The sequence below is a fragment of the Gorilla gorilla genome, chromosome 21 (assembly GCF_029281585.2).
Source record: "Gorilla gorilla gorilla isolate KB3781 chromosome 21, NHGRI_mGorGor1-v2.1_pri, whole genome shotgun sequence".
NCBI lineage: Eukaryota > Metazoa > Chordata > Mammalia > Primates > Hominidae > Gorilla > Gorilla gorilla.
In genome coordinates this window covers 12,166,826-12,292,218 of record NC_073245.2, presented here as the reverse complement: position 1 = coordinate 12,292,218, position 125,393 = coordinate 12,166,826, and the positions used below count along the sequence as shown (strand labels likewise).

The 125,393-nt window shown below is 44.7% G+C and overlaps 1 protein-coding gene across 2 annotated transcripts; it reads right to left on the bottom strand.

The window, feature by feature from the left end:
- Positions 1-28,296: 28,296 nt before the first annotated feature.
- Positions 28,297-111,228, bottom strand: TGM3 (transglutaminase 3). 2 transcript variants are annotated; one of them, XM_055372421.2, is made up of 13 exons: positions 111,123-111,228; positions 59,462-59,635; positions 58,875-59,114; positions 58,163-58,281; positions 56,269-56,397; positions 52,062-52,239; positions 51,822-51,957; positions 43,388-43,491; positions 40,971-41,216; positions 37,035-37,343; positions 34,066-34,223; positions 29,385-29,518; positions 28,297-28,942 (listed from the first exon to the last, which is right to left on the bottom strand). In XM_055372421.2, the coding sequence occupies exons 1-13, from the start codon at positions 111,184-111,186 to the stop codon at positions 28,795-28,797; spliced, it is 2,139 nt and encodes a 712-aa protein (XP_055228396.2). In that variant the 5' UTR covers positions 111,187-111,228; the 3' UTR covers positions 28,297-28,794. The 2 variants fall into 2 exon arrangements, with proteins under 2 accessions (XP_055228396.2, XP_030860767.3); XM_031004907.3 differs by lacking the exon at positions 111,123-111,228 and adding an exon at positions 73,239-73,308.
- Between the last annotated feature and the right edge of the window lie 14,165 nt (positions 111,229-125,393).

Here is a 125,393-nt window from a genome sequence, read left to right as displayed (position 1 = left end):
AAAAGCTCTAGAAATTTACAAATATGATAGTGAAAACAAAAAAATCTCAAAGTATACAGATAAGAGAATAAAGTTGAAGCTATGGCTCAGCAAGTTGTTTAAAAAGAAGACCAAGGATGTCCAAGAGAGAAGAAGACAATCAGAAGGCCAATCCACAAGGTCCGATATTACAGCAACAGGAGTTTTAGAAAAAATGAGAGACAGAGATAGAATAAGAGCCAGCAAGGGAGTGATGGGGTGGGCAGCGTGGGGGGAGGGGTAGTGTGTCAGCCAAAAGGGAGGAAATTATCAATAAAATATTTTAAGACAAATTTTCAGAAACAAACGACATGACTTTTCAAATTGAAAGGAGTCACTGAAAGTCAAGCATAATGGGTAATGGATGAAAATGGGCACTTGCCAAGCCCTGTGAAATTACAGCCTGCTGGAGACATAGAGAAGATCCTATGGGCTTCCAGAGGAAAACAATAGATCAGGTACAAATGATTGGGATTTGAGGTGTCTTTGGTTTTCCCAACAATAACACTAGAGTGCAGACAATTCCAAGGGAAAATCACTTCCATTGTAGGATTCTATACCCAGCCAAACTATAAGCCAAGTGTGAAGATAAAATGCATTTTAGACATGCAAGGTCTCAAAAGATCTGCCTTTAAGGGCCCTTTCTTGAGAAGCTGTTGGAGGATATCCTGCAACAAAGAAGGAGTAAGCTAGGTAAGGAGAAAATATGTTTGCTACATGAAACAATGGAACCAACTTAGGATACAAGTTCCAGGGTGATGCTGAAGGGAGACCCAGGATGACAGCTGACAACTGGAGGATATCCTGCAACATTAAAGGAATAAGCCAGGTAAGAAGAAAATATATTTGCTACATGAAACAATAGATCCAGCTTAGAAGGAGACAGATTCCAGGGCGATGCTGAAGGGAGGCCCCAGAACATCAGCAGGGAATTTGGTATAAAAACCAATCAGTCCAGGGCACAACAGATCAGAAGACTCCAAGCAAAACTTCCTCAGGATGTCAAATCTGATAGAATACCTGGTGTGTCTAAAAGTCTTGAGAGGCTATTTAAAAAATTAGTGAATGTTTGGGATTGAAATAGTAGTGGGTGTATAGAAAACTAAGCCAATATAAAGGCTAGACTTTGAATCATTAACTCCAGGGAAGGGAAAACAAAATGTTGCTGAGGAAAGGAAAAGTAAACATGATTTTACTACATGGATCAACTGTGAATTTACAAAGCTTAATAAGGTAAGCACCTGATAGTAATGTAACCAATGTTATGACTTAACAGTACCGGGAGGATGGGAGATGGGAAGGCTATACTTGGCATGATGGTGGTAGGAATATGAGAGGGGTAAGCTCTTATTTACCATAGGGACAGTTGTCACTATTTTTCTGGCAAATCAAGAAGTAGCAATTATTTTCCTCAGAGCATGTTATTTAGAGGTATGAAGGTAAATTTAAAAATAATTAGGTAAAAAATTTGAATTTATCTTGTAACTTTGTGTAGCAAATTCCCACAAACTTAGCAGCTTAAAAGAACATCTATGAAAAAAGTCATTGTTTCTCAAAAGTTCAACAGAATTATCAAAAAACCCAGAAATTCCACTCGCAAGTATACACCCAAAAGAAGTAAAACTTCCAATAAGCACATGTACAGGCATGGTTATGGTAGTAGCATTTACAATAGCTGAAAGGCAGAAACAACCCAAATGCCCATCATCAGATGAATGGATAAACGGTGGAATATGCATGGAGTATTACTCAGCCGAAAAGTGAGACAAAGTACTGATAACATCTTACAACATAGATAAGCCTTGAAAACAATTGTACTAAACCTTGAAAACATTATACTAAGTGAAAGAAGACAGACAAAAAGTCATATATTGTCTGATTCCTTTTATATGAGATGCCCAGAATAGGTAAAACGATACGGAAAGCTGATGGTTGCCAAGGGCTGGGTTGGAGGCGGGGAATGAGGAGGAGTTGCTTTATGGGTATAAGGTGCCTGTTTAGGGTGATGAAAATGTTTTAGAACTGTATGGAAGTCACCATTTGCACAAATGCCTCTGAATTGTCCTAAATCCCACTGAATTGTTCACTTTAAAGTGGTTAATTTTATGTTATGCGAATTTCATATCAATTAATAAAACATGTAATCTAATTGCCCAGTATTATTCTGGGTTAGTGTGTGCAGCACTCCACTAACGATGTAGAATTATACCATGAGGTAGAATTATAATAACCTTAGTTACTTTTTTACATTTATTTAGGCAATTCTATTCTTTCTCTTCAATTTACTCCATTCCAAAAAATGGAGTAGTACGCGCCTTTTTCTTTTTTTGAGATGGAGTTTTGCTCTTGTTGCCCAGGCTGGAGTGCAATGGCGCAATCTTGGCTCACTGCACCCTTCGCCTCCTGGGTTCAAGCGATTCTCCTGCCTCAGCCTCCCGAGTAGCTGGAATTACAGGCCCCCACCACCACGCCCAGCCAATTTTTTGTATTTTTAGTGCAGATGGGGTTTCACTATGTTGGCCAGGCTAGTCTTGAACTCCTGACCTCAGGCGATCCACCCACCTCAGCCTCCCAAAATGCTGAGCGTGAGCTATCATGCCCGGCCGTTCCTCTTTAAAAACAAAACAAAACAAATAAACAAACAAAAGAACCCTAAGAGTGGAGGAAGGGGTGTGCTTATTGGTGGTGTCTTTTGAAAATGTTCTGGGTCCTTTTAACTTGAGTTATCAACTAAATAGGACAAGTCTGTATTCTGCAGCATGAGGAAGAATATCCAGAAATCATGACCTTGTCTACGTGAAATAAGACTCTGTTTCTGAAAAACAAAACAAAAACACCCCATGCATTTACTATTCCACAGTTTTGGAAGGTCCAAGCTATTTAATTGGATTCTCTGCTGATGTTCTCACATGGCTGAAACCAGGCTGCTACCCAGGGCCGCTTCTCATCTGAGGCTTGGGGTCCTCTTCCAAGCTCATGCAGATTGTTGGGAGAAACCGGAAGTTGTAGGACTGAGGTCTTTGTTTTTTTGCTAGCTGTCAGCTAAGGACTGCTCTCAGGTCCTAGAAGCTACCCACAGTCACTTGCCAAGTGGCTCATACAGGCTTTCTTCCAGGCCAGCTGAAGCAGGTCTCTCTGATTTCCTCTTCTGCAACCAGACAGAGAAAACTCTTTGCTTTCAAAGAGCTCACCTGATTATATGTGGCCTACCTAGAATACTTTTCCTTTGGCCATAAATGTGACATAGTCATGGGAGTGATATCATACTCATAGTTTCTATCCACACTCAAAAGGGAGGGCATTTTTTAAGGACAAGGGTCATTGGTGGTTATATTAGTCAGGGTTCTCAAGAAAAACAGAGCCAATTGATTTTATTTATTTATTTATTTATTTATTTATTTATTATAAGGAATTGGCTCATGTGATGATGGAGGCTGACAGGTGCTAAGATATGCGGGGTGAGCCAGCAAGCTGGAGACCCAGGACAGCCAACGGTATAGTTCCAGTCTGAAGGCCAGCAGGCTCAAGAATCAGGAAGAGCTGATGTTTCAGTTTGAGTCTGAAGGCAGGGAGAAGCTGATGTCCGAATTCGAAGTCAGGCAGGCAGGAGGAATTCCCTCTTGTTCAGGGGAGAGTCAGCCTTTTTGTCCTATTCTGGACTTCACCTGATTGGATAAGGGCCACCCACATTAGAGAGGGCCATCTGCTTTACGCAGTCTACCAATTTAAATGTTAATCTCACCCAAAACACCCTCTCAGAAACACCTAGAACAATGTTTGACCAAATATCTGAGAACTCCATGGTCCAGTCAAGTTGCCACATGAAATTAACCCTCATGGTGAGCATCTTAGAATTCTGCCTTCCGTAGAAAGGGAAAGAAGTAGCTACTGGAGAGGGGGCAACTGGAGGAAAAAAAAGTGGATGGGTGATGTTTTCCATGCCAACCTTGTAGAGATATTTGACTTGTACTTAGACCTGGGCTGTACACCATATCCTTCCCTATAGGGTCAGGAGCCTGTGGGGACAATGGGCCATGTCCACATGGAGCCTGTGACCCCATCTTCTGTCTAGACCATGTCAGGGACCACTGAATACCCTGATCAAACAGCTCTGCGCCTGCACGTAAATTGTGAACTGGTCTCTTTCCCAGGCTAGTCCTCTTGTTGGTGGACTGAACACTGCTGTGTGTACCTCCAGATCTGAGAAATGGACCAGGGCAGCTATTTGTGATGGGTACCGATAGCACTTGAACATGTTGGCTGAGGTGTCTTTTTAAAGTTAAACTTTCAATTTTGGGGTAATTGTAGATTCATATGCAGTTGTGAGAAATAACACAGAAAAATCCCAGGTTACTGTTTACCCAGTTTCTCCCAATGGTAACACCTTGTAAAATGACAGTACAGTATCACATTGAAATTAACATTGATACAACCCGTCAACCTTATGCACATTTCCCTAGTTTTTACTCCTACTGATGTGTCTGTGTTTATTTGTATGCAAATATTATCACATGTGTAGGTTTGTGTATCCACCACTACAGCCAATGTATAAAACAACCCCATCACTAAAAGCATCTCTTATGTTCTTTTTTTTTTGAGACAGAGTCTCACTCTGTTGCCCAGGCTGGAGAGCAGTGGTGTGATCTCGGCTCACTGCAAGCTCTGCCTCCTGGGTTCACACCATTCTCCTGCCTCAGCCTCCCTAGTAGCTGGGACTACAGGTGCTTGCCACCCCACCCGGCTAATTTTTTCTATTTTTGGTAGAGATGGGGTTTCACCGTGTTAGCCAGGATGGTCTCGATCTCCTGACCTCATGATCTGCCCGCCTCAGCCTCCCAAAGTGCTGGGATTACAGGCGTGAGCCACCGTGCCCGGCCTCTTGTGTTCTTTTATAACCACATCAACTTCATCAACTTCTGTCCTACACTCCCTCTGTCCTACTGGCAACCACTACGCTGTTCTTCATTTCTATAATTTTTGTCATTTCAAGAATGTTATATAAATAGAAACATATAGTATGTAACATTTTAGGGTTAACTTTTTTTCCTACACAGTGTAACTCCCATGGGATTCTTCCAATTGTTGTATGTATTAATAGTTTGTTCCAAATGTTGGCCAGGATGCAGAGAACCAGGATCAGTCATACATTTCCAGTGAGAATATAAAATAATACAGCGTCTCTGGAAACAGGTTGGCAGCTTCTTACAAAACTAAACATGCAATTTCCCTGTGACTCAGCAATTGTCCTCGTTGGCATTTAACCTAGAGAGACGAAAACTTATGTTCACACTAAAACCTGTATATGAATGTCCATAGCAACTTTATTCTTAATACTCCAATGCTGAAAACAGCCAGTCCTTCGGCGGATGAATTGTTAAACCATGGTACATCTATACTGTGTTCCTCTATGGAGCTACAAAGAGGAACAAACTATTGATATGCATGACAAGTCAGAGAATAGTATTACCCTAAGAGAAAAACCAGAGAAAAGCAGTAAAAAACAAACAAACAAACAAACAAAACTGGGGTAGTGCTTTCGTTTTTATTTCCTGCAGAAACCCGAGCCACCTTCAGTTGCTATCCTGGGGCTGGGGCTGGGTAACCTTCCTCTGTTGGGTGTGAGCTGTAAGATGCTTGGCTGCTGTGTTGTTCCTCCAGTCCTGGGATCTCTAACCAGTTCATCTTCTTCTTACCACCTCTCAGAGTTCTCCTTTTGTTGCCTCTTGAGTTATTTCTGGGGCTTATTGTTGTACTCAGTGGGGACAAGTGGGGTGATCAAGTCTATGATATGTTGTTTAAACTGGGAGTCCCAAGGTGTCATTTTATACTCTGAAGGGTGGCACAGAGCCACAGGTGGGGAGGAAGATAGAGATGATCTAGGGCCAGGGGTAGGGAGCTTTTTCTACACTATTATTTATGAAACAAAATTGGAGCTGTCTAAAATTTACACTGAGTCTTCTAGGTCATTTTGAATATACATATTTGTCAAGGCTGGAGTAGACAATGCATATTTTTTAGCAGCTTATTAACATGACTTATGACTTTTAAATATTTGCATACCAAATTCATAAGCCTCCGTTTCTACTCCTGCCCCAGCCTGGCAATTGCTAAGGGCAGGCCTGATAAGTGTGTAAGTCATTAACAAAAAGTAAAAATAAAAATACTTTCTTTAAAAGGGGGAAAAACATTTTCTCGTTTCACCTTTTAGTAAGCTGATTAGAAAAAGTGAACTTCGGGGCCAGGCATGGTGGCTCACACCTATAATCCCAGCGCTTTGGGAGGCTGAGGTGGGAAGATCACTTGAGACCCAGAGGTCAAGCAATGTGCAGCATAGTGAGACCCTGTCTCTAAAAAAATTTTTTTTTTTTTTAAATTAGACAGGCGTGGTGGTGAGTGCCTGTAGTCCCAACTACTTGGGAGGCTGAGGCAAGAGGACTGCTTAAGCCCAGGAGTTCAAGGTTACAATGAGCTATGATGGTGCTACTGCACTCCAGCCTGGGCAACAGAGCGAGACCCTGTTTCTAAAGAAAGAAAAAAGTGAACTTTATTTTTATTTCATTTTTTCTTTGCATGTTTTTGAAAGACTCGTGAGGAATATGATGGGTGGTCCACTTGGAGAATGAGGCCTGGTGTCAGTTCAGAGCTGGGTCTGGCTTCTCATAAAAGATAGATATTATTGCTTAGTATGATGCTAAGAAAAAGTGGGCAGTTGCCTTAAAGAAATATATTAAGTAACAAAATTAAGTAAATAGAATATTCTAGGGCCATGGAAGAATAAGAAGCACCAGGAATCTGCCTCCTCACCTAGGCAACAATTGAACTGCCAGACTCTGTCTGATATAACTATTTTGAAACTCTGGAGTCTACCTAAGGCTTGTAAATGCCAAGAGAAGGTTTGGATGGTAAATTGCAATTAATTTTACTAAATTTTAGCTTTTAGTGCAGTAGCAACTACCCATTCTCCATGGTAGGAAACTTTGCACTCATTCTGGGAGCAGCTTAAAAGAGCCAGAGTGGGCAAAAGGGACCCTGTCCTCCAAATATCAGGAATCTGTGCTCTGATTGCTGATTGCTGCTTCTAATCACAGAGATGCAGCCAAAAAGGTGGCAATCATTGTTGTTACACCTCCTCTCATTGCTGCAAGCCCCTCTCCCTCCAGCTGAAGCAAATTCCAGGGTACTTAAAGGGGTGGGACATCTGACTTTCCCTTCATTTTTCTGTTTTTGTGCTTTTGGGGACCAGACATTAGACACTAGGACATTCAAAAGCAACTGTATTTATGGAGGAAATTAAAAAACGACTGCACATGCTCCCAAAAGCATTGGGTCAGCAAAGACCCAATACAACCTTAAATTTATGCCTTAGGCTGATTTTCAGCACAGAGACAGTCTGTAAGAAAAAAAATCAAAAGCCATAAACAAAACAAAAAAACTGCAAACTCTGGGTAAGGGGGAATTGGATTTCCAGAGTTACCACATTGTTAGATTCAAATGTCCAGTTTTCAATAAAAAATTACAACGCACACAAAGAAACATGAAAGTATGGCCCACTTAAAGGAAAAAATAAATTAGCAGAAACTGTTTCTGGAAAAGGCTTGATCTACTGGACAAAGACTTTGGAATAACTGTCTTAAAGATACTCAAAGAACTAAAGAAAAATGTAGTGAAAATAAAGAACAAATGTATAAATAAAATGGAAATATTAATAAAGGAGATAAAAACCAAAAGAGAATCAGAAACTCTGGAACTGAAAAGTACAAGAAAGAAAATAAAAAACATTTGATAGAGGGATTGAAAAGCAAATTTGAACAGGCAGAAGAAAGAATCAGCAAACTTGAAGACAGGACAATGGAAATTATTGAATATGGGAAACAGAAAAAAAAAAGATTGAAGAAAAGTAAACATAACCTAACAAACCTGTGGCAGACACCATTAAGTGGGCCAACATAAGCACTGTGGGAATCCCAAAAGGAGAAGAATGAGGGAAAGGGGCGGAGAAAATATTTTAAGAAATAATTGCTGAAAACTCCCCAAATTAGATGAAGATATGAATATAAACATCCAAGAAGCTCAATGAACTCCAAGTAGAATGAACTCAAAGAGACCTACACCAAGACACATTAAAATCAAACTCTCAAAAATCAAAAACAGAAAATCTTAAGAGCAGCAAAAAACAAGCAACTTATCACATACAAGGGAATCTCAATAAGATTAAAAGTAAATTTCTCATTAAAAACTTTAGAGGCCCAAAGGCAGAGAGCTGATATACTAAAAAGGCTAAAAGAAAAAAACTATCAACTAAGAATCTTGTATCCAGCAAAACTGTCCTTTGTAAGTGAGGGAGAAATTAAGACATCCCCAGATAAACAAAAGCTGAAGGACTGTGTCACTGCTGAACCTGTTCTAGGTGAAATAAAAGGACACTATATAGTAACTCAAAGCTGTTTGAGGAAATAACAATCTCGGTAAAGGTAAACATATAGGCAAGTATAAAAGCTAGTATTATCGTAACAATGGTTTATAACTCCTTTTTTGTTTTATACATGATTTAAGAGACTAATTTTGTGACATTTACAACTGAATGGGTGGGGTTGGAACTGTAAAGATGCAGTTTTTGTGTATTAATTAAGTTAAGGTGGTATACATTCAAATTAGAGTGCAGTGACTTTAGGATGTTAAATGTAACCCCCATGGTCACACCAAGAAAATAGCCATGGGGTGATTTCAGTTATATGAGGTACTTAGAATTGTGAAATTTATAGAGACAGAAAGTAAAATGGTAAATTCCAGGGGTTCAGGGAAAAGGGGAATGGAGAGTTATTGTTTAATGAGTATAGAACTTTATTTTTGCATGATGAAAAGAGTTTTTGAGATGAATGATGGTGATGGTTGCACAACAACATGAATATATTTAGTATCACTAAACTGTACATTTAAAAATGGTTAAAATAGGCAATTTTATGCTATGCATATTTTACCACAATAAAAAATTGAAAAAAATTTTAAAAAATTCTATTTTAGGGAGGAGATGGAAATGTTCTACATCTTGATTTGGGTGGTATTTACATGGTGGGTACAATGATCAAAACTCATCAAATGTAGGAAGAATCAATATTGTTAAAGTGGCCATACTGCTCAAAGCAATGTACAGATTCGGTGCTATTTCTATCAAACTTCTGATAATATTTTTTTACAGAATTAGAAAAACTATTCTAAAATTCATATGGAGCCCAAACAGCCTGAATAGCCAAAGCAATCCTAAGCAAAAAGAACAAAGCCAGAGGCATCATATTACTCAACATCAATCTATACTACAAGGCTATCAGTAACCAAAACAGCATGGTACAGATACAAAAACAGACACATAGACCAATGTAACAGAATAGAGAACCCAGAAATAAAGCCACACACCTACAACCATCTGATCTTCGACAAAGTCAACAAAAACAAGCAATGGGGGAAGACTCCTTATTCAATAAACGGTGCTGAGATAACAGGCTAGCCATGTGCAGAAGATTGAAACTGGACCCCTTCCTTACACCATACACAAAAACCAACTCAAGATGGATTAAAGACTTAAATGTAAAACCTAAAACTACAAAAACCCTAGAAGAAAATCTAGGAAGGGCCCTGGCAAAGATCTTATGACAAAGAAGACAAAAGTAATTGCAACAAAAACAAAAACTGACAAATGGGACCTAATTAAGTTAAAGAGCTTCTGCACAGCAAAAGAAACTATCAACAGAGTAAACAGACAACCTACAGGATGGAAGAAAATATTTGCAAACCATGCATCTGACAAAGGTCTAACATCCAGAATCTATAAGGAACTTAAACAAATTAACAAGCAAAAACAAACAACCCCATTAAAAATTGGGCAAAGGACATAAACAGACACCTTTCCAAAGAGGACATATATGGGGCCAACAAACCTATGAAAAACTGCTCAACATCATTAATTATTGGAGAAATGCAAATCAAAACCACAATGAGATACCATCTCATACCAGGCAGAATGGCTATTAGTAAAAAGTCAAAAAAATAACAGATGCTGGTGAGTTTGTAGAGAAAGGGGACACTTGTATACTGCTGGTGGGAATGTAAATTAGCTCAGCCATTCTGGAAAGCAGTTTGATGATTTCTCAAAGAACTTAAAATAGAATTACCATTCAAACCAGCAATCTCATTTTTGTATATATACCCAAAGGAATATAAATCTACCATAAAGACACATGCACGTGTATGTTTATTGCAGCACTATTCACAATAGCAAAGACATGCAACCAACCTTAATGCCCATCAACAGTAGACCGGATAAAGAAAATGTGGTACATATACACCATGGGATACTATACAGCCATAAAAAAGAATGAGATTATGTCCTTTGCAGCAACATGGATGGAGCTGGGGGCCATTATTTTAGTTTAGCTAACACAGGAACAGAAAACCAAATACCACATGTTCTCACTTATAAGTGGGAGCTAAACTTTGAGTATACATGGACACAAAGAAGGGAACAATAGACACCAGGGCCTACTTGGGGGTGGAGGGTGGGAGGAGGGTTAGGATTGAAAAACTACCTATTGGGTACTGTGCTTATTACTTGGGGGAATGGAATAATCTGAACGTCCATCCCCCATGACACACAATTTTTCTGTGTAACAAACCTGCACGTGTACCCCTGAACCTAAAGTAAAAGTTAAAAATAACAAAAACTCATCAAATGGAACACTTAAGATTTATATTCTATTGTATGTTAATTATATCTCAATAAAAGTATAAAAACATTAAAAAGTTAAGTAAAGACAGAATCAATAGTTCTCAGAGAAAGGTGAAAATTGTGAGGACGTTCACAACTCACAGAAGTTTGGGATTTATAGATCACCTTGAGGCCACCCTCTCTGAGAGTTCATGAAGCCTTATGCTTGTGAAGAAGCCATTGCTGGTGACAACAGTTGGGTAATAATAACAACCCCCTTGTTAGTGCTTTCAGCACATTATAATTTACACCAACATTTCAGGTATATAATCCTATATGACTTTGCTCAAAGAGGCTGAAAAATATGTGTAATTATTGATGCCTATCTTGGGAAACTGCCCTCCAAAACACTCCAAAGGGGCTTGGCAACTGTGGGGTGGTGACTCTGTAGAACAAATAAAGCTTTTGCCTCCCTTGAGCAAACCCCATGGAATGCAATGCCTGGACACCGTGCTGGCCAGACCTGGCGTTGCTGATGTCAAGAGGCTAGAACAAACCTGCCCACCGAGTTGGGTCATTGGTTAGGAAGCTGGCCCCCCTCCTACAGGTGCCGAGAGGATGTGAGGAGAAGGGTGCAGCAGGTACAACACGGGAGGGTCTTTGTCACCATGTCTTTCACTCTTTTCTCTCACTCTCAACTCCTACAGATACGTATATATTAAACAACAAATCAAAAGTGTATAAAGTGAAAATAAAAGTTTCTTCATTCCAATACCACTAAAATCCACCCTTCAAATTCACCATGGTTAAAAGACAGTGATTCTTAAATTCTTTTTCTGCTCTAAGCTTTTATTTTGAGTGATCTCATCCATGCCCATGACTTTGAATATCACCTGTAGTTTGATGTGTTTCATATCTCTTATCTTCTGAGTTCCAGAAAACAATAACCAATGTCTACTGGAGAAACTCCACCAGGATATCCCTCCAGCACCAAAAACACATGTCCCAAGCTGTCTTTTTGTCTTCCCTTAACGTGCTTTGATGGTGTCAGTTCCTGTCTTCCAACTCCGGCTGGAAGCTGTGGTCCTCTTCTACTCCTCCTGCCCCTCAACTCCCACATCCAATCACCATGGCCTGTTTATCTTATTTTTCTCATACATAAAGAATTTAAAATATTGTATGAAGTCAACTTTTCCCTGAGTCCAGATGGCTTTCAGAGGTGAGGAGCAAAAGGCTAAGATCATTGAGAAGCACAGGGAAGGAGAGCTTAGGGTAGTGACTGCCACACACATTCCACAAACAAGTCTTCAAGTGTCTTGGGAGACATGTTAGGGCAGGGTGAGGGGTGTCTTAGTTTGGGTTTCCTTGGAAGCAAAACCCTAAGATAATCATGGGTACATATAGTTGATTTGGGAGGTGAGTCAAAGAAGCAGAAGTGAAGGAGCATTAGGAGTGATACTGGGAAGGGAGGAATGTCGGTCAAGTGTTTGTGAATGAGTAGATCACTGTGGGTAACTGGGTCTCAGTCTTACTGGGGACTGTCTGAGAAGCTGTATGGAATACATCCTAGAACTGTCCCTCTAGAACTGTAGGGCTGATACCAGTCTCCATTGGTTGTGGGTCACCTCCAGAGGTTAACACCCCCACACTTCTGGAATGCTCAACACATGGCTGAGCAGTCTTTTCAAGCTCCTCTGAAAGCAAAGCAGAGAGATGCCATGGCATGCACTTGATATGGGATGTTAACAGTGGTATACGGAGGAAGACATAGTGCATCACAAATGTTTACTACAAGGGGAGGTAGAGTGAGCCCAGCTCCTGGCCCCAACACCCACTAAATCATAGAACTTCTCTGACTATTTTATGTACGTCAAAGTTTCATTAGTTGTTTGATTTGAAGAAAGCATTTTGCAGCTGGAATCATTTGAAAGACACTGTTCTTTACAGTGTGATTTCGGCCTAATTAGTAGCTTCACTCTGTGTGCCCCTACTTGACATATATGACTGTATATCCCCAATTCTCTGGCAGATACTGAAATTCCAGCAGTAAAATCTCAAGCACTCATTCTATTCACATGAAATCTCTGTTAAGATGCATGTACCCCTGACTGGACCCTCTCTGAGCTGCCATTTACATTTAATGTAATTAATGATAAAATAGGATTTACATCTGCCATTTTGCTATTTGTTTTCTGTCCCGAGTCTTTGTTCTTTTATTCCTCTGTCACTGACTTATTTTATGTTGAATATTTTCTAGTGTACCATTTTAATTTCCCTGTTATTTATTTCACTATAATTCTTAAGTCATTTTCTTAGTGGTTTCCCTGGGGTTAAAATTAGCATCTCAACTTTAGAAATAATCTAGTTTAGATTAATACTAACTTAATGTCAATTGCATACACAAATTTTGCTTCAATAACACTCAATTTCCTTGCCCTTCCATTGTGTAATTATTGTCATACAAATTACGTTTTTATACATTATAAACACATAAACATAGTTTTATAATTATTGCTTCATGCTGTTGTCTTTTTAAAATAATAGATTTTTAAAAAAATTTGTGGCAATATATACGTAACATAAAATTTAGCATTTTAACAATTTTAAGTGAACACCGTTCGGTGGCATTAAGCACATTCACATCGTTGTTCAACCGTCACCACCATCCATCTCCAGAACTCTCTTCATCCTGCAAAACTGAAACTCTGTACTCATTAAACAATAACTCCTCATTTCCCCCTACCCCAAGCCCCTGACAACCACTATCATCGTTTTTGTCTTGACGAATTTGACTACTTCAATAACTTACATGAGTGAAATTATACAGGATCCTGTGAGGAATTGTCATACAGTTTTTCATAGTGGCTGTCCTGTCCAAAGTGCCATTTTTGCCAACACAAATTATTTTCTGTGGGTTTTTTTATAGCAGCCATCGAAATGAGTGTTATTTTCTTAATTATTAGTCATGTTGAGCATCTTTTTATGTGCTTATTGGCCATTTGCATATCTTCTTTGGATAAATCTCTCTTCAAGTCTTTTGCTCGTTTTAAAATTTTGGATTGTTTTTTGTTCTTGAGTTTTAAGGATTCTCCATACATTCTGTATATTAATCCCTTATCAGAAATGTGATTTGCAAATATTTTCTCCCATTCTTTGGGTTGCCTTTTTGCTCTATTGATAGTATTTACAAAGTTTTTGATTTTGATGAAGTCCAATTTGTCTATTTTTTTCTTTTATTGCTTGTGCTTTTGGTGGCATTACCAAATCCAATGTCATGAAATATTTGCCCTCTGTTTTCATCTAAGGATTTTATAGTTTTAGCTCTTAGATTTAGTTCTTTGGTCCATTTTGAATTTGTTTTGTATATGTTATTAGGTAAGAGTCCAACTTCATTCTTTTGCATTTGGATATACAGTTTTCTCAGCACCAATTGTTGAAAAGACTGTCTTTTCCCCCTACAGAATGGTTTGGGCACCCTTGCGAAAAATCATTTGGCTATATGTGTGAAGATTTATTTCTGGGCTCTCTATTCTATTCCTTTGAGTCCATATGTCTGTCTTTAATGCCAGTACCACACTATTATGATTACTGTTGCTTTGTAGTAAGTTTCAAAAAAATCAAATAGGAAAAAAGAGAGTTACAAAAAATAATACACTTGTACTATCTTTTATATTTATCTAAGCAGTTAACTTTACCAAGAATCTTTATTTATGTGGATTCATGTTACTTTCTAGTGTCCTTTTATTTCAGCCTGCAGATTCTTTTTAGTATTTCTTGTGGGGCAGGTTGGTTAGTGATAAATTCTGTTTTTATTTATTTGGGAATGTCTTAATTTCTCTTAATTCTTGGTTGACAGCCTTGCTCTTTCAACATTTTGAATATGTCATCCCACTAATCTCTGGCCTCTATGGTTTCTAATGAGAGGTCACCTTTTAACCTTATTAAAGATCTGTTATATATAATGAGTTTATTTTTAAATTTTCAGATTCTTTCTGCCTTTGAACTATTTGATAATAATATGTTTAAGTGTGAATTTCCTTGATTTTCTCCTATGTGGAGTTCATTAAGTTTCAGAAACATTTTATCCATTATTTCTTCAAATATTATTTCCATTTCTTTCTCTCATCTCCTCTGAGACTCCCATTATATGTACATTGGTGTGCTTGATGGTGACATACAGGTTCATTTTTCTTTATTTTTTTTTTCTGTTTCTTAGATTGGATAATCTCAATTAACTTGTCTTCAAGATAATAGATTCTTTCTTCTGCCATCTGAAATCTGTTGTTGAGCCTCTCTAGTCAAAATTTCATTTTACTTATTTTATGAAAAGTCACTGTGCTTTTCAATGCTGGAATTTCCATTTGGTTCTTATTTATAATTTGTATCTCTTTATTAATATCCTCTATTTGGTTAGACATCACCCCTATACTTTCCTTTAATTGTTTAGACATGCTTTCTCTTAGTTCTTTGAACATATTTATAAATCTGATTTTAAAGCCTTTGCCTAGTAGGTACAATATCTGTTTCCCTTTGGGGACAGTTTTTATTAATACTTAATTTCTCAGTACGGACATATTTTCCTGCTTCATGTGTGTCTCATAATTTGTGTTGAAAACTGGACATTCTACATAATAGAACCTGGGAACTCTGGAAATCAGATTTCCACACTTTTTTGCTGTGCTGCTATTGTTGTCACTGTTCAGTTGGCTTAGTGGTCAGCTAACGATTGGCTGGAAATTCTCTTAAATTCCTTGATCAATAAGTGTTTGTATCCTTTGCTAAGGGGCTCTCTGTGTGTGTTGGGGCACATCTGCATCACTTGGCAGTTCTACAATTTCTGCTTTAGCCTTTGCTTCCTGCTGGCATAAGACCTCAAGGCCAAATATATTTGAAATATTGAGGCTTTCTCGAGGCCTCACACAAGCCTGCTCACAAAACAGCCTTCTAGATCCTCAGGAATATGTCAGATCTTTTCAATGTGGTCATTTCACTTCTCACATCTTTCTTTACGTTTTTGGCTAGGCTCTTGTTTGACTAAATCGGTGTCACCGCTCCAGGCAGCTGTGATGTTAAACAGGTGCTGCTGATTGTTTTTGAAAAACACTTTGGGACTAGGACTTTTCCTCCAGGGCAAAATTTAAGTCAGATTATGTAAAAACAACACCTTTCCAGGGAGCTGCAAGTTGAATCAAATAGTGACAATGTTCTGGGGATGAGGCTACATAAGGAGCTTCAAACTGGTCTGCCCCATCTGGTGGCTGCGTTACTGGTTTTTAAAGATATGGGTGATTGTGAGGCTTCTGGGTTATAAGGCTACAGAGAAGAGGAAGGGGGAGGGAAACAGGTCAAATTACAAAGTCACAAATCTTGGTGTTTTTATTGAGATTTTGCAATTTTCTTGAATGAATGCTTCTCAGATTATTGTAAATTTGGTTAATTTTGAGTTCTATAAAATTGATTTTGACAATTTTTGTCAGCATTTTCATTGCTTTTACAGAGGTCCTTATTCCTGAATTTCCATCTCCAGAATATGCATTGTATGTATGTATGTATGTATTTTCTGTTATGGAAAATTTCAAATACATACACAAATAGAGAGAATAGGATAATAAAGTCCCATGTACCCATCAAGACAGGTTCAACAAATTTTAACATATGGCTGGTTTTGTTTCATTTTGTTGTAGTCTGCATCCCAAGAAAGCAGAGGCTCAAGTGAAGATGTAGACACTTTATTAAGGAGGGCTTTCCTAGAGAAAGAGCCAATACTAGGGTGTTATTGAGCTAGCCACTGCTAAGTGCAACTGATTGCCTTTTTTTTTTTTTTTTGAGATGGAGTCTCGCTATGTCACCCAGGCTGGAGTGCAGTGGTGTGATCTCAGCTCACTGCAACCTCTGCCTCCCAGGTTCAAGTGATGCTCCTGCCTCAGCCTCCTGAGTATCTGGGATTACAGGCATGCATCACCACACCTGGCTATTTTTTTTTTTTTTTTTGTATTTCTAGTAGAGATGGGGTTTCACCATGTTGGCCAGGCTGGTCTTGAACTCCTGACCTCAAGTGATCCACCTGTCTTGACCTCCCAAAATGTGAGATTACAGGTGTTAGCCAGTGCACCCAAACTCCCAAATGATTGCCTTCGATAAGTCATTATAAGCTGCTTTTCAGGGCTGTGCGCCTCTGTGAGAAAGGTGGAAGAATGTATCCATTGAGCCCTATCTCTTTGATGAAAGGATCATCATGCAGGGTATTAACTCCTCTGTACTTCCAGTTTGAAGTGTGTGTCTGCTTACGGGTGCAAAGGCAGATGCAGTCAGGTGACAACACCAGTTCCTGCAGCAGCGACTGGCACAAGTGACAGGAGAGGCCAAGAGACTGAAAGGCCTGATACACATCTGCATGTTACCCCAGCTCCCTGTCCCCGCCTCCCATGTTGGATTAGGATCTGCATTTATAACAAGCTTCCCAGCTGCTCTCAATGTCCTCTGGAGGGCGCTTATCTCACTCCTTTTTTTTTTTTTTTTTTTGGAGACGGAGTCTCGCTCTGCCTCCCAGGCTGGAGTGCAGTGGCACGATCTCCGCTCACTGCAAGCTCCGCCTCCCGGGTTGCACGTTGAAATCACTATGTTCCTGAGTCTGGCGTTGACTAGTTGTTAAATTCTGAAGGCTGGCTGTAGTAACTAGGTCTCCCTCTGCTGGTCATAATTAAGATTTCAGCAGGCTGTCCCCAGCCCTCAGCATCCTTGAGTCTTAACATTCCAGCCACAGCTATCCATGCCTACCCCTGTGATTCTCCAGAAAAGGGGGCCTCTGCTGTGCTCTAGGCAGATCCTCAGATCCCTCAATGTAGGCATCTCCCTGATGTCACAGACTCAGCCCTGATTAGACCACTTCTGACTAAAGAGAAATCCAAATCTCACCTCTTTCAAAAGTCCTCTCAATTACCTCCAGTCAGAATGAATTGTACTCTCAAATCCTGGTGCTGTGGGGTGGCAGTAACCACTTTGACAGAGATGATGCTTTAGCCAATGCCTGGCCCTGGCTGTAATAATTCAATCTGATCTTTACTGAGCACTTACTATCTGCCAGGTGCTATTCTAAGTGTTCAACATATAGTAACTCACCCATCATCATGAGTCTATGAGGTGAGCACCATTATTATCTGTGTTGTGCAAACGAGGAAACTGAGGTGCAGAGAGTTTAAGTAATTTCCCCAAAGTCACACAGCCAGTTAAGGGGCAGAGCCAGGATCCCTAGAACTTCTGGTGCGATAAATATTATTTGTATTATGGCTGTACCCACCGAGGCACTGTTAAGGCCTTGACATCCATGATCACATTTAGCTTTGCAGATGAGAAGCTGGGACTTGGAGAAGAAGAGGAAGACGTTGCAGCTGACCCGGGTCCCCCTGTGCCTCTGCTCACCAAGTCTGCCCAGTGGGCCTCCTGCATCAGACACATCTGTATGCCATAAAAATGCTTATTCCTCGTGAGTCTCAGCCAGTGAGCTTGGGGATGGATTGTGAGAATCTGCATTTTAATAAGCAGCCCCAGTTGATCCTGATTCACACAGAAATTTGAGAAACCTTACCACCCTGCCCATCCCCGTCCATTAGAGCACATTCTACCAGTCACCTTAGATAAAAACTACTCGAGTGTGGATCTCTTTTTCTTTGTAATGATTAAAAATGCCTTCTCTGCAAGTAACAGCATCTTTGACAATGGTGGCTTAAAATCCTAAAGATCTTTATTTGTTTAGTTCATACAGTGTCCAGAATTTGACAGTCTCAAGACTGGTGTAGCAGCTCAGCAGTGGCGCCAAAGAGCCTCGTTCCTTCGACGTCTGTGTTTCACTATCTGTGACTCTTTGCTGTTTTCTGTGCCTGTTGCTTCATTGCCACCAGGTGGTTGCTGCAGATCCAGGCATCTTGTCTAAATAGTTACTTTCCCAGATTTTGTTGCAGCGAGGGCATGCTCACATGACAGGCTTAGCCTAGTGGATGTTCTCACCTGGAATTTTTACTTGGGAGCTGGTGTCAAGAAGAGGGCATGGTGGGGACTCCATTCTGGGGGACAATGGTGATGGCCCTTGTGGCCAAAATGGATTCTCCTGCCATCTTATTCTTAGGTCAAGCAATGATGTCCTTACCTGATGGGTTTTTTGGTGCAATTTTGGCTGCAGTGCTTGGCTTCATGGTCACTCTTTGCTCCTGCGTGTTTTCTAAGCCTGATTCCCTAATATTTCCAGCTGGTCTGTGAGTTTCCTGATATCCGTTCAATATTTTCTCCTCTCCTTGATTCAGCCAGTGAATGTCCACTGCTACAGACGGACTTACCAGGCTTGGATCCTTCAGGTCTCAGCTGAAACACAATTCCACAGAAATGTCCCCAGGGCTCAGAGAAAAGTTGCCTATTATTCCTGGAACAAAACCTGTGTCTTTCCTTCATCACACTTATCACAGCCTCTCAGCACTTTGTTCGATTACTTGCATTCTGGCTCCCCACTAGGATAGAAGCTCCATGGAGCGACGGACCACTGTCTCCTCGTGTGGATAACATAGAGCCTGACACACAATAGCTGTTCAAAATTGTTGTGGTTGAGTAGATGAATGGATACATGAATGGTTGAAGCGGGCTTGTTTTGAGATGGGGCTGACCTGGGAGTCACCAGATGGGCAGATAAGCCCCTTGCTTCGGGTCACATTCCTTCCTGCAGAGTCATATGGAGACTCCAGTTTTGTTCTTTTGCCATCGTTGACCACAAGAAGGCATCATGAAGAGAAAACCCTATTCTTAAGCAGGGTCACAAGGGTTGTCCCTGCCCTGGGTGGGGAGGGTGCACGCCACCCCAACAAACACCCGCTAGCCAAGCATAACAGGGAATAATAATAAAATAGTAATTAGATATAGACTGTAATTTGGCTCTGATGCTTGTGCATAATGCCTAGTTAGACACTAATAACCCTGGAGATAATAGGGGGACATTAATGATACCAGGGAGTTTTTCACCAGGCTGACCTGTGTTGGGGCTTATTCCAGTTGCTGTTGTTGCATAACAAACTATCCCTAAACGTAGTGGTGAAGAATATTCATTTATTATTCTTATGGGTGAGTATTTCCGACAGGGCACAGTGGGGATGGCTTGCCTCTTCTCCACACTGTCTGGGTCGCAGCTTGAAGACTTGAGGGCTGAGGATAACTTAGTGTCTGGCGCTGATGTTACCTAAAGGCTTATTTAGTCACATGATTGGTGGCTGATTAGCTGATTTGTTGGCTGAATGCCCACATAAGGCATTTCCATGTGATCTGGACTTCCTCATAACATGGTGGCTAGGTTCCAAGGGTGAGCGCCGGTGGAGGTCGGGGCGGGTGGGGAGAGAGAGAGAGAGAGAGAGAGAGAGAGAGAGAGAGAGAGAGAGAGAGGCAGAAGCCATATGGCCTTTATAATTGATCAGAAGTCACATAGGATCACTGCCACTGAACTCTAGCAGTCAAGGCAGTCTCAAAGGACAACCCACATTCCAAGGGAGAAATTAGACTCCACATTTTGACTGAGACAGGAGAGCATATAGAATTAGAAATACTACTGTGGCCATTTTGGGAAAATATGACCTGTTACAGCCCCCCTCCCCACCCACCCGGCACTGCTCTAACCCACTAAATTGGGATTAATTCCAGCCAGTCGAGGTCAGGCTCTTCCCGGTCCTTTCTATCTGCCTCTCAGCCTCATGTCACTCTGGTTCATTAATACATCTTCCCTTCTCATGTTTCTCCCCCTGCCTGAATTTGAGGAAATCGTAACGTTCTTCAAGGCCAGCTCTTATGAGAAGTCCTCCCTGATTGCTCTGGCCTCACAGCTGGGCCTTAGGGCTTCTTTTCCCTCTGAAACCTGCTTTTCCTTCCAGGACTGGTGTGGAGCTCTGAGCACCAGGGAATGTTATCAAAGAAGATGCAGCTTTGGCATTCTGGACTGAGGCCAGGATCGCAGCACAGTGATTAGGGAGTCAGACACAGAGAAGTGGCCGAAGAGGGGCCAGAGTGAGACTGGAGAGGAAGGAAGGAGCTTCCCACATCACAGCTCCCTAGGGCCCACCTCATGGAGGAAGAGCAACAGAGCTGTGCCCCGTGACACCTGGAGTCCCTGAATTGCTCAGGTGGAAAAGCACTGGTGTCAGTTGCATGCTTCCTTCCCTCACAGCCCATAGCCAGTCCCTCATCACATCTTGTGGGCTCTGCCTTCTCCACTTCCCACCTACCCATCGCTACCAAACTGGACCACGCCACCCTCATCTCTTACCTGGGTGGTTACAACAACCTCCTCCATGGACTCCCCACAGCAGCCAGAGGGTTTCCTTTAGAACACAAGTCATATCCTACCTGGGCTTCCCATCTCAATCACAATAGAAGCCCAAGTCCTTATAACAGCTTTCAGGGCTCCACAGGATCTGTGTTCCCCTCCAGTTAACCTTACCTTCACTTTTCCACTACAGGACCATTGCCTCCTTTATCTTCCGCACACACGCCAGGGGTACTCCCAACTGGCTTTGCTCCCCTGCTCCAGAACCTGCTCCTTCAGACGTTCACATGGCTCTCCCTCATCATTCATGCCAAATTTCTACCCAAATACCACCTGTCAGAGAGCCTGCCCTGCCCATCCCGCCCCCGACATACCCCCATCCTGACTTTTGTTCATCAGTGTACCAATCATTACTTGAATTTATATTTTTTATTTGATTATCCATCTTATCATCTATCTCCCCCTACCTTCTCCCACTTCCATCCCACTGCCCGCCTTCCCACCCCCTTGATGATAAACTTTCAGAAAGCACTAATCATCTGTGCTGAATCTCCAGAACCTGGTCACAGGAGGGGCTCATTAATCACCTGTGATTCAATGAGATCTTGACCATATAACTTAATGGCCTGGTGCCCTTGGGAGGTCACATATTGCAGAATCAGATGAGGGGGATTGCCAGTGTCAAACATAAGATACCAAAACCTTTTTATAGAGTTATCCTCCCTACCCCTACATGCATTTCATGATTAAACAGAAGGCTGGTCAATTAGCCGGGCGCGGTGGTGGGCACCTGCAGTCCCAGCTACTCGGGAGGCTGAGGCAGGAGAATGGCGTGAACCTGGGAGGTGGAGCTTGTAGTGAGCAGAGATCGTGCCAGTGCACTCCAGCCTGGGCGACAGAGCGAGACTCCCTCTCAAAAATAAACAAACAAGCAAACAAACAGAAGGCTGGTCATTCAGTCTGAAGCACTGTCCATCAGATGATTTTACAAATACCTGTAATTCCCCTATCTACCAGTAGAAGGTGCCCTACTCTCATTCCTAAGGGTTAAGAAACACTGGAAGGGGCATGCTTCATACTGACAACAGGCATGTCCTCTGGGGGAAGGAGTGGAAGAGGAGTGGGGAAGGGGGAACTGTCTATTTTTTCACTCTCTTACCGGCTTACATATTTAAGGAATTTTTATAATGTGAATATATTTGTATAAAAATAGTTTAATGCATCTATATACTTTTAATATTTTAATAGAGAAAGCACATTTACGACAGAATGGCCAGAAAGTCTGACTATATAAGTAATATTACTTAATTTTGTTCCAGATTGAACCGCCTTGATTACATCTTCTGAGGCATACTAAAACTGCAGTTTTATTCCATGAAACTCAGAGGCACAGATCTTCCAAGGCAGTGTGTGAGAATGATGGAGTTGCTGCATAGCACTCCACTTCCATTGCAGTTTTGCACAGCACAACCAATTATGCCCTGAGGAGGGACAACACATTGAACGTATCATGTTAAGGTCACTGACCATATAATCTATTGTAATGTGACATCAATACATCATTTTATATATATTTACCTGTTTCCACCTGTAGATTGGCAACCATTGACACATAAACAAATGATTGCAATAAAGTATGGTAAGTGATTATAAAGGTATGTGAAGACTAGTATGAAAGCAAGGAATGGAGAGAATTTGCTCTAAGCCTCAGCTTCCCCACCAGTACCAGTGTGTAATAATTCCACCTTTGAAGGTTGCTGGGAGGAGATATGACATAATGTCAGGGGGAGTCCCTGGTACTAACATTCATTGTAATGGGATATGTTGAATTCAGCTCTTTGAGGCTGGCTTCCCCAGGCAAGTGTGATCAAGGTTGGGAGGAGGAGTGGTTTAGAGCCAGAAGTAGGACGGGTGAAGAGGCTGCTTCTGGGAATAGGGATGCTCATCAGCATAGGAATGAGAGAGCCAATAAACTAAGCAGTTGCAGGAAAGGAGATTGGGAGGAGGCGTCCAAGAATGCCTCCCTAGGGCTGGGTACCACAGCACAGACACACTTCCTTGTTTCTGCTTCATTTTTCCTCTGTATCTCTTTGTAAGCCTGTGATGGGATTTATCACTGGATACCTCTTTAGAATTTGTGTAGGTAGTACTGCATAACATACAGATTAGGCACTAGAGCCAGTCTACCTGGGTATGAATCCCAGCTCTGTCATTTACTATTTTGTGATCTAAGTAACTCTCGAAATATCTGCTTCCTCATTTGTAAAATGGGAATAATATTAGTACTTTCCTCAAAGGATTGTTGGAAGGATTAAATAAATACTTATGATAACCTTAGAAAAGTGACTAGCATATTTTATACTCTCAATGAATATTACATATTAAAATTCAATCAGTCACTTCATTCATTCATTCATTACCAATTTCATTTACTTTTTGGCTCTTTTATGAATTCTTATGGGTGCTTATCTACACCAGGTACTATGCTAAGTGTGGAGAATGTAGGGCTAAAGAAGACATGGTTTTTGCCCATGACAAGCACAAAGTCTAGGACAGGGGAGGAGAGACGTAGGCCAGATGACTTTAAGCCAAGTGGTCCAAAAAGACAATGAAGGGAAAGCACAGAGAGAAAAAAAGAGACCTCGTGAGTTTGGATGCAGTGATGTGGGAGGAAGATGGGGAAGGTTTTGCAGGAGAGGAAACATTTGAACTGAGCACTGGAGAGTGAATAAATATTTTCATGGTGATAATTAATATAATACAATAATAAATAATATCCTATGCTGTATAACAAACCACATGAAAATGTGGTGACAAGACAACAACCAGTTCTATGGCCAGCAATTTGTGTCAGGCTCGGCTGGAGAGTTTTCTACTGAACTTCACTCCAAACTCAAATTTTAAAATAGATATGGGGATACTTTGGATATCTATTTCTTCCTCAATGGGTTATGATAGTTTGTGTCTTTCAAGGAATTTGTTCATTTTATCTAAGTTGTCAACCTTTTTTTTTTTTTTTTTTGAGACAGTGTCTGGCTCTATTACCCAGGTTAGAGTGCAATGGCCCGATCTTGGCTCACTGCAACTTCTGCCGCCTGGGCTCAAACCATCCTCTCACCTCAGCCTTCTGAATAGCTGGGACTACAGGTGTGTGCCACCGTGCCTGGCTATTTTTTTGATACAGACAAGGTCTTGCCATGTTGCCCAGGCTGGTCTTGAACTCCTGAGCTCAAGTGATCCTCCAGCCTTGGCCTCCCAAGTCTACAGGCATGAGCCACCATGCCCAGCTAAGTTGTCAAGCTTTTTATGCATAAGTTTGTCCATAATATTTCTAAATTATTCTTCAAATACCTATAGGGTCTCTTATTCCTGATATTAGTAATTTGTGTCTTTCTTATTCTTTGCTGATCAGTCTGGCTAGAGACTTATCAATGTTATTCATGTTCCGAAAGAACCCACTTTTAGTTACATTGAATTACTATTTTGTTTTTCTATTTTCTGTTTTATTGATTTATGCTGTTTGGTATTTCCTTTTCCATTTATTTTAGATTTTAGGTTTAATTTCTTCATTTCTTTCTTTTTCTTTGAGACGGAGTTTTGCTCTTGTTGCCCAGGCTGGAGTGCAATGGCGCAATCTTTGCTCACCACAACCTCTGCCTCCTGGGTTCAAGAGATTCTCCTGCTTCAGCCTCCTGAGTAGCTGGTATTACAGGTGCCTGCCACCACGCCCAGCTAATTTTTTATTTTTAATAGAGACAGGGTTTCTCCATGTTGGTCAGGCTGGTCTCGAACTCCCGACCTCAGGTAATCCACGGGCCTTGGCCTTCCAAAGTGCTGGGATTACAGGCATGAGCCACCATGCCCGGCCTGGTTTAATTTCTTCACTTTTTAGCTGCCTAAGGTGGAAGGTGAGTTCATTGATTTTTTTCGTTTCTAATATAGACATTTTAGTGCTATAAATATTCCTCTGCTGCATCCTATGCATTTTTATATGCTGTGTTTTTAGTTTAAAATACTTTATAATTCTCTTTAAAAATTTCTCCTTTGACCCATAGGTTATTCAGAAGCCTTTTCTTTAGTTTCCAAATGTTTGGAGATTTCCAGATATATTTATGTTATTGTCATCTAATTTAATTTCGTTGCATTCAAAGAACATTGAGACTACTTATAATTTTTATTCTTGATGGATTGATTCTTTTATCATTCAAAAATATTCTTTTTCTTTAGTAACAATCTTTGGCTATTTTGTTTAATATTTGTATAGCCACTCCAGGTTTGTTATGGTTACTATTAGTATGGTATATAATTTGTATTCTTTTACATTTAACCAATTTCTATTCTATATTCAAATTTGATTTTTTGTAGCAGTATATAGTTGGGTCTTGCTTTTTTATCCAATCTGACAATAGCTGCCTTTTAATTGGGTGTTTGGGCCATTTACATTTAATGTGATTATTAGTATGGTTGGGTTTAATCTACCATATTGCTACTTATTTTTAAAATCTGTCTCAACTATTCTTTGTCCCCTTTTCTCCTTTTCTGCCTTCTTTTTCTATTAATTGAGTATTCTTTACTATTACATTGTGTTTACTTTGTTGGTTTATTACTGATAACTGGGTTTTCTTGTTGTTTTCTTTTTTTTTTTAGATGGAGTCTCACTCTGTTGTCCAGGCTGGAGTGCAGTGGTGCGATCTCAGCTCACTGCAGCCTCCACCTCCCAGGTTCAAGAGATTTTCCTGCCTCAGCCTCCCAAGTAGTTGGGATTACAGGTATGCACCACCACACCCAGCTAATTTCTGTATTTTTAGTAGAGACGGGGTTTTGACATGTTGGCCAGGCTGGTCTCAAACTCCTGACCTCAGGTGACCTGCCTGCTTCAGACTCCTGAAGTTCTGGGATAACAGGCGTGAGCCACCATGGCCAGCCTGTTTTCTTTTCTTTTTCTTCTCTGTCTTTTTTGAAACAGGGTTTCACTCTGTCAACCAGGCTGAAGTGCAGTGGCACCATCTCGGCTCACTGCAACTTCTGCCTCTCAAGTTCAAGTAACTCCCCTGCCTCAGTCTCCTGAGTAGCTGGGACTACAGGCACGTGCCACCACGCCTGGATAATTTTTTTTTTTTTTTTAAAGTAGAAATGGGGTTTCACCATATTGGCCAGGCTGGTCTTGAACTCTTGGCCTCAAGTGATCTACCCATCTTGGCCTCCCAAAGTGCTGAGATTGCAGGTGTGAGCCACCATGCCGGCCTTCTTGTCTTTTACTGGTTTCTTTAGGTTTATAATACAGATCTTTAACTTGTCACAGTCTGTCTTCATTTAATATTTTATTACTTCATGTATTATATAAGAAATTTACATCAGTGTATTTTTTTCCTTCCTGGCCATTGTGATATTATTTTCATACATTTTACTTCTACAGTGTTGCTATTATTTTTGCTTTAAATGTAGAGGATGCCACCACTGAATTTCTTAGTGATGTTGATGCCTCTGTCACTACTCATTTCTGATGGCCTTGGTGAATGGTGGGTGGGTCCCCTGGGCCCTCTGAGGGAACACAATCCTTTGCAAGATGTCTCCTGGCCCCTCATAATATGTCAACCCCAGCACGCCCATTTCCCTGAGCCTTTTAATTCTTTCCTCTATCATGCAGCATAGGAATTCAGCCATTTCAACTGTACTTAGCATAAGTCATCACTTCTTCCAGATGTTTGGAGCCACTAAGCCAGTTTGCACCAGCTCTCAGGATCCTCACCTGGGTGTTAAATCTCGTATCAAAAAAGAATGGCCCCAAGTCAATAAATTCTTCATTGTTTAGGCTCCTGTTACGGCTTCCTTGATTAAGCACCCTCAAATCCACTCCCAGAGTTCTCCCGTGATCCTGCTGTCACATGATCCTAGTTTTTCGGATCCTTTGGACTATAGTCTCTTTATTTCTTTATCAGATATGGCACATCCCCAACTGAGTTACACTGCATCTTAACATGACATCAGCCTGGAGGCCAAGAGAAGAGGCAGAAATAAATCCTGAGTAGGGCCCCTGCTGCAGGGGAGAGAATTCTTCAGTGTCTTCCCATATGGGATAGGAGGTGGGGAGAGAAGTTACTGGATCTTAATAGGAAGGAGGCCAGGCCTGTCTATGGGCTCTGAGGGTCCAGAGGAGTTTGGAAGTCAAAATGTTTGAGGGCATCCACCCAGATGTACCCAATCCATATTGCCTGGGATAATATGGGATGAGGATGGGTTCAAGGCAGCTGGACGGTAAGTGATTCAACCCCAAATCCCTAATTTACTGACTGCTTTTTTTTTTTAAGAGATGGGGTCTTACTGTGTCATTCAAGCTGAAGTCCAGTGACACAATCATAGCTCACCGCAGCCTTGAACTCCTGGGCTCAGGCAACAAGCAGTACAGAAAGCCTGCATTTAAACACTGGTGACACAGAGACCATCACTGGCTGCATTACATCAGCACCAGTGATACAGACGACTGTCACTTTTCTTCTTCTCTCTCTGCTCCAACTCTGAGGGATCAAGCAACTCCCCAGTTCGGGGAAGGAAGGGAAGGAAGGTGAGAGATGGACAGTGCCTGCTCTGCAGGCGTAAGTAAGGCCTGCGCTGCACCCAGGGGAGAAGCTTTGAGCTGGATGTGAGGTTGAGGTTTCTATTTAGATTCTACTTGTCTCCTGAGTTCAGAAAATGAGGCAGAGTTGTCAAAATGGGATTAATCAGCACAAGCGACAGGAAAGCTAATGGGATTTGCTTGAGGTTATTTTAAGGGACAAAGGCTGAGGAGCCATCAGAGTGTGTATAAAGGCAGAGAAGGTTCAGGCTGAGTTAACAGCGCTGTGGCTGGCGGCAGCACGCATTTGCTCCTGGCCACAAGAGGAGCGTGGAGCCCCGTGTGAGCAGAGGCTGGGCCACCCCCGGAACCAGCTCTGCCAGAGGGTTCCAGCAAAAACTGTGAAGTCCCCTCTCACTCTGATGCATGTAGAGAGGCCTGGAAAGTTTGCCCAACCACACAGAGAATGTTTGAAGCCTTCTGTGACCAGGAGCTACCTCCCAAGGCAGCCTCATCTATTTTTGGACATCATATTAGAAAGTTTTCCTAAACTGGCTTGAAATGTTTCCCTATTTTTGCACCTACAGCCTTGCAGATCAAGTCCACTCCCTTTGGACATTGAAACACAGAGAACATGGCCTCCTCAAATTTATTCTCTGCTCCAGAAGGTCACGGCCACAGCCTCCTCTCTCCTTCACCACCTTAGGTGCAACAGCAGTCAGGTAGAGTCGGTGCTGTGTGATCGCACTTATTTAACATTTATTTTGAGTTAGGGTGTGAGTGCTGGGGCAGGTGGCTAACCATCCCCTGTCTTCTGTGGTGGCGTGAGAGAGAAGCAGGAATGCCCCGTGCAGGTTGGGGATCAGCAAACAGTCTAGACCATCTTCTCTCTTGTATCCCGTTTGGAGAGTCCCTGGGTCAGGGGCCAGTCCATCCTGCAGCATTGAAGGGCGTGAGGAATGAGCAGGGCTGTGGGGCTCACAGAGCAGGCAGCCCTGGGGAGAAGCGGCCAGGGAATGTGCAAAAGTGATCAAGTCATAGGACAGGGTGGACCCAGCCCCAACCTGGGGGAGAGGAGAGGGGGATGTGCTGGAGCCTGGAGGTCCATGTCTGGCAGCCTTGGGAGATGGATAGGGTTTCCCAGGCTGGACAGCATGGGCGGGGGGTTCATTCCATGGTGAGCTCTCCCTGCTCCGTGTCATCCAAGTTTGTACGGGAGGCCACCAGGGCCCTTCATTCGGCTACATCGATGGACAACATGGCCTTGATTGCAGGGAACTTGTTGCAGGAGAAGTCGGCGAGCAGTTGCTTGGTGCCACTCCGGGTGGGCAGGATCTCAAAACGGACCCGGGACCGCTCCTTGGGCTGTAGGGTTGGCACGCTGATGGGGAGGGCACAGATCAGTGTTGATATGAGACACACGGACCTTGGGCTAGACGGGCCTCCTGTGACCTCCTGTCCTGTTCTGATGGAGGCTGGGCAAGGCCACTGCTTCTTTAGCTACCTCTAGCTGTCTCTCTGGGTTACGGGGCCCCTCCAGCCCTGGAACACTTCAGCAGGGGAAGCGGGAGGGGATCCCATGATCTCCCAAATATTCTAAGCCCTGAAGGCCAGCTCTTAGCTCTGGTGACCTGGACTTCTCAGGAGTTCAAGTTTGGTGAACCCCCAAACCAAATGCAAAAGCAGATTCTAGAGTTCCAAGACCCCCAAAAGAGTAAAGAACCCAAGGTCAGAGGGAGCACTGTCTGTCCCACCCAGGGGATCTGGAGGGCCCCCCGCCCCCTCCCGCCCTCCCGCACCGGCCACTTAGGCCCAGGACTCACTCGATCTTCAGGTTACCCAACAGCAGGCCGCTTCCCTCCACCATCAGCACGCAGTCCCTCACCGGCTCATCCAGTGGATTGGAGAAGAGCATCTGCACGTTCACAGGCTTCCGCACACGAGCCTCGTTCAGTACCTACGGGGGAGAGGGGCTGCAGAGTCAGGACTCCAGCTGCTCAGCCCCTGCCTGCACCTTGGTGAGGGCTGGGCAGGGTGACTGAGTGAGGGGGGTGATGTCACTGAGGATGAAGAAGGGGAGACCATTTAGCCCTCCTAGGTGCCAGGCACATTGTGTCTGACGCCCCCTGCCCCCCAATACACAGGATGGTCCCAGGACATTATCCTGTGCTGTGGATGAGAACCTCAGCTTTGAGGGGGAAGGGGCCCCCTGCAGCAGCCAACAACACTGTTACTTCCCTGCCCCGACTCCAGTTCAGACCCTGCTTCCCAGGACAGCCCAACCTCACTGTGGGCTCTGTGAGGGTCAGGACATTTTTCATGCTGAATTTATTTTTTGCAAGGACAGGGTCTTGCTGTGTTGCCCAGGCTGGCTTCGAACTCCTGGCCTCAAGTGATCTTCCTGCCTTGGCCTCCCAAAGCACTGGGATTACAGATGTGAGTCACTGTGCCCAGCCACTTGCTGGATTTAATATTACTTTCCTTGGCTTTCCTGCTTATGGGTCCTGTTTCTTCCCTTAAAGTTTGAACCTCCGTCTCTGGGAGGCCCCACAGGTGTTGAAAAGGGCAGCCCCAGGCCCTACAGCTGCTCACACCCTGGCTCACACTGTAGCTCCTTTAACTCTTTTTCCAGGAGTTGGGTCCCCCCAGCTCAACCCAGGCTACTCTCCTCTGCTGGCACCCCAGTCTACCAATGTCCTTCTAAACTTCTAGAGCCCAGAGGTTCCCTGTGCACCATTTATAGTCTGAGCGGAGCTCTAATACCACACGGTCCTTGCTCAGGGATCAGAACAGGTGAAGGCTGGGTTTGGGGTCAGAAAAGCAATTTGGACTATTTATTCAGACCAAAAGATGAAAGCTGTTGTGTTTCTGCCAAGAAACAGCCGTAATTCATTCTGGGCAGACAAGTCATCTCTTTGCGCCTCAACTTCCTCATCTGATAAAGAAGGACAATCATCTCTTCCCTCCCAGAAGGGGTCAAATGAGATCAAGGATGGGGAAGAAAGCATTTTGGACATAGAAATGGACATTTTATGGCTATTGGATTTCTTCTTCTTTTGAGGATGACTGGAGGTTGCTGGGTTTTGTTGTTGTTGTTGTGTTTTGTTTTTCTTGTCACTAATCCTCAGAGCAACCATTTTACAGTGACAGAGCTGAGGTTCAGGCTGATTCAATAACCTGGAACATTCACACACAAGGAAACAGCAGAGCCCAGCTGGATCTAAAGCCTCTGCTGTTTCTGATAGGTCTGCAATACCTCCCAGTAATTTGTGAATAATTGAAGCATTTTAGACATCATGGTCTATATTTTCATTTCTTCCATGAAACTCATTTAAGTGTATGACATAATTTGAAGAGTGCAGCATAATTTTATGCTATTGGGTTATAACAAAGCTATACAGATGTTGCCACATTTTTCATGGTGATATTTAATTTGAGATTTCCATGCTTTTTTTTCTTTTTTTAATGCCGCTTGCCACTCTCTCCTATTGACCCAACTCTGTAAATGTGCCCAGAGGAAAGGATAAAAGCCACTAAAAACCTGAGTTTGCTTGTCACAGATGATGGATCAATTGGGAGGGCATCACCCTTTGGAAACAATGTTCAGATTGTTTTTGGCCTGGTTTTGTGGTCTAAGGTCCTCAGTGCTAATTGCCAGTCAGTACCAGGTTAGATAATGGGGTTTTACCCAAATTATTATCTTTTCACAGAGATCACCTTCTCCAGTTTAAAAATCCGTGCTCTGCTCTGAGTGAGCTAGGCATTGATCCGTTCAATAGAGACAAGAATGTCTCGATTAGGTGAAGGCTTAGGTGGAGGAAAGAACGTGGCCTCGAAGAAGGAAGATCAGGAGTCATTTAAAAAGATTAAATTTTTAAAAAGAGTCAGTGATGGCACATTTCTAGCCTTATATATTCTGATTTCCTTTCTAAAGATATTGTAGTATCTTAAAGATAAGTAGACTTGCCCTGGAAATCTGGAAGATGTATAGCAAAAGTGTTGAATAAAAGATAATGCTGGAAGAAGGTTTGAGGATACTGGATAAGGGAATATAATGGGGAATACACTGGGGAAAAACACTAATTTTTTTTTTTTTTTTTGACAGAGTCTCACTCTGTCAGCCAGGCTGGAGTGCAGTCTCGGCTCACTGCAACCGCTGCCTCTCGGGTTCAAGCAATTCTCCTGCCTCAGCCTCCCAAGTAGCTGGGATTATAGGTGCCTGCCACCATGCCTGGCTAATTTTTTATATTTTTAGTAGAGACGGGGTTTCCCCATGTTGGCCAGGCTGGTCTCGAACTCCTGACCTCAGGTGCTCCACCCGCCTCGGCTTCCCAAAGTGCTGGGATTGCAAGAGTGAGCCACCGCGCCTGGCCAAAAACTAACTTCTTTTAAACACTGATCACTTTAGTAAAGAATGTTCTCATAACTGAACTGGCAGCCACCCAGTATCATTTTCTAGCCTCAGGAGTTGGAATGGGCACTCTGCTGTCCACCATGTCTAGAGAGATGGGGAGTGTTTCTCAGAAATGTCTTGTGAAGCAGGAGAGGCTGTCGCACGCAGGGCACAAGCCTGGACTGACTTTCCTGTGCAGGGAAGAATGCAAGTCCAGAGCCAAGGGGATCTGTTCCAGTCCTGCCCCGAGGAAGGGGCTATTTCTCTTTTACAAATAGTGGCTATCCACTAAGACATTGTGCTAAGGGAGACAGTGATGAACTCAGAACAGAGGTAATGCCTGCCCTCATGGAGTTTACGGTTGGGTAGGGATTCACAACCAAATAATTGCACAAAGAAAGATAATATTCCAGCTGGGACAAATGCCTTGAAGGAAAAGGACAGAATGTTCTGAGGGTGTATAATTGAGATGAATTTGGGAGCCTAATTTGGGAGCTCAGGAAAGGCTTCCCTGAGGAAATGACACTCTGCAAGGGAAGTAATTTATTGTCCCAGTGACAGAGTTGGAGCAACTGAGACTCAGATTAAGGGACCTGCTCAGTGTCACCACTGATCAATGGAGGGGTTTAGATACAATGCCAGATCCATTTGGTTACATGGCCCAAGGCCTGAATGACTGCCCGTCTCAGCCCCCAGACTGGCTGCCCAGTCACTGACTCTCTAGCCCCTAAGGTAGGGGACCAACTCCCCCATCCTGAAGCACAGTCCAAACTAACCAGGACAGTAAAAGGGTGCAATTGCAGGCCAGCTGTGTGGGAGAACCGGGCCCCACATCAGAGCCAGCATCCTAGATCCCCCTGCCCTTTCTGAGGTCAGGAACGCCTGCAGCCAGCTTACAGCTTAAGGAGGGGCGGGCCAGGGCAGCCGTGATTATCTGGCTCTTCCTGGTTTCTGGGGCTTGGGAAACCTGTGGCATTGTGATTGTACAGGGAAAGGCAATTTCTATCTAGACAACTGGGGCAGACGGTGGGTACAGCAGATGAGAGAGGGCAGGGCCTGGCCCATGAGGCTCTTGATTGGGCCCCAAGGGAAAACCTCATGTTCTCTGTCCGTTTGTCTGCCTGTCCTTGTCCAGCCTTTTACCCTTCAGACCTATACTCCCTGGTTCCAGCACCCTTCACCCTGGGCTGTGGGGATCAGGCACAGGGGCTACAGGGTGAGGGACAGGCTTGGAGTCCGCACAGGTGCTCCTACCAGTGCTGAGGAAGACACAGAGTGGCACGAGGGGCCTCCCACAGACCTGCAAGCCCCACCTTCCTGGGCTCCTGAGAAGGAGCCTGGGGGTGAATGCTGCAAAGTAAAGGAAGCCCTATGAGCAGAGAAAGAGGGGTCTTTGTTCTCAGCCACTTTGAAGATGCTGTTGCTGGCTGGTGATGTACCAGGACGCCTTGGAGGGGCATGGGCTGGGAGTCCCAGGTTCTGAGGCCTAGCCTTGACTCTGGCGGTGGCCAGCTGTTCCCTTCTCTCTGGGCCTTGGTTTACTTGTGTGAAATGAGAGTATAGGAGCACGTGACTAGGCTCCTAAGAGTCCACGATTCTGTAACTCCAGGGTCTAGACAGGGGAGAGATGCTGTGGGTCAGGCCTGTTTCGGATCTGTCCATGACAGAGGGCTGGGCTGTGGCCCTGACACATCAGCTGGCTGTGTGTGAGACCCACACCTGTGCCTGTCTGTGATTCTCAAGCCTGGCATGGCCCAGAACACAGCAGATGCTCAGTAGCTGAGTGAGAAGGGAATGAGCTGAAAAGAGTCCGTCCAGGCCCCTCCTCAGCTGATGCCCCCAGTGGTTCTGAACTAGAATCTGAGAAGCAGCCAGGCAAATGCACGCGTTTATCTCACCAGACAGGGAGCAGGAACACGGGCCTGAGTGGGAGCTCTTGGCTATTTGGCAGAGGCTGGACCGAAGCTGGGCCCAGTTCTCTGCCCCTCCCAGCAAGAAAAAACTCTCCTTTGCCGTCTGGGAGAGCTGTGGCTCACAGGGACAGTGGGGCTCCTGGGAGCTGGGCTGGCTGGGGGCAGAACCCCCTCCCACAGGATGGGGAACCCCATTACCTCCAGGGTCAAGGTGGGGTTGTCCAGGATGACGTCCCGCTCCACCACCACCTCAGACTCATCTGGGACCTTGCACACCGCTGTGATCCGGATCATGTTGTCTGACTTCAGGTACTTCTCATACTGAGCGTACGAGATCTTTATGGGATGCTCTGCCTCTGGAAGGAGAAGCCAGGGAATCCGAGTGAGGGGGAGTGGGGATGGCTTCTGAACCTTCCTCAGAACAGATGCCAAGCCAAGGCAGGGTGAGCTGGTGGGAGGATCTGCAGCCCCAGGCTTGACTGAGCCCTCCTTGGGCCAGGTCCTGTGGGAAGCGTCCCCTGGTCAGGGTGGGCTCCAGAGCAGGGGGCAAGGAGGCCCCAGGACTCTCTCTGGCTGGGCAGATTCCCAGGAGGATGGGCTCACAGGGGCTAAAGATACCGCTGCTTCCTCCCCACTCCGAAAAATGTTGGAGGGCAAGTGTCCTTTTTTTTTTTATTTTTTAAATTATTTGTAGAGATGGGGTCTCTCTATGTTGTCCGGGCTGGTCTCAAACTCCTGGACTCAAGTGATCCTCCCGCCTTGGCCTCCCAAAGTGTTGGGATTACAGGCGTGAGCACTGCTCCCAGCCACAAGTGTCCTTCTGAGGGGCAGTGGAAGAATACAAATGCCACCTGATTGCCAACAACAGTAGCAATCATGACAGTAACACAATAATAGGTAGGAAGGGAAGCCAGGGTATTGGCTAAACAAACGCTTAGGATCCTCCCCGTCACCTAATAGCCTGGGGTTCTACCGCCACAGCATCCCCTTCATTCCTCTGGTCTGGTCTCTAGTTCTTCTAAATCATCCACACGCCAGCCAGACAAAGCTTTGGAAAGCTGTTTTTTGTTTTGTTCTGTTTGGTTTTCTAAATCACTCTTCTTCTGTGTCACATGCCACTTCAAAAATCTTCTGTGGCTCCTCATTGCCTTAGATAAAGTTCAGACCCCTCAACCTGGCCCTGCATCACCTGTCCCTTAAAAGAACCTTCCACACTTCTTGTTCTGCAGACAAAACAGGCACCTTTTCGCCCCCATATTTTGACTCACATGGTTCCCCCAGATGCAAATGCCTCCCCTGGCTTCTCTCCATGCATCCGGCTCCTTCCCCCATGCTTTAAGTGCTCTCTTCTGACCCTGTGAGCCGCGGGGCCCTTTCCCTACCCTGATGGGCTTAGGTGCTCCCTTCCCTCAGGCTGTCATGCTGGGTGGCCTGGGGGTGCCCCAGCACCCACAGTATTACATACTCTTGTAGGTAAGACTGTGAGGAGGAAGCTGCCTCTGCTTTTAGCACTGAAGGAATTTGCCATCCCTGCCCCAAATGTAGAGAGGACAGGCCCTTGCATCAGCTGGTCCAACCCTCACCGTCAGTGACCTCCGAGGTTCAGAAAGGGAGGGAGACTTAACCAGGGTCATCTAGCAACTACTTGGCAGACGACCAGACTCTAAGACCACTACACCTGCCTTCTCTCTCTTTTCCATTCCATTCTGCAAAACGGTTTTTTTTTTCTAACTATTTCCATCCTGTGAATTTTTTTTGATTTCCAAAATTAGCTCTTTTGTCCAGCCATGGTGGCTTATGCCTGTAATCCCAGCACTTTGGGAAGCCAAGGCAGGAAAATTGCTTGAGGCCAGGAGTTTGAGACTAGCCTGGGCAACATAGTGAGACCCTATCTCTACAAAAAACTTTAAAAGTTAGCTGGGCATAATGGCATGCCTGTAGTCCTAGTTACTTGGGACTACAGCTACTTGGGAGGCTGAGGCAGGAGGATTGCTTGAGCCCAGAGTTTGAGGCTGCAGTGAGCTATGACCACTTCAGCCTGGCAGACAGAGCAAGATCCTGTCTAAAAACAAAACAAATAAACAAAAACAAACAAACGAACAAACAAAAAAAGCCTTTCTTTGAGTTTCTAAGGTCAATAACAGCCAGGCAGTTGCTTCTGATATTGAAAAGATTTCTGCTAAAATTCTGCCAGAAGACAGATTGCTAGGGGATGCTGCTTTCTGACAGGTGTGACACCTCTCAGTTTCTCTGGAGACAGAATTCTTTCAAGATGGGCAGTATAATTAATCAGTTTCTATTAGTTCCTTATGTGAAGCAAATAACCACCCTGCCCTGTTAATCCGGCTTGTAAGTCCAAACTTTTCATAACAGCTTGAAGGATTTTACCAATGTGGGCACACCTGCATTCTAATCCTTCCACAGCACAACCTTTATCTGCTCCACCTTGTTCCCTTCCCATCCCTGCTACCCAAGGGCAAGGAGTCGCTGTTCCTCCCAAATGCTCAGACTTCTAAGAAAACCTGTCACTGTTGTCAGGATTCCAGAAGGTCCACCCACCCCGTGGCAGCTGTGGGAGAGCTGTGGGCCAAGGTTTAGGGTCCCGTGGTCATTGCCACCCTCCTGAGGTCAAATTTGAAAAGCAATTTGTTGTGGGAGTGGGGGTGAGGTGGGTAAGAACAATACAACATAGAAAACAGGGGGTGGCTCTGGACTCAGTATCAGGAAACCTAGGACCAAGACTCAGCACTGCCACTACTATCTATGATACTTTATCTCTGAAGCAAGTCACAAATCTCTCCCAGCCTCACTTTCTGCTTCTATAAGATGGATACTGAAAATCTGCCTTTTTTTAGACGGTCAAACTGTGTGAGGTGGTATATACTTGTAAGGGATATTGTGCCATAGCTATGAACTGCCAAAGCCTCCCTCCTTCCTCCCTTGGGGTGTAAAAGGATTTTGGTTGGCACCACCCTGACATTTGGTTGGCATCACTCTGTTCATAGAGACAGCAACTTCCAAAGCATTAATACATGGCTTAACCACAGGGGCCGCTGGCTGCTCCATTCTTAGCTGACTAACCTGGAGCCCAGCAGATACCCTGCAGCCCCAGAAGGCCATTGGCTACCTCGGATTCATGGATCTCCTCCAACTGTGGGATGCGTTACCTTCCTCAGGGTCCAGGGACATTGTGGCAGAGTCCTTCCACACTTCATGTACAAGCGTGCCGTTGTAGATGATGGTCCAGGCTGTCATGTTCACTGTCGCTGTCTTCGTATCCCTGCTCAGGTTTTTGAGCAGTAGGACCAGGTTGACTTCTTTGCCTACTGCCAGCATGCCAGCGACCTTCAACTTCCCGACGATGCTGGGCTCCTGTTCCTCTGTTTCCAAACCCATTGAAGACGTTGCACCAAATGACGCATTGGGTTTAAGTTTCCCCAAAGCCTTTTGGAACACTTGTCTTTCCTGGTCAGAGCCTGTGTGGTGGGAAAAGACAGAAACATGCCAGGGATGTGATGGCAAGCTGGGCAAAGGACAGTACCCTGCCTGGACAGGTGGCCTAGGACTGGTGCTGGCTCCATTGCTGCCCTAGCAGGCATTCGACTTTCGCAGGTCTCCAGCTCGCCTGTCTTAACCGGAGACTCACAGACCAGTTGGTCTCTGGCGCTTTTCTAATCAGCTCTAAATTTCCCAAAATCTGTAGAAAAGCTTTATCAGCACCTGCACACAATTACTATGTGGCTTGATCATTTGCTTGCATTAATTAGGTTAGATTCCATTTTTTTCTGATAAAATGTCTTTTGTGAGACTTAAAAAACAGATAATTTCAAAATAAATCATAAGAACTGAGCTGAAAAAGATTAGAATACATTCATAAGCCAAAAAACAAGGTGATGATTTAGAACTGACTTAATTAAAAAAATTTTTTTGGTAAACCATGTTCTTCTGCCTTGTTTCTAAAGGTGCTTTGAGAGTCAAGGAGTGACATTTTGATCCGTGCCGGTTGACAAGGACTTCCCATGGTCGGTGTGGTTCCAAGTTATGACTAGTTGAAATTGTCCAGAGATTTCAGTTTTCAAAACTGCAAAGGCTGGATAAAAAGATGGGGTTTTTGACTCTGACTCAGGCTATGGGCGCTGCTGAGTGTGATGGCATAAGTAGCCCACAGAGAATGACAGGGATGTACCTGAAAATGGCTCTCAGGGCACACAGAGCTGAGTAACCGACTGCAAGCCTCTGAGCCAGGGCTGACTGAGCCGTTCACAAAAGGCTTGACCTGAAGATAGATCTAGGAGAAGGTGTTGACCTTCCAGGAACACAGGTACACAAGGAAGAGTGACCATGTTGACGTCTGCAGACCACACTTACATTCTCCCACCTTCCCCAACAACCTGTGAAATGCTTAAGGCACTGGATGACTTTCTTTTCTTTTTTCTTTTTCTCTCTCTCTTTTTTTTTTTTTTTTTGTGGCAGGGTCTCACTCTGTCACCCAAGCTGGAGTGCAGTGGCATGATCTCAACTCACTGCAACATCCACCTCCTGGGTTCAAGAGGTTCTCCTGCTTCAGCCTCCCGAGTAGCTGGGATTACAGGCGCCCGCCACCAAGCCCAGCTAATTTTTGCCTTTTTGGTAGAGACAGGGTTTCACCATGTTGGCCAGGCTGGTCTCAAACTCCTGACCTCAGGTGATCCGCTCACCTTGGCCTCTCAAAGTGCTGGGATTACAGGCATGAACCACTGCACCTGGCCCAGATGACTTATTGTAAGCATTTTACGATACAGCAAGCCCCTTCCCATAAATTACATGTGATTTGCAGAGACTTCAGAGGCCAACTCGTCCTTGCCTATCAAGTTAAGGCCCTAAGAAGAGACACAACTTGTCCAGACCACTCTGAGATGGACTGGGCCAGTCATCTGCAGAGGCAGAGAGGGGGCCAGTTCCCTGGTGTCTGGACCCCTGGTCTAAGTTTCCTCCCACACACCCTGCTAAAAAGAAGGCAGGCAGCCAGATTACCTAAGCTGGTAGTTCCTGGTGGGCTGGGTTCCTTTTGATGCCTTCCCATCCTCTAGTCCAGCTGTAAGTTCAACCCAGAGCTGAAGGCAGTGCACGGATCTGAGCCTTCTGTGCCTGGGACCTTGAAGCAGGTGTGTTTGCACAATGAGGCTCGGAGCCTTGATGCCTATATAGGTCACCTGCTGGGTTTACTCAAGACTAAGCTTCCTCCTGCTGTTTTCTCCCTTTGCTGTTGCTATTGCATCAATACTTAGCAACCTATTTTATGAGCTTTTCCTCCCTGGGGCCCTCAGAGAGAAGCTAGAGTCATTAGGTAAGAAGATCTGGGCAACATCAGGCAGGGTGATCTGTCCTGTCGCGTAAGGGCTGGGGCATTGCTAGGAGTCCTTCGGGGACCCCCTCCCCCACCCCCACAATGGACCTGCCCATTCTCCATTGTTTAGGAGGTTTGGCTGAGACAGCCAGAGATCAAGGTGTGGGGTAAGGTAAGGAACCCCACAGGATCGTACAGTCATGTAAGCAGCGCCTGCAAAATAGTCACCTTGGGAAGTCGTTGTTCCAGTGAGGCTATAGAGGTTCAAATTGATAAAGATCACCACTATTTATCAAGTCTTGACTATATGCCAGGCATTGCACTTGGCACTTTGTATACCTTAGCTCATTTAAATCCCGCTGAAGACAGGCATTGCTCTTCTCATTCTTCGGGTGAGGAAGCGAGGGCTCAGAGATCAGAGGAAACTTGCTCGAGGTCACACAATTATGGCTGGTAGGGCTAGAGTTCACCTTCCGCCCCCGAGTTTTTGCTCCCTGGCCCCCTATGCTTGTTTCTACGTCATAACATTGTTGAAAATACTTGTCCTACATCCCCACACCTCCAGCCCATCTACAGTGTCCTCTGTTGCATCCCCAAGGCCCAGCATGAAGCAGGCACTCAGTATGGGGCTCAGAATATGTTTATTGACTGAGCAAAGGTCTATCTGAGCTCAGTCCTGGGAATGACCTGCAGAGGAAGACTGGGGCCAAGTTGAGGCCACCAATCTCATAACCCTAAAATTGTGCCTCCAAATGTTCACAAATACCAGCACCTGGGGGGGCACCCACTTGGACTTGAAGTCAGACCCCATCACCTGCGCTCAGCTTTCCTTTTTTGTAAACTCGGCCAACACCAATAGCCAACCGTCACTTAGAGATTCAGGGCTTACTTTGTGGGTACTGTGTGCACCTTTATGAGGATGCTTTTCTTGACCCCTCAGAACCAACTGTGAAGATCAATGGAATGAGCAATTTCAAAGCATTTTAGAAAGTGTGAAATGTTGACCCCATTTAGGAGTGACTGTGGCCTGCAAGAGCAAGCACTAAATTACTTTTGGCTGTTTCTAAAAATGAACTTTGTCTTCAAACGCAGAACTTTTATCATCATTGAGAATGCTCCAAGAGATGCGCTGCTGGTTTCAAAAGAAACGCTGGGCAGTGAATGTAATTAAGTCGAGGCAGCCTCGCAGCAACTGGCTTTCCAAGGTGACTTTAGGGGGATGAGCAGTGTAGCATGCCTGAGATTTCAGGAGCTCAGGCATTCATACCATGTAATCACACCTCATCTGGCTTCTTGGGAGACCTCCAAATGTGCACAGTGCAAGCTCAAGTCTCTGGGTTTCTTTGTCCCTTTCTTTGTTCAGATGGTTTTCTCCCTGAGTTTCTCGGAGGCTAAGGGAGCAGACTGATGGAGAAATCTCTCCCAAAGCCCTTGGGGGCCTTTCATGGGGGCCATGTCTCTCCCTGTGATGTTCAGTCACGGTGCTGTCACCCTAGCTGTGTAGTTGAGACAGGAACACAGCTGGAGATGGGCTGGGTTGACAGCCACCTGTGCCCTGCAGCAAACTTCCACTGGCACAACGGCTGCCCATGATGGTTTTGTTCCCTCCAGAAACAGTCCTGGGAGGTGGGTGTTAGGTGCTAGGGAGCAATCCTATCATTCAGGCAGAACTGGCTGCCAGTGCGGGGGAGGTGAGGACTTTTCTCCTCTCCAGCCTCAGAGCCATCCTCCCACAATAGAACCTCTCGCGGCACTGCCTCGCCAGCGTCCCTCCTACCTTCTGGGTACTTGTACTTGTCCGTGACGTCCATGCGAGCATTGCTGCCCACCGCCTTGGTGCTGATGTACCTGCCAATGGTGTGACTGTTCACGGAATTCTTCCACGGTTTGCCAGTGGTGTCGTCGTACAGCCAGGTGATGCGGTCGGCATTAACCTCCGCGAAGATAAAGGGCATGTCGAAGTTCAGCTGTACATCACCTTCTCGAACACCAATGACCGAAGCGGGGCCGCACTGGAACACCCCTGGAGGCCAAGATGCAGAGGCTGGATATATGCCAAGGCCGCAGCCTGCCCAGTGCCCGATTCCCCAGGGCCTTCCAGGACCACTGCAAACCCCTGCCTCTGCCCCGCCCAAATTCCTTCACCCCTGACTGTGTGTCCCACTCATTTGGCATTCTGCAGAGACCCTCCTGGGCTATGATTCTCTTGCTGGTCGAACTCAGCCTCTACATAAGACTACACAATTCCGCATTCCGGGTGCCTAATCCATGCTGACCCACTGTCCTTGGTCTGTTTCCTAAGGAGGAAAGTCTTGCTTTCTCGTGCTCAGGGTGGCTGCCTCTTTTCTACCTCTGCAAATCATTCTGGCCTAGAAGCTCATCACCTTCCTATTCCAGGAAGACTTCCCTGAACAGGCAGCCTGCAGGGACCTCTTGTTCCTCTGAGCTCCCAAGCCTGACCATGTCTTCCCTCTTCTTAGCACTCAGCATAGGAAGCTTAGATAGATAGATAGATAGATGTCAGTGACTTTCAACTTTTTTCACCACAACCCCTAGAAAGAAATACATTTGACATCTTGGCACACATATGATACAGAAACAAAAGTTTCACAGGACAATGGTCTTTAGTCTAACTATGTCTTTTTTTTTTTTTTTTTTTTTTTTTTGAGATGCAGTCGCGCTCTGTCGCCCAGTCTGGAGTGCAGTGGTGCAATCTCGACTCATTGCAAGCTCCGCCTCCCGGGTTCACGCCATTCTCCTGCCTCAGCCTCTCTCAGTAGCTGGGACTACAGGCGCCCGCCACCACGCCCGGCTAATTTTTTTTTTGTAATTTTAGTAGAGATGGGGTTTCACCATGTTAGCCAGGATGGTCTCGATCTCCTGACCTCGTGATCCACCCACCTCGGCCTCCCAAAGTGCTGGGATTACAGGCGTGAGCCACTGCGCCCAGCCTAGTCTAACTGTATCTAATGAGCCTTGATAATTTATGTTCTTTTCCCTGCTTTCCGTTCCATTCCATTTCATTTTCTTTTCCTAAGATGATGGACACAGCCCACTAACTAGATTTTATAACCACTAATGGGTTGCAATGAAACTTTTGGAAAATTGTGGCCTAGCAAATGTCTCAGTTACCTCCAAGCCCCCAAATCTAGTAACGTGCACTGATTCTGGTAGAGGAGCTAGGGGTTGGGGGTGCGGGAAGACTTAATTTTTATTGTTAGTCCTTTTAGAATAGTTTGAATTTTTTTCAACTACATGCACATATTACTTCATATATCATATATATATATATATATTTTAGACGGAGTCTTGCTCTGTCTCCCAGGCCGGAGTGCCACGACATGATCTCGGCTCATGGCTTTACCTCCATTTCCTGAGTTCCAGCGATTCTCCCACCTCAGCCTCCCAAGTAGCTGGGATTAAGGCATGTACTATCATGCCCGACTAATTTTGTATTTTTAGTAGAGACAGGGTTTCACCATGTTGGTCAGGCTGGTCTTGAACTCCTGATCTCAAGTGATCCACCCTCCTTGGCCTCCCAAAGTGCTGAGATTACAGGTGTGAGCCACCATGCCCAGCCCCATAAATCACTTTTTAATGTTTCAAAGAACAACTGAAAATGAGGGTAACAGACAAGACTTGCTCTAGAGGTCAGAGAAGGGAAGAGGAAAGGCTCCAGGAGAGCCTGGGACCGAACCCCTGATGGGGCAGGAGACAGAGGGAGGCCAGAGGAGGAAGCAGAGGCCCGGGATACGGATGGCAGAGGCAGCCTGCCTAAGGGGGAGCTTGGTGTGGCAGAGAGAGCTGCTGTGGGTGGTGACCAGTGGAGAATGTGGACCAAACCCCAAGGGCAACAGGTAACCACAAATTTTCTGTGCTGGGAAGGAGAGGCTGCTGCAGTTGGTGAAGGAAAATCATTACTGGCAGAGGAAGGCTGCTCTCTCTGCCCACCTGGCCTGTGCCAAGGCTCTGTGCAGCAACAGTGGCCATTGTGGGTGCAGGGCAGGCACTCATTTAAACAGCAGCCCGAGCCAAGCAAAATTAGCAGGGGAGATCTATTTTTAAACTATTTTTGTTTTAATCCCATCATGCATTCCAGAGGGAGAGGGCTTTGGAGTTACTTCCCTATGCTGCTGTCCATGGCTGTAAATAACTGTGAGGCTCACGACTTAGAACCACACCCAGAGAAGTTACCTTGGCTCCTTTCCTGCGGGGTAGCATCCAACACCTGCCATCCACCGTACGAGGGGCCCAGGTCAGACCTCACAAACCAGCCTTCATTCCAGACATGGAAATTCCTGCAGATAGAACCAGAGACTGCAGCGCTTGCCCAAGACCACACAGCAGATGAGTGGCAAGACAGCACATCTTTGCCCCAACAGTGCAGCATGACAACATGCATCGAGTGAGTTTGCCCTGTGACAGCGGTTATGCTAAGCCCTGGTGAGCATCGTCTCGTGGAAATCCTCACAGCACTGTGAAATAGGTACTATTTTTATGCCTGTTTTATAAAAAGGGAAACTTGGGCTCAGAGAAGTTAAGCATCTAACAATGGCAGGGTCAAAATGTGGACCCATGTATGCCTAACTCAAAAGTCAAAGCCTTGACCAGCATGCACCTTTCTAAGGAGCAGAACGAATCCAGATTGGAGCCAGCCACCCAGGGGCAAACCCACACAGCTTCCTCCCTCTGCCTGGTGGGGTATGCTTCTGTGCTTGGTGTTGGCCGAAAATGAATGGGGTTGCTGCGGGAGTGGCTGACTTACCTAAGAGCCACACCGTCTCTTGGCTGGGATCTGAACTGAAGAATGACACCTGCCAGTCCTCAAACGTTCTTTGTCTTGTGTCTCAATTTGTAAGCCTCAGTCACCACTCACCCCTCACCAGGCACAGCCAGGTAGCCAAGGTCTTACTCATTCTGTCCCCCAATTCTGCCCTCTTCTCTCCTCTCCACTCCCATGGAAACTACAGTCACACTGGTCTTGGCACTTTTCAGTTCAACATGAAGAAAATATAAGTTCAACATAAATCCAAGTTCTAGTCAACGTGGAAAAAAATATTTCTATACTCATGAGGTGGAAAAGATAGTTCTAAGCAGACCACCCATTTCAGAAAGCATAAAGGAAGAGACTCATATATTTGAGTATGTAAAAATATTGAAGTTACATGTAAACAAACAAACAAAAAACCTGTAGTTCTGTTTCTAGTATGGAGGATAAGCTCAAAACAGATGAATCCTTTTGCATATAATGATAAACTGTGGGGAAAAAATGAAAAACTAGAAAAGACACCTGAGCATGATCAAAGCACTATGATTTTAGAGAGGAATCAGAATGTAGAGGAAGCTGCACTTTTTATGAGTTTGCTCTAAGGAAAGGCCACTGTTGGGGTAAAGTACATGGAGCAAGAACTCAACAGGCAGCCCACAGCTTTCTGATCTGAGGAACCAGGAACAGGGCCTGAACCAACCTGGGTTGCTGGAGAGTGAGGGGGGAATTCTGAAAAGAATCAAGGAAGCTGCCCAAACCTCTAGGTGACCCTCAATCATGCATGGATGAGGCAGACCATGAGCCGTTCAGCTGGAGGTAAAAGCCCTGAACTGAGAGCAGAGCCACTGCCTACCGCAAGGGAGACAGTTTGCATGTTGAGTGACCCAAGATAACAGAATTCAGACACATCCAACATCTGGGGTATGAGCCAAAATTACTCAACAAAGAACCAGGAAAATGTGGTTTATCCTCAAGGGAAAAGATAATCCACAGAAACCCACCATAAAATAATCCAGATGTTGGAATTGTCAGACAAAGACTAAAGCAGCTACTAGAGCGAGGCTCAATGAAATAAAGGAAAATATGCTCATAACTAATGAAAAGAGATAAACTTTGGGCAGAGAAATAGAAAATATGAAAAAAAGAACCAAATGGAAAAATTTTAACTGGAAAAAGGACAAATATCTGAAATTAAATGATAAATAAACTTAATAGCAGGATAGAGATGACAGAGGAAAGAGTCAATAAATTTGAAGATAGATGACTAGAAATTATCCAATTTGAAGGCAAAGTGAGACAAATGATTGAAAAAAATCAGTAAAGCAGAGAAAATATATCCAACATACATGCTAGATAGAGATTTACTGTATCAATATTGTAATGTACTTACAAATTGATAAGAGAAAGCATACTTTCCTTGAACTAAGTGATGAAAAAACAAGAAATAGAGAAAGAAAAACATGCCCATAAATAGCAATGAGCAGGCAATTTTTAGAAGAAATACAAATAACCACCAAACATACGAAAATAGTTTTAACCTCAGTACTATTAAAAGAAAATTAAAATGACAAAGAGATAACATGACAGAGATACATAGATGACACCTATTAGACTGACAGAGATTAAAGCATAGGGTGATACTCGTTGTGGTGCTCATTTCCAGGTGGGAAAACAAGCACTGTCATACCCCACTGGTGGGAGCTTAAATTGCTATGACCTTGTGGAAAGCAATTTGGCAATGAATATAAAAACTTGTAAAAATCTACATACTCACTGAGCCTGTAAGTCCACATCAGGGAATTTCTCCCATGGAAAAACTCACGTAAGTGCACATAGATGTATATCTAAAGGTGTCCACCGAGGCATTGTTTGTAATAGCAAAAATGTTGGAGCAAAAGTTCATCAACAAGGGAATTGGCAGATAAATGGTGGCAGAGCCATGGAACGGGATATCAAACAGCTGTCAAAAAGGACAAGCAAAATCAATCTAGTACTTACATGGAGAGACGTCTAAGAGATATCATGAAATAAGAAAACCAGTATGACCAAACATCGTGTGTTCACACTCATAAGTCAAGGCTAAGCTATGAGAATGCAAAGGCATAAGAATGACGCAATGGACTTTGGGGACTCAGAGAGAAAAGGTGGGAAGGGGGTGAGGGATAAAAGACTACAAATTGGGTTCAGGGTATACTGCTCAGGAGATGGGTGCAACAAAATCTCACAAATTGCCACTAAAGAACTTATGTAACCGAATACCACCTGTTCCCCAAAAACCTATGGAAATAAAAAAGGAAAAAGAAAAAAAACCCATGTGTATATATGTAGATGCATGATAAAGCCGTTCATTAAAAAATTATACATAAAACATTGGAGAACGTCTACAATAATTCTATTTTCTTAGATATCCACCATTAACAGTTCGGTGTGTGTGTTATATATATAGTGCATACAAACTAAGTTTTATGTTACTTATTTCTATAATGTTTTTATTTTCTATCATGTGAATTACTCATTACTTCTATAATTAGAAAATATATGTAAGTTGGATGATCATAGCTAACACAGTGTTAATACAGAAAGTTGAGTCCTGTGTTATTGCATATATTAACTTATTTAATCCTTACAACACCCTAAAAGACAGAAATAATTATTATTCCCCATTCAACAACTCTGGAAACTGAGGTTCAGGGAAGTTAAGTGACTTGAGAAGGTCTTACAGTGAGTAATTAAGCAGAGTGGGATTTGAATCCAGGCAGCTGGGGTTAAAAAAGGGAAACAGGTTAACAGTAGATTCCATTTTATGTAACCTGATTTTACATAGGTTCCATTCCATATAACAGAATATGATGCACTTATGATGTATTTGAAATGATCTTATTTTTGAAGATTTTTTAATGACATAGGGAGAATGCTCATGATACAATGTTTAGTAAGAAACACATGACTAAAACTAATGGTGAAGTGATTGGTTTCGAGGTGTGGGAAAAAGTGGGATGTATCTATTATATGCTCTGTCTTCTACTCATGCCTTGTAAAATGTATCATCCCAATTCTGTAAATAACAATAACTTATAGAGAAAAGATGAATGGAAAACTACCAAGTGTTGAAGGTATGTGAATAAGATCAGAAATGATTTTTATTTCTTTATGTATTTTGAATTTTTTAATAATTATTTTTAAAAGGGCATCATAAAAATGATCTCCAGGATCCAGGGAGTCTTTTTGAACAGGCCTTCATGATCGGTTAGAACTCACCAAGGAGAAGGCAAGGGAAGGAGTGTGGGAAGATGGTCCTAGGTGGGTGAAAGGGGAAAGGGAGGGATGAGAAAGTGAATAAGAACACCAAGTTTCACATTCAATTTGCTACTGGCAGAGCACCCAAGGGGAAGGGCAGGCTGGTTAAAAAAAAAAAATTGATAAGTAGCTGTATTTTAATACTTGCTTGCAAGGCAGGAATTTAAGGCAGAGCAGATAACAACTACGTCCTGGTTCCTCCCTCATGCAAAAGCCAGCCACTTCAGTTACACAGAAATATTTGGGATGTGCATCTTTCCATTGCCCAGTGGCGCCATGTGGAAATTCCGGTGTGGGTTTCTGGTTGTGTGCCACACTGTCTCCCACCCCCCAACCTCGGGCTCCACTCCTTTCCTGAGGGTTTCAGGAGCATGAGCTCAGGAGAGGACAGGCTGCAGGCATCAGAACTATCCAAGGCATTTATTGAAAAGTGCAGATTTCCGCTGCTCTCATCTTTCCCCACACAAATTAATTCTCATGCAGTCTTTGACGTTTATAAAACACTGCTCTACAGACACCAACTGAGCTATGCTTACCTTTGAATTCACAGAGTTAGGAGACCTTGCCTAGAAAGTGGCCCCAAACCCCGCCCTTCTGTAGGTAAACTCCCATTTGTCCTCCCAAAGTTTGTTCAGATACTACCTCTGCCAAAAAAGCCTTTCCTGACACGCCAAGAGAGTGCCAACAATACCTCTGTGCTGTCTCTGAATCTTGCAAATAATTCATTGATTTCATTGCTACTCCATCGTTGCCAAGCTTTTAATGTGGCTGTAAACTCCTCTATTCAGTCTCTAAGGCCTAGTTATAAAACAAAACAAACAAACAAAAACCCTCCTCCAGCACAGTTCCTGCATCTTGTTCCTCTTGGTGCCCGGAGTCCAGTGCAGATGTGCATGGAATCATGTTTGCTGAATTGAGTTGTTTCTGGGCTGAAAGCACTCTCTGTCACTTCCTCACTAAGGGCCTAGGAGCCAGTTCAGGATTAGTGGAAGCAGGTATTCAGAGGCAGAGGCCGTGGAGAGATTGCATGAGGAGCCAGGGGCTTGGCTGAGGTGTGGGTGCTGACAGCTGGAGGCACTGCCTGACTTCACCTCCCTGGCAGGGCTGGGCAGTCTCTAGGCACCTTCTACCTCAGAGTTCTGCAAAGTCTACAGGTAGAGTCAGATCTATGACTCTAGAAATTGGGGGATCAAGCCAAATGAATGAAGAAAACAAGCCAGAAAAGTCAAGATAACTTTGGCTAAACTGTTCCAAATCATTCGGCTGCTGCTCGGTGGCTGAATAGGCTCCAGAGACTTCCTTTGCAGTGGCCCCGAAGGAGGACATCTCAAAGAAGCATCCCAAACTAAGCTCCCCCGAAAAGTGTCCTCACTCTGAAGAGAGTGAATACTCCGGAACTGCGTGCCTCTTAAGCCAAAGCATTGGCATGAGCAGAGTGGCTTAGAAAAAAATTTACCCCACTGGCTGCTGTGAATCTGATTAAAAGAAAGGCCTAGAAAATGTCACTGAGGTCCCCTGATCTGGCCCTTTGTTTTACAAGTGGGAAATTGAGGTGTAGCAAAGGCAAGGAACTTACATAATGTTATGCGCTTAGAATGTCTACATGTCTCCCAGTGTTTACCCTTAGACAAGTTACTTCTCTCGGGGCCTTTGTTTTCTCATCCATGAAAAATAAATTGGGGATGAAAATAACAATGCCTACGTCATTTGTGAAGATGAAATGTAAGCACTTATAACAGTACCTGGCACACAACAATTGCTCAACAAATTATTAGTTGCTGCTGTTACTATTACTAAGCACTTCTAATGCTTAATCTCCCTTGATTCTCACATTCTATTACTTTAGGCAAATCTGGGCACGGTTCTAAAGCTTTCAACACTTTTTGGTAACATACAAAGATTCATATCAGAGGTTTTCTGTCCAAACTCCGGTTGCCCTTATAAGAATTTCACGCCAGGCAGAAACTGGCTCTTGGCTTAGCTCTCCCCTGCATGGGATTCAAGGAGGAAGGAACAGCAGGGCTCCCTTGGGAGGGCTAGCTCCCTTATAGAAAGTGGAGTGGGCTGAAGCTCCCGAGAATTTAAACATTTAAGCTGGCAAAGGACTTAAGAAATCATCTAGTCCTAGGCCAACCCTTATATTTCACATAGGAAGAAACTTGGGACCAGGAGGATAAATTGCCTTGCGCAAGCCTCACAGCAATTTGGTAGTAGGGCTGGAGCTAGTGCTTGGGACTCCCTGTCCTCATGCCCTCCAGGGCTGGCTCCCCCAACCATCAGCTGTAGGGAATGGTGTAGGGAGTAACTATCAGCTCCCTTGGCTTTCTGAGAAGGTTCAGAAAAGGGGAGAGGAAGGGAGAGGTGACAAGATCCTCAGGAACAGTCAGAGCTTCTGTGCCTGGCCCCCTCCCGTGAGGCCACAGAAATGACCACGGAGCCACCCTGGAATGTCTCCATCAGCTCGTATTTGTCCCAAAGGTGATGTTAAGCTGATGTGGGGGGCAGTGTGAATCACTAACCAGGAGACCTGGGTTCTAATTCTAAATTTAGCTTAAAAGTCTCACTTTCCTGTTTCCAGGACGCCTTCCTTGAGGATTTCCTCCAAGTTCCCAGTGTCCCTGTCTCAATCACTTGCCTGGGCATCACACACCATGCCATGTTGCTAATTAGCCTCTACTAGTGGCTTCCCCATCCCGTGTCTCCTAACAGCACCATAAAAATGCTTTCAGTGGAGGAACTGAGACTTAAGCTTTCCATGTCCCTGCAGTTCCTAATGTACAGGATAATCACAGAAAGGGTATGCCGAGGGGACCCCCAACTTGTCTCACCAACCATCTCCTTTTGTAGAAGAAACTAAAGTTAGGAGTGGCATAGCCCCAGTGATCAGAGCTGGTTGCGATGGGATTTTGGACACAAGAACAAAGAAAAGCCCAGGGAAAAGAAGACACTCATTCATGAGAAGTTGGAAAACAAAGTCTGGCCACAAGTAAGCAATATCATTAGAGAGAAAGTTGTGTATGTGCAGATCAAGAAAGAAACTCCTTAAATAAGCTTTCTCTCTCCCCTAGTAAGACCCCAGAATCCATTGACTCTGGGGTGAGTTACATAAACCTCACTCTCCTTCAGAAGGGAAGGGATGCTTTTATTACTCAATTTGGTTGCTGGCATGGAGTTGTTATTTATTTGTTTTAACAGTGTTTTCCATTATTATCTATTTTCGTTTCATTTTATACCCTTAGTTACATTAAGCACATTTCAGATAAGTTAGATATACTTATTCTGGGAATGATAAGTAATACAAACATTTTATGTATACTATCTCAAAATTGAACATCTGAAAATAAGATTACATCTGTCATACGATTATCTAGCCATATACATGCATGTGAGCAATTATGTGTGTGTGTAGCCTTTGAAATGGATTAAAACAATAGATAGATGGGTACTTTATATAGATACATATATATCTCTGTGTATCTACAGTTATAGACATCATTGCCAATTGCCATCCGGTAATAACTTGGTATATGATATAACCTTAAACAGTTGTAACAATGTCTATTTTTATCTATATAATATCTATCTATCTAGTGCTCTATGCAGTTACAGATATATGTCTACACATTTCCTACTTCCAGTGGCATCTATCATTAAATTACGTGTGTGTGTGTATTGATAGTGTGCACATGGCATACTTATGGTTAAGAATATAAATGCCCAAATATATATAAAACATTTTGGCCGGGTGCAGTGGCTTACGCCTGTAATCCCAGCACTTTGGGAAGCTGAGGCAGGTGGATGGCCTGAGGTCAGGAGTTCAAGACCAGCCTGACCAACAGGGTGAAAGCCCGTCTCTACTAAAATACAAAAATTAGCCGGGCATGGTGGTGCATGCCTGTAATCTCAGCTACTTGGGAGGCTGAGGCAGGAGAATCACTTGAACCTGGGAGCCTGAGGTTGCAGTGAGCCAAGATTGTGCCATTGCACTCCAGCCTGGGCAACAAGAATGAAACTCCATCTCAAAAAAAATAATTGTTTTCATCCAGAATCCAGAATAAACTCTGAACTTTTGATGTCAACCAAGGTATACAATAGGTGTATATATATATATGATATATATATATATGCTAAGAGAAGGTGTGTTGCTTTTCTTATTCTCTTTAAGAAAGTTTGTAAGTCATATGGATTACCCGAAATGAAACAAATGTATATTTCTTGCTGGAAAAGTCATAGTTTCAACTTGTATATTCTATAGTAGTATACGGTCCAATGGATCCCATAAATTCAGAGTGAATTTAGGAGCCCTGTCTTTCACTGGGATCAGATCCTTCGTCTGACGGCAGCAAGATAGACCAGACTAGCAGACCGCAGAGCACCGAGAAGAGGTGTCTTGGGTGCTGCTAGGTGTGTAATCAGCATTGCCAGCAGTTCCATTCTACACCCTGTGATGACATGTTACTTGCCTTGCAACTCCTGTTTGGACCTGGGTCCCAGAAGGATGGTGAGAGCGAGAAGCCACTCAAATGTGGTGCTCGAAGTTCAGGGAAAAGGTGCGATACTTACCATACGCTATCACTACCCTTGTCCAGGGGGTTTCCCATGGGGTCGTAGTACACATCCACACTGAGATTTCGGTCTGTGTCATGAGCTGAGTTGAAGTTGGTGATCACCCGGGAAGGAATCCCCAAAGACCGCAGCGCTGCAAGTCAGGGTGGGCGTGAGGACTCAGGTGGTGGAGATGGTACCTTGGCATAGCCCACTGCCACCCACTGACCCAGCCAAGACACACCACACCCAAGGTACCTGTGTTGAGGGTCCCAGCAAAGACCCAGCACTGGCCATATCGGACTGGGCTGAAGCCAGATTTTTTCCAATTTTTGAGGATCTCCACGCTGCCGTTCCAGTTCCTTGGGTCCCGGCCACCGGTGTAAGTGCCGCTCCAATTCCCAGCAAGCACACCATTGTCATCATTGCTATTGATCTGGGCAGAAACCACCCCCCCAAAATGAGTCAGCACTAATGCCTTTCCTAGGGAGACTGACGTGCAGAATTCAGAGGACAAAGTGGGGAGATGAGGAAGGAAGCCAAAGGCCGTGATTGAACTTTTCTTTGTCTTTCTAGGTGACTTGGGGATGATCATTGTAACACTTAACCCTTAGGGGTATGGAGTGGTTTACGAGTTTAGAGGTGCTTTCCCAAACAGGCCATGTTTGATTGTCCTTGATCCATACGTCATTCCTGTGCAGCAGCCTGACATGGGAAACAGACAGCACAGCTTGTGCTGTGGCAAGGCAGGGAACAACTCCAGCTTGCAGAGGACTTCTGGCAGGTAAGAATCCACAGGCTATCACTGCTGTTACAGTCTGCCTGGGAGTCCATGGTTTGAAACTCTTTTTTGGTGTATGGTCTTACAAAAAGATCACTTTATTTATTTATTTTTATTTTTATTTTATTTATTTATTATTATTATTATTTTCTGATACAGAGTCTCTCTCTGTCGCCCAGGCTAGAGTGCAGTGGTGTGATCTTGGCTCACTGCAAGCTTCGCCTCCTGGATTCAAGCAATTCTCCTGGCTCAGCCTCCTGAGTAACTGGTGTTATGTGTGCCACCATGCCCGGCTAGCTTTTGTATTTTTAATAGAGACGGGGTTTCACCATGTTGCTTAGGCTGACCTCAAGTGATCTGCCCACATCAGCTCCCAAAGCGCTGGGATTACAGGTGTGAGCCACCACACCCGGCCAAAAAGATCACTTTAGAACTTTAGCAACTAACTTCTTCTTGGAAAGAATAAAGATAGAGTATTTCTTTTCTTTCATTCATTCAGCTATTTGTTCATTTGTTAGTTTACTCATTCATTTATTCAATTTAAGGTGAGGTTCTAATCTAAGTGACACAACCAAGAGGCAGCCTGGAAAGATCACTGGACTAGAAATCGAGACCTGAGTTCCATTGTCTTTTAGGGACACACTTGGAAATATTTACAGGTGAAATTATGACAAATGTGTAATGTCTAAGATTTGTCAAATCATCTGTGAAAGAGAGGGTCGCAGATGAAATGGCACCAGCCTTGAAGAGGTAATTGCTGAAGCTTGTGATGCAGACACAGGAGTTCATTATGCTTTTCTCTCTACTTTTATGTAGGTCTGAACTTTTCCATAATAAAAGTTAAAAGACAGGAGGAGACACTGAGGTTACAAGCCCCACCTTGCCACTTGCCAACTTGATGATTGCACAAAGGTCTGTTCACCTCTCTAGGCCTTAGTTCTTCACCTTCCAATAGTGAAGGGAATTTTCAAGGGAAAGTTAGGACAAAGGCTCCCTGAGGTGTCTTTTGTAGTCAAGGGTCAGGGTTTATGAAACTTTGGCTGTCATTTATCTGAACTGTGCAATGAGAGGCTGGACCAGGATCTCTGAGGGCTCCTCCAGCCTGTGTGTCCTACCCCTTCTCCTTGGAGTGCCTGTAAGTGGCAAGGCCTATGAGAATGGACAGTCTGGACACAGAGGGATCCTTGCCCAGGACAGGCCATGCCCAGCCTTGCCAGCCCCTCAGTGCAGTAGTGAGTTCTGCACCCCTTCCAGGAGGTCCTGGGCTGTCATGGCAGAGTCAGGCAAGACAGGGCCTCCTTAGAGATGGAAGGTTGCGCAGCCCTCCCCCATCTCCTGAGTCACTGGTGCTCCAGCCTCCAAAGTGGCTATCAGCACGGTCATCTCTGGCTGAAAGCTGAGCACTTCAAAGCTCCGCAGAGGCCATAATTAGTTCACGGCCCAGCCCAGCTGGGAGGTCTGAATGGAGCATCTGGGAGGTGCAGCTGAGGAAATTGGCTCCACGATAAAGTGGTTTGGCCCTGGGGTGCGAGTGAGTCAGCAGCTGCAGGAGCCGCTGATCTCACCCACTGTCTCCTAGGCCAAAGAGGCTCAGCTTTCTAAGTCACCAGGGCTTTAATCCCACCTCTTCCAGGCCATCTGGTTTCAAGATTCTGCTCCAGGCTCACTTCCTCTCTATACCCTCCCTCGGCTACTAAGTTCCCTGGGCCCACCTTACTCCTTTCCTGCCAGGCTCAGTCTAAGACTCAGCTCTTTCCAAAAGCCCTCTCAGATGCACCCCGGATATTTATCATGCAGCTGAGAAGTTGTTCACATTTTTAACCAAGTAACTAGCTCATTAGCATGGACACATCCAACTCAAAAGTCAAGAGATCAAGAAATGCCTAAACCATGAACCATAGAAATAAATAAATAAAGGTTACAGGATTTCTGGGTAATTACTTAGTTTAAGAGGGTTAAAGTAAGGAATTCACTTTGACTTTTCGCCTTTTTTTTTGGAGACAGGCTCTTGCTGTGTCACCCAGGCTGAAGTGCAGTGGTGCAATCACAGATCACTGCAGCCTGCAACTAACGGACTCATGCAATTCTCCCAGCTCAGCCTCCCAAGTAGCTGGGACTACAGGCATGTGTCACGATGCCTGGCTCCTGTGTGTGTGTGTGTGTGTGTGTGTGTGTGTGTGTGTGTGTAGATGAGGTCTCACTATGTTGTCCAGGCTGGTCTCAAACTCCTGGGCTCAAGTGATTCTCTGCCTCAGCCTCCCAAAGTCCTGGGATTACAGGTGTGAACCACTGTGCCTGATCACGACTTTTTGCATTTTAACTTACAACTTTTTGAGCAGGTTGATCTAGGTTTAGATATTCTGGATGAATATTTTTGGAAACAGGGTCTTGCTCTATAACCCAGGCCTGAGTGCAGTGGTGCCATCATAGCCGACTGTAACCTCAAGCTCCTGGGTTCAAGTAATCCCCCTGCCTCAGCCTCCTGAGTAGCTGGGAATACAGGTATGTACCACCACGCTTGGCTAATTTTTGTTTGTTTGTTTGAGATAGGGTCTTACTCTGTCACCCAGGCTGGAGCGCAGTGGCATGATCTTGGCTCACCACAATCTCCACCTCCTGGGCTCAAGTGATCCTTCCACCTCAGTCTCCCAAGTAGCTGGGACTACAGTCACATGCTACCATGCCCTGCTAATTTTTTTTTTGTTGTTGTAGAGACAGGGTTTTGCCATGTTGTCCAGGCTAGTCTTGAACTCCTGGGCTCAAGTCATCTACCCAGAAAGTGCTGGGATTACAGGTGTGAGCCACCGTGTCTGCCTATGCCTGGCTAGTTTTTTTTTTTAAATTTCTGTAGAGACGAGGTCTCACTACGTTACCCAGGCTGGTGGCAAACTCCTGGGCTCAAGCCATCTTCCCACCTCCATCTCCCAAAGCACTGGGATGAGAGGTGTGAGCCACCACGCCCAGACTGGATGGAGACATTCTCTACACAATGAGTGCAGAGCCATAGATGCCTTCTAGGGGATCTAGTGTGTGTGTGTGTGTGTCTGAGAGAGAGAGAGTGTGTGTGATTGTGTGAGTGTGTGTGTGTTTGTGTGTGTTGTAGGGGCACACGCCTTTTCCATGGAGGCCTTGTTCTGGTCTGACTTGCACGCCGTGTGCCTTGAGCAAGCCACTTCAGCTCTCAAAGCTTGTTTCCCCATCTAGATCATGAATGAGGCAGCCTACCATCTGACACTTTGGGCTGTGCTCTGGGCTGTGGAAGAGATGAGTTAGGCAAAGGAGGTCACCACCTCCAGCTCAATCAGGGTCTCGCTTCCTTTCCCAGGAGGCCCAGTGATGGAGCAGAGCCCTAGCTTTGCATTCTCCCATCCTTGGCAGGCACTCAAAGAGCAAGCTCCCTTTTCCTCTGAGAAAGGCTTCATGATGTGGTGGAAAGGGCTTTGAAGCCGGATGGACCTGGGTCTGGCTCTGCTTCTGCCACATACTCACTGTGTGCCTCAGGCAAGCCCTGCAACTTAGAGGGGCCTTGTGCTCCAAGTTAGTAAAATGTGGATGGTTCTAACCACCAGCTGTAATTGGTGAGGCTTTAATGAGATGACATATATAAAGAGTGTGCGTGCCTAGCCCATAGGTGGTGTTCAATATATGATGACAACTAGCTGTGATCGTTTTCCTGTTACTCACCATGGCACTCAGCACCCGGCCAACGTATTTGGGGTCATTTCTGCGGGCCACATCAGTAGCAGCGTCACGGCGGAAATTCAGACTCCTATCCAAGATTGAGAGGCAGATGCTGAGAATGTCTTCTTCAAACTGTTCAGAATGAGACCATACATTACGATTAAAGAAATGACAAGGAGAGTTGGCTCAAGAAGGGAACTACACTGGCAAGAACCACAGGAACTATCAGGTCCTTTGACTCTGTGGCCTCTGGAACTGAGAGCTACTGAGGACAGCCACCATGCCCAGCCCTCAACCCCACAAACTCATCCAGAGCACTCACTACACCCAAGACCCTGTGTATTTCCTCAAAGGCAGCTTTTGAAACAACAACAACAAAAAAGAGACAGAAAAGGATAATAAATAAAAAATTATTAAAAAGAAAAAAGCATAAGACCTTGTGCAAACTCTCTTAAAGTGAATGCACCGGAGGTGACCTGGTCTAGCCGACGCCCCGGCTGCCACAAACCTCAGGAGCAAGCTGTTTAGCCTGTCTGGCCTCGATTTCTCCATCTGTATAATTAGGCCAAACTCATCTCAGAGTTTCCTTCTAGCTCTGCCTCCCATCCTTTTTTTTTTTTTTTTTTGAGACGGAGTCTTGCTCTGTCACCCAGGCTGGAGTGCAGTGGTATGATCTCGGCTCATCGTGACCTCCACCTCCTGGGAAGTAATTCTCCTGCCTCAGCCTCCCAAGTAGCTGGGATTACAGGCCCGTGCCACCACACCTGGCCAATTTTTGTATTTTTAGTAGAGGCAGGGTTTTGCCATATAGGCCAGGCTGGTCTCGAATTCCTGACCTCAGGTGATCCACCCACCTCAGCCTCCCAAAGTGCTGGGATTACAGGCGTGAGCCACTGCACCTGGCCTGACTGCAATCTTGAGCATGTTATTGAGACTCCTGGAGAACTAGTTATAAAAATAAAATCTCTTGCTAAAGTATATGTATTTGAAGTGATTTTCACAAAATAAGACTTAATTGAAGTCATTGCTTCTCAAACTGAGAAGGCCGAGCTCCTCTTGCCTTAGGTCTTTGCATTTGCTTTTCCTTCTGCCTGATGCTCTTTCCCAAGATCTCTGTCTGGTGCCCTCATCTCCTTCAGGTTCCTGATCAAAGGCTCCTTTCTAAGTGAGGCCCTCCCTAACCACGCCATAAAAAAAAAAAAATAGCCTCTCTTCCACTCCTAGGTGCACTCTATGTCCTATCCTTCTCTTTTTTCTTCCTCCCAACTTGCTCCAGTTGACTACAGACAGGGTCTGTAGATGGTCCAAGCACACATCTTTCTGATATCCAAGGCACCCCGCCCGAGGTGCTTTATTCTAATGCCTTTGTCTGGTGGATAAACTAAAAGGTGGAGGGCATCCTTGAAAGTTTTCTAAACTGACCAAATCTGAGAACTCTGTAGACTCAAATGGGGATCGCTGTAATAAAGGACCAAAAGGGTGTGGCTTGGAAAGGCTGAGTGGGCACACTAAGGAAGTGTCATCGCATTGTTACATGGAATGAAAAACAGAAGCTACATTATTGTCCCCAGTGTCTCTAGGGGGCCTTATATTTATTTGTGCATCCTGGCACCAATACTACTTCATCGCATCAATTGAGTTACGTGTGTGTTCTGTCTTGCCCACTAGATTGCGACCCCCTCAGAGATGGATCTGTCTTATTCATCTCCTTTATGCTTAGTGTGGATCCCAGGGTCTGACACATAATAGGTGGCCAATGAAAGTCTTTTGAATACATGAACAAATAGAAGGGCAGGCAGATGGACAGATGTGGGACTTCCCATTGATCTGTGGGGCAAGCTGCTGAGCTTCTTGAGTAACAGGGACATTACCCTTAGCTTCCTTATGACCCTTTTACCTGTCCAAAGTTCCAGCCAATCATGCCAATTCGGTTTGTGCTTCCCACAAAGATGATGCCGGCATCTTCCTGAACATACTCTTCTCTCTCAGCGTGGTTACCCATAAAGACGCTATCCACTATTTGATACAAAAAGCAGACACCAGGGACTAGAATCCTCGGAGGACTGCAGGGATCGTTCCTCCTCTCCTCCCACTCCTGAACCGGCCTGGGGGTTGGAGCAAGCCCCACCTTTAGCCCTCCCCTGACCCTTGGGCTGTAACTCTTCCAACTCCAATTGTGGGAACTATGAGCTGGAAAGAGAAGCTAGGATGACCCGAGGGTCTGAAAATGAGACCCCAGGGATAAGACACCTGCTCTTTCTGGCAGAAAGCTGTCTCCATGCTGTGGAACTATACTGTGGTATTGTCCCTTAAAATGAACCATGCTACGCAGTTTGTAAAAGCTCAATGTGATCTCCACAATATTCCCAGAAGAAACAGCAGGATGTCCATTTAATGGTGAGGACATTGGGGCTTGGAGAGATAGAAGGACTGCCCAGACTCAGACAGCTGCTTAAGTGTCAGAGCTCCTCATTTCTAGCTTCTGTGCCCTTTCCACAGCCCATGGACTTTCCCTAATCAAACTTGAGCCTGTGAAGATCATTTCCCCCATCCCCTTTTTCTTTTCTAGCTTAAGCCAGGGCTGAGAGTGTGGGTGGCTAGACACCTACCATTCAGCCAGGGGTTAAAAAGCAGTATGAACGTCCCAAGTTTCACAGTGGAGATGCCGCCCTGGGAGAAGATCTGGAGGGCCATTGTGTACCGTCCTATGGGTGCGCTGGCAGGACTGGAGATGCTGATAGTCAGAGTATTGCCATTGCTGGCCTGAAGCACCGCACTCCAGCCACCGCTACTACCATTGGAGAGTGGAAACACAGCCTTCGTCATGGCCGACTCTGAGGGGTAAGGCCCTGTCAAAGAAGACAGAGGTTGAGAAAACCAACAAGCACTGGTCAGACTGTGGAGAGACCAGGTTCCAATACAACCCCCCTCTGGGGGACATGAGCCAATGAAGCGCCATATTCTACCACTGGAAGTAACTGGAACAAACATACAGGCCAGATCCCTCTTGATTTGAGGATGGTGACTCTCAGGCTCAGAGATGGACAGCAACTTGCCCAAGGCCACACTGAATCAATGACAGAGCAAGGCTAGAGCCCAATGCCAGTGGCCCCAGTGTGGTCCCCATCAGTCCTTGAATGCACAAGGGCTACTCAAGTATGTGTGTGTTTGGGCAAGGAGGGGAATGAGTAGGTACCTGTGGAGACAATGAACTCCAGTCTTTCGTTAGAGCCAAGGCCTTTGTTCATGATCATTAAGACCTGGAAGTTTTGGCCTCTCCGCAAGATGAGCTCCTGGCTGGAGAACTTGTCTGTGTGATGCGCTTGTCGGTTGAAGGCCGTCTGCCAGTTGATACTCTGGACTCCTAGAGCTGTGAGGCAGAAAGGAGAACCTGAAGTCCTAGGAGGCAAGGGATGGTGGTGTGGGGGAAGGGTGTAAGTTACCAAAGAGCAGCTTTGGGGTGAGGCTTGTCAAGGGCAGAGCCAAATTCCTAGAAAGAATCACATTAAAATCCAAAGACCTTGATCTTGCATAGCAAGAACATCACAACCTATTCCCATTCAATCTTTCCAGACTCAGTTATGCCAGCTCACAGGATGCAAGATCATAGAAAATGCTCTGCCCTTTCAGACAGCTGAACCTCTGTGCATCCTGTTCCCACAGCTGAGAGTGTCTTTCCCCCCTCCATCTGCTGAGCTGTCACTCGGCCCTTAAGGAACGGGCCAAATGTTCAGTGGAGCTCCATCCAATCAACGAGGAGAACATGTCACCAGAGCACCTACGTTCTGTCTGCTTTCAGCATTTCTCATTGCTTTGTGGATGGGGGCTCCAACAGAAATGAAGGGAGGCGCCGGGCGTGGTGGCTCACGCCTGTAATCCCAGCACTTTGTGTGGCTGAGGCAGGCAGATCACCTGAGGTCAGGAGTTTGAGACCAGACTGGCCAACATGGTGAAACCCCATCTCTACTAAAAATACAAATAATTAGCTGGGCATGGTGGTTCACACCTGTAATCCCAGCTACTCAAGAGGGTGAGGCAGGAGAATCACTTGAATCTGGGAGGCGGAGGTTGCAGTGAGCCAAGGTCACGCCATTGCACTACAGCCTGGGCATCAACAGCAAAACTCTGTCTCAAAAAAAAAAAAAAAAAGAACTGAAGGGAGGAGACCTCTCTCACACCCATCACCATGGTTTGGCTTCTTTGTTGTCCCCTTGTGTGTCCCCAGACACCAAGCGTGTTTCGCCTCTCCAGTATCCAGCAAATGTTTACTTTTGCACCCTTTACCTTCCCTGTATTTGCAATGCCTCGGTATTGGCCTGGGCCTCTGATGCTAGGGAGGCTGGCGGAGACTCTGAGCAGTGTTTCTAGGCCTAGCAATTGGGGAATCCTCGGCCCAGAGGGGACTTGCAAATGCTCACTGGCAAGAGCTGTTTATAGGAGCAGGTCAAAGGCCATGAACGACCTGGATAAGACCCGAGGACAAACATCTCAAAATCCACCCTCCTGATTTACTCTCACATGGTTGTGAAGATGATGGAGCTAAACTGAGAAGGGTTTATGAGAGATGCCATGAGGTACCAGGTGTTCGTTGATATAAACTTTTTGGGAAATCTTCCTACAAGTTATGTTTAAGAGGTTACATCACCCATTCTTCTACAAACCAAACTGGTCTCTGTCTTTACAAAGAGGCCACGGCTCCGATGAGAGTGTGAAGGTACATTCCAGTGCCAGACACAGCTCTTTTTTATTTGTGTCCATCTCTCTGCATCAGAACATCCCTTCTTAATCTTTTATTCTATTTTATTTTTGAGGCAGAGTCTGGCTCTATTGCCCCAGGCTGGAGCGCAGTGGTGTGATCTCGGCTCACTGCAACCTCTGGCTCCTGGGCTCGAGGGATTCTCCCACCTCAGCCTCCCTAGTAACTGGGACTACAGGCCTGAGCCACCACTCCCAGCTAACTTCTGTATTTTTTGTAGAGACAGGGTTTTGTCATGTTGCCCAAGCTTGTCTCAAACTCCTGGGCTCAAGTGATCTGTATGCCTTGGCATCCCAAAGTGCTGGGATTACAAGCATGAGCCACTGCACCCAGCCCCCTCTTGATCTTTATATTCTGATGCCTAGCACACTGCTTGACTGTATTAGGATAATTAGATAAATAAATGGATGAAGGAATAAATGAACAAAGAAAGAAAAGACTAATATCATGAGATGACCATCATGGCAACAGCTGAAAATTTAGTCTACAAGGAAAAGTGAATATGAAGTATTCATTCAATAAAAATATTACAGCAGCTATTATTCATAGGACATTGTGTGAGGCACAATGTTGGCAGTGTACACGTGTATGAAGTGTAGTTATAACTCTCCAAGAGCTTCAGCAGTGGATAAGACAAGCATAAGTGATCATGAATGGTGGAATGGGGTAAATCCAGGAAAGGTGTATGAGAGATGCAGGCAGGAAAAAAAAATCACTTTCAGTTGTAGGGATCAGGAAAAGCTACACTGAAAATGCTGGGCCTTGAAAGGAGAGAGAATTTTGTCAGGTGCCCATAGAGCTGCCTGCATTCTAGACAGTGCGAAGGAGAGGCCCAAAGGCACAAGAGAAGGAGTGATGTTACTTGTCTGGAGCAGGGGCGCTGCGTGGAGAAGAGAGAAAGGTGAGACAGGAGAGAGTGGGGGTTGGGGCAGGACTGCGGAGGGGCTTCCACTCAAGAGCACTGGAGATGGGGCAGAGGGTCACCATAGGTACCCTCTCCAGTAAAATGCAGGCTCCCTGGGATGGTGAGCCAACCTGCCACTGGAGAGAGGGGACTCAAGAGGTGAGCTTACTCCCAGCTGAGGGTGCTAAAATTCATTCATTCAAACATCCACTCACTCATTCATTTAACAAATATTCATTGAAAGAATAAATTAATAGGTTTTTGCACCAATTCAGGGAAACTGAGACATTTGTGCAATCAACAAGGGTCTGTTGAATGAAGGGAAGAAATAAGGGAGGACAGAAAGGACAGAGGGAGCAGGGGGAAAATGAGCATTCCTGTACCTGAATAACCAACAGAGACAGCCCAGAACTCAGACACTGGCAAACACTGAGCCCTAGATGGCTGTGTACAGCTGATAGATGCCAGATCTCTCTAGGGAAATGGCCCCCAACTTTCTCCCCTCTCCTCCTGCCAACCTTGCTCACTACTTTCTGTGCATCCCAGCCAGTTGAGATTTGGTAAAGCTTTACTCACTTTAGAAAAAAGAAGGGCTGGCGGGGTGCAGTGGCTCACACCTGTAATCCCAGCATTTTGGGAGGCCAAGGTGGGTGGATCATTTGAGGTCAGGAGTTTGAGACCAGCCTGGACAATATGGCAAAACCCCGTCTCTACTAGAAATTTAAAAATTAGCCTGGCATGGTGGCGCACGCCTGTAATCCCAGCTACTCAGGAGGTTGAGGCAAGAGAATCACTTGAACCTGAGAAGCAGAGCTTGTAGTGAGTTGAGATCATGCCACTGCACTCCAGCCTGGGTAACAGAGCAAGATTCCATCTCAAAATGAAAAAAAAAAAAAAAAGAAAAGAAAAGAAAAAGAAAAAAGAAGACCTCTCAAATAAGAACCTCTGGAAATATATATTTTTAAGAAACAGGAACTCTATGGAACATGTGGTTTCAGACCACTTGAGCCTTCTTAGAGATTTTTCACCCCACCCCCAAATCCCAAAGGATGCATGTCCTTTTCCAGATAAAGCTCATTCTAGACCATGAGTCCTTTGAAAGTAGAAAGTCTGCTCCAGATGGCTGTTTGTCCAGCACAGTGGTAAGGAAAGAGGGGCAGGGTACTCAGCATCTCTTGCTGGCACCTGCCTCTCCCAACAGGCCCACACCCCTTCTTTGCTCCAGCAAAGCTCATGCATTGCTTGCTGTGGCTGTGTCAATAGTAGAGGCTCCTCCCATTCATCCCAGAGACCAATGTCTTGTCCCTAGAGAGGATGAAAAAGAAAAAACTGAGCTCCAGGGTGCCTCCCAACAGGGAAACCTGCAGAAAGAATATGAGGGGTATTTTGCACGCCCCACTAGGTCAGACCTGGGGTGACTGTGGTGGTGGAGATCATACTATTAGTTGAAGTTTACTGGGCATTTGTGTGCCAGCCATCTTTCAAAGTGTTTACGTGCATTAGCTCATTAACTCCATGAGGCAGGCACTTGTAGACGTCCTGTTTTACAGACAAGGAAGCCAAGGTGTAGAGAAACCAGGTACCTTGGTCGTTGTCACCCCACTCCACAGTGGAGGACTGCAGGCTCCAGAGCTCGCACTTGCACTCATCATCTCTGCCTTTTCTGACACCAAGCGTGAGCCCCGGCAGCACCAACAAGCCTTGCTCCCTGTTAGGGTGGCTGTGGGATGTGCGAGACTGCTCCGAGCTGGAGGAGGAGGAAAAGTGGGGCTCACTTTTGTCATCAGCCTTCTTTATGCCAACTGCTATGCGCAGTCCACAGAGCATGTTATGTATGTGGTCAATGAAATCTTACAGTGAGGAACAAAGGCTCAGAGAGACCAGGTAGAGCCAGGATTCTGAACCCAGGGGTGGCATAATGAGAAACATGTATTTGATCTCTGCTTTTTCTTGGCACAAAGTTCCTGAAACCCTTGGAACCTCCAAAATGGTGAGTGACTTCTTGTATGCTAATGAGATGACTGGTCCTGGCAGCTCCTGTATAGCCTCAGGATGGGAGCTGGTTGCCAGGGGAACCAACCAGTGACTAGAGACTTGGACTTTCAGCCTTATGCCCACTACCCACGTCCACAGAGGGGAGAGGGACTGGAGGTTGATTTCATCACCAATGACTGATGAGTTCATGAATCATGCCTATAAATGAAGTCTTCATAAAAACCCAAACCCCAAAGGATGGGGCCTGAGGAGCTTCCAGGCTGAACTCATGGAAGTGCTGGGAGGGGGGCATGGGGGCTCTGTGCCCCTCCCCACACCTTGTCCCAGGCATCTTTTCCATCTGGCTGCTTCTGAGTTGTATCCTTTCACCATAAGCTGGTCGTCTGTTTTCCTGAGTCCTGTGAGCTGTTCTAGCAAATCTTCAAACCTGAGAATGGGCTGGTGGGAACTCCCGATTTAAATCTGGTCAGTCAGAAGCACAGGTGACAACTTCTGAAGCACTGGCATCTGAAGTGGGGGCAGTGTTGTGGGACTGAGGGGTGTGTGCACTCCCTGTGGGCTGTGTGCTAACTCCAAACAGTGTGAGAATTGAGTTGAAGTGTAGGACACCCGGTGGGTGTCCACTGCAAATCGCTTGGTATGAGAACAAACCCCACACATTTGGCGGTTAAGAAGTATTAAGAGTAGTCTGGAAGAAAAAATGGTGTTTCCTTTTCACCAGGACTTACTGACTCTACCCTGTCACTGTGGTCCCGAAACCTCCTTCTGGAAGAGGGTCTCATGCAGGATTTTGAGTCCAGAAGGTGCCCTAAGTGGTGAGGGGCCCTCATGCTGCATCGTCCACCTGCTAGCATTTGGATTCCGACAGAGGGGAGAGAGCGAGCTCCCGGAAGGAAAACATCTCTTCCAAAAGAGCCGTCTTCAGGGGAGCTGGAGAAAGGGGACAGCCTGCCCTGCATCCCTGAGTAGGGGCTGCCAGCTGACAGCGTGCTCATCAAGCTTCCGGTGTGGTTCTAAACCCTTCACTGGCTCCCTTCCTCAGTCATCGTCCTGTCCCTTAACCCTAGGATTGCTCTGCCAGCCCCCAATTCAAGGATCCAATGATCCTGTCTCCCCAATCCCAAAGCCCTTGACATGTCACTCATCACAGCCCACCCTGTCAGAATGTGTAGGAAAGGAGAGGAGGGGAAGGTACTCAGCTATCTAAGGTTCTCAGGTTTACAGCTTTTTGTATATTTACGAGCCTCAGGGCTGTCTTCTGCACCTTATGTCTTCTGCACCTTATGTCTTCTGCACAGTCTGGGTGAAGGGAGGAGAAGAAGAGACAGGAGTCGCATGATTCTTATAACTGACTCATCAACGTACACACTTAAAAGACATCAGCGGGAAAAACCTTAGAGAACAATCACATACTCCTAACCCTTATTCCAGATGTGAGCACATGGAGGCCGGAGAGGTGGTTTGCCCACGGTGTGACATCTCCAAACTCTGATTCCGTGCCACCTCCCTGAGTTAATGCTTAACTCCAGTGTCAGGCCTGGGGCAATTTCTCAGATTTTTTTTCCTGAGAACATCAGTGCCAGCAGCAATTCTAATGTGGTGGACTGCCAGATAAATATCTATCCCAATGTTCACTCGCTCCTTCTTTCCTGGTAATGAAATCCCCCATATGTGCAGGCACTACTTTCCCAGGCTCCACTCTGGCTCGGTGACCATGGGGTAAATTTAGGCCAAAAGCTTTCGGCAGAAGTTATAGGTATTAACTTCCAGGAACTCTCTCTTTTAAAAAATCGAGGTAAAATTCACAGCATAAAAATTGTCATTTAAACCATTTTAAAATGTACAATTCAGGGGCATTTAGTACATTCACAATATGCAATTATCTCCACTATCTAGTGGCAGAGCTTTTTCATCACTCCCCAAAGAATCCCTCACTCCATTAGCAGGAACTCCCCATTTCCTCCTATCCCCAGCCCCTGCCAACCCCAACTCTTTCTGTCTCTATGGATTTGCCTATTCTGGGCATTTCTTTTTCTTTTTTTTCTTTTCTTTTTTTTTTGAGATGGAGTCTCCGTCTGTCGCCCAGGCTGGAGTGCAGTGGTACGATCTTGGCTCACTGCAACCTCTGCCTTCCAGGTTCAAGTGATTCTCCTGCCTCAGCCTCCTGAGTAGCTGGGATTACAGGCATGCACCACCACGCCCGGCTAATTTTTTTGTATTTTTAATAGAGACAGGGTTTCGCCATGTTGGCCATCCTGTTGTCGAACTCCCGACCTCAAATGATCCGCCCACCCCAGCCTCCAAAGTGCTGGGATTACAGTCGTGAGCCACCTCGCTCGGCCCTATTCTGGGCATTTCATAAATTAACAAATGGAACCACACAATATGTGATTTGGGTCTGACTTATTTTACTTAGCATAATGTTTTCAAGGTTCGGTCATGTTGGAGGATGCATCAGTAGCTCATTCTTTTCTTATGGCTGAATGAGAGTCTATTATATGAATATTCCATGTTTTGTCGATGCATTCATCAGCTGATGGACATCTGGGTTGTCCCTACATTTTAGCTACTGTGAGTAGTGCTGCTATGAATGTGCACATGGTAATATTTGTTTGAATACCTGTTTTAAATTTTTTTTTTTTTTTTTTAGAAAACCTCTTTATATAAACAGTTGGCAAATGCCCTTTGCCTGTTTTCTTCCTCTTCTTCCATTCTGCTGTCTGGAGTGTGGGTGTGACATGGACAAGCCTCTAGCGGCCATCTTAGACCATGCAGGGCTATACGTACCCTAGCGATGGTGGAGAGGAGACTGGACAGAGCTGGGGCCTGAGGATGGTGCCACCACCTGGCCTGCCCAGAACTGCCTGGGTCCAGGCCTTTCGTGTAAGGAAGAAATAAGCTTCTGTCTTATTTTTCTAAGCTATTGTTTTTTTGGGGGGTTCACTGTTAATCACAGCCAAACATAATCACAAATATGTTAATATAACCCCTGCCCATTTATTCTGTGGTCCCTCTTTGGCAGGGGTCACATGAAAAGCACAGAGAAAGACTCCAGACTGTGAAAGGGAAGTTGCTAGTCAGCCGTCTCAATCCTTGTCAGCCTGGCTCTATAATCGAATCACCTGCAGCCCACGGGTGAGAATGACTTGGTCGCTGGGTGTGTGATGGGGCTCCCATCTCCTGTTCCAGGGAGGACCACACCACAGAGGGGCTGACAGGGGCCCAACATGGAGTGATGCTACTCTAGTGGCTGGGACTATCCCTAGCCCCCAACCAGACTCTACTTCCCACATCTTTTCTCTAGACATAGATGCATTTTTATTTTACAGAAGTCTAGAGTTAATGAGAGCTGACGGAAATGTTAAAAAGTGGCTGGGCACGGTGGCTCACACCTGTAATCCCAACACTTTGGGAGGCCGAGGCAGGAAGATCACCTGAGGTCAGGAGTTCAAGACCAGCCTGGCCAACATGGCAAAACCCTGTCTCTACTAAAAATTCAAAAATTAGCCAGACGTGGTGACACATGCCTGTAGTTCCAGCTACTTGGTAGGCTGAGGCAGGAGAATGGCTTGAACCGGGGAGGTGGAGGTTGCAGTGGGCTGAGATCTCACCACTGTACTCCTGCCTGGGCGACAGAGGGAGACTCCGTCTCAAAAAAAAAAAAATGCTAAAAAGTATCTAGCTGAGTGGTTTTTAAGCTCTATTGAGAGAAGCCAAATCAAGAAATCTATCTAATAGTCTTTACATACATGGATCTGGAACTGACACAAGGTTTCACACGGCTAATGCTTACTATGTATCAATATACTCTGATATTTTCTCTTCTGCATTTTTTTTTTTTTCTTAATGGCTGGTCACAGTCCACTAAACTGATTTCACAACCTGCGAATGGATGGCAACTGGCAGCTTGAAACACAATGATGTAATCTAGTATGTCCACATGACAGGTCAGAAAGCTGAGGCCCTGAAAGGGGAAGCCATCTACAGAAGTCACAGAGTTGAAGCAGATCTTAGCCCAGAAGCCGGGTCTCAGATCCTGGTCCCCGACAGGCTGTGAGTCATCCCACCTCCCACCCCTGGACACTGGGAACATCTTTAGCTCCTGGCTGGCCCCTCCTCTGGCTCCAAGGACACACATGCTTTCCTGCTCAGCACCCATCTCTCTCTCCTTTCTCTCTTTCTAGCCTGTGCCATTTCCTTTTAACTTCCCCCACATATCATGACATTTTCAAGCTCTGTGCAGCACAGGTGGCACAATTTCTTGGCATTCAGGCAGAGTCAGAGACTGGTGAGGATGAAGAGAAATGAGCCCCAGATTGGTGCCTGAACCGGTGAGAGGCCCTGAGCAAGGGTCTCAATATCTCTGAATTGTACTTTTCTCACCTGTAGAAGAGGGACAGTGAGACCTGGAACATCTTCTCTCTTAGGGTTATTGTTGGGATTCAACATATACCCATCACTAGCACCGGGGCCCCCAGAGATTGGGGGAAACTAATATTGTTGGGATCCCATATGTAATGGCAAAAACAACCCAAGAGTAGAAGAGGCTTTGAGCTTTTAATGGGCTGCTATTGAGGACCTCTTATGTGTCAGACACTGAGCTAAGCATTTCACCTGCGTTATGTTTTTTAATAGTCACGAAATACTGACTATCAAAATGGTGTTGCTGTCCCCATTTCACAGATGAGGGCTTTGGAAGTCCAGTCAGGTGAAGTCACTTACTCAATATCAAACACTCAGGCAGAGGCTGGACTCAAGCCCAGACTGAAAGTCAATTTTGCCTGACCAGATATGACCCCAAGCTGCCGCCCTGTAGCCAACCAAGGCAGCAATGACTTAGACACAGGTCCTGGAGCGGCCATCCACAGCCTACTCCCTGCCTAGACACCCTATGGTCAGGGCAAAAGGAGAGGACAGAAGGACTTCTCTTCCTAAGAGAGAGTTTAGAATCTCTGAGACCAGAGGCTCTCAATCCCCGCTGCCCAGAAAAATCACCTGGAGAATGTTCTATTGGTCTGAGACCCATCCCAGGCAAATTCAGTTAGAATCTTTGGTTAGGGATGACACTGGCATTTTCTTTCTTTTCTTCTCTTCTCTTCTCCTCTCTTTTCTTTCTTTCTTTCTTTCTTTCTTTCTTTCTTTCTTTCTTTCTTTCTTTCTTTCTTTCTTTCTTTGTTTATCTTTCTATTTCTTTCTCTTTCTTTTCCTTCCTTCCTTCCTTCCCTCCCTCCCTTCTTTCCTTTCTTTCTTCCTTCCTTTCTTTTTTTTTTTTTAAATGGAGTCTCTCTCTGTTGCCCAAGCTGGAGTGTAGTGGTGTGATCTCAGCTCACTGCAACCTCTGCCTCCTGGGTTCAAGCAGTTCTCTTGCCTCACTGTAACCTCAGCCTCCCAAGTAGCTGGGACTACAAGTGCGTGCCAGCATGCCCCACTAATTTTTGTATTTTTAGTAGATGAGATTTTGCCATATTGGCCAGGCTGGTCTCAAACTCCTGACCTCAGATAATCTACCCGCCTTGACCTCCCAATGTGCTGGGATTACAGGCGTGAGCCATTGCACCCGGCCAGCATTTTCTTTAAAGCTCTCCTGGTGATTCTAATGTGCAGCAAGGACTGAGACCTCACTACCTTAGGCCTATTTATCATCTACACTTATAAAAGCTCCTTCACATGAATTACCTGACCAGAGCCACCCGGCAGCTATAGGAAGGAGGCAGGGGAGGAGTCGCTGTCCTCTTTTTACAAATAAGGAAAATCAGGCTGAGGGAGGGGAAGGCTGACTCCTTCTGACTCCATCTCTCAGCTCCTACCAAGATCCTAGGGCCTTGTGCCCTCCACTGCTAAGCGAGATTTCCTAACTTCAGCACACACCCCAGCCTGGCACGTGGGCCCTGGGGAGGAGAATGATTGCTCCATCTGCAGAGACAGCTCTGCGGGGTGGAGCCAGCGTGAAGTTACTTGAGGTGAACAGGGGAGTGCTCAGGCGTGAGGACTTTGGACTTGGGAATGGATGAAGCGGGAGTGGGGAGGACTTGTGCTGAGGCGCTTAATGGAGAGGGTCCCCTGGGAATCGCCCCTGATTAGAAAATGTAATTCATCTCATAGGGTTTTTCTTAAATCCCCCCAAGGCAAGGAGAAAACAGGCTCATGAAAAAATTTCCAGGTAATCGTAAGCACCCATGAGGTGGATACTGCAATAACCCCATTTTGGAGATGAGGAAACTGAGACACACAAGTTAAGTGACCTGCCCAAGACCGCTCTTCTCGTAAGGGGCAGAGTGGAGCCTTGATCCAGAGAGCACCTCTGAACCTGCACTCTTAACCCATCAGCTATCCTGTAAGGAATCCTACAGGAACAAACGCTGAAATACGGGCAGCTGTCATTCCCGGTGGAATGAAGCTGCTCATGGGCTGTCTCTAAGGAACCGGGAGTAGCCACTGTCCCAAGTGGAAGAAGGCCATGGAGCCGGGCAGAGAGGAGGCAGCTGGTCCTCATTTCAAACACTGAGCAGCTGGAGTCACAAGACTCTGAGCCCAGAGGGGCCATCTCCTTTTCAGAGAGAGAGAGAGTAGATATTGCCTTGGTCCCAGTGCCAGACACAAAAATATGAGGAGGGTCCAGGGAGCACCTAGAAGATTTACAGAAGAGAAGGAGGCCAGAACCCAAGAGCAATTCCTGACCGCTTCCATGGCAGGAGGGGCGACTGGTGTCCCAGCTCCAAGGAGAATGGTTTGGTGGCAGACCCAGACGCTGGGAATGTTACAGGTCCTTTGGGGGTGGAAGAAATGAGGCCTTGAGATGGGAAGTCCCTGAAACCAAGGCCAGTGCTCTGCCCGGAAAAGTAGTTGGCAAGAAAGCTCACTGCCCCAGAGGGACAGAGCCATTAGTCCCCAAAACGGAGGTTCTGGTCATTTGCAGGCAGAAGCCTGTGGTTCAGGTGTGTACCCTGAGGACTCTGCCACTAACCCAGGGCTTCCAAGTGGCTTTGGGGATGGGGAATCTTGCCTCCCCTCCACACTGAGGCCCTCATCTGTGCTCACAAACTGCTCTCCCATCCACTCTGGGGATGCCAGGCCACTTGGTGTGGATCACTGCCAGGCATTCCTCCACTACCTTCATTTCCAGCCACAGCCCAGGCTGCCTTCTCCACCAAGGGGTGGAATAATGGAACCCCTTCTGATTGCAACAAGAACCTTAAATTAGGAGCTGGACACAGAGTCCTCTCAAAGCAGCACACATGTCATCCTGATAGTCCCCTGGGTCACACTTGCTCACACTGACATTTATTTTCATGTTCCCTCTGCCCTGCAAAACCTCTCCAGACCAAGTCCAACTCACTGTCCGTGACCAAGCGCCATTCATTTTTCAGAGTCTTCCCTATCCCAAATTCCAGACAAGACTAATTTCCTTCTCTTGTTGGTCCCCGTAGCACTTGTTTTGTGTTTGTCATGCAGCTTAATAACAGTCTGCCTTGCATGCTACTTACCTAAAAAACCGGTGTTACCAAAAAATATCAGACTAAAAGCTACCGAGGACAGAACCACATCTCATTCACCTCCGTATTTCCCACTGCACCTGGCACAGCTCTTCTCCCTTAGGTGTTCAGTGAATAAATTCATTCATCCAAGAAACACTGATTGGGAACTTCCTGGCTGAGTGACTCGGAGCTGAGCTAGGAACTGCAAGTGGGACAAATTTAAGGGACTGAATGTATTCACCTGTCTCTCCACCACCTTTTCAAAATTGATTTTCTCCCAACCAGCCTCATTCTGTTGTGACCTTAGAACGTCTCTGGTTGTTAACAGAGACATTTAATCATGGCTCACAGCGGGCAGGCCATTCCTGAGAGTCCACGGGAGGTCCTGCACAGGGATGGGAGGTGCACATTCCTGGGGGCTGGGCACGTGCCTGTCCACTCCCTGGCTCTGGTTTCTTTTTGTGGAGAAAGAAAAGTCGGTACTGGAAGGAACCTCAAAACGCATTCATTTCAAACCTTTCATCTTGAAAACTTGAGGCTCAGGGGTGGCAGAGAACACACAAGCAGTTGGTCACAAAGCTCAAATGAGAAGCCAGGTTCAGAATTGCTTTTTTATGTTCCAGATGTTATGTGCACTTATGTAGGAGCTCAGCTCTGGCAGCAGGACATGGTGGAAAGGGCACTGCTGAGACCTAGCTGGCTCTGTGATGGATTCACTGTGTGTAAGGTTCCACCCCTTCCTGGGCCTCAGCCACCTCCTGGAGGGAGGGAGATGGGCTAGATGACATCTGACCTCCCCTCTTGCTACAGTGTGTAGGGTCCAGAGCTCCTCTTCTTAGCATCCCAGCCATGCTGTACATTACAGCAAGGAATGGGAGACAGGGGAGGGGGCCGAATGTGCAATCACCTGTCCCAGTTTTTGTGGCTTCCGAAGTAGCCAGCATTTGCCTGTTGCATCTGGCTCAGTGATTTCTTTGGCCAATCTTCCAGCAGCCCTAACCGCCATTCACAATATTTTACAAGTTTGACTCATATCTTGTTTGGATTTGGCGTCTCTGTCAACCTACTAGGCTGAGCACACAAGACAGACAATAATTAGCATGCTGCTTAGCAGGGGTGCTTATTAACAAAGGCCCAAATCCTCGACAGTAAGCACAGAGCGGGGGAACCTGCACTTCCTGTTGTTCTTTGTAACCCCTGTTCCCTGGTGCTCTCCTGTGGACCAGGACATCTTGTGGCACACCTGCTCCTGCTACGGGGAGGCTTCAGCTCATCAAGTCACTTACACAGAGCCTGTCTGATGCTTCTGATGTGTAGTTTAATGTGCAGCATTAGGAATGCTCCTAAGTAAGTTGATTTGAAATAAACAATGGTTTCTTTCAAATCAACTTACATGTTACCACTCTCACTCCCTGGTAGTTCTGAGATGTGCTTCTTTACTGACACTGCTGACAGCTCGATACAGCTACACTGAGAAACACGAGACCCGAGTCCTGTCTGCTTTGGCTTTACAGGTGGCGACGGATGTGTAAAAGAAACACAAACACAAACAAGGCAAAGCTTGACCTCTGCCTAAGGAGATGCGATCTCCAGCTGCACTGAACACCCTGCCCATTATTCAGAGCTACATTCCAATGATGTTCTACCCCAAGAATATGCTAGAGGGACCCAACCACCACTGAGAAATAGCCGCCTCTGGCTAGCACCCTAAAATACGAAGTCTGGCCTTCAGAGCCCCCAAGGCAGGCAGCTGTCCTGGCTGGACACCCTAGCTTGACAGGCTGGCCCAGGGGAAGCACAGGCTTCTGGCAAGGACCTGATGGAGAAGATGCCATGCACTCACCAGCCATGTTTCGCCTTCCTCTGCCTCTTCTCAGGCTCCTCTGGGAATGGCACGGACAGTGATGACAGACAGGCTGCCAAGGATTGCCTTACCATTTATAGAATCCTCTCCTACACACCCCAATTAGAATTCTAATGAGGTGGGCGAGGCACCAGGTCATTCCTGTAGTGCCTGTAAACGTTTCACTTACGACAGACTTGTCACCCAATGGACGTGCATCATGTTTGTACAAGACCAGCTTGGGGAGAAGGGGGCAGATAATAAAGAAACTCAAATAGTTCGCTTTCATAATTTTATAAAATGATGGACTATTTCCTGGATTGTAGGGTTTAGGAAATGATGACATGCTTTCCTTGCTGATCCTGGGAAGTTCTCTCTGAATCAAAGAAACGTCTCAGCAGAACCCAGAAGCAGAAAATTGTGAGGTCCTTTCTCATGATACACATATATTAGCATCTTCCACTTGCACAGGGAAGTGAGACACATCACAGTTCATTTGTTTAGGGTTGTAGTGTGGCATAAACCATCATTTGATTTGGAATTAGAAGCCATTGGTTCTGATGCTGGCCGAGCCCTGGGCGGTCTCCAACCCTTGAAGCCTGGAAGCCTTGCTTGTGGTTGGGGATAATCACTCCCACCCCTCTCAACTCACAAAGCTGTGGACACGATCACATGAGATGGTGCACATGGGAAGTGTATGCATGTCTACCGGGGGGGTTAAACTGAGATCACTCCTGGCATCGAATGTCAGTTTCAGTCCAGATTTGGGGGAAAATTGTTGTTTTTAATGAGGCAGCAGGAACAGCCTCTAACCTTATGCTTCTGCCATGTCTTTCTCAGACAGCAGGGTCCGTCACTGACCCTCACTGGGCCCACCTTGACATCAGTTTAAAGAAAGGGTGTGGAGTGGGGAGAAGCTCTGACATTCTATGTGTTTTTGTTTGCTTGCTTGTTTCTAAGGGCGTATGTTTTTTCAAAGTTCCTATTATCGATATTTACAAATATCAAGGTTTACGATGGACAAAGGAGTGAGTATATATTTTTTAAGGTGAGGCTTCAAGGATTCACGAGAGAACCGAAATGCCCCAAGGCTTTCCCCAGCATCACAGTGTGGAAGGAAGATTGAGCACCATGATGACAAGGTTGGGTCTTTAGGGAGAAGTGGGAATGTTTGATCTCGAGAAAGAGAAGACCGAATAGACAGGTGGCTTGGAAAATTGAAAAAGAGAAATCAGTGTCCTTTCTCTGTCCTTTAGGCCCCTGCAGCCTTTTGTACATCTTAGGACCTCTATTACCATATGTATCCACTGCACTGGAACTATCTGTTTATATATGTCCCCATCTCCAGACTGAGCTTCTTGAAGGTACAGGTTGCATATCATTCAAATCTTCTTCTCAGAATCTAGCACAGGGCTTGACACATGGCTGGAACATGGACATTCTTGAATAAGTGAATCAATATCACTGTAAAGATGGGAATCATAACTACCGATTTAGTGCTTACTAATAATAACTAATTGATTTAGTGTTTACTGTGGGCAGGCACTGGCTAAACACTTTACATATATTATCTTTTCTCATCTTCATAGCAACCCTATGCAAAGGGGCTATTATTATTTCCATCTTATCCCCATAAGAGAGATTAACCTGAGTCTCCAACCACGAGATTCATACCCATATGTAAATGGCTCCAGAGCCTGTGTTTGCTTAACCTTGGAGGTCAGCGCCTAAATGAGGCAGCCTTTCCCAGGCCTCTGGGGCTCTAAGACAGCTGGCTGTGCACCCATGCCAGGCAGAATGGGATGCACTGTTGGCTCTGGCAGATGACTAAGAAAAGAGCAGAGGGTAGAGAGGGACATGGAAAGAGCCCGGACCCAAGAGGAGACTCATGTGTGGTCTTGGCTCCTACCACGGGCACTAGCTGTGACTCTGGGCGAGGCCTCATGACGCCAAGTTCATCCTGCCAGAAAGCTGGAGGACAGCTCCATGAATGGCATGGGATGAATGGGTGTGAAAGTGCTCTGTATGCTTCTGTGTGTGGTCTAAAGGAAAGGAGGGGTTTTGCTTATTATTGTGGTTGTTGCTGTTGGCCTGGGAGCCAAGGAAAATCAGACCCCGGGCACTCCTTTCAATGACCTGACAAGGAAAGCTGCAGAGGTGACAGGGAGGTGGTGCTCCCCTTAAAAGGGAACCTGAAGACACGCAGTCTTGGCTCTGCCAAGTCTCCTCACCTCTCGTAGGCTTTGTTTCCTCAACTGTAAAACTGAGTGGAATTGCTCCGAGAATCAAAGGAGACAGCAAGTGTAAAAGGTTCAGCACAGCGCTGGGCACAGCCCAGTGTAAGAAGTTAGTATTAATAATATTATATTATTAGCCTGGCCAGGTGCGGTGGCTCGCTTCTGTAATCCCAGCACTTTGGGATTTGAGGCCGAGGTGGGACCTTGAGGTCAGGAGTTTGAGACCAGCCTGGGGAACATGGTAAAACCCTGTCTGTACTAAAAATACAAAAATTAGCCAGGCATGATGGTGCATGCCTATAATCCTAGCTACTCAGGAGTCTGAGGCACGAGAATCACTTGAATCCGGGAGGTGGAGGTTGCAGTGAGCCGAAATCGCACCACTGCACTCCAGCCTGGGTGGCAGAGTGAGACCTTGTCTCAAAAAAAAAAAAAATCATATTATTAGCCTGAAAGGCCCCGAGTGCCACAGGTTTTGCAAGGGGTCCCACGGGTTTGGACAGTGGTGTCTGACCACTGACCACCTGGTCTTCTCTAGGAGGGCCTGTAGCTGGTCTTGATCCCAGAGTAATGTAGTAAAAAGACCCCTGAGTTGGAGTCAAAAGACCTGGATTCAAAGCCAGGCTTTGGAACTTGTCCACTGTGTGATGTTGGCTGAATTCTTTTACTTCTTTGGCCCTCGGTATCCTCATCAGCATGATGCACACACCTTCCAGGGCTGTCATGAGGCTGAAAGCCATGGTGACATTGCGGGTATGATGCTGCTCTGTAGACAGGCTAGTGTTACACAGCCAGCTTCCCTTCTCCCCTCCACAGCTCCTCCAGCCAAGCTGCCTGTAGTCTTTGCGACTGACCAGCAGTAGGGCCCCAGTAAGAGTCTGCCCTGAGTTACTTAATGTTGGGTACTGGAGGATTGCACCATGGCCGCAGCCACAGCCCCAGCCTGCAGGCAGACTGTAATTTGCAACTGTGTCACAATTTCAGCTAAATGATTTTCAATTCATAGGTGGAGCCACCCAGCTACACACAGGATGAAATTCCTGCTTGGCCACACTCTGCGCCTCAGACCGCAGTGAAGACGAAGCATGCAGATATGGGCTTTTAAAAGAAGCCAGTTGATCACTTGCCTTTTCTCTCCCTCTAATTAAGGGATTTAGGGTTGCTGAAGATTTCACAACATGTGTAGAGACAGAGAATCTTCTGAGAAATCATCCAGCCCTTTCTAGCACGACACATGTCTCTTGACAATTCCTAAGATGGGGGATTTTTTTTTTTTTTTTGAGATGGGAGTTTCACTCTTCTTGACCAGGCTGGAGTGCAATGGCACAGTCTCAGCTCACTGCAACCTTCGCCTCCTGGGTTCAAGCGATTCTTCTGCCTCAGCCTCCCAACTAGCTGGGATTACATGCACCTGCCACCACGCCTGGCTAATTTTTGTATTTTTAGTAGAGATGGGGTTTCACCATGTTGGCCAGGCTGGTCTCAAACTTCTGACCTCAGGTGATCCACCTGCCTTGGCCTCCCAAAGTGCTGGGATTACAGATGTAAGCCACTGCACCTGGATGGATTTTACACTTCTCAAAGAAGCCCGTACTTGTACTTGAGAAGCTCTGGCTATAATATTAATTTCTAGGATGGTTCTGTTTAAGGCCTATCTTCCCCCCATTTCATATGAGCTCCAGGAGGGCAGGGATTTTGTCTGTACCAGTCACTGTTCCCTCCCAGTGTTTTGCAGGTGGGCTCTCACAAAACTCAGGTTTGGCCAGGTGCAGGGGCTCACCCCTGTCATCCCAACACTTTGGGAGGCTGAGGTGAGAGCATCATTTGAGGCCAGGAATTCGAGACTAGCCTGGGCACCATAGTAAGACCTCATCTTTACAAAAAACACATAAATGAATAAAAGAACTTGGGTTAAAGTGCACTAAAAGGACCAGAAAAGTCTTCCTTATTTGAACTGAACATTTATTTCCCTAGAGCTTTCACCCACTGACCTTCACTGCTCCCCTAGACACTCACAGAGACCACATAAAACAAAGCTGTCTTTTCCTTGGTCCAACAATGATTGTGTTCTCCCCCAAGTCTGGCAAATACTCTTTCCCTCCCAAAAGTCTTCACTTTTCTAGGTCAAACATTCAGTTTCTTCAGCCATTCCTGGTGAATCAAGTTTTGGAAGCCACCATGTTGTCCTCAACTATCTGTTGCCCTGTGGATTGTGCCATGTCCTTCCTCTGGGAAGGGAGTTTCAGTGGCTCCTCATGGCCTAATAGAGCCCCAATTCCTTAGTTTGGCAGTTGAGACCTTTCAGAATATGTTCAATCTTAATTCCATTATTTTATATTACTTTTTTTTTTTTTTTGAGACAGAGTCTCGCTCTGTCGCCCAGGCTGGAGTGCAGTGGCATGATCTTGGCTCACTGCAAGCTCCGCCTCCCAGGTTCAAGAGATTCTCCTGCCTCAGCCTCCCAATTAGCTGAGATTACAGGTGCCCACCACCATGCCCGGCTAATTTTTGTATTTTTAGTAGAGACAGGGTTTCACCATGTTGCTCAGGCTTGTCTCGAACTCCTGACCTCAGGTGATCCACCTGCCTTGGCCTCCCAAAGTGCTGGGATTACAGGCAGAAGCCATCACACCCAGCCATTTTCTACTACTCTTACATGAACTCCCCTGCTCAGTGATACATGTCTAACTCTTTCTCCTGGGGCCCAACATGATGCTCCCTCACTCCACACCTGTTTGTAAAGTGTTCCTGCCTGGGACAGCCACCCTATTCCTTATGTATGCAGGTCTCATTGTCACCAAGTCCCAAAGCAAAGCTCCATTCCTCTTGAGCATCCCAGTGTGTTGTTGTGGAAAGAGGAGTTGTAGCAAAACAAGCAAACCCAGGTTTAAGTCTCAGGGACACAGTCTAGCTGTATGAACCACCTCACTGGGCCAGTCACTCAACCTTTCTGAGCCTAAGGTTTCTCCTCTGAAAAATGGGCATGATGATACCTGCCCTGCCCACCCTGTAGAGAGTCGTGTGGAATCATGAGACGACACAGGTAAAGGCCCCTTGTAAAAGACAAAATGCATTGACTTCTTACCTCCGAGCCTTTCAAACATGCCTGTGCCACCTGTCAGGTGCCTAATTGTATTAGCGCCATTTCTAGGAACACCCTCAGAGTACAAGGTGCTCCGGGAGATGAATACACGTGTCCATGTGGTGGGCCACCATTCCTGAAGCCATGCTCTGTGCTGAGAGCTCCACACTGGTCAATGTGAAGCCGCCCTAGGGTATAGGTATTAGCATTCCATTTTCTACATAGGAAACCAGAGGCTTAGAGAGGCTAAGAAACTTGTAACACAGCCTACAAGTGGCCACAACAGGATCTGAACCCAGTTCTTTCTGACAGCAGAGGCCCTGGTCTTAATTACTATGCCTCACTATCTCTAATGAATCCTTCAATTCAGTGAAACCTGTGCCTCTGGGAGGCTCACAGTTGGGTTTTTTGTTTAGGAGACTGTTGTTATGGATCCTGGTGATGATGATATTCATAATTCAGGGCTGAACAGGGAGGCAGGGCCCCTTGGGGACTCATATCAAAGCCTCAACTTTAATGTGTTTATGCCCAAATTTTCCATTTAGGCCCAAACAAATAAAACAAAATAAAACCCTGAAGGAAGAATAGATGTCTACAAGTCCCTTATAAATCATGGCAGTGCTCGTTTTGTTGAATGCCTGCTAGTATGAAGCACTGTGTACGTTAACTGACCCCCAGTCCTTGACAGACAAGAAGAAAGAGAGCTTAAAAGACAAACTGATAAGAATTCAGAGGAGAGATTGATGTTGATTATGGAGATAAGGAAGGGCTGTTTATTGAGGGGGAGGCATTTCAGGTAAATACTCAAGGAAAAGATCATAGAGAGAGGCATCCCAGGCAGGAGGGAGAGTGAGGGAGGAGCGGATGGAGCCCTTCCTGGGGAAAGACTGCCAATGAGTTTATCTGGAGTACTCGGTGGCTGGGGACAGCAGGAAAAAGCTGCATACATCTGGCTCCAGCTTTAAACACGCAGGGGACACTCAATCCTCAGGAACCAGGAAGGTATAGCCGTGTGCAGCCCTGGCTCAACACCTAAGGCCTCTTGATGGAAGGATTGGTTTAACTGCCAAGTTGTCACGAGGCCATTTGTGAGCATGCAGCCGAAAAACCAAACAGAGAGAAGAAAAGCCACAGCCTATTGTCTGTGGTCTCTGAGGCCACAACCTGGAGGGCCAAGTTGCGGCTTGCATAAAAGCACATCAGAGGGCCGAGTGCGGAGGCTCACGCCTGTATTCCCAGCACTTTGGGAGGCTGAGGGGCATGGATCACTTGAGGCCAAGAGTTCAAGACCGGCCTGGCCAATGCGGTGAAACCCCGTCTCTACTTAAAGTACAAAAATTAGCCGTGCATGGTGGCGCATGCCTGTAATCCCAGCTACTCGGGAGGCTGAGGCATGAGAATCGCTTGAACCCAGGAGATGGAGGTTGCAGTGAGCCGAGATCGCACCACTGCACTCCAGCCTGGGCAACAGAGCGAGACTCTGTGTCAAAAAAAAAAAAAAAAAAAAAAAAAAGAGAACAGCAATGACAATGGGCAGGTCATTGGGATTGTGTAAATTCTCAGACAGGAAATGGACCAGAGAAGTCATCCAACCCAACCTCTTCATTTGACTAATGAGGAAACCCAGGTCTGCAGATAAATAATTTGCCCAAGTTCACAGAATAACCGACCCGGATCCCAGAGCCGGAAGAGAGTGTGGGAGTCATTTTGTCCAACTTCGTCCTTTTACCCATGAAAACACTAATGTCCAAATCGTCTGGAATGAGAATGCAGGCTTTCCAGCTCTCTGAGTATGGTTCTTTCTGCTATGTCATTTTAGTCACTTCCTTTCTTTCATTTGAGAAACACATCTTAGAAAGTCCTATGGGGCCAGGTATGCAAGGTTAGGGAAATATTTTTCAACATGATCAATAACAGCAAATGTTGTCGTTAACATAGTTAAGCATTTGTACAATAAGTACAAAGCTTGCTTTATACTCACCGTTTTATCTGATCTTTACAAGGCTCCCAGGAAGCAGATATGAATATACCTGCCATTTTACAGGGAGAAAGTATATGCCCAGATAGGTTGTCAGCTCTTTAAAGACAATGTCTTATTTTATTAATACTTGTTTGGAAAAAGAAAAAGAAAGCTTACTTTTCCTTCTTGTTATGTCATTTACGCATATTCATTATAGATATTAGAAAATAGAGCAAAACAAAATCATAGCATACAAACCATTTGTATTTTGTTGTACGGCATGCTAGGGCTTTCAAGTTCTTAGACTCAAATTTAAACTTTTGGATTCCAAATTTCATGTTCCTTCTCCTTCACCTCATGTTAGACACTAACAATTATAAATTTTAGTGGGGGGAAATGATTAAACCACATGTCTGCTGCATGCTTTACAGCAACTTGTACATATCGTACTTGGCTTTGTTTTTGCCATCAGAAATAGTATAAGCCGCTTGAGTATAAACGCGATTTATTAAGAAATCGAAAGGTTTGGGAAGGGGTGAAGGGCTGCCCAGGGGAGTGTGGTGAATGAATGGGGAAGGCAGAGCTGGGAGTCTGATGGCCTCAGGATCCCTCTCTAACCCATGCCCTGCGGCTCACCCACTGGTAGATTCAGAACAAGGTGCTTCCTGTGCGAGCCATTTTCTCAGTTTACTAAAGTGACAAGAGAACTGAAGGCTGAGCATGGTGGCTGGCTGGGCGTGGTGGGTCACGCCTGTAATCCCAGCACTTTGGAAGGCCGAGGCGGGAAGATCACAAGGTCAGGAGATGGAGACCATCCTGGCTAACACGGTGAAACCCCATCTTTACTAAAAATACAAAAAAAAAAAAAAAAATTAGCTGGGCGTGGTGGCAGGCGCCTGTAGTCCCAGCTACTGGGGAGGCTGAGGCAGGAGAATGGCTTGAACCCAGGAAGCAGAGCTTGCAGTGAGCGGAGATTGCACCACTGTACTCCAGCCTGGGTGAAAGGGTGAGACTCCATCTCAAAAACAAAAAACAAAAAACAAAACAAAACATCAAAAAAGCAGTTGGTTTACCCAGGCCATACCTCTGGTGGCTCCTCTCCCAAGGTAACTGATGAGTAAACAGATTTTCCACTGATGTCTCAAAGAAAAAAAAGAGTAGAAGGAGAGGAAAATTATTTATTCTGGAGTCCATTCATCCTACTACTCTATGTTTATTATGTCGTTATAGGCTAAAGCTCTCTTTAGACATTTGGGGAAATTTAAAACAACACATTTTATGGAAAGCAATTTGTATTAAATCCTGAAAAGTGTAAATTTACCAATGCATATACTAGGATGATCCATAACATTTGTTAAAGAAGTATTTTAGAAAAATGTAAGCAATCAATAATAAAAAATTTATTAAAGTGTGACAGATCCACACATAATCTATGCAGATACTTTAAAAAGATATAGATATCTTAATTATTTGACACTGAAAGATGTTCACAATATCTTTGTACAAGAAATAGCATGTATAAATGACGATATTTAAATAAATATGTATTGATGTGATACACACCCACAGCTGCTCCACAGGAAAAAGTGTCTAGTTCATATTTACTAGAATATGAACAGTGGTCTATGTGGTGTGATTAAGACATAATTTTTATTTGATTCTGTATGCAATTCTACATTTCTTCTCATTTTTTTATGATGGGGACATGTTTTTATAATCAGAGAAAAAACATATTTCCCTTTTTAAAAACATGATACTAACACAGAAAAACATTAATAATATGTTGTAATATAAAAAGTAGATTTAAAAAGTTTATTTGTAGTATGATCCAATTTTGATATATCTTTATGGCAAATGTAGGAATTTTAAAACCATAGAATGCTGTGCAACAACATACAAATGGTTTGTATTCCTTGATTTTGTTTTGCTGTAGTTTCTAGTGGTTTATAATAAATATGCATAAGTTATGTAACAAGAAAGAAAAGTAAGTTTTCTCTTTCTTTTTCTAAACAACTATTAATAAAACCAGATTTGTGCCAAAAATAAAGATATAAAATAAGATAAATATGGTCTTGCCTTTAAAGAGTTGACAACCGAAAAGAAGAGATGAAAGCAAAATGTATGTGACTAAAATATGCAAGAAGGCTCAGTAGGTTTACCTATTGAATTGATAAAAGATTCATGAAAGAGACGACATTTGGGACAGGCCTTAAAAGATAGAATGAATAAACAAAAATTGGAGGAGTCCAGGTGCAGTGGCTCATGCCTATAATCCCAACACTTTGGGAGGCCAAGGTGGGAGGATTGCTTGAGGCCAGGAGTTCGAGACAGCCTGAGCAACATAGCAAGACCCTGTCTCTGCAAAAAGACAGGTGAGTGTGAGTGGTGGCTCATACCTGTAATCCTGGCACTTTGGGAGGCCAAGGTGCATGGATCACTTGACGTCAGGAGTTCAAGACCAACCTGGCCAACATGGTGAAACCCCATCTCTACTGAAAATACAAAAATCAGCCGGGTATGGTGGCACACACCTGTAATTTCAGCTACTTAAGAGGCTGAGGCAAGAGAAATGCTTGAACCCGGGAGGTGGAGGTTGCAGTGAGCTGAGGCCATGCCACTACACTTCAGCCTGGGCTGTGACAGAGTGAGACTCCTTTAAAAAAAAAAAAAAAAATTAGCCATGCCTGGTGGCATGAGCCTGTGGTCTCAGCTTCTCGGGAGGCTGAGGGAGGAAGATTGCTTGAGTCCAGGAGTTCAAGGCTGCACTAAGCTATAATAGTGATACTGCACTCCAGCCTAGGCGATAGAGCGAGACCTCATCTCTAAAAAAGAAATTGGAGGGAAAGGGATTTGTATCAGAGAAAAGGCATTCCTGCAGCAATGTGAGTATGTCCAGGGAGCAGCATACACAAAGGGCTTGGTGGCATATCGCCACCTCCCTGATTCACTTCCTGCCGCACCTACCTACTGTCATGCTTACTGCCAAGCTCTTCCATATCTTTTCAAATAAGGCAGCTATGAAAAAGTGCAAAGTATGCATTTTCCATTCTGATTTTATCTTATTACATACTGAATTAGGTAAATAAAAATGGATTCAGCACTAGAGGACTTTAGTGAATTATTTAATAGTTTGAGAATGTATTGGCTGTTGGCTGGATTTAATTAGAAATTTTGGTCTTCCCCAGATGGATCCAACACTAAAGGCTCTTTAAGCCTCAAGGACAAAGTTGGAATTTCCCATGCAGTAAATTTAGATCTTCGTTTCATGCATCCATAAAGACAGCTGTAAATTTCAGAGGCCCAAGGGTTGTCCCAGCATAACACGGGCCTTCACAACAAGTAAATAAATAACTTGAAACTGGAAGGGTGACTTCAAATGATGCTACCACCCTCTCTACTGGAAGACAGTGTGGACAACAACAGGAAGTGGAGGATGTCTGGGAAACGTCTCTGGTCACCTCTTTGGAAAGTAAAAGTCTGGAAAGTCCAAACAAGGTTTGCTGTTAGAGATATGGCAATATTTATAGGACTTGTACACTTGTACACAGGAAACATGAAAGGAAATGGAATGATTCCTTTATGTTCCTTACGATAAGACCAGATAAGTTCCTAGCCACTCTCTACTTTCAACAGGCCCCAAACCCTTGGTCTCTCCTGACCTTCTACACTGTAGCAAAGTGGCTGGGAGGACTTCCTCTGGCTCAGAGTCTCTGTCCTGAATGGTTACATCTTGGTGAAACTGCTGCAGCAAGTTAGATACCTGAGAACTTAGAGTCTAGCTAGACTAGATTGTTGGGTCTGTCGCTAACTCATTTGGAGACCTTGGGAAATGGTTTGGCCTAAGTCAGTAGGTCTCAGCCTTTGCTTCAACCTTCACATTATCTCATGTTCTATATATGCTCACCAGAAACACCTCTCAGGCCAGGTGCTGTGGCTCATGCCTGTAATCCTAACGCTTTGAGAGGCCTAGGTGGGAGCATCACTTGAGCCCAGGAGTTTGAGGCTGCAGTGAGCTATGATCATGCCACTGTACTCCAGCTTGGGCAACAGAATGAGACCCTGTCTATAAAACAAAACAAAACAAAAACATCTTTCATTAGACATAGATTGTCAATGAGTGTGGCCACCTCCACGCATTTTCTGATTCTCACTGAGATCTCTGAACAAGATGATCTTAGTGTGTTTCACACATCCCCCTCCTTGCACTTTTAAGTCTTAGGATTCTAGATATAAATTCTCATCAAAAGAGCTTTGAAAAAAACAGGCTCCTACACAATTATGCTTGCATATACTTAGAAAGAAAGATTTAAAAGAAGATGTTAACAGTTGTTTTCTCTGGGAAAGGAATCTAGGGGCCTAATGGTTAAGGAAAAAAAGAGACTGACTCTTCACCGTATACCCATTTATTTTATTTTATTTTATTTTTATTTTATTTTATTTTTTGAGAGAGGGCCTGGCTCTGTCACACAGGTTGGAGTGCAGTGGTATGATCTCAGCTCACTGGAACCTGCACCTCCTGGGCTTAAGCAATCCTCCCACCTCAGGCTCCCAAGTAGCTGGGACTACAAGTGCATGCCATCATGCCTGGCTAACCTAGTAGAGAAAAATAAAATAAAATTTAAAAATATTTTTAAAAAGAAAAAACAAAAAGGGAACCTCTGGAAGAAGCGTATGGCTGAAGTGGACCTACAGGCTAAGTAGGTAGACAAATAAGCAGGTCTGTTTCCTCCCTTATTCCCTCCCTTCCTTTTCTAAACCTCTTTACTTTCTTGGAAATGACCTTCAGTGCCTGCCACGAACCAGCCACCATGATTGAATGGGTATTAATTCAGTTTCCTGTACTTTAGTCATTCACACAGCACCTTCTTGAGTTTTGCCACATCTGCCCACCAGCTATATCATAATTAACTTAAAGTTTTTCTTTAAATTAACTCCCTTTCCGTTTTTTCTTTAACTTACCAGCTGGGCGCGGTAGCTCACACCTGTAATCCTAGCACTTTGGGAGGTTGAGGCGGGTGGATCACCTGGGGTCAGGAGTTCGAGACTAGCTGGGCCAACATGGCAAAACCCCATCTTTACTAAAAATACAAAAATTAGCTAGGCGAGGTGGTGCGTGCCTATAATCCCAGCTACTTGGGAGGCTGAGGCAGGAGAATCGCTTGAATCCAGGGAACGGAGGTTGCAATGAGCCGAGATTGCCCCACTTTACTCCAGCCTGGGTGAAAGAGCGAAACTCTGTCTCAAAATAAATAAATACATTAATTAATTAACTTACCTAACTACTTTAGTCTTCCACTAATCAATAACATTCATAAAATGATTTGGTTTGTCAATTATTTTTCTAATGCCTATGAAACTAAACATTGACTATTAGAATTTAAAATGTCTGCCCCCGTGTCTGGGTTACACGTGCCACACTCCGGAATTCACTAGCAATAACTCATTCGGTTCCTGCAACTACTCTCTGAGTAGAAATTATCTTCCTCATCCTACACATGAGAAAACTAAGCTTCAGAGGGGTTAAGTAACTTGCCCAAGGAGATAAAACTAGCAAAGGCAGAGTAAGACTTAAAACCACTCTTGTCTCCAAGGCCTGCATTCTTCCTTTTTATTTTTTTTTTAGACAGAGTCTCACTCTGGTGCGCAGGATAGATTGCAGAAGCGCGATCTCGGCTCACTGCAACCTCTGCCTCCCAGGTTTAAGTGATTCTCCTGCCTCAGCCTCCAGAGTAGCTGGGATTACTGGCGCCCGCCACCACCCCAGCTAATTTTTTTGTATTTTTAGTAGAGACAGGGTTTCACCATGTTGGCCAGGCTGGTCTCGAACTCCTGGCCTCAAGTGATACACTCACCTCAGCTTCCCAAAGTGCTGGGACTACAGGCGTGAGCCACCACACCCCGCCCCTGCATTCTTTCTTCTAATATTGCCCTAAAGTGGAGGGAAGGGAAAAAAAGGAGTAATACAAAAATGAGACCAGTCCACAGAGGTTCAACACATTTGATCCAACCCACTGGTTCAGGCCCTGCAACAAGCCAAGCCCCAGCATCCATTCTTGCCTCCCTGGCAGATGCCTTGCTTCCTCCACCACAGTCAAGTCCTGTGTGGTGCAAACTTGGAGGGTGATTTGTGTTTGTCAAGTGGTGGCTTTGCTCTCAGTGCAGATCCCCCCGCCATGGCTCTCCTGGTGCCAAGGCTCCTGGAAGCCTTTCTAAGCCTGGCCCTTTCAGGTTCCTAACCCTGCCTTCTCACTCACCATCCGTCAGATCCCACCTTTGTGCTACCTTCCTGCCCAGGCAGACAGGCCAAGGCTTTGCCCTCATGTTGGGGCTTGGGTTTGCTATTTTAGGTAGTGGATTTATGAGAGAGGGCGTTCATTCTGTAAAGTTTGAAAGCATCCTTTCTCTTGTTACTAACACCATCTAGTTGCCTAGCACAGAGAAGACACATTCGCTTGGCGAAGGAGGGAAGGATTCTCTGCCACCTCCCCCTTGGCCCCTTCACCTTTGGTCCCCTTACCAAAGAGGAGGCTGGGGTGTGGTCCTTCCGTGAAACTGAGAGAGCACGGTTAGGGCCATGTGAGGACCTGGACTCAGTCTGCCTCCCTGCTGCATTCTCTGCCTGCCAACAGTCCGTTCTGAGTTTGGTGGTAGAGGTAAGGGGTGGAAGTGGAGCGTTAGACGTAATAGAGCGAAGGAACTAATACTTACTATGGGCCTACTGTTTGTCAAACACTGCTGTTGATACTTCATATCTGTTACCTCATCTAATACTCTCAACAACCTACAACCATAACAAACAGGTATTATTAGGCTCATCTTACAGATTAGTAAATCCAAGTCTGGAAATCTAAATAAATTACTTAAGGCCACACAGCTACTAAAAGGCAGAGCCAAGATTTAAGCCCAGTACTGATTCCAAAGTCCACATTGCTTTCACTATACCAGGCTACCTCCTTTATGGATGAAACATAGTTACAAGGGCACTTAGAAATTATTTAGTTCAAAGGCCAGGTGTGGTGGCTCATGCCTGTAATTCCAGCACTTTGGGAGGCCGAGGTGGGCGGATCACTTGAGGTCAGGAGTTTGAGACCAGCCTAGCCAACACAGTGAAACCGTGTCTCTACTAAAAATACAAAAATTAGCTGGGCTTAGGGGCAGATGCCTGTAATCCCAGCTACCTGAGAGGCTGAGGCAGGATAATCTCTTGAATCTGGGAGGCAGAGGTTGCAATGAGCCGAGATGGTACCATTACACTCCAGCCTCAGTGGCAAAGCAAGATTCTGTCTCCAAAAAGAAAAAAGAAAGAAAGAAAGAAAGAAAGAAAGAAATTGTCTAGTTCAGTATTTCCCAAGTTGTATGCTTCGGAACACCAGTTCCTCAGATATAAGGAGAGGGAGGCCAAAGAATTTTGGAGAAACTTGGTCTAAATAAAATTAGATAGATGTCTTTACTGCAGGCCCTCTCAGAGCCTTTAATATTCAAATGCACATATGAATCTCCAAGAAGGAGCTACAGTGTGTCACATCACCCCAGTTACCCAGGGAGACTGTTTGTTTTGGCTGCAAAATATCCAAGAAACTAGTGTTTTACAGAACAGTTCGGAAAACACTTATCTGTCAGACTCCTTTATTTTACATATAAAAAGGGAGGCAGGAGACCTGCCCAAGTGATATGACAAGCTAAAGCACCATATTTCCAAACACACCACAACCTCACTCCTGTCCTGCTTTCCTGTCTCAGTAGAGAGACTCTGCTCATTTCATCAGTCATTAAAGAATGCAGTAAATACCTACCACGTGCCAGGTCTTGGGGTGAACAAGACATCATAACAAGATACAGTGGAGAGGCCACCACCTGGGAGTGTAGTAGTGGCATTAAGACTGGGGCTGCACGTGGGACTGTACCTGAACCAGGCTTAAGGGGGTAGGGAAGCCTTCCTTGGGGACTGTGCAGGTCACAGGATGTCAGCTCCTGTGAAGTGCCAGCATGTTTTCTGAGCATCTGAAATAACTGCCGCCTCACCCACACATCCATCATAAACAGGAGGGCCATTTTGAGACCAGTCCCATCCTCAAAACTCTTCTTCCTCTTGTGACAGTAAAAGAAGCAATTGGCATGAATACAGATTCCTTTTTAATTCTGCTACCATTGGATGAAATCTCTCTGCAGTGTAGGCTAAAGAGATTCCTGAGGTGCCTGACCACAGAATGATCGCAGAATGTCCGTGCAGAAAGAGATCTCAGTGACCAGCTAACCCAGACCATGTTACAAGTGGGGGAAGTGAAGCTGGAAGGGCTTGCCTTCATGGCGTTGTGGTCATGTCCAGTGTGTGTGCCTGATCTCTTGCTAAGCCACAGTTTATGTTCAGAGTGGCACTTAAGCTCTCCGAAGCGAGAAGTCAAAATGTAGCATTTGTGAGCCTGCATCCCATACGTGGGAAATAGGTGGAGGAGGGGAAGCACCCACATCCTGTGCCCTCCTGCTAGGAGCCCTCACAGTAGATCCCAGAAAAGCAACACTAGCTGCCCCAGATTCCAGGAGGTGGGTACTGGGTCCTTGTATAGGTAGACTCTGTGTGTACATCACGTTGTGCCCTTGGGTGGGTCAGTACTCTTCTCTGGGCCTGTCTCTTCACCTACAAGAAGAAGGAGGTTGGGTTTGGAATGTTTCCTTTAGCTGTAAAGTTCTGTGGATGCTCCGGGGAGGAGCTTGAAGTCAAAGACCAAAGCACCGCTGACACCACACATCCTCTCAACGCCCCTGCTCTGCTATCTCAACCTTTTAGCCCCTGGACACTTACTGGGCACATTTTCTCTCTGGAGGTTATAGAACCTGCGTTCAGGAGACTCAAAACCCAGGATGGGTGGGCCTTGCTGCTGGCAGAGTGTAAATTACAAAAACTTGCTGGGGCAAGAGTGGGCCTGATGGGGCTGCTCTGAGAGCTGCAGGGAGGGAGCATCAGCCTGCCCTGAGGGATTCTGGAGAGCATGGCCCCTCACCCACTGCTGGGCCTACAGCTGCAGCATGGACCAGGCCCAGGCCCCATAGCTACAGTGCCGAGGTGTTGAAATGGTGCTGCCTGTTGCCTTGACAACCCAGCACATGGGCCCTAGCAGTTCTCAAGCATCCGTCCCTGAAAGCAGAGACCATCCTTCCATCCTGCACTTCCTCCTTACTTAGTGGGCATTTTTCTGAGGGCAGAGGTGGGTGTTAAGTAACCATCCTAGAGGAAGTGCCCTCTGCAGTTCAGAGTATCTCTGGAGTCCAGCTCTCAGTCCAGAAACTTGGCCAAAAGGATGGCCATGATGATAACAGATCTGGAAACCCCATTCTTTTGGGAATGTGTTAAGTCATTACCCTCTGGCTGGAGATGTGTAGCTGCCGGAAATGGGAGCATCATGGTTATGGTCTCCTGTGGTTGATGAAATATGTGACAGTGAAGAGGGGTTAGCTTGGTTTGGAATGGGCTTCCAGATAGCCCAAACCTGGGAGTAGGTTTGGGCTAAACCTAAGGACAACACCTTCTAGAACTCGGATAAAGGGAAATAGTACTTCAAGTATAATGATTTGTCTACTACCCCAGAAGGACAAATGGAGGCTTAATGACAGAGACGGAAATGTTCTGGAGACAATTGGCAGACTGGCCAGAGTCAGGAGTGTTATGTTAGATGGTTCATTAAGATCCTCTTTGGTGGGGCGCGATGGTTAATGCCAGTAATCCCAGCTCTTTGGGAAGCCAAGGCAGGCGGATCGCTTGAGCTCAAGAGTTTGAGACCAGCCTGGGCAAAAAAGGAGACCCCTTTTCTACAAAAAATGCAAAAATTAGCTAGGCATGGTGGCATATACCTGTGGTCCTGGTTACTGGGGAGGCTGAGGTGGGAGGATGGCTTGAGCCTGGGAGGCAGAAGTTGCAGTGAGCCTAGATCACACCACTGCACTCTAGCCTGGGTGACAGAGCTAGACCCTGTCTCAAAAAAAATTCCTCTTCAATGGGAGTCTTGAACCCTGGAAAATGCCTAATAGGAAGATGCTTGCCATTCCCAGCAGAGGTTGTCCAGAAGTGCCTTCCTTCCTCTAAGACCATTTGTACACTCGTCCAAACACCTCTGGATTCATCAACCCACATCGTTTCCCTCACCACTGACTCTGTCATTCCTATTTTAGGGGCTTTAGTAATAAACACCCTTGAAACCATTTCTTGAGATTCTAATTTATCTTTTCAGTCTTGAAATTCCTGAAGAATAAAGAAGCTCTCTTCTCTGTTGAGACATCTGGCTCCTAGGCTGGGATTTCAATACCAGGTGCTGCTTGGGGGGTTTTCAGTATATAATGTTTTCCACTTTCTTTGCCAAGCTGGCATTATTTTATATTTGTGATTGGTGGCTCACAGATTAATCCTTCTGCTTTGATTTCTTGATGAGAAAATTAGAAATTTGGCTACTGTTCACTGCCATCTTCACTCTGCCGGGCTGTTTGAGAAGTGGAATGCTAATTTGGTGTTTTTCCATCTCTTCTAGAGAAAGTGAATAATGATTTAATTTACAGCAATATAAATGATCGGCGAGACCTGAGATACCCCCAAATCCCTACTTATTGAGAAGCTGTTCAGGGAAAGTGTGACTATTTCCCCTAGTAATATTCTGTGGTGCCTGTCCAAAAACTTATATAGGAGCATAATCAGACTTGAGCTCAGAAAATACCGGTTTTGGTCACGCTTCCCTCACTGCGATAAATCACTCAGCCTCTTTGGACCTTTGTTTTTTCGTCTGCAAAATGGAGATTGAGCCATTCATTTATTCAACAAATACCTGATTTCCTACAATGCACAAAGCACTGCGTGCAAGACAGTTCTCTAACTTATGAAATTGACGCATGCATGAATTGATTAAGTTATATCTGTAAAAAAGCTTTGTGAATTATGAAGTGCAATGTGAAGAGAAGGGGTTGTTATATATAAGATGCGATCTAGAATGTTTTTTCACTTCTAATAAAGCCCATTGTGTCCAATAGTAGGGAAGTCTTTCTGAGCAATGATCCCACTCCTTTTGTGGCTGATAGTACTGGAAATAAACAAGAACAGCCATTTTTTCTTCCTCGTGTCCTGTCCATACTGAGAAGTCTACTTATTTGTGAGACAATGGAGGCCTGCCTTCTTCTCAGCTTGAGTTCTCATCAGTTAGCTGAAAGTCTGCTTAACTACTAGGACCTCTCTAGACACAAAGAAGCTCCACACATGTCCTAAGTTGGATAAGGCATCAGGGCCCTTTTTCTGTACTGGGGAAGCTTAGGAAGGCAGCAAGATGTGGAGTGACAAACAAAAACAAAATACAAAAAAAAGAAAAAAAAATCACAGAAATTTCTTGAAGAACTAATAGTAGATCTACCATTCAATCTGGCAATCCCACTACTGGATATCTACCTAAAGGAAAAGAAGTTATTATATCAAAAAGACACCTACACGTGTTATGTTTATTGCAGCACAATTCACAATTGCAAAGATATGGAATCAACCTAAGTGTTCATCAGCCAATGAGTGGATAGAGAAAAGGTGGTACATATACACCACGGAATACTACTTAGTCATAAAAAAGAATGAAATAATGTCTTTTGCAGTAACTTGAATAGAGCTGGAGTCCACTACTCTAAGTGAAGTAACTCAGGAATGGAAAACCAAATACCATATGTTCTCATGTGTAAGTGGGAGCTAAGCTATGAGGATGCAATGGCATACAGAGTGAGATAATGGACTTTGGTGACTCCAAAGGAGAGGGGAGAGGGTTTTAAAAAATGCCATATTAGGTACAATGAACATTACTCATGTGACAGGAGCACTAAAATCTCAGACTTCACCACTATAAAATTAATCCATGTAACAAAAACCATTTGTACCCCAAAGCTGTTGAAGAAAGAAATCATCACTCATACAGACATCTTTACAATTCATTAGCCCCATAACTTTCACCTAGTTACTTAACTGATGAGCCTCCAGCTCCTTCTCTGTAAAATGAGGATGATAACATATAGCCTACTCACCATGCAAAGCTGTTGTAAAGCTTCAATGAGACAATGTTGTGAAAACACATTATAGAATGAAAAGACCATGTACCAATGTCAGGGGTCTGTTCAGTGCTTACCACCTGAACTTGCATTAGCGATGGTCATATCTGCGTGTCCCCATGCATCCAGATTACTAACATCGGCTTGGGCTACAACCACAAGTGATGGTATCTGATTTTATGATTGTTGTCTATTTAAAGAGTTTCTAACACTTCTGGATATCTACGTACAACACTTCTAAATACCTATGTAGAATCATTTTGCAGGCACAGAAGTTGAAAACTGATTTTACCTGACAGCCCAGCTGTATGGCAAATATTGCCCAATTCCTAGGAAGGGTAACTCTATTTACTTTTCCTATTTAAGCTATAATCATTCCAAAGTCATGGCCACCTACAGGTTTACAGATGTAACTTTATTTCCATCTGTACTGAGATGTAATGAGAGTACTAAGCCCTAGCACCACTCCTTGCAAAACCTCCTGGATATCTCCCCACAGTTAAATATACTGATAGACAGGAATGATAACTTAGCATGTATAACACACTTGGAATTTATGACTTATTTTATCAGTTCTCCCTTAGACCCTCCTTTAGAAAGATGGTCAATAAGACATCAGGTGAAGAAATCAGGTCCCAGGTGATACCATGAGCATGATAAATCACTGTTTCCATGGATAAGACTTGTGTGATTAATTCCTCCACTAAAATCCTGCAGAGTCGGTTGGTTTTGACATTAATAATAAAGGGGGCTGGGTCCAGTGGCTCACACCTGTAATCTCAGCACTTTGGGAGACCAAGATGGGAGGATCGCTTGAGCCCAGGAGTTTGAAACCAGCCTGGGCAACATAGCAAGACCCCTTCTCTACAAATTTTTTTTTTTTTTAATTAGCTAAGCGTGGTGGCACGTGCCTATAACCTCAGCTACTTAGGAGACTGAGTTTGAGTCCAGGAGTTTGAGGTTACAGTGAGCTATAATCATGCCACTGCACTCCAGCCTGGGCAACAGAGTGAGGCCCTATCTCAAAATAAAATAATAATAATAATAATAATGGGATCATGAGAGCTTCATCCATGGAATCAATGAAACCAGTTGGTGCTGCCGGCCTTTCAGAACTCCACTGTTAATGATTTCTAGAGGCATTTTCCTCTAGCTGGTACAAACATTTCTCTCCTTCATAGACAGGTATCCTCATTTTCTCCAAGGTGGAACAGGGAGTTTGGGGTTCTGAGAAGGGAAGTGACTTGTGTAAAGTCACGAAATGAGCTGGCTGCAGAGCCAAGACCACAGCACTGGGCACAAAGTTGGTGCCCAAGAAATAATTGATGAACGAACGACTGTATGAACCCAAATCTGGAACTCACTTTTCTCCCCTGACTATCCTCTACAAGAAGCCACTCAGATTCCAGCCACGTTTTCTCCTCTTCAGGGATGAAGCGGCTTTCCCTAAGCCTTACAAAGTCCTAGTCCTGGACTGTCCAATAAAATTGACACGTGCCACGTGTGGCCGTGAAACACTTGAGATGCAGCTGATTCAAATTAGAATGAGCTGTAAGTCAATCTCAAATTCTGAAGGCTTACTGTGAAAAAAACTAAATTATCTCATTATAACTTTTATATTGATGACATGTTAAAATGGCAATAGTTTAGATTAACTGGCTTAAATAAAATCTAATAATATCATGAAAACTAATTGTTCCTGTTCCTTTTTACTTTTTAAAAGTGGCTACTGGAACATTTTAAATTCCATTTACAGCTTTCATTTATGGTTTGCATTCTCCTTCTCTTGGAAAGCACTGTAATCTAGTCTATAGAAGTTTTGGAAAAAGAATTACATACTGAATTGTTAACCTTTCAATAACAATTACTTCTTCAGGCTAGCCAAGAACCCAGGAAACACAGGTAAGGGTAATAATTTTCTTTTCAACACAAAAGAAACATTTCTCTCTACCCTTATCCTTTCCCTAAAATTTCCACTGGACCCTCCTTAATTGTGTAACTGAAAAGCTGGGACACTCGCTGAGGTATTGGTAGTGGGCTGGCAGCTGGCTGGCCAGCCCAGGAGGTGGGATGCCTAATCAGAATAGCCACCACCCCCATCCCAGCTGCCACAGGCACAGACCTCCCGTGTGAGCAGGGGAAGTGTTTTTCAGTATACTTTTGGTGGACAAGTTTTAATAAAACTAATTACCGTAATAGCTAACGTTTATATAGCACTTTACAATGTAGAAAAATACTTTCCCGTATGTCACCACATTTTTTTTTTTTTTTTTTTTTTTTTTGAGACAGGGTCTTACTCTGTCACCCAGGCTAGAGTGCGGCCTGATCTCGGCTCACTGCAACCTCTTCCTACTGGGCTTAAGTGATTCTTCAGCCTGGGACTACAGGCATGAGCCACCAACATCCGGCTATTTTTTTGTATTTTTTGTACAGACAGGATTTTGCCATGTTGGCCAGGCTGGTCTTGAACTCCTGAGCTCAAAGTGATCTGCCTGCCTTGGCCTCCCAAAGAGCTGGGATTCCAGGCATGAACCACCATGCCCGGCTTCCTCATTTGATTCTCATGGCAACTCTGTGATATGGGCATTACTATGATCCTGTTTGACAGATAAGACACTAAACTCAAAGAGGCAAAGAGGTTAAGAGGCTTGTTCATGATCACACAGCTTAAAAGGGGTAGATCTGGTTTTAAGTCTTGGTCTTCTAATACAAGGACTTTAGCTCTTATTTCAAGGTGTTTCCGAATCCGGTGTGTGAACTCTGACTGGCCTGACCTAGAGCTCAGTGGCCTCAGGTTGTTCTTCGGCAGAACCTCTCTAGCGTAGATCAGCAGTGAAGGAAGAACGGAAAGATTCAAGAAGCAGTAGAGAAGAAAGAAACTCAGGTAAGGGAGCACATGTCTTAAACCTTAAAGAGAAACTTCTCTACTGGCACACCATAATCCCCACTGTAATTACCTTCTGTGCTGGGGCACAGAGAGGGAAGGGATCTACCATGGCTAAATCCTTTTCTTTTTTTTGGACAGAGTTTTGCTCTTGTTGCCCAGGCTGTAGTGCAATGGTGGGATCTCAGCTCACTGCAACCTCCACCTCCAGTTTCGAGCGATTCTCCTGCCTCAGCTTCCCAAGTAGCTGGGATTACAGGCGCCCGCCACCACGCCTGGCTAATTTTTTGTATTTTTACTAGAGATGGGGTTTCATCATGTTGGCCAGGCTGGTCTCGAACTCCTGACCTCAGGTGATCCACCTGCCTCGGCCTCCTAAAGTGCTGAGATTACAGGAGTGAGCCACCACGCCTGGTCGGCTAAATCCTTATTGGTGTAAGTCCTACCTACCACTGGGAAAAAGGAGGTTTTATCCCCATTTGGGAGGTGAAGAAACTGAGTCTCAGAGGTCTTAAGTTATTGATGCCTAGTGTTCTACTATTGGAACGCTAAGCTTGTGGGAGTTATTTGTATCCTACTTCTCAAGGTCATCGTCAAGGTCTGATTTTTCACACAAAAAAATTTGCGACCTCCGGCATAAATGCGTTAAGTCCGATGTCCATTCCACCACCCTAAGTTGCTTTGTGCATCAATATACAAATCACATGTATTTTTATTATCGCCATTTATTCTTGTTGTTATTAATTATTTCATAATAATATCCTTCTAGATCTTTGCATTTATTCTGCTTTCTTTGTTTGGCTTTTTAGGACACATTAGCATCTTTTAAAATACAATGTTTGTTTTCTGTTTTTTTTTCTTTTATTTTTGAGACGGAGTTTCACTCCTTTGTAGCCGAGGCTGGAGTGCAATGGTGCGATGTTGGCTCACTGCAACCTCTGTCTCCTGGGTTCAAGCGATTCTCCTGCCTCAGCCTCCCAAGTAGCTGGGATTATAGGCACGTGCCACCACTGACGGTTAATTTTTTGCATGTTTGGTAGAGACAGGGTTTTGCCATGTTAGCCAGGCGGGTCCCAAACTCCTGACCTCAGGTGATCTGCTTGTCTTGGCCTCCCAAAGTGCTGGGATTACAGGCATGAGCCACCGTGCCTGGCAGTGTTTGTTTTCTGATCAACATACTTAGGGTTATAAATTTTCCCCCAGATATTATTTTTGCTGCATCCATGGGTTTTGATATTTCCAGTATGTATAATAGTATCAAAACCTATTTCATTAATGATATTTCATGAATACCTTCATTATCATTCAGTTCTAAATATTTTATGATTTCCACTGGGTTTTCTCTCTAGCCCATGGATTACTTATAAGGATGATTTTTACTGTCCAAAACTGTTACCTATTTTTTGAATAGATAATATGTACACATAAAACAAAATTCAAGAAATAAAAAATACAGAAAAAAGTCTCTCAGAAGCTACATCTGTTTGAGCCCACGCATGTGACATAATGGAAAAGGCAAAACTGTAGGGACAGAAAACAGATCAGTGCTGTCGGGGGCTGAGGGTGGTGCCATGGCTTGGCTACAGAGGGACAGGAGAAAATTAGGGGTGACGGAAGCAGTCTATATGTGCATTGCTGTGTGCCCCCATGGCTGCATGCATTTGTCAAAACTGGGGGAAATGTATACTAAAAGGGGCGAATAGCAGTGTATGTAAATTATACCTTAATTTAAAAAAGTAAGTCTCCCTCTCCTCTCCTGCGCCTCAGGCACCTTGATTCTCTCCATAGAGGCAACCACTGTTACCAGCTTCTGAAGTATAATTTTATGGGCTATTTTATTCATTTTCAAGTGTATACCTATTTTTTAGACACAAATGGCAACATTATTTATTAATAATTTTTTTCTTTTTTAAAAAAAGCTGTATTGAGGTATCACACCATATAATTCACTTATTTAAAATGTATGATTTAGTGCATTCACAGTTATGTGGACAACACCACAATCAATTTTAGAATATTTGTGTCTCCCCCAAAGAAACCCTTTACCCTCCCATCCTTAGACAACAACTCATTTCCCCTGTACCTAGGCAACTAGTAATCTACCTTCTATCTTTATGGATTCGCCCATTCTGGATATTTCATGTCAGTGGAATCATACCATACTCGGTTTGTTTAGAGAGAGGTGGTATCCATTAGCACCTAGCTTCTAGATTCAATAGATACCGAGTTATTTGGTAAAGGTGGGGGCTATAAGATCTCTCCAATGTAAAGATACATTTATTGTTTGTAATTAGTAACAAAACTGTGGGGTGATATTTTGAGACTATGAATATTCTGTTTCCTAACAGCATATCATCTAGTGGTTTTAGTGTTCATTGAAGATGCTTGTGTAAATCAGTGAGACATTGGGATTACAAAGTAGTCATTTTCTATTACTATCGTATCTTCAGGAATTATTTAGTTCATAGTATTTCTAATTCAGACGTATTGTACACAGTTTGTTCTTCTGTTTTGTGTTTATACCTCTTTTCTCTCACTATGAAAGTCTTGGTTCCTAATAACAAATAAATGTTTTATTTTATTTTAAATATAATTAATCATATCAACATATTTACATTATCCTATAATGTACATTATAATGGTCCAGAAGTCTTATCATACCTAAAATGTTTCACATTACAGTACCAAATAGGAATGCTGGATCATAGGATAAAAGCATATATGATTTTGTTAAATAATACCAGATTCACCCAATAGGGTTTTACCATTTCGCATTCTTGCCAGCAATGTAAGAGTTTCTATTTTCTTACAGCCTCATCAGTATAGTGTGTTGTTAAGCTTTTGAATTTTTGCCAAATAGATGAGAAATGGTATATCTGTGTAGTATAGATTTTAAAAACTTTTCTATTATGGAGATTTGTGAACATCCACAAAAATAGAATAGTGTAACCAATCCTATGAACACCATCATTTAGCCCCAGCAAATACCAACCCAACCACCAATGCCTCCTCCGTTTATTCCCTTCTCTCAAATTATTTTGAAACAAATCCCAGATAATATTTTTCTTTTCTTTTTCTTTTCTTTTCTTTCTTTCTTTCTTTCTTTTTTTAAATTTAAATTTAAATTTTTTTTATTATACTTTAAGTTCTAGGGTACATGAGCTCAACATGCAGGTTTGATACATAGGTATACATGTGCCATGTTGGTTTGCTGCACCCATCAACTCCTCATTTACATTAGGTATTTCTCCTAATGCTATCCCTCCCCTAGTCCCCCACCCCCCAAACAGGTCCCAGTGTGTGATGTTCCCCACCCTGTGTCCAAATGTTCTCATTGTTCAATTCCCACCTATAAGTGAGAACATGCGGTGTTTGGTTTTCTGTCCTTGTGATAGTTTGCTGAGAATGATGGTTTCCAGCTTCATCCATGTCCCTGCAAAGGACATGAACTCATCCTTTTTTATGGCTGCATAGTATTCCATGGTGTATATGTGCCACATTTTCGTAATCCAATCTATCATTGATGGGCATTTGGGTTGGTTCCAAGTCTTTGCTATTGTGAATAGTGCCACAATAAACATACGTGTGCATGTGTCTTTATAGTAGCATGATTTACAATCCTTTGGGTATATACCCAGTACTGGGATTGCTGGGTCAAATGGTAATTCTAGTTCTAGATCCTTGAGGAATTGCCACGCTGTCTTCCAAAATGGTTGAACCAATTTACACTCCCACCAATAGTGTAAAAGCGTTCCTATTTCTGCACGTCCTCTCCAGCATCTGTTGTTTCCTGACTTTTTAATGATTGCCATTCTAACTGGCATGAGATAGTATCTCATTGTGGTTTTGATTTGCATTTCTCTGATGACCAGTGATGATGAGCATTTTTTCATATGTCTGTTGGCTGCATAGATGTCTTCTTTTGAGAAGTGTCTGTTCATATCCTTTGCCCACTTTTTGATGAGGTTGTTTGTTTCTTGTAAATTTTTTTGAGTTCTTTGAGGATTCTGGATATTAGCCCTTTGTCAGATAGGTAGATTGCAAAAATGTTCTCCCATTTTGTAGGTTGCCTGTTCACTCTGATGGTAGTTTCTTTTGCCATGCAGAAGCTCTTTAGTTTAATTGGATCCCATTTGTCTATTTTGGCTTTTGTTGCCATTGGTTTTGGTGTTTTTAGTCATGAAGTCCTTGCCCATGCCTATGTCTTGAATGGTATTGCCTAGGTTTTCTTCCAGGGTTTTTGTGGTTTTATGTCTTAAATTTAAGTCTTTAATCCATCTTGAATTAATTTTTCAAGGTGTAAGAAAGGCATCCAGTTTCAGCTTTCTACATATGGCTAGCCAGTTTTCCCAGCATCATTTATTAAACAGGGAATCCTTTCCCCATTTCTTGTTTTTGTCAGGTTTGTCAAAGATTAGGTGGTTGTAGATGTGTGGCATTATTTCTGAGGCCTCTGTTCTGTTCCATTGGTCTATATATCTGTTTTGGTACCAGTACCATGCTGTTTTGGTTACTGTAGCCTTGTAGTATAGTTTGAAGTCAGGTAGCATGATGCCTCCAGATTTGTTCTTTTTGCTTAGGATTGTCTTGGCAATGTGGGCTCTTTTTTGGTTCCATATGAACTTTAAAGTAGTTTTTATCAATCCTGTGAAGAAAGTCATTGGTAGCTTGATGGGGATGGCATTTAATCTATAAATTACTTTGGGCAGTATGGCCATTTTCACGATATTGATTCTTCCTATCCATGAGCACGGAATGTTCTTCCATTTGTTTGTGTAAACTCTTTTATTTCATTGAGCAGTGGTTTGTAGTTCTCCTTGAAGAGGTCCTTCACATCCCTTGTTAGTTGAATTCCTGGGTATTTTATTCTCTTTGCAGCAATTGTGAATGGGAGTTCACTCATGATTTGGCTCTCTATTTGTCTGTTAATGGTGTATAGGAATGCTTGTGATTTTTGCGCGTTGATTTTGTATCCTGAGACTTTGCTGAAGTTGTTTATCAGCATAAGGAGATTTTGGGCTGAGACGATGGGGTTTTCTAAATATACAATCATGTCATCTGCAAACAGGGACAACTTGACTTCTTCATTTCGTAATTGAATACCTTTTATTTCTGTCTCTTGCCTGATTGCCCTGGCCAGAACTTCCAACACTATGTTGAATAGGAGTGGTGAGAGAGGGCATCCTTGTCTTGTACTGGTTTTCAAAGGGAATGCTTCCAGTTTTTGCCCATTCAGTATGATATTGGCTGTGGGTTTGTCATAAATAGCTGTTATTATTTTGAGATATGTTCCATCAATACCTAGTTTATTGAGAGTTTTTAGCATGAAGCACTGTTGAATTTTGTCAAAGGCCTTTCCTGAATCTATTGAGATAATTGTGGTTTTTGCCATTGGTTCTGTTTATGTGATGGATTACTTTTATTGATTTGCATATGTTGAACCAGCCTTGCATCCCAGGGATGAAGCCAACTTGATCGTGGTGGATAAGCTTTTTGATGTGCTGCTGGATTTGGTTTGCCAGTATTTTATTGAGGATTTTTGCATGGATTTTCACCAGGGATATTGGTCTATAATCCTCCTTTTTTGTGTGTCTCTGCCAGGCTTTGGTATCAGGATGATATTGGCCTCATAAAATGAGTTAGAGAGAATTCCCTCTTTTTCTATTGATTGGAATAGTTTCAGAAGGAATGGAACCAGCTCCTCTTTGTACCTCTGGTAGAATTCGGCTGTGAATCCATCTGGTCCTGGACTTTTTTTGGTTGGTAGGCTATTAATTATTGCTTCAGTTTCAGAGCCTGTTATTGGTCTATTCAGGGATTCAACTTCTTCCTGGTTTAGTCTTGGGAGAGTGTATGTGTCCAGGAATTTCTTCTAGATTTTCTAGTTTATTTGCATAGAGGTGCTTATATTATTCTCTGATGGTAGTTTGTATTTCTGTGGGATTGGTGGTGATATCCCCTTTATCAGTTTTTATTGCATCTATTTGATTCTTCTCTCTTTTCATTTTATTAGTCTTGCTAGCAGTCTATCAACTTTGTTGATCTTTTGAAAAAACCAGCTCCTGGATTCATTGATGCTTTGAAGGGTTTTTTATGTCTCTATCTCTTTCAGTTCTGCTCTGATTTTAGTTATTTCTTGCCTTCTGCTAGCTTTTGAATTTGTTTGCTCTTGCTTCTCTAGTTCTTTTAATTGTGATGTTAGGTTGTCAATTTTAGATCTTTCCTGCTTTCTCTTGTGGGCATTTAGTGCTATAAATTTCCCTCTACACACTGCTTTACATGTGTCCCAGAGATGCTGGTACATTCTGTGTTTGTTCTCATTGGTTTCAAAGAACACCTTTATTTCTGCCTTCATTTCGTTATTTACCCAATAGTCATTCAAGAGCAAGTTGTTCAGTTTCCATGTAGTTGTTCGGTTTTGAGTGAGTTTCTTAATCCTGAGTTCTAATTTGATTGCACCATGGTCTGAGAGACAGTTTGTTGTCATTTCTGTTCTTTTACATTTGCTGAGGAGTGCTTTACTTCCAATTATGTGGTCAATTTTAGAATAAGTGCGATGTGGTGCTGAGAAGAATGTATATTCTGTTGCTTGGGGGTGGAGAATTCTGTAGATGTCTATTATGTCTGCTTGTTGCAGAGCTAAGTTCAGGGCCTGGATATCCTTGTTAACCTTCTGTCTCATTGATCTGTCTAATATTGACAGTAGGGTGTTAAAATCTCCCATTATTATTGTGTGGGAGTCTAAGTCTCTTTCTAGGTCTCTAAGGACTTGCTTTTATGAATCTAGGTGCTCCTGTATTGGGTGCCCATATATTTAGGATAGTTAACTCTTCTTGTTGAATTGATCCCTTTAACATTATGTAATGGCCTTCTTTGTCTCTTTTGATCTTTGTTGGTTTAAAGTCTGTTTTATCAGAGACCAGGATTGCAACCCTTGCTTTTTTTTTTTTTTTGCTTTCCATTTGCTTGGTAGATCTTCCTCCATCCCTTTATTATGAGCCTATATGCATCTTTGCATGTGAGATGGGTCTCCTGAATACAGCACATTGATAGGTCTTGACTCTTTATCCAATTTGCCAGTCTGTGACTTTTAATTGGGGCATTTAGCCTATTTACATTTAAGGTTAGTACTGTTATGTGTGAATTTGATCCTGTCATTATGATGTTCGCTGGTTATTTTGCCTGTTAATTGATGCAGTTTCTTCATAGCATTGATGGTCTTTATAATTTGTCATGTTTTTGCAGTGGCTGGTACCAGTTGTTTCTTTCCATGTTTTGTGCTTCCTTCAGGAGCTCTTGTCAGGTAGGCCTGGTGGCGACAAAATCACTCAGTATTTGCTTGTCTGTAAAGGATTTTATTTCTCCTTTACTTATGAAGCTTAGTGTGGCTGGATATGAAATTTGGGGTTGAAAATTATTTTCTTAAAGAATGTTGAATATTGGCCCCCACTCCCTTCTAGCTTGTAGGGTTTCTGCCGAGAGATCAGCTGTTAGACTTAGACTGATGGGCTTCCCTTTGTGGGTAATTCGACCTTTCTCTCTGGCTGCCCTTAACACTTTTTCCTTCATTTCAACCTTGGTGAATCTGACGATTATGTGTCTTGGAGTTGCTCTTCTCGAGGAGTCTCTTTGTGGTGTTCTCTGCATTTCCTGAATTTGAGTGTTGGCCTGCCTTGCTAGGTTGGGGAAGTTCTCCTGGATGATATCCTGAAGAGTGTTTTCTAACTTGGTTCTATTCTCCCCATCACTGTCAGGTACACCAATCAGATGTAGATTTGGTCTTTTCACATAGTCTCATATTTCTTGGAGGCTTTGTTCGTTTCTTTTTACTCTTTTTTCTCTAACCTTGTCTTCTCGCTTTATTTCATTAATTTGATCTTTAATCACTGATACACTTTCTTCCACTTGATCGAATCAGCTATTGAAGCTTGTGCATGTAGTTGTCATACCACGGTTTTCAGCTCCATCAGGTCATTTAAGGTCTTCTCTACACTATTTATTCTAGTTAGTCATTCATCTAATCTTTTTTCAAGGTTTTTAGCTTCCTTGCAATGGGTTCGAACATCCTGCTTTAGCTCGGAGAAGTTTGTTATTACCGACCTTCTGAAGCCTACTTCTGTCAACTCGTCAAAGTCATTCTTTATCCAGCTTTGTTCCATTGCTGGCAAGGAGCTGTGATCCTTTGGAGGAGAAGAAGCACTCTGGTTTTTAGAATTTTCAGCTTTTCTGCTCTGGTTTCTCCCCATCTTTGTGGTTTTATCTACCTTTGGTCTTTTATGTTGGTGACCTACAAATGGGGTTTTGTTGTAGATGACCTTTTTGTTGATGTTGATGCTATTCCTTTCTGTTTGTTAGTTTTCCTTCTAACAGTCAGGTCCCTCAGCTGCAGACCTGGAGCAAACTCCAGGTCTGTTGGAGTTTGCTGGAGTTCCACTCCAGAGCCTGTTCCCCTGGGTATCACCAGCAGAGGCTGCAGAACAGCAAATATTGCAGAACAGCAAATATTGCTGCCTGATCCTTCGTCTGGAAGCTTCATCGCAGAGGGGCAGCCACTTATATGAGGTGTCTGTTGGCTGCTACTGGGAGGTGTCTCCCAGTTAGGCTACACGGGGGTCAGGGACCCACTTGAGGAGGTAGTCTGTCCATTCTCAGAGCTCAAACGCCATGCTGGGAGAAACACTGCTCTCTTCAGAGCTGTCAGATCGGACGTTTAAGCCTGCAGAAGTTGTCTGCTGCCTTTTGTTCAGCTATGCCCTGCCCACAGAGGGGGAGTCCAGAGGCAGTAGGCCTTGTTGAGCTGTGGTGGGCTCCACCCAGTTCAAGCTTCCTGGCCGCTCTGTTTACCTACTCAAGCCTCAGCAATGGCAGACGCCCCTCCCCCAGCCAGGCTGCCGCCTCGCAGATCGATCTCAGACTGCTGCGCTAGCAGTAAGCAAGGCTCCATGGGCATGGGGCCCACTAAGCCAGGCACAAGAGAGAATCACCTTGTCTGCCAGTTGCTAAGACCTTGGGAAAAGCGCAGCATTTGGGCGGGGAGTGTCCTGTTTTTCCAGGTAGTCTGTCACGGCGTCCCTTGGCTAGGAAAGGGAAATCCCCCAACCCCTTGTGCTTCCCAGGTGAAGTGACGCCCTGCCCTGCTTCAGCTCACCCTCCGTGGGCTACACCCACTGTCTAACCAGTCCCAGTGAGTTGAACCAGGTACCTCAGTTGGAAATGCAGAAATCACCCATCTTCAGTGTTGATCACGTTGGGAGCTGCAGACCGGAGCTGTTCCTATTTGGCCATCTTGGAATGCCCCCTAATTATTTTTTAAATTAAGTATTAATTACAAATCTTTGTGTCTAAAATGTGTCTAAAAAATACTTAATTTTTAAAATAATTAATAAATAATAATTACTAATAATATTTTATATTATTATATAAATAATGTTATGTTTATATATGTCCATATAATTTATATAACATAAATATAATATTACACTATGATAATAGTTTATAATAATTTTTAATAATTAAAAATAATAATACTTAATTTAAAAATAATTAATATTATTCTGCATTCCTTTTGCTACCTCTGCCTCCCAGGTTCAAGCAATTCACCTGCCTCAGCCTCCCGAGTAACTGGGATTACAGGTCCCCACCATGATGCCCAGCTAATTTTTTTGTATTTTTAGTAGAGATGGGGTTTCAATATGTTGGTGAGGCTGGTTTGAACTCCTGACCTCAGGTGATCCACCCACCTTGGCCTCCCACAATGCTGAGATTACAGGCATGAGCCACTGTGCCCGGCCTTGCAAACTGAATATCTTGAAGATACTTTTCTATGTTTTTTGTTGTCATTGTTGTTGAGACAAAGTCTCACTCTATCACCCAGGCTGGAGTGCAGTGGCGCAACTTCAGCTCACTGCAACCTCCGCATCCCGGATTCAAGTAATTCTCCTGCCTCAGCTTCCCAAAGTGCTGGGATTACAGTTGTGAGCCATTGTGCCTGACTGCCATGGCTTACTTTTAACTATTTTGCCATGTCTAATTTTATTGCACTGTAGTTAAAGATCACGGGCTAGTTGAACAATAGTTATTTTGTCTAAGGACAGGAAAGATGTGTGTGGCTCTCTGTACAGAGCACTGCAGAATCGTGGACTATCAGACCATCGCTACCTCCTCTGGCTGATGAACTCCAGGCTCAAAGATGGTATCCTCTAAGGTTTCCTGGATTCCCTCTCCTGTTGCGCCTTTGGCTGCTCTCTTTACTTCACAGCCTGCTGGTGCTGTGCAACAGTTTGCCACTAGGCTATGCTGCTCCAGGGCAAGGGCCTGGCCTTGACCTTCCCAGGGCCTCCCCAGTCCCTGAGAGGGCGTGGGCCCTCCAAAGATCAGCTGAGCACAGGATCAGGGTGGGAAGGATGCGCACAGGCCAATGCGTTCATGCGCATTTGATTATCGTTCAGGGAACTTTGTTGTCATTTGTTAAAAACCAAATGTACAAGGTAGGTTTAGAAACCAAAGACAAGGCCTGACGGGGAGCGGTGGCTCACACCTGTAATCCCAGCACTTTGGGAGGCCAAGGCAGGCCCATCGCTTGAGCTCAGGAGTTTGAAACCAGCCAGGATAACCTGGTGAAACCGTGTCTCTACAAAAAATACAAAAATTAACTGGGCATGGTGTTGCACACCCAGATACTTTGGAGGCTGAAGCGAGAAGATCACTTGAGCCTGGAAAGTCAAGGCTGCTGTGAGCCTGGATTGCACCTCTGCACTCTGGCCTGGGTGACAGAGTGAGACCCTGTCTCAAAACAAACAAACAAACAAACAAAGCAATGCAAGGCCTTCAAAGAGAAAGGAAATAACATAGGTCCTTAGGAAATCCTGGCGACTCCAGAACTCGGATGGTGGTTTTCCCTTTCATCTCAAATTTGCAGCCAGATTTTTCTCCTCATACTAGAGCAACCTCTAGTTTAGTTACAAGGAAACTTCTAAAAGTAGTTGATTTTTCTAAAAGCCAATTCACAGACCAATATTCTGAATTAGGACAGATCCTTCACAAGTCTCCACAGTCTACTCTGATTACTGGAAATAAATTACCTTGAGCACATGTGCTCGTCTACCTGGGAGCTACTGTATCTGCTAGAATCCACCAGCACTGCCTGGAAAGCCTAAGGGGCTCCGGCAAAGCTCACTTCCCGCCTCTCTAAGTCGCTGCTCAAAATCCCACTGAAAAAGTCAGGCTGGCCTTATGCTTAAGCCTGGACGTGATTGGATACACTGTGATGTCTTCCAAGTTAGAGTTAAGTGGTCAGGCTGAGCACAGTGGCTCACCCCTCTAATCCCAGCACTTTGGGAGGCTGAGAGAGGCAGATAGCTTGAGCTCAGGAGTTCAAGACCAGCCTGGGAAACATGGCAAAACCTCGTCTCTACAAAAAAAATACAAAAATTAGCCGAGTATGGTGGCATGCATCTGTAGCCCCAGCTCCTTGGAAGGCTGAGGTGGAAGGATCTCTTAAGCCTAGGAGGTCGAGGCTGCAGTGAGCTGTGAGAGTGCCACTGCACTGCAGCCAGGACAACAGAGCAAGACCCTGTCTCAAAAAACAAAAAAATAGGGTCAAGTGGTCACAGGAGAAGCTTGCTAAAATGACATGATTATAATTATCCATTGCCAAACTAAAACCATCTAATTGTCATTAATATTCTTGGGTTGTGATAGTGAAGCTGGGATTAAGTAGGGAGTGAACGAGGTATGTAATAATAACAACCCCTCCCTTAAGTCTGTATATAGCAGGCAGATGTGACTAAAGAAAGCCCTACTTTGGGAGGACTATTTATTAATCCATTTTTCACTTTAATCCGGAAAGTATTCTAAAATGCTGAGTCCTTGCTTAGCCATCAAGAGCATGAGTGTCGATGAAGTCAATCTGTCTAAACCTTGGCTTCCTCTTTTATAAAATGGAGAAAGTTCCTTCTATTTCCCAAGTTTCTGGGAGACTGAGAGAGATCACAGATAGAGATATCAGCGATAGAGAAGATTCCTTCAATAACCACTGTGCTTGTCAAATGAGGGCCTCTGATTCTCTTGCTGTGATGATGAGGAAGTTTTCCATCCTAGCCCCTTGACACTCAGTCCATTGAATGAAAATAATCTATGAACTTTCTAGCCAGCATCATAGTAACACCAAATGAAATAATGGATGGATAAGGGTGTTGGACCATATAAAACAGTGTAATGACATCGCCACCTCCCTCGTTTCACATCCACACACCCCTTTCTTCCTGGGTAATTCAAACCTGTCCTTCATAACTCAGTGCTACCTCCCCCAGGAAGCCTTCCTGGAGTGCCCAGCCTCAGTTTTCAGGTCCGTCTGGGCTCCCAGAGCCTCTCACATGACACTGTGATGGCATGTTTGCTCATCTGCCGCCTCCTCTGGTCTGGAGGCTAAAGGGCAAAGTCTGCGTCTTTCCTGTTGGCATCCTGTGGTGGGGTGTGGTTTCTGGCACAGGGTGGGCATGCAGTAAATGCTTGTTGACAGATACTGATGGCCTTGAAGGTATTGTTAGGAGCAGAAGGCTGTAAGGCCGGGCGTGGTGGCTAATGCTTGTAATCCTAGTACTTTGGGAGGCTGAGGCAGACAGATTGTTTCAGCCCAGGAGTTCGAGACTAGCCCTGGCAACATGACAAAACTCTACTAAAAATACAAAAAAATTTAGCTGGTCAAGGCAGCATGTGCCTGTACTCCCAGCTACCCAGGGGGCTGAGGCAGGAGGATTGCTTGAGCCTGAGATATGGAGGTTGCAGTGAGCTGAGATTGCATCACTGCATGCCAGCCTGGGTGACAGAGTGAGACCCTGTCTCAAAAACAAAGATAAATAAATAAAAAGAGGAGAGGGCTCTATCTCACGAAGTACGGCTTTCACAGAGTCTTCCCCCATCTCTTGTTTGTGTGTTTGTTTGTTTGTTTTTAGAGACAAGGGTCTCGCTCTGCTGCCGGGCTGCAATGCAATGCCCTGATCATAGTTCACCATAACCTCCAATTCCTGGGCTCAAGCGATCCCCCTACCTCAGCTTCCTGAGTAGCTGGGACTATAGGTGCTCACCACCGTGTCTGGATAATTTTTTTGTTATTTTTGTGGAGATGGGGTCTTGCTGTGTTGCCCAAGCCGGTCTTGAACTTGTGGGTCAAAACATCCTCCCGCCTCGGCCTCTCAGAGTGCTGGGATTACAGGTGTGAGGCATCGCGCCCGGCCCCTCCCTTATCTCCTGACCAGATGTATTCTCGCCTTGCTCAGAACAACCCAGAGTTATTTTCTGCTGTCTTCTCTCCCACAACTTGCAGCAAGGCACTTCACCCTCCCTGGGCCAGGTGAGCACAGCACTGCTCACCTGGTGAGGAGCCAAGAGATGGGAGGTGCTTTGAAGGAACCGAACGGGACGGGCTCGCAGACGGAAAAGGCAAGACCTCTTGCTCCTTTCCCCACCTACTGTTTTCCTGTGGCACCAGGAACACATTGTAGAGACTGAGTCAGGATTAGTTCTCAGCTGACTGTGCGCTTCCCTCCCTGCTCTGGAATATCTGGCTCTTCCCTGGGCTGATTTCTCCTCCACAGAGGTCCCCAGTCATTCTCACTGGCTTCCTGTGGGTAACACACACCTTGGCAATCTCCCAGCATCCTCCAAGACAGTGGTTCTCAAACCTCACCACACACTGGGATCACTGGTGCACATTCCGAGAGACTTCTCTGCAGCCCTGCTCCAAGAATTCTGATTTGATCAGTGTGTTATGGGGCCCGTGCCTGACCCAAGTTACATAGGCCACAGCTGGGCCCACTTTAGAGGAGGTTAACATATCACTGAGAAATCAAACCAAATGGCCTTCAGAATGCCTCTAGCTTGTAACGTATTTAAGCACGTTTCCTGCTCCCCAGACACGTAGATCTTAGAAACAGATGCTGAAATGGCCGTTAGAGGTCATCTGACCCAACCTCTTCACTCAAGGATTGGGAAACTGGGGCCCAGAGAAGGTATGTGACCTGGCAGGACCAGGACTTGAACCCAGGTCTCCTAACCCTGGGTTAGGAGGTGAGCTCTCCCTTCATTAACCCAGGCCGCCTTTTGGGATAGTGCAGAGCTTTAGGGGATTAGGTAGGGCAGATTCCGAACATTGCTTTCAAATGAACTACTAAAGCTCAGAATAAATCTCCATTCACCACTGCAGAAGCCCGTGGCTCCAGAAAGCACAGTCGTGCACCTTGGCCAAAGCTGTTCATGGCTGTTGTCCAGACTGTTATAAACAGAAAAATGCTGGAACTGGTGGAATTAGGAAGGCATCAATCAGGGCTGGTGTTGAGCCCCAGCTCTACCATTTACGAGTTGATTGACCTGGGATAAATTACTTCTGTGAGCTTCAGTTATCTCATCTGGACAACTGAGTAGATGGTGGCACCATGATGATGACGCAGTCCAAGACAAAACCTGGGAGTCATCCTGGATCCCTCTAACTCCCCACCCCTCAGAGCCATCAGTCACCAAGTCCTGATGGTTTCTAACTCCTAAATCAATTTCTTCAGTGCATCCGTTTCTCTCTGTTTCTCCCGACATTGTCCTAGCTTAGCTGCTATTCTCACTACTGTGAATCACTGCTGTTCCCAGCTCATCTCCCTCCTCTAGTCCTACCCCCTCCAGCCCGCCCTCCACACCAAAACCAAAGTTTCCCTTAGAAATGAGACATCTGGCTGGGCATGGTGGTTCACACCTGCATGAGCATTTTGGGAGGCTGATGCGTAAGATCACTTGAGGCTAGGAGTTTGAGACCAAACTGGGCAATATATGGAGACCCATCTCTATGTAAATAAAAAATAAAAAATTAGCCATGGTGATGCATGCCTGCAGTCCTACCTACTCAGGAGGCTGAGGACAGAGGATCAATTGAGCCCAGGAGGTTGAGGCTGTAGTGAGCCGTGATCACACCCTGCACTCCAGCCTGCGCAACAGAGAGACCCTGTCTTTAAAAAGTAAAAATAAAAAAGGGCCGGGTGCGGTGGCTCATGCCTGTAATCTCAGCACTTTGGGAGGCCAAGGCGGGTGGATCGCCTGAGGTCAGGAGTTTGAGACCAGCCTGGCCAACATGGTGAAACCCCGTCTCTACTAAAAATACAAAAATTAGCCAGGCATGGTAGAATGCACCTGTAATCCCAGCTACTTGGGAGGCTGCAGCAGGAGAATCACTTGAACCTGGGAGGCAGAGGTTGCAATGACCAACATCGTGCCGTTGCACTCCAGCCTGGGTGACAACAGTGAAACTGCATCTCAAAAAATCATCATCATCATCATAAAGAAAAATAAAAACAAAAAAGAATAAGGACATCTCATCCTATCATCCCGTCACTTAAAACCTTCCAACACCCTCCACCTTGAATCTCCATCTTAGGTGAAATGCAAACATCTAACCAGGTGGTCTGGAGTCTGGAACCTGCCTACCCCTCTGGCCTCATTTCTCATCTTCCCTACCCACCCACCTCTATCCTCAATCCCATTCTCTGCTCACTCCAAGACCTGAAAGCTTCTTCAGGAAGCCCTCCCTGACTTTTCCCAGCCTGAGGCAGGACCCACCGCAGTGCTCCCAAAGCATTCTGAACTTCTATTATAAACACAGAAGGCTTGATAACTGCTTCCTTACCTGACTCTCCCCCATAAAAGCACCATAGGGCAGGGACCACCTTGATCTTGAACTTGATCTTCATTGTACCCCCAGGGCCAAGTACTGTGCCAGACAAAATGGTTGGCACTTCCTAAAAAAAAAAAAAAAAACAGACCAAACCTGTAAAATGATATGATATTGATTTAATAAGATAATTACACAGAGGAAACGAGGAAGCATGCACACAAACCCTGCAGTGTCTGACATGCATAAGTGATCAATAATCTGCTTTGCCTTATCCCCGTTTCCCTTGCAGTTCCTAGATTTTATGATCTGGGTTCTAGTTCAACTTTTGCTTCTAACCAGTTACTTGGTTTTTCTGGTTCTGTATTTCCTTTCCATTAATTCGACAATGTGGGCCAGGTACACAGTGGCTCACACCTGTAATCCCAGCACTCTGGGAGGCTGAGACGGGAGGACTGCTTTAGCTCAGGAGTTTGAGACCAGCCTGAGCAACATAGTGAGACCCCATCTCTATTAAAAAAAAATTATACATCAAAAAACTTGACAACATGGTCCTAAGGAGTTAAAATTATATATATTTAGGAGTCTGTAGGCCTTTTCCCCTTTCTCCTTCCCTGTTAACCTCCTCTCCCTCTAAGGATCAGGAATCAGGAAGGACGTCGCTCTTCCATAGCTCTTCCCTTGCTGTGGGATAATTAAGGAATCAGAGAGACCGAGGGGTTGAGGAGGAATTATTTAATTATTTAGGTGCACCGACCCCGTCAAATTAACATCCAAAGGACTGAGCCCCAAACAAAGAGTCAAGGTACCTTTTAAGAATTTCATGGGGTGGAGAGAGATCTGTGCAGGGGGAAGTGTATTACAGAAGCAAGAAACAAAGACAGTTATTCAATTAAGACATGCATTACATTATTTCTTACTTTCCAAGGAACAATGTGTTTTACGACTTGAGATTATCTGTCTAGTGACCTTGCAGCTGCACAGGTAGAGAAACAGGGTCTTCACAATGCCTGGGAAAGGGAAAGATAAGGCTCACTAGCCACCGAGAGAAAAACAGGCAGTTAATTTTAAAGGACTCCAGCCCTTTCTCTTCCTCAGGGGGAATTGGATTTTCTTACATACAACTGAGTTTTTGCTTACACAGTCTTTAATTTCTTTTAATTCTTGTTCCACCCCAGGCCTTCTCAGTCCATCATGGAGACCACTTAACAGGCTGCTGAAAAGATTTTTTTTTTTTTCTTTTTTTTTTTGAGATGGAGTCTTGTTCTGTCACCCAGGCTGGAGTGCAGTGGTGCAATCTTGGCTCACTGCAACCTCCGTCTCCCAGGTTTAAGCGATTCTCCTGCCTCACCTTCCTGAGTAGCTGGGACTACAGGCACGTGCCACCATGCCCAGCTAATTTTTTTGTATTTTTAGTAGAGACAGGGTTTCACCATGTTAGCCAGGATGGTCTCGATCTCCTGGCCTCAGGTGATCCGCCTGCCTTGGCCTCCCAAAGTGCTGGAATTACAGGTGTGAGCCACCGCGCTTGGCCAGAAAAGATTTTATTTTATTCATATTCCCAAGTCCAAAGAAATTCTTCCTGAGGTCAGGACTGCTCCCTTAAAGGGCATGTAATGTGCAACTACCGGATCTTGGTGTATGACAGCCCCGGGGACTTCAAGTACCTCTGTGTTTTCCAAGGCTGAGCCCTGCCCAAGTGGTGACAGGACACGTTTTGCCCACACCCTGTGCCTTGCCACTCTGCAGTCACCTTGCGTGCAGGGAGGGTGAGTGGTGGAGGAGAGGGCAGGACAGGACAGACCAACTGCAAGGGAAGCTGAGGAAAGATGCGTGCACACGCCCTTGCTGGTACTCTCATGCTGCTGTGGCTGCCAGCTGGGGGCCTGGGCCCCCTGGGCAAGAAGCAGGAAGGAAGAAGGAGACAGGAGACCTTAGCCTTCCCACGCCATGGCATTCTTCCTCTTTCCGTTCCTCTTCATTCCTCTACCCTAGCTTAACTTAAGAGTTCCGAGACTGCCCCAGAGTAGCTCTTGAGTCTACAATGGAACCAAGAAGTGACACAGAAGCAGGAAAAGGGTTAGCCACCAACTCTGGGTGTGGCAGGGAGAGCAGCCGTCACATCCTTGGGCATCCTACCAAGAAAGTACAACCCAGGGTCTCTTTATCTACAGAGACTCTGGGGCCCATGATCCCATTGTCAAATGTATACTACCGTAAAACAAAGACATTTTTAAATTCAATATGAATATGCCTGTCAGTTGCTTCAGGAAACACGGAGTTCCTCAGGCCTTTTCTCCTTAGAAGCAACACAACTCAATTTGGTCTTTTACTGAGCAACTAATTTATATAAGCCTCCCTCCCACCATCGCCAACAAAAAGAAACAAGCCAAGCCTGTCTTCCCAGGAGTTTACCACATATCTCAGGAGACAAGACATGTGTACAAATAGTCCAAGAGAGAATGAGGTAAATGCTACAACCCAATCCAGGACAGAAATAATAGGAAAAGATTGACGCTGGCTGGAAAGATCAGAAATGTTTCATGAAAGAGACCGCATCTGAGATGGACCCTGAAGGAAGAGCAGAATTTTGACAATCAATGTTTTCTCACTGGCTCTATTGATTGAGGCTGGGTTAGCTTGACTTAGAGAAAACCTCTTTGGGTTCCAGTAAAGTGTGTTTTTAGTCTCTGCTGCTGTTTTTGGATACCTTGGTAAAAGGATCTGATAAGGGTGGGTGGCCTTATCTCTCCAGGCCTCAGTTTCCTCTTCTTGGTATGTGAGATCGAACTCGGCTGCATGCCTGGCTCCTCCTTCTCTATTTTGTTCTCATTAGAGGCAGAAACACAATCCAAAGCTAAAGAAACAGGATGTGCCCTGCGAAATAATTTATTATTAGGGTATTCACAGCTCTCCAAGGCTCCTTCTAGGATGTTAATCCTAGATGTGATTTCATCATCTCCTACGTCTCCAGTACATTTTTCTGGAAAAAGAAAGAAATAATAAACAAGTTGTAGGCTGGGTGCTGTAGCTCTCACCCGTAATCCCAGCACTTTAGGAGGCCAATGTGGGCAGATCGCTTGAGATCGGGAGTTTGAGACAAGCCTAGGCAAGAAAGTGAGACCCCCGCACCATCTCTACAAAACATACAAAAATGAGCTGGGTGTGGTGGCACATGCCTGTGGTCCCAGCTACTCGGGAGGCTGAGGTGAGAGGATGGCTTGGGCCTGGGAGGTAGAGGTTGCAATGAGCTGAGAGCGCGCCACTACACTCCAGCCTGGGCAACAGAGCGAAACACAATCTCAAAAAAAAAAAAAAAAAAAAAAAAAATGCACTTGTACCTGAAAAAATTGTTACAAAAATCATGACTACATTATCATGTTGGGGAAAATTACTATTCTAAAGGCAGATTAGAAAAAAGGCAGACAATCCAACAGAAAAATAGGAAAAAACCTTGACAAGCTCTTCATGAATAAGGACATTCAAATGACAAATAAGCATATAAAAATGTGCTCAACACCATTAGTCATCAGGAAATGAAAATTAAAACCACAATGTAATAGCATACCCACTAACTATATGGCTACAGTGAAAAGAACAGACAACAGCAAGTGTTAGCAAGGACGTGGGGCAAATAAAATTCCCATACATTTCTTGTAGGTGTATAAAACAGAACAACTACTTTAGAAAAATGTTTCAGAACATTTAATAAAATGAACATATGCATACCCTATGGCCCAGCAATTCTACTCCCAGGTGTATACCCAATAGAATTACATAAACTCGCCAAAAAACAGGTACAAGAATGTTCATAGCAATGTTTTTCATAATAGCCAAAGACTGGAAACAATCCACATTTCCATCAACATAAGAATGGATTAAAAAATTATTGTTTATTTACGGAACTAGAATACCACACAATGATGAGTAAATTTAATGGATATTTAAAATGAAAAAAGAGGCCAGGTGCAGTGGCTCATGCAGTGGCTCATCCCAGCACTTTGGGAGACCGAGGCAGGCAGGTCACCTGAGGCCAGGAGTTCGAGACCAGGCTGGCCAACATGGTGAAAATCCCGTCTCTACTAAAAATATAAAAATTAGCCAGGCATGGTGACAGGAGCCTCTAATCCCAGCTACTTGGGAGGCTGAGGCAGCAGAATCGCTCGAACCTGGGAGGAGGAGGCTGCAGTAAGCCGAGATTGTGCCACTGCACTCCAGCCTGGGTGACAGAGCGAGACTTGTCTGCAAAAAAATAAAATAAAATTAGAAAAAGAGGCCGGGTGCCGTGGCTCACACCTGTAATCCCAGCACTTTGGGAGGCCAACGCAGGTGGATCACGAGGTCAGGAGTTCGAGACCAACCTGGCCAACATAGTGAAACCCCGTCTTTACTAAAAATACAAAAAATTAGCCGGGCGTGGTGGCAGGCGCCTGTAATCCCAGCTACTCTCGAGGCTGAAGCAGGAGAATGGCTTGAACTCGGGAGGCAGAGATTGCAGTGACCCGAGATCGTGCCATTGCACTCCAGCCTGGGCAACAGAGTAAGACTCTGTCTAAAAAAAAAACAAAAAAGAGAATGAACAAACTTGCACAACATCATGGATGAATTTCACATAGATCATAATGAAAAAAGAAGCCGAACGAAAAAGAGAAGATGCTACATGATTTCATTCATATGAAGTTCAAGAACAGGTTAAAAAAATTATGGTGTTGGAAATCACAATAGCGGTTACCCTTGTGAAATGATCTCCACAGGGTTGACAAAAATTACCTGCCAGGCACTGGCCAGAAATACAATTAAGCATTAGGCTACGCTTTGGCCCACTTTCTTGTTGCTGAAGATCACGTACTGCTAGTTACTGACCATTTGCTTCTGTATTGTTCCTATCAATAGGAATTCTGACATTAGCATCATAAGACTGTTTAAGAATCATTTCCCCATTGCATCCTTATTGTTCCTATAGACAGGATCTCTGACATTAGAATCATATGGCTTTTGTCTGAGGATCACTTAAGATGCTTTTCAGACCCTGAATTCCAGCAACCTGTTTGAAGACCCCTACAGATGAATGGGATCAGCATGAGACTACAGCTTCTTCATCTCCCTGCCCCATGGCGTGACCCGGCACTCCTCAATCAATCAGCAGTCTCCAAATTTTGGCCCACATCCAAACCCTTAAAAATCATAACTCCTCAAGGAGGGGAAGTTGAGGTTTCCTCCCATCTCCTCATTTGGCGACCCTATGATTAAACCTCTTTCTCTGCTGCAACCCAGAGTCTCTCCGTGTAGATTGACTTGCTGTGTGCATTGGGCAATGAACCTATTACAATTACACTTGGGGAGATGAATTAATGACTGGAAGGGGACACAAGGAGGGACATTAGGGATCTTGGATTTTTTAAATCTAGTTGACAGTTACCCAATATGTTCACTTTGCGTAAATTTATTGCGCCGTATACTAATGATTGTGCACTTTTCTGTATGTATGTTATACTTCAATAAAATCTACATAAAAAAAAGCAAGTCAGAACCTGTTTTGGCTCCATAGCTACATTTCAAATAATAGGAAAACAATTTATGGTGAGAGAGAGAAGGGGTGTTCCTATTCTCTCATTCTCTCTACTGAGATACAGATTGATTTGCACTGTAAATTACAAATGATAAAATGATAAAATTCACCAATTTCAAGTGCAGAATTCAATGAGTTTTAAGAAATATGTAGTAGGCCGGATGCAGTGGATAATACCTGTAATCCCAGCATTTTGGGAAGCCAAGGTGGGCAGATCACTTGAGGCCAGGAGTTTGAGATCAACCTGGCCAACATGGCAAAAACCCCATCTCTGCTAAAAATACACACACACACAAAACTTAGCCGGGCATTGTGGCACACGCTTGTAGTCCCAGCTACTCAGAAGGCTGATGCAAGAGAATTGCTTGAACTTGGGAGATGGAGGTTCAGTGAGCCAAAATCAGGCCACTGCACTCCAACCTGGGTGACAGAACAAGACTCTCTCAAAAAAAAAAAAAAAAAAAAAAAAAAAAAAAAAAATATATATATATATATATATATATAGAGAGAGAGTAATGTAGTAGTATACACCCAACTCTAATGATTATAAACAGTATTTCCATTACTCTAAAGAGTTCCCTTGTTCTCTATAGCCAATCCTCTCCCCACCCTGTGGCCACCACTGATCTGCTTTAGAAATTTCACAATAGTTTTGTGTTTTCAAGAATTTCATATAAATGGAGTCATGGAATCTTATCTTTAAAATTATTTTATTTAAACATTACAATGTATGGTAGGTCACAACTAGGTTGAACTGAATGTATCACAAGGCATTTGTCCCCATACACCACTCTATCCACTTCGGCAAAATACGCAGGCTCTTTACTGAATGTCCTATTTTAAAGCAAAATTGGCTGGTGGGAATCTGCATATCCTAATACCAAATAAAGATTATATAAGAGATGCGGTATACCCTGTGCAGTCCCAGAAGACAGAGTAAAGACCTGGGGGCCGTAGCACAGAAGGCCATCTGCAGCTTAATGGAAGGGAGGTTACTCCAAAAGCAAGAGTTTATCAACCCCTAGAATGTGCTGCACCCGCAATAAGTCATTTCCCTGTCCACAGTGGACAAACAGAAAGGTGAGATGTCTAACTATCAAGGTGTCAGAGAAGGCACCCAGGCAGGACACTCAACTCAATGGCTTCTGATGTCTAGTCCAAATCGAATATCACATTGTAGTTAACTGAGCTCTAAAGCAAATCACAATTTTTTTTTGTTTGAGACAGAGTCTTGCTGTGTTGCCCAGGTGGGAGTGCAGTGGTGCAATCTTGGCTCACTGAAACCTCTGCCTCCTGGGTTCAAGTGATTCTCCCCTCTCAGCCTTCCGGGTAGCTAGAATTACAGGCACCTGCCACTACACCCGGTTAATTTTTATATTTTTAATAGAGATGGGGTTTCACTATGTTGGCCAGGCTGGTCTTGAACTCCTGACCTCAAGTGATCCACCCACCTCGGCCTCCCAAAGTGCTGAGATTACAGGTGTGAACCACTGCATCCAGCTGCAAATCACAAATATTTTTTATATCAAGTAGGACAAAGCAAAAAACTACATTGGTCAAAGCATACACTTTGCAGCAACACTAGAACATCCCACTACCAGAAAGGGATATAACTCGAGATGATAGAAGCTATGAAAGGGCAGCAAAAACACATGAAACCCAATGAGAACATCTAGAAGATAAACAGCCTATTCTTTTTTCGTCATCAATTTTATAAACAGCTTCCAGGCTGTGAAATTAAAGAGGACATAGAAGAGATGTTTTTTCTTAATTTTTAAAAATATCATCCGCAGACTCAGCAGGTGAAAGAGATGTTTTTTGAGGCAACTTCTCCGTGTTCACTAGACTCTAACCTCCTCTCTCCGATTAACACAATCGGTCTGCGAAGCCCATCCATTTAAATAAAACTCAGTGAACATTAGCTGGACCTTGAAGGTGCTCAGCTAGGCATTGCACAGAGTAGAGCATAAATGAGCTACAGTACCTGCCTTTGAAGTAAAATAAGCATGTGCATAACCTCAGCCCAAAGCCAGGCTAGATAGCTGTCATGGAGGAAAGGTGCAAACTCTCACAAGGGTAGAAGGGAGAGCATGATGGCCAGAGAACTTAAGGCTGGAAGGAGAATGAGCTGCTGGACCCTAAAGAACAGTCTGGGTTGGGTGCAGTGGTTCAAGTCCGTAATTCTAGCACTTAGGGAGGCCAAGGCAGGAGGATCACTTGAGCCCAGGAGTTTGAGACCAGCCGGGGCAACATAGTGAGACCCCGTCTCTACAAAAATAAAAAAATTAGTGTCCCTTGTGGTGGTGTGTGCCTGGAGTCCCAGCTACTTCGGAGGCTGAGGTGGGAAGATTGCTTAAGCCCAGGAGTTCAAGGCAACAGTGAACTATGATTGCACCACAGGACCCCAGCCTGGGAAACAGAGCAAGACCCTATCTGTAAACAAAAAGAACAAGCTGATGTCCATAATGAGATGCTACAGCATGGCTTACTTTGGAGAATTTTCCAAAAGCCAGATCATTTGTTTGTCTTTTTAAAAAAAATCTGTCTTATGAATAAATGTACTTAACAGGAGATTACCAGGAAATGTTGGCTTTCACTCATTTTCTTCAAGGGACACTTAGAATTTACTGAAAATAGCACAAGAACAAAATGAGGCCAGGTGCAGTGGCTCACGCCTGTAATCTCAACACTTTGGGAGGCTGGGGCATGTGGATCAACTGAGGTCAGGAGTTCAAGACCAGCCTGGACAACATGGCGAACCCTCGTCTCTACCAAAAATACAAAAATTAGCTGGGCATGGTGGCGGACATCTGTATTTCCCAGCTACTTGGGAGGTTGAGGCAGGAGAATCGCTTGAACTCAGGAAGCAGAGGTTGCAGTGAGCCGAGATTGTGCCACTGCACTCCAGCCTGGGCAACGAAGTGAGACTCTGTCTCAAAAAAAAAAAAAAAAAAAAAAAAAAAAGCAAATGAGCTGGCATTCCAAATAAATGGGTTCTATTTCTAAGACTATGAAACTTTAGTTAGCTGAGCCTTGATTTCATCATCTGAAAAATAAGAGAGATGGTGCTAAATCAGTGGTTTTCACTTGTGCTTCATGGAACCTCAAGAGTATGGGGAAGCAGGGTATGACCCCAGACCCACTAGGCTCACAGTAGCCCAATTTCTGAGTCTTAATTGGGCTTCTAAGCAAGGCTTCATTTTGAATAGAGAATTTTGCTATTTTGAAAAGTTAAAATAGGCTGGGTGTAGTGGCTTATGCCTATAATCCCAACGCTTTGGGTGGTTGAGGCAGGGGGATTGCATGAACCCAGGAGTTTGAAACCGGTCTGGGCAGCATAGCTAGATCCCATCTCTGAAAAAAAAAGAAAAGAAAGAAAGAGAGAGAGAGAGAAAGGAAGAAAGAAATAAAGAAAGGAAGAAAGAAAGAAAGAAAGAGAAAGAAAGAAAGAGAAAGCGAGAGAAAGAAAGAAAATAGGGTTTGCAGCCAGGTGCGGTGGCTCATGCCTGTAATCCCACACTCTGGGAGGCCAAGGTGGGTGGATCACCTGAGGTCAGTAGTTCGAGACCAGACTGGCCAGCTTGGTGAAACCCAGTCTCTACTAAAAAATACAAACGTTAACTGGGCCTGGTGGTGAGTGCCTGTAATCCCAGCTACTCAGGAGGCTGAGGCTGGAGAATCGCTTGAACCTGGGAGGTGGAGGTTGCAGTGAGCCAAGATCTTGCCACTGCACTCCAGCCTGGGCGACAGAGCGAGACTCCATCTCAAAAAACAAAAACAAAAACATAGGATTTGCTAAATACTTTGGTGGGGTTGTCTTGCATCCAGAGTCTGGGACTAGAATGATCTCCTCAAAGTACAAGTTCAGGGCATTCCATGATTTTGTGTATTTATTTTTACTTCTTATGACATTATTATACAACAATTTATTTTCTCTACAATGTTTTTAAAATCCTCAGACAACGTTTTCTTCTTTTCCTTTTCAGCCTCACTCTTTTTTTGTGTTATTTTTCTCTTTTCTTCTCTATTTTCCATTCACTTTCCTTTCTTTTTAGATATGTGTGTAGAAGGCCAGGCACGGTGGCTCATGCCTGTAATCCCAGCAATTTGGGAGGCTGAGACAGGCAGATAGCTTGAGCTCAGGAGTTCGAGCCCAGCCTGGCCAATATGGTGAAACCATTTCTCTACTAAAAATACAAAAAATATGCATGTTGGTGCGCATGTGCAATCCCAGCTACTCAGGAGGCTGAGGCACAAGAACGTGGAAGACAGAGGTTGCAGTGAGCCGAGATCGAGCCTCTGCACTCCAGCCTGGACAACAGAGCGAGACCCTGTCTCAACAACAACAACAACAACAACAACAACAAAAACAACAACAACAACAACAACAAAAGATGTGTGTAGAAAAGAATTAACATACCATGCTGCAGACTGTTAACGTTAGAAAGCCCTGCTGGTAAGGTTGGCACTAAACTGTTTGTACAAACAACGTAGTTTATTCTGAACACCTGCTTTCCTTCTGGGAGTCTGAAAATTTTGGTATGTGCTAGGCAGAGGTGCCTACATGACTGATCAGATAAAAGCTTTGGAACCCCAGGCTCAGACAAGCTTCTCTGGAAGGCAACGTTTCACAGATGTTGTTACAGTTTGTTGCTGGAGGAATTAAGTGCATCCTTAAGTGACTCCACTGGGAGAAAACTGGAAGTCTGCACCTGGTTTCCTCCAGACTTTGACCCATGCACCTTTTCCCTTTGCTGATTTTGCTTCGTATCCTTTGACTGTCATAAATCATAGCTGTGAGTTCAATGACATGGTGAGTCCTGGGAGTCCCCCTAGTGAGCCACTGAACCTGAGGTGGTCCTGGGAACCCCCGGCACAGAGCATCATAAGTGGACCTCACTAGAAGGACCTTGGCTCTGATATATGGTGAAAGTGCTGTTTGAGAAAAGGAAGGATGAAGGAGCGGAAGATCTGTGGATATGAATGATGTGAAACCCCAGCTGAGTTACTGTCTGCTGCAAGAGGTAAAAGTTACCGATGAAATTTGAAAATGATCGCTCCAATCCCAGAGAATTGGCTTGCCGGACATCCTGGCTGCTTTTGGCAGCGCTGACTAAAGTGAGAGGAAAAATGGTCAGCTCGCTCAATGTCTTTCATTTTGTTCTATCCTCCAGGTGGGAGGAAAAAGGCCCAGCCATCCCAAAAGTTTAGCTTTGGGCCAAAGATGTTAAAAATTTACCAGCCTGGCCAATATGGGGAAACCCCGCCTCTACTAAAAATACAAAAATTAGCTGGGCGTGGTGGCACGCACCTGTCGTCCTGGCTACTTGGGAGGCTGAGGCAGGAGAATCACTTGAACCCAGGAGGTGGAGGTTGCAGTGAGCTGAGATCGCGAAACTGCACTCCAGCCTGGGCGACAGAGTGAGACTGCGTCTCAAAAGAAAAATAAATTTGCATCACTCTCTTCTCCAGGTGGGAGGAAAAAAAATCAATTCCCAGGAGCAACACTTAGATACAGCAGAGAGGAGGCAGATGGGGTGGGAGGGGGAGAGGTGCAGCCATTTCTATACACCTTTCCTTTCTTGCACTCCAGCCAGAGCTCCTGGCAGCTGTAAATGCTGAATTTATTGCTAAGGGTTTGAGTAAATATGCAACAAGAAAACAGTTTATTGTTTTTAATGGCTTCGTATTTGTGGCTATTGGATCTGGATGTATGGTAAGAATGGATGAGAAGTATTATAGGCTTTGTAATTTCATAAATGCTAGAGTGATCATCCCAATTGGGAAAAGCTGCAAAAATATATAGAGAGATGGAACACTTCTTTCTTGGTTTTTGCCACTGGTGAGCAAATTAAACTGTTTTGAGTATTAGAAATAGAGTAAGTCCCCACAGTGAGGATTTTTACTACCATGTTTGCCGATCAGAGCCTCTAGGAAAAGGCAATCAACATGAAAAGAGAGCCACTCACCAGATTAAAACGACTTTTGGAATTTTAAAAAGCAGGCTTTAATTGCTAATGAGCTCCCATAAATCATATCAGATGTTGTGAAATCTGATCCTTACAGGCTGATAATTTTCCAGCCTGCTGTGGGTCAACTTGGACTCTAAGAATGGCATGGAGACAAAGGGTTTAGGAAAGCCTCGCTTGTCATTCAGACTTGGAACACAGCGATTTGGCCCTCCAGTGTCTTGCCTTTTTTGCAGTCAAAGAAATACCCTTGGTTTTTTTGGAATCTTGCATTCTCTGCCCCTAATTGCCTGGGCTCCATGGAGCTGAAACCTGATGCTGTCTGCCATGGGCTGGTTCAGCCTCTGCTCCAGCTGTGCTGAGCTGAAGAGGCACAGGCTTGACTTTGACTCCGGGATTGCCGTAGATACTGGACACCTCTTTGGGGCCCTAAAATATGAGAACATTCTGGCTGGATTGTCTGGATCCCATACACATGTCCACAGGAAAAGGCTTATACACTGTTGGGACCATCTGAAATCAGGTGGCAGATAGGCTCTGTATTTCTGATACAGAGACCACTTGCAGTCTGACTTGAGATTACTGCTGAAAGCCGCAGGTCAGGGAGGGCACATCACAGGGACCAGGGCCCTTTGCTCACTTCTGATAGGTGGACCCTCGACCCCCTCTTGGAGATGCCTCACTGCTGTTGATTGTTGTGTTCAACTTGCAGGACTAGTCGCAGTTTGCAACAATGGACCAATAGCCTGGCTCCATGCCTCTCTGTCCTGGGACACACACCTTAGTGAGGCATTTTGGTTACTAAGTGCAACTGTGCCCAGTAGGTGAGTGAGCTTTTCCAGGCTGCTCAGGATAAAAGGGATGGGAGGTTGTATAAACCCAGTTTGAAAATTTTTGAAAATTCAGGATTCCATCCTTGACCCATTCCTGAGCATGATGTATCTTTCTGGTTAAGTTATATAAAAACGCTTTTTGATGAAAATGCTTTTGTCCCTCTTGCATACAACCCTTCCAGGTGAGAGGTCTGGATGACAGCAGGGGATGGTTTTTAAAATGTAAAGTTATGATGGCTGAATGCGACACACCGATTTTAAAACAACAGAGAGATGACAGAAACCCTAGTACCCTGGGAGGTGCAGGGGAGCAGTGAGGGCTTTAATATCCTTTGTCTTTCAGAACTGCTTCTGGAAGCTCTCCTTTCTTCCTGAAGGGAAAACTCCCAGTGCTGCCTTTCCCAATTCTGGGAGAACTCTGAACTCTGACACGCTGAGCAGCAGGGGGCGACCCAGCCCCTCCACTTCCTGAACAGAACACCCCCAGAGGTCCTGCACACTCAGAAAGCAGGCGAGCTTGTGTCACAGACAAGCTAACCATTGGTAACTGACATCCTCAGGCAGTCCCTCTGAAACCAAGGACTGAACTGATTTAATTGAATGAAACTGGAAGCCTAGGGTGGGAGCCCTGCGATGGGAGGTCACACTTGGGGCCTTGTCAACCTGTTCTGCTAATGTATGCAGCTTGGGGCGCCCCAATAATTGTCAACTCTTTGTTTCCAGGGGTACAACATGTGCCCTCTGGGGCTGGACTTCTTGTGTGTGTATTCTCCTGTGACAACACTGCCTTAGCCCTGGAAGGGATTCAGGTCAGCTTCAACTTACTGGACAGAGCTGCACCGTGTCTGAATTGCTGTCTTGGGCCAGGTAAAAAACGTTCATAAAAATACTTTAAAGTTTACCTTTAAAGATCTTTATGGCTGATGGGATTTGTTTTAACTGGCTAAGTACAGGGCTCCTAAAAGGCATATAACTGATAGGATCAGTACCGCAGGTTGGTCTCACCCTGCTGATGGGTCCTAGTGATAATTTTGCTGTAAAGATGCCTTGTCCAGAAAAGAGTTGGCATAGCAGGCCTGAGACTGCCATTCTTAGAAAGACCTGCTCACGAGTTTGGCTTTTTTTTAGGCGGGGGCGGGGGGGGGGGGGTGTTGGCGGGTGCGGGGTGCAGTGGTGTGATCTTGGCTGACTGCAATCTCCACCTCCCAGGCTCAAGCAATCCTCCCACCTCTGCCTCCCAAGTAGCTGGGACTACAGGTATGTGCCACCACGTCCGGCTAATTTTTGTATTTTTTGTAGAGATGAGGTTTTGCCATGTTGCCCAGGCTGGTCTCAAAACTCCTGGACTCAAGCAATCCACTGGCCTTGGCCTCCCAAAATGCCAGGATTACAGGTGTGAACCTACTGCACCCAGCCAAGGTTGGCTTTTGATGGGCATTTGGGAACACAGACTTGGGGAGGGTTCTCACCATTCCCTAAGTGATCAGAGTGGCTCACTGCACTAAACCATTTGTACAAACAACATGGTTTATGCTGAACACGTGTTTTCTTTCTGGAAATCCGGAATTTTTGTATATGGTAGGCGGAGGGTACATGTGGCCATCCCCAGAAGAAACCTTGGGCACTGAGTCTCCATTGAGTTTCCCTGGTAGACAACATTTAACATGTGTTGTCACAATTTTTTGCCGGAGGAATTAGGCATGTCCTGTGTGACTCTACCAGGAAAAGACTTCCAAAAGCCTGGGCCTGGTTTCCCCTGTCTTTGCCCCATCCCCTTCTCCCTTTAAGGATTTTGCTTTGTACCTGTTCCCTGTAATAAGCCACAGCTGTGGCCGGACACAGTGGTTCGTGCCTATAATCCCAGCTCTTTGGGAGGACGAGACGGGTGGATCACCTGAGGTCAGGAGTTCGAGGC

Coding starts and splice junctions, on each gene's coding strand:
- TGM3 (XM_055372421.2), bottom strand. CDS start 111,186: ATGAAGATCAAGTTCAAGATCAAGGTGGTCCCTGCCCTATGGTGCTTT. Junction 59,115..59,461: donor GGAGTTCATTGTCTCCACAG/GTACCTACTCAT, acceptor CTTCTTTGACAG/GGCCTTACCCCTCAGAGTCG. Junction 52,240..56,268: donor GCCGGGTGCTGAGTGCCATG/GTGAGTAACAGG, acceptor GTTTCTGCCCAG/ATCAATAGCAATGATGACAA.